The sequence below is a fragment of the Gossypium hirsutum genome, chromosome D09 (genome assembly GCF_007990345.1).
Source record: "Gossypium hirsutum isolate 1008001.06 chromosome D09, Gossypium_hirsutum_v2.1, whole genome shotgun sequence".
NCBI lineage: Eukaryota > Viridiplantae > Streptophyta > Magnoliopsida > Malvales > Malvaceae > Gossypium > Gossypium hirsutum.
This window is the reverse complement of record NC_053445.1, coordinates 41,319,493-41,441,986: the sequence shown is the minus strand read 5'-3', so window position 1 is coordinate 41,441,986 and position 122,494 is coordinate 41,319,493. Positions and strand designations below refer to the sequence as shown.

At 34.6% G+C, this 122,494-nt stretch overlaps 5 protein-coding genes and 1 long non-coding RNA gene across 8 annotated transcripts; 2 read left to right on the top strand and 4 right to left on the bottom strand.

Annotated features, from left to right (window-relative positions):
• Positions 1-20,636: 20,636 nt before the first annotated feature.
• Positions 20,637-22,837, bottom strand: LOC107891328 (alpha carbonic anhydrase 7). Its single transcript, XM_016816082.2, has 7 exons — positions 22,629-22,837; positions 22,306-22,511; positions 22,110-22,216; positions 21,926-22,028; positions 21,382-21,540; positions 21,182-21,235; positions 20,637-20,873 (listed from the first exon to the last, which is right to left on the bottom strand). The coding sequence occupies exons 1-7, from the start codon at positions 22,717-22,719 to the stop codon at positions 20,790-20,792; spliced, it is 804 nt and encodes a 267-aa protein (XP_016671571.1). The 5' UTR covers positions 22,720-22,837; the 3' UTR covers positions 20,637-20,789.
• A 19,835-nt stretch (positions 22,838-42,672) lies between these two features.
• On the bottom strand, positions 42,673-75,037 carry LOC107892537 (alpha carbonic anhydrase 4). The gene is made up of 8 exons (XM_041100224.1): positions 74,754-75,037; positions 46,130-46,230; positions 43,875-44,092; positions 43,673-43,779; positions 43,457-43,559; positions 43,179-43,340; positions 43,006-43,059; positions 42,673-42,943 (listed from the first exon to the last, which is right to left on the bottom strand). Exons 1-8 carry the CDS (start codon positions 75,035-75,037, stop codon positions 42,854-42,856), a joined length of 1,119 nt encoding a protein of 372 aa, XP_040956158.1. The 3' UTR covers positions 42,673-42,853.
• Positions 75,038-75,817: 780 nt separating this feature from the next.
• Positions 75,818-88,189, bottom strand: LOC107891329 (uncharacterized). Of its 3 annotated transcripts, XM_016816083.2 has the most exons (12): positions 85,427-88,172; positions 85,043-85,282; positions 84,210-84,339; positions 82,861-83,013; positions 82,464-82,702; positions 82,277-82,346; positions 81,362-81,568; positions 79,585-79,692; positions 78,192-78,427; positions 77,554-77,632; positions 77,325-77,465; positions 75,818-76,682 (listed from the first exon to the last, which is right to left on the bottom strand). In XM_016816083.2, the coding sequence occupies exons 1-12, from the start codon at positions 87,973-87,975 to the stop codon at positions 76,512-76,514; spliced, it is 4,323 nt and encodes a 1,440-aa protein (XP_016671572.2). In that variant the 5' UTR covers positions 87,976-88,172; the 3' UTR covers positions 75,818-76,511. The 3 variants fall into 3 exon arrangements, with proteins under 3 accessions (XP_016671572.2, XP_016671573.2, XP_040956623.1); XM_016816084.2 differs by lacking the exon at positions 79,585-79,692 and having other exon boundaries at positions 85,427-88,169; XM_041100689.1 differs by lacking the exons at positions 75,818-76,682; positions 77,325-77,465 and having other exon boundaries at positions 77,559-77,784; positions 85,427-88,189.
• Positions 88,190-94,949: 6,760 nt separating this feature from the next.
• LOC107891331 (uncharacterized) lies at positions 94,950-99,049 on the top strand. The gene is made up of 3 exons (XM_016816086.2): positions 94,950-95,113; positions 96,664-96,759; positions 98,344-99,049. The coding sequence occupies exons 2-3, from the start codon at positions 96,729-96,731 to the stop codon at positions 98,736-98,738; spliced, it is 426 nt and encodes a 141-aa protein (XP_016671575.1). The 5' UTR covers positions 94,950-95,113; positions 96,664-96,728; the 3' UTR covers positions 98,739-99,049.
• LOC107891330 (cytokinin dehydrogenase 1) lies at positions 98,950-101,482 on the bottom strand. The gene is made up of 5 exons (XM_016816085.2): positions 100,679-101,482; positions 100,286-100,413; positions 99,947-100,207; positions 99,592-99,854; positions 98,950-99,511 (listed from the first exon to the last, which is right to left on the bottom strand). Exons 1-5 carry the CDS (start codon positions 101,340-101,342, stop codon positions 99,199-99,201), a joined length of 1,629 nt encoding a protein of 542 aa, XP_016671574.2. The 5' UTR covers positions 101,343-101,482; the 3' UTR covers positions 98,950-99,198.
• On the top strand, positions 100,258-102,617 carry LOC121220894 (uncharacterized). The gene is made up of 2 exons (XR_005918136.1): positions 100,258-100,394; positions 102,213-102,617. It is a non-coding gene; the product is annotated as an uncharacterized lncRNA (long non-coding RNA).
• The last annotated feature ends 19,877 nt before the right edge of the window (positions 102,618-122,494 follow it).

Here is a 122,494-nt window from a genome sequence, read left to right as displayed (position 1 = left end):
GAAGACATTTGTGCAAAGTAACTTCGAAAGTTTTTGTAAGGTCAATCCCTTCTTTATCGTTGGGAAGATATTTATAGGAGAGGTCATCTTTTCCACTAGAGTGACATGTTAGGTTGTTATGAAATAGGCTGCTATCGTGCAATATGTAAAGAACGTGCACTATAGAGCCCATTCTATTATGCATTTGAACGGGAGGAGGCTATTATGCCTAAATGGGTCCCTATTGCTTTGAGGGTGTGTTTATACTTGAGGAGTGTTCACACTTAAAAGTCAAGTGTTTATCTCGTCTTAAAGGAATGGAAGGGCTCGTCAAGAATGCCTATTAAGCGGGTGGTCCCGAGCACGGAAAGCTGACACTTCTTTGGTCAAGACGAATAGTTAAATAGGGCATATTCTCATGTGAAGTTTGTCGAAACCATTTTTTTGAAAAACAAAAATTTTAGGTTGTCGGCTTTAAAAAATGAAAATTGAGAGTCGCCACCAATCTTTTATTAAGGTGTGATTGGATCACCTAAAAAACGGCTTTGGTCTACGAGTTTTAGAAAAACGGATCCGGGAGTCAGTTACGTACGAGGAAGGATTAGCACCCTCGTAACGCCAAAAATTGGTACCTAGTTAATTAATTAGTGTCTTAATGTCGAAAATTTGAAAAATATAATTCTTAGCAAAAACTTAAAAACGTTACTTATTAAGACCCTTATCATTTCGGAGAAAGAAAATGTCACACCCAATGCGTTAGGGCACAACATTCTAATTTCCTCAACAATGAATTAGCCTAAAACTCGTGTAATAAAAATTTTAAAAAATATTCATTTGTTTAAGATTTAAGAAATCGCGGCCCAATATGTTAGGGCACAATTCCTCAAAATCCCAAACTTGAAATATATCCTTTATTATTATTTTTTCAAAAAATATTTATCTCGAGAAATCAATACGTCACATCCAATACGTTAGGATACAACATATTTAACTCTCCAACAACAAGCTTTTTATTTTATATATTTTTTATTAATGAGCAACCCTCGATCGTTGAATTTAACGAAGAAAATCGGAACTCAATACGTTAGGGCTCAATTTCCTTGAAAATCCTAAATACGAGTGTTATCTCAATTTTGAAAATTTTAAAATCGGAAAAAAATGATGTGATGCTACATTAAATATAAAATGTAATAATAAATACAACAATGACATAGAAATAAACGAAATTAATATACATAAACAACGACATGTAAAATATCAAATAAATATAAATGAAAACATAAATCAATAAGCAAATGAAGGAAATAAACAAAAAAATATAAAGAGAAAAAGGTACAAAATATATATACATTTGAAATTATGAAGCATAAAAGATATAAAGATAATTTACTCATAAAATTTTGGGTTATAAAACTTATATATATATAAAATACATAATGCATTTATGAAAACTAGGAAAATATAAATATATACATATAAAATATATTCATGCATTTACAAAAAAATGAAATATATAAGTATAATATAAAAACGTAGAAAATACTTATAATAAGCTTTGAATGGAGTATAAATATATGTGCATATATCACAAAAATGTATAAACATATAAAAATCATAGAATATGGGCAAACGTATAAATATTATGAAATATAAATGTGTGTATATATATAAAAACTATGAAAATAAAATAATAATAAAATATGTATATAATATGTATATATATTAAAACGTTTAAAATATATATGTATATATATTAACATGCATATGCGCACATATATGTAGGTATAATAATATATAATATAATAATAACAAAATTAATAAAATAGACTAAAAACCTAAAATGAAAGATTAATGATTAAATAGAAAATCAACAGAATTTAAAAAAAAACGAAGGGCCCAATTAAAAGGCACGAATAACTCATAAGACTCGAATGGGAAAATATCTCCATCCTTTGAAACGCATCACTTTATTAGAGCTAAATAAAATAAATAAATAAAATTCATAGTGGTATCACATTCTCCCTTTTTTAAAATCGTAAATAAGTAAAAAATAATCGAAAAAGAAAAAAAAAAGAAAACAGTAAGCCACCTTTAAAAAACTGCCAATCGTTCTCCCTTTTTTATTCATTCTTTTTTTTCTTTTTACAATGAAGGGAGAGGCCTCTATTTATAGCTGAGCCTCCCCAAATCTAACGGTAAAAATCAATTATATCAACGGCGAAGATTAAAGGGTATCTACAAATTAAATCTCTAATATTACAAAATCATATCTAAGATTACATATATCATATCTAAGATTGCATATATCATATCTAATATTGCATATCATATCTAAGATTGCATATCCTCGAAGATTATGTTTCCATATGTGAGTCCGGACTAAAATTGGGTATTACAGCTGCCCCTCTTTGCTCGTTGTCGTGTAACAGGAACGGAGCAAAGACTTTAGAAATGACCAATTTTTGCCTGGTCACGCTGGATCTTGGTGCTCTTCTTCTTCAAGCAGCCACATCCATCCTACTGCATCTTCAGAGGTATAGGAATTAGTGTCTCGATCTACTCCACCACAACGTCGGAGAGATAAGATTGGTAGCTTCGGCTTGATCTACTGCAACTTAAAGATGAATTTGATGCGATCTGCTCTACTGTAATTTCAGAGAGATAAGATCCATCATTCTAATCCACTCTGCTATAACTTTAGGGAGATAGGATTTATTTATTTAGTCTGCTCCACTGCAACTTCAGGGAGATAAGACTAGATGCGTTTTGCTCTCTGCAACTTCAGAGAGATAAGATCTAAGGTTTTAATCCGCTTCACTGCAACTTCAGGGAGATAGAATTATCGACTTTAATCTGCTCCACTACAACTTCAGGGAGATAAAATTTACCATCTTCAATGTTAGGGAAACAAGATTTGTCATCGTAGTTTTAATATGTTCCATTACACCGCCAGGAAAGTAAGATTCGCCGTTGCGGCTTCAATCTGCTCCACTGTAATGCCAAATAGATAAGATTCGCTGCCCACAACTTCAATTCATTCCACTTCAGCTAATCCAAGCCTTAACGCCAGGGAGATAAGATTCGCCATCATGGCTTCAATACTTTCCATTGCAACATCCAGGCAATAGGATTGATGTCTTCGATCTGCTTCACTGTCGGTGCAGGAAGGCAAAATCTGCTATTTTCCACCTACTCCACTGCTGTTCAGGGAGATAGGGTTCACGATCTTCAACCTATTCCACTGCTGACCAGGGAGATAGGACTTACAATCTTCAATCTATTCCACTGCTGCCCAGAGAGATAGAATTCTCAATCTTCAACCTATTCCACTGCTGACCAGGGAGATAAGATTCACAATCTTTAACCTATTCCATACTTGTCTCGGGAGATAAGATTCTTTAATCTATTCCATTGTTGCCCAGGAAGATAAAATTCTCAATCTTCAACCTATTCCACTGTTGACCAAGGAGATAGGATTCACAATCTTTAACATATTCCACTGCTGTCTAGGGAGATAGGATTCACAGTCTTTAACCTATTCCACTACTGACCAGGGAGATAGGGCTGGGGTCATCAATCTGCTTCGTTGTTGGTGCAGGAAGGTAAGATCAGCTATTTTTAACCTGCTCCGCTGCAACCCAGGGAGTAAGGCTGGTGTCTTCAATCTGCTTTGCTGTCGGTGCAAGAAGGCAAGATCTGCTATTTTCAGTCTTCTCCGCTGCAACCCGGGAAGGCAAGACTGGTGTCTTCAATCTGCTTTGCTGTCGGTGCAAGAAGGCAAGATCTGCTATTTGCAGTCTTCTCCGCTGCAACCCGGGGAGGCAAGGCTGGTGTCTTCGATCTGCTTTACTGTCGGTGCAGGAAGGCAAGATCTGCTATTTTTAGCCAGCTCCACTGCAACCCAAGGAGGCAATGCTGGTGACTTTGACCTGCTTCGTTGTCGGTGCAGGAAGGCAAGATCTGTTATTTTTAGCCTGCTCCGCTGTAACCCAGGGAGGCAAGGCTAGTGACTTCGATCTGCTTCGCTGCCAGTACAGGAAGTCAATATCTGTTATTTTCACTGATCTGCTCTTTGGAGAACATGACCTGTATAATTAACCTAATTATGCCTAATGATTAGGGTGGCATGAATCAAATGCTCCTAACTAGACATGTGTGAATGATGTTTGCACGAATGCGTAATTTATTTATTTTTATTTTTTATTTTTTATTTTTTATTTTTTATTTTTTTAAGAATGATTCCACTTAGGTTGTCATTGTTCGAAGATTATTAAAGCTTCAACACTGATGTGCTACAATGCCTTCTTGCTTGGCAGGCTTTTCTGAAGAAATTTTTAGTCAGGTTGCTCCTCCACTGTAAACCTCGAAGTTCAATCCATTGGGGCGTAAAATTTATACCATCATTCTCCCACTGTAACCCAAAGGTAGAAATATATGGCTTTTTCTCGATCCTTTCCTATCACAATTCAAGGATATAGGATCTAAATCTCTCTGGGCCCTTACACCATTCCCAAGGTATCGTACCAAAGGCTCATGCATAGATGAATGCTTTTTTCTATGAGGAAAGCTCTTCCTATTGTTTGGTGATCATTGCTTGCTTGTTTATTTAAGCTTTGTCATCATCATGTCATTTGTTCAATCAATGTTTTTAACAACAAAATCCAAAGAGAATGTTCTAATTTAGCCTCTTCCTTTTCAGATTTCCAACCTTTAAACAAGGTGCGTTCTAAAAAATAGTCCTGTTTCAAGTTCCTGTATTATTTAGAAACTTCTAAAGTAATATGCCAAACTTCCCTTGTGAAAGTTTTATTAGTTCATTAATCATTATTCCAATACAACATGCTTGCAAAAAAAGGTATAACAATGGATGGGAATACAATTGGTTCTGAGCACAGCTTGAAAGGAATAGATCATAAAATATAGTAAATAAGGATAGCAAAGAAATTGATTGGGAATGTGTATCTTAGAAAAGAATGAAGTATTCTAAGAATAACAAATTTAATATAAAAATTGAATGCCCCAGATATCGCAGCTTGAGCTTCTTTATACAAACTTTCTGGCGACCATTCTGAGTTTGACATGTGTTTAGGAGATCCACAGTACTCTGCCAATGCCCCAAGATGTTGCATACCCTTTCCTGATAATTCAGGTATAACAAGATCACCACATGCCCCAATCTAGTTAGAATTCGAGTTGCTCTAATCACCTTGTGCCCCATTCTGATCAATATTTGAGCTGCCCTTTTCGGGTTTTCAACTCAAATCTCCTTTTGTCTCAAGGTGCCTTTTGCGGGTTTTCACTTTGGCCTCTCCATTTTCCTTTTCCTTTTTTCTTTTTATCACTTTCATTTTTTATTTGGATTTTGACCCTTTTTTTATTCTGAACTCATAGGATTAGGCATGTCATTGTTATCCATTCTGATCGACGCTTTTCCAGATAATGCCTTCAACATAAGATCCTTCCCAAATTGGGATAAAGTTCTTCTTGTATGGGAATGATCTTCTTCAATACCAGGTTCCTTTCAATGAGTTCTCTAGGGCGGATCTACCCATTTAGTAAAGTAATTGACGACCACAAAGATGAATCGATGATCATCAGACTCTTTTGGCGAGATTGACCAAATGACCTTCATGCCCCACATAAGGGGAAGTCATGTATCCCAATGATTCTTTGTAGGGTAAGATCTGTCTCTCAACTTGTTCTATCATCCTTAACAAGTCCAGAAATAGGCTACAATCTATGTCATATTCAAAGTCCTGAGATCCCTCTAAACACATATCTCGCTCAAAAGAAGGTTTGAAATCTATAGTAATGTCACTCATGTCATTTATCCGGGGACCTATAGTAAATACCAAAAACTTTACAAAGGAATATATGAATTTATGAATAATTATTTATACAATATGATCATTAATGAATGAAAGAATGATTGTGGAAGAAAATCTAAAAGAATGAAAGAATAATTATTCAAAAAAGAATGAAAAATATTGGCTCAAAAATAAATGCAAAGATATATTTTATTAGAATAATGACGTTCAGACAAAAGCCTTTTTCACAAAGGAATTTCTATCATTTTCATGCTAAAAATAACAAAAATGTTCTAAACATTACTCTAAATAAGCTCTAAAAACTATAGGAATTTCTTTCGCAGTCCAATTGCTTAGAACACTCCAAATTTATAAGGGCAGATATCTAACAAGGTCTCTTTTCATTTGTGTCCTCATATATGTCATTGATATGAACACTTCCCATTATTATGTGCATATTTTTCTCCTCTTTAATTTTCTCACAAAGCTTTATCTCATTGATGTGAACTCTCTTAGGTCTCGTGTCCCTTCTCGTGATGAAACTCACAATGGCTCCTTGTCTTTCCATGGTTTCCTCCTAAATCAGAAATAACTAATCTCATTCCTGCCCTTACGTATACCCCTTATCAATATGATTGGGTAGTGGATTTTCTGCGCTAGACGAGTCATCAAATCTGACAACACCCATGTTAATGAGTCTTTCAACCAGTTTCTTGAAGGCGGTGCAATTCTCTATTGAGTGCCCCGTAATTCTTACGTGGTATTCACATACGCATTAAATAGGCTTTTATATAGCTCACTATATGACATCGGTATAAGTGTGAACTGAGGCTTTTCTGTATTTGCCTTCGTGTAAGATTCTCGCTTTAAAGGATTCTGATGGCTGGTGGTTTCTGTCTTTAGCCGGTCCACAGCGATTGGTTTTGAGTGGCACTTGTTATATCGGCTTGCATTATCCCCCTTATTTCCCTTTCTCTTTGGGGCCATTATAGTATCTGAGTATTCTACTCTCGCCTGTTTTATTTCTGCTGAATTATCAAGAGCAATAGGATTGACTAAATTATTCCTCAGATTGGATCTTAAGCCTGTCGGGCGATTAATTGATGTTAAGGTATTGGTCTGATATTGCTGGGATTTGATAGTAATGGGTGCCCTTTGTGGGTGCATATCTGGCTGGACACTTATCGGGATAAAATTTGAGGGATAACTAGGGTCTTCATTATCCTCCCCAAAGTGGACCACTGGCTTTTCTCTCTTTCTAACCCTCTAGCCAATAACTGGGTTAACTGGTTTATCACATTACTTTGGAATTCTAGCATCTGATCCTTCATATTTTGTTAAAACTTGGTCAATTGCTCTAGCATCTGTACTTGCATCTGCTCTATTCTCTTCAATCTTTAATCCATGCCTCCTGACTTTACTTGGGTACTGTAACAGTGTTTCGTTGGTTAGTTAGTTTCCAGATTAACTTGAATGATTTTAATCGATTAGGCTCTTTTAGTGGACTTTAATGTTTATAATGTCATGCAATGCAAATGCATACAATGAATGCATAAAGAGATGTTGATTCTGATTCAATTTAATTTAAAAAACTTTACTACAAAACAAATCTCTTTACATAAAATAGATATTTATACGACCTTGCCCTCATAGGCGGAGATATTCGATCCTCTTCTTTATTCGAGCGTTAAGATAAATCTCACGAACTCTTTAAAAACCATCTCTTCTATCTCCTTTTTGCTCAATCCAGGCCGTAACTTGTTGCTCACTCATCATCGTAATGCTTGTTGGCTTCTCTTTAAGAAGGTTCAGTAGCTCTCGAATAATCTTTGCCATATTGAATCCTTGGGCAACGGAGCCATAGTCGTGTAGTCCTCCATTAAATTATCATCCTTCTCTTATCATGTGTTCTTGGACCATATTCGGACAACCATATTGTTATCCACTTTATTAAAAAACCCATTTTCTTATGACAAGCTCTCTATTTAGCAATTGAACGTTAATCAACACCTCTTTTTAAGATGCAAATGGAATGCAATCATAATAAAAACAACATAAAAAACAAGTTAGTACAAAGTAAAAAAAATGAATAAAGTACGTACTCGGGAAACCACTAAGGTTTAGTGTAATTAATCCTAATGTAGGCAACTAGGGTTCACTATATGTAGTTTGGCTCTAAGGTAAGGGTACCTCAACTAGCAAATTCCTCGATTCTTACCAATTATAAGCTCATACGGACCAAGTTCAGTTCAGGGGAATACATTTCCCTATGGCTGCACGGAGATGAAAATCCCACGAAGACATAGGTACGGATGTATCCCGAAAGTAATCCGCTATCCTGCACGGAGGTAAAGACCTCATAAAGGAAATAACTTCTCACTCCCACTTAAAAGGATATAATCGAGTGGTCATGTAATGTAATATGAAAAAACATCAAAATTCAAACCAATAAAGTAATTACAAACTGAAGTAATTATAATCGTAACAAAAATAGACAAAATACGACAAAATAATCGTAAATTTAAACTAAGTTTTCGGGTGACCTCTAGGCATTTGATGTGATTCTACCTAGGGTAGGCTTCTAAGGCTCATTATATGCGGTTCGATTCTAAAGTAAGGGTACCTGAAACAGCAGATTCCTCGATCTTCACCCATTATAGGCTCATATAGATCAAGTTCAGTTCAGGGGAACACATTTTCCCTATGACTGTACGGAGATGATAATCTCACGAAGACATAGGTACCGATGTATTCCGAAAGCGATCCACTATCCTGTACGGAGGTGAAAACCTCACGAAGCAATAGTTTCTCACTCCCACTTAGAAGGGTAAAATCATTCAACTTATGTAATGAATAATGCAAAGATCAATTAAGCAAGAAAATTAATAAATGCACAATGATCTCATGATTTTTTTAAAAAATTTATTTTCTCGACAATAAGATAGAAATTAATCAACTTTGTGGCTCGACTCTCGTATGTGTCCCCAGTGAAGTCGCCAAACTGTCGAAACCATTTTTTTGAAAAACAAAAACTTTAAGTTGTCGACTTTAAAAAATAAAGCCACTAATATTTTATTAAGGTGTGATTGAATCACCTAAAAAACGGCTTTGGTCTACGAGTTTTAGAAAAACGGATCAAGGAGTCAGTTACGTACGAGGAAGGATTAACACCCTCGTAACGCCTAAAATTGATACCTAGTTAATTAATTAGTGTCTTAATGTCGAAAATCTGAAAAATATAATCCTTAGCAAAAACTTAAAAATGTTACTTATTAATACCCTTATCATTTCGGAGAAAGAAAATGTCACACATAATGCGTTAGGGCACAACATTCTAATTTCCTCAAAAATGAATTAGTCTAAAACTCGTGTAATAAAAATTTTAAAAAATATTCATTTGTTTAAGATTTATGAAATCGCGGCCCAATACGTTAGGGCACAATTCCTCAAAATCCCAAACTTAGAAATATTTCCTTTATTATTATTTTTTCAAAAAATATTTATCTCGAGAAATCAATACGTCACATCCAATACGTTAGGATACAACATATTTAAGTCTCCAACAACAAGCTTTTTATTTTATATATTTTTTATTAATGAGCAACCCTCGATCGTTGGATTTAACGAAGAAAATCGGAACCCAATACGTTAGGGCTCAATTTTCTTGAAAATCTTAAATACGAGTGTTATCTCAATTTTGAAAAATTTAAAATCGAAAAAAAATGATGTGATCCTACATTAAATATAAAATGTAATAATAAATACAACAATGACATAAAAAGAAATGAAATTAATGTACATAAACGACATGTAAAATATCAAATGAATATAAATGAAAACATAAATCAATAAGCAAATGAAGGAAATAAACAAAAAAATATAAAGAGAAAAAGGTACAAAATATATATTTGAAATTATGAAGCATAAAATACATAAAGACATAAATTTTGGGTTATAAAACTTAAATATATATAAAATACATAATGCATTTATGAAAACTAGGAAAATATAAATATATACATATAAAATATATGTGCATATATTACAAAAATGTATAAACATATAAAAATCATAGAATATGGGCAAACGTATAAATATTATAAAATATAAATGTGTATATATATATGTATAAAAAACTATGAAAATAAAATAATAATAACGTACGTATATAATATGTATATATATTAAAACGTTTAAAATATATATGTATATATATTAACATGCATATGCGCACATATATGTAGGTATAATAATAATATATAATATAATAATAAAAATAAAAATAACAAAATTAATAAAATAGACTAAAAACCTAAAATGAAAGATTAAGAATTAAATTGAAAATCAACAGAATTTAAAAAAAAAGAAGGGCCCAATTAAAAGGCGCGAATAACTCATAGGGCTCGAATGGAAAAATATCTCAATCCTTTGAAACGCGTCACTTTATTAGGGCTAAATAAAATAAATAAATAAAATTCACCGTGGTATCACCTTCTTCCTTTTTTAAAATCGTAAATAAGTAAAAAATAATTGAAAAAAAAACAGTAAGCCACCTTTAAAAAACTGCAAATCGTTCTCCCTTTTTTATTCCTTCTTTTTTTTTTCTTTTTACAATGAAGGGAGAGACTTCTATTTATAGCTGAGCCTCCCCAAATCCAACGGTAAAAATCAATTACATCAATGACGAAGATTAAAAGATATCTACAAATTAAATTTTTAAGATTACAAAATCATATCTTCTAAGATTATATATCATATCTAAGATTGCATATCATATCTAAGATTGCATATATCCTCGAAGATTATGTTTTCATATGTGAGGCCGAGCTAAAATTGAGTATTACAAAGTCAAAGAGGAGATCAACATCGGTTGTTTTGCTAATACATGTACAAGTTAGGAAGAGGAATTGTAACAACTCTTTTTCAGTGAAATCGGAACAGTGATTTCGTGACCACAAATCTAAGTTCAGAAGAAAAAATTATTTTTATTATTATTTTATGGTCTACAGTATGATAGAAATTTTGTATAAAAATTTCATTTTACCGTTTACATACCTAATTTAATGAGAAGGACTAAATTGCATAAAGTGGAAAAGTTTAGTTCAATAGCTATTAGTATTAAATAGCTATAGAATTTGAAATTAGAGGTCCTTATATGGTAATTAGACCATTAAAATTCTTAGTGGATAAGAATGATTATTCATCATTAAAAATTGAATAAATTATTAAGATTAATTTTGGAAATTAAAGATTTAAAGTAATATTAAATAAAAGAAAAAAAATCTATTTTCATCATCTTTCATAAAAAAGATATGAAAACCCTAGCCATGGAAGTTGAGTTCAAGCAAGCTTATTTTGCTTAATTAGGTAAGTACTTTTGTCCCGTTTTTAATGATTTTTATGTTTTCGATATTGTAATAACTTAATCTAACTATCTCGGGGATTAATTTGTAAAATTGTTAAAGTATTAGGATTTTTTCATGGATGAGTATAGTTGAAATTTAAAGTTTTTTTATATAAAATTAAAGGTTGTTGTTAGATAAACAACTGTTGTAAAGAGAATTTTGATGAAATTATCAATGAGGGACTAAACTAAAAAGATAAAAATTTTATTGAAAAATTTTGAATTTTGTGAAATACATGGGCTGCTATTGATATGTATGAATTTCATTTTTCGAGCCTAGGGACTAAATTATAATTAATTAAAAGTATAAGAGCAATATGAACTATTACGGTATATACATGAAATTCATCCATGTGTGTGGGTTTTATATGTGATTTACATGGCTAACAAGTTGAGGATATATGTTTAGGATTTTGGCCAAATTGGTTTGGATATGCTTGTATGCTTACCTTAAATGTGAATAAATGGTAAGTTAAATTCGAAATTATACGAACTTACTAAGTATTAAATGTTTATTCTGTGTTATTTTCCATGTTTTATAGTAATTCAGAAGCTCGTCTGGATTGGAAGCTGGTCGGAGTTGATTCACACTATCTATCGGCCTTTTCGGTATAATTAGTAAATTAATTTTGATTATAATGGTATGTATAGGTTAATTAGGCCATTGATGTTATAAAATTGTTTTGGTTGGAACTAGCCATTTGAATGACTTATGTTGGATATATATTTTGATATGTATATAAGTGGCGCCTAACCATGTTTGATGTGTGTTTGTAATGGTTGAATGATGGATAACTAATAGGTATATTGAAGGTTGGTTTGAATTAGTACATTCGATAAAGTATGCATATATGTGTATTTGGTTAATTTGGTAAGTTTGGATACTTGGATATATGTGGTAATATGTCATGTTTAATAAATTATTTTTGGCTTGTTTTGAATACCTTGTTGCGGCTTGTTGATAAGCAAAAATGTTGAGTTAAGTTGATGTCAAATTGGGTGACAAATGTGACTTGAAAAATGATCTATTTTTGTCCACACGGGTAGAGACACGGGCATGTGTTTCAATCGTGTGACACACGGCCGTGTGTCCCTTGTATCTTTAATTTGCACAAAACTGAATGCTTACACAGCCTAGCACATGGGTATGTGGCTTGGCCGTGTGACCCAAGTCAGAAAGCTCACAAGTTTAGACACGGGCTGGGACACAATCGTGTGTCCCAATTTCGAATGTCTACACAGCCTGAAACACAAGCATGTATTTTGACCATGTGAGACTCACGGCCTCAGTCTGGCCACACGGGCATGTGTCCCCTGCACCTTTGAAATTGTTGATGTTTTTTGAAAAATTCTGTAAGTAACCAATTTAATTCTAACTTATTTCCAATATGTATTTTGAGCCTCGAAGGCTTGTGTAAGGGACAATATAATTGATTTTGATTGGTTTCTGATATAAATGCTAGATGATATAAAATGTCTATTAATTAATTTGTAAAATTTTAGTAACACTTCGTAACCTTGTTCCGGTGATGAATATGGGTTAGGGGTGTTACAGGTATAACAAGAATAAAAAATTAAAATATAAAATAAACTTGAATTATTTACTATTTGTGACAATGTTAGTCTAAAAGGTATAATGATTTTTTTAGCCCTTCAACTTTACATAAAATGTTATTTTAGCACTTCATTTAATTTTTTGCCTATTTTAGCCATTAAACTTGTGTTGTTTGTTAAATAATCTTAAAATTAATGAAAAAATTAACGTTTGTTAACTTTGTTGATGTAGCATACCCGTAGATGTCATGTCAACAATTAATTAATTTTTAAAATTTAAAAATTTTAAAAAATACATAAAAATTATTAAAAGTATAAAAATTATAAAAGTACTTTTTTTAAATTAAAAAATTAATTGCTGAAGTCATACACGTCAACATATATTTTTTAATTCATTAAACAATATATTTTTATAAATATATATTTGTGCTAATTAAATAAGGGTTAGTTTAATGTATATTAAATATCAAATAGTTTTGAAAAAATAATTGACAGAATAAAATAACATTTTAGAACTAATAAAAAAATGAATTAGTACATAAAATTATTCAAATAATATACAAATTTGGAACTATACAAGAAAGTGAATACAAAAGATGTTTACATTAAATAAATTATTACATTTAATAATAATTAAAAATAATTGTTGAAATTTGACTTTCTTTCCAAAACAAATTAACAAATAAAAAAGATTTAAGATTACTTACTTCATGTTTACTCTCCTTATACGTCTCTATCTACTATGCATAGCAGTTTCTTGTTTCTTTTAAGGTTTTAATGTGTTTTTTGGTAGTTCTCTAATGTTTTTGGGTGGCACCGTCAAGATTAATTGCTTGATTTCTTTAAATTTGAGGACGTTTTGTGTGGGCGAAATAAAGGAATAGAAAGAGGTTTTGCTGTGTTATCATTGAAGGACGAGAAAGAGGAAGCTGTTCAAGTGCAAAGATGGTCGGATCCAGTTTTTGAGAAAGAGGAATTATGTTTGGTAGGGTTTTTTTAATAGTAAGTGTTATACACTTCCCAGTGATGAGAAGTACAATGACAAATCTCTAGCATCCAGTTAAAGGGGATCAAATTTCATATTTGGGTGAGAAAAGATTTCTGTTTAGATTTTTTCATAGGATGGATCTAGAAAGGGTGTTAAAAGGATCTCCATAGACTTTTAACAATCATTTAATGTTGGTTCATTATTTGGGGGAGGGAAAGGATCTGCTAAAGGTGACTTTAATCTTTGCAAATTTCTGGGTTCAAATTTATAATGTGCCTTCGGGGTATTTCTCTGAAGTGCTGGTGAGGCAAATGGGGGACTTCATTGGGAAGTTCTTAGAATATGATGGTGCAAATCTAGGTAGAGGGGTGTGAAATCATCTTCGTATGAGGATACAGATGGATGGACATGAGGCATCCTTTGAGAAGGAAGAAAGATGTTTTAGTTTCATCCAGGGTTTGCTCGTATGTCATTTTTAAATATGAATGATTAACTTTATTTTGTTTCTTTTATAGCCGACTAGGTCATGACAATTCTTTCTATCAAGCAAAAATGGATCTAAAGTTTGAAATAGTTGAGATGGGGTGGGTCCTACAACTAGAGCTCAATCTAGAAGAGCATTTGCGATGAACAATATATGGTTAAGGGGAGAGGAGGGAGAGATAATATGAGGGAATGATTATGAAAGGTCTAATGTGGGTAGAAACAAAAGGGAGGAAAAGAATGGAGGAGGGTTGGGAGGTTGTATTGACCCCATATTGGGGGAAATTTAGAAGGTGGCTTAAATCGAGCTCTGCATGTGGAAAGGATTCAATCGAATTTACAAGGTCGGGTAGACATAAACCAAGATTCGACGATGTGTGTGATAGAAGATGGTGATAGAAAGAAGAGGCCTAGAAAAGAGAGTGATAAATTTATGGAAGGGGAAGAGGTAGGGTCCTTCGCCGTGAGGAATAGGAAGGTGTTAGAAAAAAAGTCACTTATCATCGGCAGCTGCCAAGGGGCAAGCCGACCGGCCGCGATGAAAATCTTCTATTAGAATGTCTGTGGATTAGGGAGTTCACAAGTTACTAAAAGGTTTCGATATGTACTAAAATTGTACAATCCCCAGGTGGTTTTCATCATAGAGACTAAACTGAGCAATGTGTGAATGGAAAATGTTAGAAGGAAGTGCGATTTTCTAAATAGGGTTGACATTACAGCGAAAGGATCGAGAAGGGGTTTATGTTTGGCAGGGAAAGATAATATCAATATTTGTTTAAAAAGTTTTTTGGTCTATCACATTAATGTCGCATTGAAGGAAAGTGACAATGGAAAGGAATTGAGGTTTACTAGGTTTTATGGCTCCCTTATGCGCATAATAGAGGGGATACTTGGAATGTTGAGAAACTTGAGTCAATTGTAGGGCTTACTTTGGATAATTTGTGGAGATTTTAATGAGCTATTTTATACCTTTAAGAAGGTGGTGTACCAAGGGAAGAAAGGAGGATGACTGCTTTTAGAGGTGTTTTGGATGAGTAAAACTAATGGATGTTGGCTTCTTGGGTACTTGGTTTACATAAGAAAGAGAGAATTTGCCGAAGACTAATATTCGTGAAAGGCTTGATAGGGGAGTGACAAATTTGAAATTGAGGAATATGTTTCCATCAGCAGTAATCTATCATTTACCGCATTCTTTTTCTGACCATTGCCCCATTCTGCTTAATACAAATATATGATTGAATCTCATGTTCAAAAGGGTATTTAGATTTGAGGCATAGTGGGTTAATGAGGAGAATTGTGCGGATGAGGTTAGACGATTGTAGTAGGTAGGTAGAGGCAATATCTTAGAGAAGTTAAAGGGTTTACAATATGGGCTTGGGAGATGGGCAGTCAGGCTTAGACATAAAAGGGAAGGGCGTAAGAAAGAACTGACAAAAAAAAAATAGAATTTCTCTTAGATCAAGATAGAACTGATGAAAGTATGGCTGAATTGATTGATACTAGAGTTCACCTTAATTTGGAGACCGATAAAGACGAGATGTACTGGGAGCAAAGGGCCAGGGTAAACTAGTTGAAATTAAGGGACAAATAAATGAATTTCTTTTCATAATTATGCCTCGTAAAGAAGGAGAAGGAACATTATTCGTAGTTTAAGACACGGTGATGGAAAAGAGACTTGTGATGCTGGGGAGATGGAGGAAATTGCAAGAAGTTATTTTCAACTACTTTTCTCGTCTAATGGCTTTGGGGATTTTGAGCATATCCTTGCTGGGATTGAGAAGTGTTTCTGAGGAAAAGAATTCAAAGTTGATAGCGAATTATCTAAAAGGAGGAGGTTGTGATGACTCTTAAGGAGATGGATCCTACGAAGGTGTCGAGGAAGGATGGTTTTTCGGCTATATTCTTACAACAATTTTGGCATATTGTGGGCGATGAGGTAACAGAATATTGCTTGGGTATTTCAAACAGAGGTATGCCTGTGGACCTTTGTAATTTTACTAATATAGTGCTTATACCTAAAGTCTCTAATCCAGTGAATTTAGGAAATTTTGGACCTATTAGTTTATGCAATGTTCTTTATAAAATAATAGCCAAAATGGTTGCGAATCGATTCAAAAGTATAATAGACAATTGCATTGATGGTGCCCAAAGTACATTTGAGATAGATAGATTAATTTCAGATAATGTGCTCCTTGCCTATGATATTCTTCATACCTTTGGACAAAAAAGAGTTGGGAAGAAAGGGTTTATGGCACTTAAGTTAGACATGAGCAAAGTGTATGATAGGGTGGAATGGCATTTTCTAAAAGTAATGATGTTACAGATGGGATTTCATACTTTGTGGGTGGAAAATATTATGAAATGTGTCACATCGATTTCATATTTAATAATTATTAATGGGAGAAGTGGCTAGACATTTAAACCGGTAAGAAGGATTAGACAAGGGGTCCATCTTAGTCCCTTCTTATTTTTAATTTGTAGTGACGACCTTTCGGCTCTTATAAGGATAACTTTGAGGGAGGAGTCGATTAAGGGAGCAAAGGCAAATAGAGGGGGTTCATTGGTTTCTCATTTATTGTTTATTGATGATAGTATATTGTTTGGAGAAGCTAGTGAGAAGGGTGCACAATGTTTGAAATCAATTTTAAGGAAATATGAAAGATGCTTGGGACAATGCGTCAATTACGACAAATCAACGATTTTTTATAGTAGCAACACTTCGAAAGAGTTTAGGCGAATCGTTTCTAATATTCTTGGGGTGAGGAATTCAAATAATATGGGAAGATATCTTGGCTTACCGAATGTGGTAAGGAAAAATAAAAAAGCTTCTTTTCAGCTCTTAAAGGATCGCATGAGGTAACGGATTGAGAATTAGAGTATGAGATTCTGTTCTCAATGAGGTAAAGAGGTGTTTATTTAAGTTTTTTACAGGCTATACCTACTTACACCATGGCCTATTTTTTGCTTCTAAAGTCAATGTGTAGAATTGGATAGCATTATGGCTCGATTCTAGTGGCAAAAAGGACTTGAGCAAAAAGGGATTTATTGAGGCAATTAAAAACGACTTTGCGATATTAAGGATAATGGGAGCATAAGATTCCGTAGTTTATCCAAATTTAATGTTGCATTATTAGTTAAACAAGGTTTGGCGTATTTTTAATTATCCAGATTTAATATTACTAAAAGTTCTAAAGGCTAAGTACTTTCCAAATACGAATTTTCTTAATTTTGATTTAGGACGACTACTTTCGTGTATCTGGAAGAGTGTATGGGCAACTAAAGGATTACTGAAGGATGAGATTTGTTGAAGGTGGGAATGGGTTAGAATATTTCAATTGTTGCTGATGTGTGGCTCCCTGGATCTGTTAGTTATAAGGTAGAATCAGTCAGAAATTACAATGAACTCAGTAAAGTGACGGATCTAATTGATGAACAAAAGAGAGAATAAAAGGTTGACTTAATTTATTCTGCCTTCTCTAGAGAAAAGGCAGACAGAATTGTGCGAAGTCCCTTAACAATGAACCTATGCGGACTTATGGTAAGAAAAGAGGAGGCCTCTGGAGAATTTTCTGTGCGAAGTGCTTATAAACTATTACATGACATTTTTCCTAATTATTTACAGACTGAGGCTAAAATATTTTACAAAAAACTGTGGAATATTCACATTCTAGGGAAAATCAAAATCCTAATCTGGAAATTTCTTGGAATTTTATTCCTTACTTTGTTAATCTTCGGTGTAAGAGATTGCTCTCAGTGGTAGTATGTTCCAGATGTGGAAATGCTGCTGAAAACATTGATCATATCTTCAGAGATTGCCCTATAAGGCTAGAAGTTTGGAATAGTTGGAATGGGTATTAATAGGAATGAATTTGTCAAACTGGAAGTGGCTTACCTGAGTGTTCAAGAATAGTTCCAGCATACAATGTCGAGTGTTTTGCTGCTCTTTGTGGACGGTTTGGACAGACAGAAACAAAGGATTACACGAGCGAAATAAAAGTATGTGCCCAAAAGTTGCTGCATGGATAAACAAAATATATTAAGGAATTGGAGGGGTGTGAGGTTTGGGATCTTACCACGAGGCACGAGTCCATGGGTTGGTGCCCACCAGCTGGTTCCGTTTTCAAACTTAATTTCGACGCCACTTTTGATGAATCTTGACCAAAATCAGTCTCAGGGGTGGTGGCTAGCAATGTTTCGGGACAGGTCATCTCATTCAAAACAGTAGTTCGCAGGGAGGTGACCTCTTTGTTTGCAGTAGAGGCCCTTACGTGCCTCCAAGCAATGTTCATGGGAAAACATATGAAGGAGACGCAATATCAGTAATACAAAAAGTAAATCAGATAAGATTGATAAATCAATGGTCGGGGGTATAATACGAAACATTTAGCAGCAAAAGTAATATTTTCACCAAATAGCCTTTCAACATACATATAGATTTGCAAATCTAGTGGCTCACAACTTAGCTAGAAAGGCGATGAGAGAAGAATCGCGAGCATACCTGATCGGAAGGGTCCTTGAGCAAAGAACATCGGATGTGGATCTGCGAAGGAGAGAACCTGGCTGAGTGTTGTTCGATAGGTGGTCTTTGAGTGAGAAGAGAAAAGGAAAGTGGGATAGTTGATGGGCTTTGGAAACCACATTTCTGGGGACTGGAATCGGTGCATTTATTGCAGATATGCTGATTGGATTCCAGCTGTGTTTTAATTTTTTGTTTAGTTTTTTAATTCGTTTTTATTTCTTAAGTGTACGTTTAAGTCCATTTTTGCCACTGTTGGGTTTTGTTTTTGTTTTTTTATGGGCTTGCTGATTTTGTTCGCCCATTTGTATTTGTTTTTCTTTATTTTAATATACCAGTTTGATTTATCAAAAAAGAAAAAGAAAAAGATTACTTACTTTGTAAAGTATAAACAACTTAAAAAATAAAAATAAATAGTAATATCATAATATTATATTACCTCATCATCAATTAAAATATTATTCTAAATTATTATTACTAATAATCTCCATTTTTTTACCGGTAATTTTTCTTAAATGCTACTTGAATGAATATAGCTAACTACCAAATGTGATCCATAAAGTTAAAGTTAATTTTTAATTAATATATAACTTTGATATTAACTAAGTAATAATTAATTTGCTTAGAGTTATATTCAATTAATAACTCTATTTTATATAAATAAAATTAACACTATTTTTTTACATCTTAATTAATTATTCTTAAATGTGTAATTATTAAATTATAATTATATTTTTAAATGCATAATTATCACAACTTCTATTTTAAGTCAAATTTTTTAACTAAAGATTTTAAATTAAATATTATAATTATTTTTGTTGAGAATCGATCCGTATAAACAACAAAATAGAAAAGGTAGAGAAAATCAAATACAAATTTTACATGGAAAACTAATCTGAAGAGGATATAAACCACAAGCAAAGGAAACTTCGACTTTTCACTAAATGAGTAAACAAATAAAAGTACAATATGGAGAAAATAAATCTAAATGTACTAAACGTACAAACCCAAACCCTAAAAATAAAACCCTAACTCTCATAAAGTTCTCTCAAAAGGGATAGAAAATTTTCTCCATAGTTACCATGAAAACTCTCACCAGAGCTCATCTACGATTACATCTTGTTGCACCCAAAAGAAAAGTCTTGTAGCACTACATTTTTAATTGCCTCTTAATTGGCCTCTCAAAATAAGGATACAAGATTACCTTTAAATAGGCTAAAATTAGAAGTCTAATTATACTAAGATATCCCTGAAGTAATCAAAGTTTAACTGGGAGAAAAAAAACCCGATTTATGTAAGGAACACATCACCACGTTGCAACGTCCTCATTCATATCGTCACGACGTCGTCCGTACTTGTAATATCGAGAAACTTCTCGTTGAGACGTTGCTATTTGTTCGGCCAAAAATACGAGTCCCACCCCTTATAAAAATGCATGGATAAGCTAGCCATTAAAGCCCAGGTTAATACAAGTTTTGAGTAATAGCATTCTAGCTTAAAGATTTCTTTTTTTAAAGGTTCGAAGAGATTACTTCCTTGTGTTGGAGATCTGTTTACGTATCAGCATCCATTGGAATTCTGCCATCCTCAATTCTTAAGCATTTGGAGGCATTAAATTATTATTATTTTATTTGGACGCACCATTTTTTTTAATTTGCACACTGTAGGTATTATAACTCATTTTTTAAACTTAAAAAAAAAAGAAAGATAAAATCTCCATTTTCCTGAAATAAACCACAATTGCTAAAATAAAACTCAGATATGTATTGTGAAAGTTTTGTTATATTATACAATGTATAATAATGCATAGATCCAAGCATATGTTATTGGGTTTAAGCAGAACTAAATCAAAAATCAAAACCTATATATGAGAATAAAAATATAAGTAAGCATGGAAAAACTCACTTATCACCCACATAGTGAGTGGGTAAAATTTAGGTAACAGCTTTATATTATATATAGAAGTGAGACATATGGTTCATTAATTTCTTTTATTAAGTATAAAAGGTACACCCTTACGTCGTACAGAGTTAAGGGTTAGACATGGTTCATATGTTTTCAAGTGAAAATACTCCTCCTTGGACGGAATAAGACAGTTCTGTTATTGAGTGGTTGAGTTGGCCTTGAATTGTTCCTGTTTTGCTGTAAAATAGTTGGGGGGGGGGAAGAAGAGAAGAAATCAATAAACCTCATTCAATTTTCAATTCAAGGAAAGCATTTCAATTTTCAGTAAAATTATATATTGGACTCCTTGATTATCAAAACTTGACCCACCCCTAATTAGATTAAAATGTTGGGGAGACCATCCTTCTTGCTATCTATATTAGCTTAATTCTTACTCAAACTCATGTTGATTTAATTATTGATCTTGTTCCTAAACACATAAAATTCATATATAAAATGAAAATTCTGAATTGAAGGTGAGTTGCATTGAGTTTGAAAACACTTACAGGAGGAAGTACAGCCTGTAACGCTTCAATTTGAAACGGAGCGACCGTCATGGGCTTTATAATTAAGAAGATTACAATGCAAACAAATTAGTAATAACACTAATCAGATATTGATCGTCATGCAAATTTTAAAATATACGTTTCAGCTACTCTTCATTTAAAGTTATATACATATCCGGCAAAAGTTTTAAGGAAAAGACCTGTTGGAAGACTGTCCAAATCACGTTCTCGGAGCAGGGAGGAGTTGTAAGTGAGCCATTGTATCGATAATAACTTGAGCCAGGAAATCCTATACTTTCTGGATTAATAGGCCCTAAATTCTGGTCTCCCATTCCAAGGCTTAATATGGGGAGGAAAATCTGTTACCCACACCAACAAAAGCAAATTAACTACTTTGGAAATAACAAAAATCATACACTAAAAACTTTATATATTCAATTATGAAGGCTCTCATTGGACAAATAAAGAAACTAGTAAAAATATCATTCACCATATTATGTAAAATTGAGAATGTCTTTTTCTTTCTTTTCATTTTCATAAAATCTCTATCCTGTTCGTCCCAATCCGAGATTGAGACTAAATAAGTTGTACTAAACCACAAATTGGTAAAAAAACATATAAGAAAATAATTATGTATCTATAAAGTTTTGACTTTTTAGAGTTGATCTTGTTTGAGATGAACAAACAATCGAAAACTCGATTCAAACTTTTTTTTCCAAAACACAATTTAAAATGTTGGCATACGCTACGAATGAAGCAATCGGGCATGCCATAACGGTAAAGAATCCCGACGACAGCAGTCTTATTTTGGGGACCAAGATGAACTACGTGAATCTCCAACGGAAACCTGTAAACAAATATATGTAAACATTGGTTTAGAATTTAGAGTAGAAAGTTTTAGAGCTTAGAACATAGTTAAATTTGATACCTAGTTCCATTGATAGTGTGCTCTGAAGGTGAATGCCAGTGACAGTTAACCACTCTATAAGTTGTTCCATTGATGGTGATGTTTCCAGCATCCCCTGACCATACCACCTGATGACGACGATACACCAAATATGTATTTTTATTTGAAATAAAATGAAAATAATAAGGAAAATGTGTGTGTATAGTCGATAATTTACCGCAACATCTTCAGTCCTATTCCTCAAAATAGCTTGAGCTGATGTATAGTTCCTTTGCAACTCTCCCAACTCAGAATTGACTTGGACTGTTCCAATATCAATAGGAGATTGCTTTCGTCCGTCGCTGCAGGTTCTCCATTCGGGTTTGAGTGTGCCCCAACGCGATGGACCCCTCCTTGTTTCTTCGTCATAGTTAAATTCATGATCTGTCACAAACAATCCAAATTTACTTCTCATTTTCATTTATTTTTGAAACTTGAACAATAACTTATTTAAAAGGTAAACATAAAGGAAAGGAAGCAAGAGAGAATATATATATATACCCTCAGACTCGGATTGAGAGCAAGCCGACAGAGAGTGAAAAGAGACGAGGAAAACAACAAAGGCAAAGTTTGTATAGCCTAAGAATTCCATGGTTTGGTAATTCCTTGGGATCTCCAAGTCTCAACCATCAAATTTCTTACTTATTTGGGCATGATTGTTAGCGGTATTTATAAACAAGCCGCTGGTGCAAGAGTACGTCATCCCTCTCATTGCATCATCAAGATAGAATAGCCTACTTTCAAAAAAAAAAAAAAAAAGCCTTAGGGTTTTTTTACCATAATACAAAAAAATTTTAATTATGAAAATGTAACTTATTATACATTATTTATGAGAAATATATGTTTACTACCGTAAAATTGGGTGTCTGCCAAGATGTGTGACACCAACTATAAAAAATAATATTTTAATAATAAATAAAATAATAAGTAAAATTTAAAAATAATATTTTAAATTTTTAAATTTATTATTATTTATTTATCTTTATTAAAATATTATTTTTTATAATTGGTGCCACTTATACAAGACACTCAAATTTATTGTAGAAAATATACTATTCTCATAAATAATTTATAATGTATCCCATTTTCGTAATTAATTTTTTTCTGTGTTATGTAAATAAAAAACCCTTAGCCTTACATTACACATTGAAATTGAAACAAAATTATATGTTATTAATTTTGAACAAATTGTGTCCCACAAGCAAAAAATAAAGTTCATTATCACCTTCTACCAAACTTATAAATGGTTTCAAGCTATCAACAACATACATGTTTGTTCATATCTAACCGACTTGAAATATGAATTTAAATTTTGTATATATCCATATTTGTAGAATGATAATTGAAAATATTATATTTTGTTTAATTTTTAATAATTTCTATATATTATTTTTATTTAAATTTTAAATATAAATTTTATATTTACATTTACATTTACATTTTTGGTACATATTTTTATGTTTATATCATAATAACAAAATAGAGGGAACAAAGCTCTTGCTTTTATCATCTTAAAACAAAAAAAATCATTTACCCTAAGCTATGGAATACTACCTAGCAATTTTGATAAATGATTTTTGTTTTCACGAATTAGTCTTATGGATGGAATAAAATAACAAACACCTCCCAGTATTGGTTTGGAAATTTCTTCTGTCTTTTATAACTACTATTGCCATCTATTTTGGACTTTTTCTTTCAACTCATTTTTAATCCATTTTCTATTAACTTATTAATGCTTCACTAACTACAATTTGGGTACAGCCATTATGCCCTATGCTTCGAATTAGGCGTAATTGACTTTTATTTTGTTATCTTAATGTATCTACATCTATATTAATTAAGATTAAAAATCATTAATTAAATTGGTTAACATATCTTCAACTCTAATAAAACTAACCATTTACTTTCAACTTGTTTGCAATGAATGAATTTGATTGTATAACCATGAGCAGCTATGATATTATAAGTTGATATTTGTTGTGCGGAAGCGTGTAAAAGAGTAAAATTATTGTACTAAAAAATTACACTAAGTTCAATTCCCAGGAAAGAGAGGTGGATCACAAGGATCGCTTAAGTACCAGGTCTTTCCTAGCCAGAATATCCCTCAATCGTAATTTAATAGCACAATAAATCACTACAATCACACACACAATTCATGCAGAATAATACAATAAAGAACACTAGAATTTAACGAGGTTCAGCAAATTTTGCCTACGTCCTCGGGCACTACCAAATATATTTCACTCCAAAATACAAGTGAGAATTTACAAAGAGAGAGAGAGAAAACAATGCCTTAAGTAGAGAATGGCAAGTTTGAAATACAGAATGAGAGATGGTTATGCCTATTTATAGTTGAGGTTCAGGGATCAACTTGCAAGTCACTTTACAATTTAGGGACCATATATTGCAAATATCTCAGATTTTATTATGCCAATATCTCGATACCCATATCTTTGACTTTCCAATATTTGATACCCATATCTTTGACTTTCCAATATTTGATACCCATATCTTTGACTTTCCATTATTTGATACCCATATCTTTGATTTTCCATAAATATGGATAATTCCCAATAATCTCCACCTTGAAGATTTGATTCGAGTAATCTTATCTTCACACAATTCTCTCTGCCTTTGTCAACAACACTTGATAGTGCCTTCTTCAACTGTTAAACATGCAGAATATTGATCAAGTTCAAACAATGTTCAAACTTGATTGTTGTTACCACCTTGGTCATCATATCTGCGGGATTATCTGCAGTCTTAATCTTCTGAAGGTGAATTTTCCCCTCATCAATAATTTCCTGCACAAAGTGGAAACGTACATCGATATGCTTTGTACGTGCATGATAGACTTGATTCTTTGCTAAATGAATAGCACTTTGACTATCACAATACACATTAATATGCTCCTGGACCAATCCCAAGGTTTTAACCATACCTTGTAACCAAATAGCTTCCTTTACAGCCTCTGTTACAGCCATGTATTCAGCTTTTGTGGTTGACAACGCAACTGTAGACTGCAGTGTAGACTTCCAACTTATTGGTCCTCCAGCAAGAGTAAACACATAACCAGTGGTTGATCTTCGTTTGTCCAAATCACCGGCATAATCAGAATCAACGTACCCAACAACACCTTTACCAAGTGTAGTATCCTGCTTGAACAGTAATCCAATATCCATGGTCTTATGAATATACCGTAGAATCCATTTCACAGCTTGCCAATGTCCTTTTCCAGGATTATGCATATACCTGCTCACTATACTAACTGCCTGTGAAATGTCGGGTCTTGTACACACCATTGCATACATCAAGCTACCTACTGCATTAGAATACGGAACTTGTAACATGTATTCTTGTTCCGTATTTGTCAAAGGAGATAGTTGTGCAGAAAGCTTGAAATGAGAAGCCAACGGGGTACTTACAGCTTTAGTCTGCTCGTTCATGCCAAACTTCTGTAGTATCTTCTTTAAATATTGCTTCTGAGATAAACTAACTCTGCCATGAGCTCTATCCCTACATATTTCCATGCCAAGGATCTTCTTAGCTTCACCTAGATCTTTCATCTCAAACTCAAGGTTGAGTTGAGTCTTCAATCTCTCAATTTCAACTTTACTCTTAGATGCTATCAACATATCATCAACATATAAGAGCAAGTATACGAAAAATCCTTCTTGTAGCTTCTGAAAATACACGCAATGATCAAATTTACTTCTTGTATACCTTTGCCCTTTCATGAACTGATCAAATCACTTGTACCACTGCCTTGGAGATTGTTTCAATCCATAAAGCGACTTTGTCAGTTTGCAAACCCAATTTTCTTTATCAGCAACCTTGAATCCATCTGGCTGAGTCATATAGATTTCCTCTTCCAAATCACCGTGTAAAAATGAGGTCTTCACATCGAGCTGAACTAGTTCAAGATCATATTGCGCAACCAAGGCTAGCAAAATCCGAATAGACGAATGCTTCACAACTGGAGAAAATACTTCATTGTAGTCTATTCCTTCTTTCTGAGCGTAACCCTTTGTTACCAATCTAGCCTTGTATCGAACTTTATTTTTATCAGGAAATCCTTCCTTCTTTGCATATACCCATTTGCATCCAATTGCCTTCTTTCCTTTAGGTAGTGTCACCAACTCCCAAGTCCTATTTTTATGAAGAGACTACATTTTTTCATTCATAGCTTGCTTCCACTTTACACTATCAGAGTTACTTCTTGCTTCTGTGTAAGTAGAAGGAACATCGTCATCTACAATTGGAAGTGCATAGGCCACCATATCATCAAAGCGAGCAGGCATACGAATCTCTCTTCTTGGCCTTCTATATGCAATTGAATCATGTTGTTGTAGAAGTTCTTGGGTCGAAACTTCTTCATCATTTGTTCCTTCAATATTAGCTGGATCATCATTAACCTTTTCAAGCTCCACCTGCTGCAAAGTGCCACTGGTTGTGTTATCCTTTTGTGAATCATTGTTCTTCATCATGGTTGATTCATCAAAAGTCACATCTCTACTGAAAATTATTTTCCTTGTATCAGGACACCAGAGACGGTATCCTTTTACTCCACCAGTTATACCCATGAATAATGCTTTCTTTGCTCTTGGGTCTAACTTAGATTCTTTTACATGATAATATGCAGTGGAACCAAAAATATGTAAAGAATCATAATCAATAGCAGGTTTACCAACCCACCTCTCCATAGGAGTTTTTCCATTTATTGCAGCTGATGGCAACCGATTAATTAGATGGCACGCATATGTAACTGCCTCAGCCCAAAATTCTTTGCCCAATCCAGCATTGGACAACATACATCGAACTTTCTCCAGTATAGTCCGATTCATACGTTCTGCCACCCCATTCTGTTGTGGTGTATCTCGAACAGTGAAGTGTCGTACAATACCTTCATCGTGACATACTTGTAGAAATGGATCATTCTTGTACTCAGTACCATTGTCTGATCGAAGTCGTTTGACTTTTCGACCAGCCTGGGTCTCCACCATCTTCTTCCATTTCAGAAATACATCCAAAACTTCATTTTTCCTTTTCATTAGATACACCCATACTTTTCTTGAATAATCATCAACAAAAGTAACAAAATAGTGCATACCTCCCAAAGAAGCCACTTTAGTAGGTCCCCACACATCACTGTGAACGTAGTCCAGAATTTCTTTTGTATTGTGAATTGCAGAACCAAATTTTATCCTCGTCTGCTTGCCCAGAACACAATGTTCACAGAATTCCAATTTGCAAGAATTTGCACCTTTCAACAAGCCTTGCTTCGCCAAACTCTGCAAAGCTTTTTCACCAGCATGTCCCAATCGTATATGCCATAACCTGGTAGCCTCTGAATCTGCATCTTTCGTAAAAGCTATTGATGTTGATCCAATAACTGTACTTCTATTTAAATAGTACAGATTATTCCTTCTTGTGCCTTTCATCACCGTCAATACCCCAGCTACTACCTTTAGTAATCCATCTCTCAAAGTGATTGTGAGCCCTTTAGATTCTAGGACCCCTAATGAGATAAGACTTTTCTTCAAGCTAGGTATGTAGCGAACATCTGTCAATACTTGAATTGAGCCGTCGTGATTCTTCAATTGGATTGTACCTACTCCCATTGTCTTACAAGCGCTATCATTGCCCATAAAAACAACTCCACCTTCTAGTTCTTTAAGACTAGAAAACCAGTCCTTATTAGGACACATATGGTAAGTACATCCCGAATCCAAAATCCACTCATCTGTATGACATGCCATTGCCATGCCATTGCCATGCCAACTAAGCTAAAGTCTGACTCCTCATCATGCTCCGCTACACATGCATCAGAAATAGCTTTACCCTTTTGTAACTTAGGACAATTCTTTTTCCAATGCCCTTTCTCACGACAAAAAACACATTCATCTTTGGCAGGTCTCCCTTTGGACTTACTCCTTCTACCAGATTTGTTGCTGCGCGAACAACTTCTTACTGTTAAGACTTTTGTAGTTGTATCTCTGTGATCTTTTTTATCTTTCTTTCGAGTCTCAGATCTATACAACGCACTACAGACTGCATCAAATGTGATTGTATCCTTCCCATGAAGCAATGTGGTGGTAAGATGATCATATTCATCAGGAAGAGAATTCAACAACAGTAATGCCTTGTCTTCATCTTCAAATTTCTCATCCAAATTTAGCAAGTCTGCTAAAATTTTATTGAATGAGTTCACATGGTCATTCATCGACATACCGGGTGCATACGTGAATCGATAAAGTTTCTTTTTCATATAAAGCCTATTTTCAAGACTTTTTGTTAGAAACTTTTCTTCCAGTGTATCCCACAACTTCTTCGCTGATGTCTCCCTCATGACAGAGTACTTCTGCTCTTTGGCCAAACATAGGCGAATTGTTCCACATGCCTGTCTATTGATCTTGGCCCACTCCTTGTCATCCATCTTGTCAGGTTTTTCTTCAAGGGCTATATCCAGCTCTTGCTGACATAAAACATCCAGGATCTCACATTGCCACATACCAAAATTATTGGTACCATCAAATTTCTCTACTTCAAATTTCGCATTGGTCACAGTAGTCTTTGACGATGACTTTTCCATTTTTTTCTCCTCAATCCCAACTACAGTACGTGAACAGTGCCGTGAACGATCGTATTCCCCAAGTACGAATCTAGCTCTGATACCAATTGTTGTGCGGAAGCGTGTAAAAGAGTAAAATTATTGTACTAAAAAATCACACTAAGTTCAATTCCAGGAAAGAGAGGTGGATCACAAGGATCGCTTAAGTACCAGGTCTTTCCTAACCAGAATATCCCTCAATCGTAATTTAATAGCACAATAAATCACTACAATCACACACACAATTCATGCAGAATAATACAATAAAGAACACTAGAATTTAACGAGGTTCAGCAAATTTTGCCTACGTCCTCGGGCACTACCAAATATATTTCACTCCAAAATACAAGTGAGAATTTACAAAGAGAGAGAGAGAAAACAATGCCTTAAGTAGAGAATGGCAAGTTTGAGATACAGAATGAGAGATGGTTATGCCTATTTATAGTTGAGGTTCAGGGATCAACTTGCAAAGTCACTTTACAATTTAGGGACCATATATTGCAAATATCTCAGATTTTATTATGCCAATATCTCGATACCCATATCTTTGACTTTCCAATATTTGATACCCATATCTTTGACTTTCCAATATTTGATACCCATATCTTTGACTTTCCATTATTTGATACCCATATCTTTGATTTTCCATAAATATGGATAATTCCCAATAATATTTTTCTCGACCGAATCTGTAACCTTCATTAGTAGATTCATTTTCTGTGGTTTCCCTGATCAAACTAGAGGTTACCAAGGAACCATGCATAGCATTGAATAGGGAGCCGCCGAATACACTACCTATGCTTAATATGTAAAACAGATGCATAAGAATGTTGTGCTCAGTCTGGAATATAATCATGAAGTTAAAAGTGCCAGAGATTCTTAGGGGCATACAATAAGAAAAACTTCCTTGACCAATTGGATAGATCAATAAAACAACGGTAGCAACTGCAACAGGAGTTGAATATGCAACAATGATCCAAGGGCGCATACCTAGAAGGAAACTAAGTTCCCACTCATGACCCATGTAACAAGCTATACCAAGTAAGAAGTGTAAAAGAATTAACTCATAAGGACCGCCATTGTACAACAATTCATCAATTAAAATATATTATATTTATTTTTTAAAAATATTTACAAAATTTGTAATAATTCAAAAATACTATGATTGTAAAATATAAATAAATAACATAAACGTTTAATTTTTAAAGTCTTTATAGTTTGTATTATTATCAATATAAATTATAAATAAAATTTTAATATTTAAAATAAACTTGAATCAATTACTCGTATAATATACTATTTTAAAATTTTAAATAGAAATAAAAAATTCATTTAAAAAAATCATATAAAAATACAATATTAATTTAAAATTAATGAATTTGATAGAAAAATTTAAAAAAAAAGCTCTAACATATACTAATGTTATTTATTTATCGATTATAAAACATTTTATAACAATACTTAATCTTTTTGTTTGATTATAAATGTATACTTTTGAATAAGATTATCTAAACATTAAAATAATATTAACATTTATTATTTATTCTAATTCGATTTAGAAAACAATTGAGTTAATTTATTTAAATTAGAAAATATAGTTTTAAACATGTATTTCTTAAATTTTAATTTAATTTACGTGTGATATCTAAAAATAGGTGTGGTTTTTTTTAATATTCATTAGATAAAATTTTAACGTTTAGTTAAAATTATAAAATATAAGTTTTTAATATTTATTAGTTAAAAATTAAATATAATAATAAAATTTTTCAATCAATTAATTAAAGTTATATTTTTTTTGGTGGAAAAAACAAGCTAAATTAAAAGAAAAATAAAGTCTAAATCTACATCTTTTACTCGACAGTTGTTCCTAAGTCCTGCTCGAATTCTTCGTTTAAATCTTGAGATGGGTCCTTCGCATGAGAGTTGGTATACTGTCTTGCCCAACAAACAAAGATCTTGATGGTCTCTGCTAAGCTCCATGTTATACCTTGAAAAACAAATAGGTTCCTATTCTTCCATATACGCCATGCAACTAGTCCAAAAAGGGTTGGCTAGGAAGCTTTAGCCTATGTCAGCCACTCGTTATGCCTTAAAATTTCCTCCACCCATTCAAAAATATTACTAGAAAAGAATTGGGTTTGCCAGTTTAGAGGGATAATGTTTAACCAAACTTCTTTAGTTGTTGGGCAATCTCTGAGAACGTGAAGAACATCTTCTGTGTTATGTTGACAGACTAGGTAGGAGGTGTTATAGCTGAGCCTTCTTCGTGCTCTTTCTAGATTGATGAGCAGCCGTTGTTTGTAGGCTAGCCAAAGGAAAAATCGGATACGTTGGGGGCCTAGATACTTCCAAATTTCCTTCCACTTGGTATCTCGAGTATTCCGTAAATTTTTCGTTATCATTTGGTAAGCATTTTTTATCGAGAATTTTGCAGTAGAGGCAGGCGTCTATCTAATTTTATCGGGCCCTACTAAATGATGCGGGGGTGGTATGTTTATAATTTTTTGTACTATTTCTTCTGTTAAGTTTTCTCTGAGTGCTTCTATGTTCCAGACCCTTTCCGCTGTTATCATGTCCTTGAGCATGCAACCATTTGTTGGTCTATTCAGATTTTGAGCATGTTTGATCAGTGGCCCAACTTTGTAGGAACCCATTTTTCTTTCCAACAGTATATTTTCGTTCCAATTTTAACCGACCAGCACAAGTTATCCTTCAACATAGGCCAAATCTTCTCAATTGCTTCCCATAGTACAAAACTATTTCCTTTTCCTATACTCTCTAGAATTACCTCTTTCATTCCATATTTTGAACGTAACACAAGCGTCCATAATGCATTTTGATTGGAGATGAAGTTAATTCCTCATTTTAACAAGAAGGATTTATTTTATTCTTGTAAACGTTTTAGGCCTAAACCACCGCATGTACAAGGTTGGCATATTGTTACCCAATCCACAAGTGCTAGCTTTCCTCCTCCCGTGTTAGATCCCTAAATGAATTGTCTTGCTATGCGTTCAATTTCGTCGCACACCCCTTTTGGAATTTTTATGGATTGCATGAAATAATTGGGGATAGTTAAGAGGATTGATTGAACAAGGGTAAAGCATCATGACATGGATAGTTGCTTTGCATCCCAATTGCATAATTTTGACTGGACCTTTTCAATAACAAATTGTATTGTGGATTTAGTGTTTCTTTTGTGGAATAAAGGGATACCTAAATATTTGCCCAATTCTTGTACTTTCTGGTACCCCAAGATCCTACTAGGCCTATCGCTTAAGTCTTTTACTACTCCTTTTGAGAAAAATATGTTGGTTTTCCTTGTGTTGACGCAAGGAATATTGAATATTGTTTTTGAGTACTGAATTGAATTGTGAAGTTACTGAAGTAATGAATTATTGCAATACTGTGAAACTGATTGAAATAAGGAATTATAATTGATACTGAATTAAGATGGAAATTGTACTGAAAAGTGAATTAAATACCCTATTAACTAGTCGGGCTAGTCGGATATAGTTGGCATGCCATAGGATATGGAAGAGTACAGGTTTTTGCCGGCTTACTGATCAGGCATTTCTATGCCAACTACTGTTACTGTTACCGATTTGACATTTTGTGTGTTGAATACTGTTACTATTACTGTTACTGCTACCGTTGCTGATTACTGTTTAGGTGCTGTGTACCGTTAAGGTACAATGTGTAGTACTGGTGTGTTGGTTGGAATCTGTGTATTCGCGAGTCTGAGTCAAGTTAATAGGGGCAAATGAAATAAATTTACTGATAAAACTAAATTTGAATGATATGACATATGTGAAAGATGAGAATTGAAATAAATAAATAAGAATAGTATATATATAATCAAATGATAATATAAAAGATTGAATTGTTCATTAAGTGATGAAAATTGTAATGTAAAAGTATGTGTGTGTGTGATTTAATGTATTTAAATACATGTTTTGGGCTTCGAGAGTCCATTATATAATTTAATTATTAAATTATACTATGAATGTTATTTTAATTATAAATTATTCTTAAGTTGTCTGATAGGTCCAGTAATGCCCCGTAACCCTATTCTGGCGACGATTTGGGGTTAGGGGGTGTTACAGCATACCCAGCCTCCTTTTGGGTCAGGTTGGTTTCTTTAGCGGGCCTACTCTCATACGAGCCCATTTCGTCATTTAAGGTTTCCAGGGGCTGAAACCGAATATTTTCTTGCTTTTTTTCTCTAGTTACGCCGTTGTTGATCTACCTCTCTTTTGACCATCGTCGGTTTTGTTTTCCAACGAGCATCCATGGACCATAGACGTCGAAATTATTTGTGAAATTGCTTTTCCCTAGTTCAGGTCTGGTTTCCTGAATTCTTTCTTTTTCAGCGATGCTTTCTTTCATCACTTGTTGTTCAGTCGTCGATTTTGGGCAGATGTCTTGTGTGTGTCCATAATGGCCACAAGAAAAACATACTGTGGGAAGGTATTCATATTCGATTCTCTACAGTACTCCGTTGATTAGAACTTGTGATATAAGTACCTTTCCAAGATTGATGTAAACCACCATTCTTGCAAATCTTCCCTGAACTCCATTATCGATATTAAAGTCCAATTCTGCAACCCTTCCTATCATTCTTCCTATTTCCCAGAGTATTTTTCCAGGCAGTCTTGGTAGCCGTATCTAAGCCATGACCATATTCGGGTATGGCTACGAAAGGCTAAATTCAATGCTCTAGGGTTGAACAGTTAGGTACTGTCCATAGACTATCCAAGGCCCCTGGCTTAATACTCTCTCAAAATCTTGAAGGTTTGAAACTTAGCCAGGTAGTAACCGTTTTCAATATCCATTAATTGAAACAGTTGATTCGGTTACCATAAAGAATGGATCTTGTTTTGTAGAGTTGCGTATCCAATGTTCCTTCCTAAGAGCTTAATTACCACCATATGTTCCATGTCTTCTACGAGTAATTGAGTAACCTGATTAGAGAATTCAATTGTCGGTATGTTGTTTACTGATGTTCTCACAATATCTTCATCAAGTAAATCTAAGTCATCGTCGTCTTTTTCTTTAGTTGACATTTTTGTTTTATCATCGATTCGCAGGCCTATACCCATGAGACGGTCTTTCCATGACCTGGGCCTATCTAAGACCAATACAGCTTCCATGACGACATCTGCACCTCCTTCTTGATTATTGGCCACTCCACCTTTTGGTTGTCGACTATTGCTCTGCCCGTCTTATGTTTTGTCTCGCTCTTCAGACTCCATCCTTATTAAAGTTATATGTTAAGTACTAAGATCATATAGTTTAAAATGTTTTAATTTCATAAAAGTAGGATTTTACTAGTGAAAAGGGAAAAATAAGATAAATTTCATAAGTAATTGAAAAATATTTATAACAACTAATATAGATAATATTATTAAATTATTTTTGAATTAAGAATAATTATAAAACTGTAAGGACTAAATTAGTCAATAGAAAAGGTATAAAGCTTTATAGAAAAAAATTTGGAGGAATTTATGTTGCAAATTAGACCTATTCATGGATCGAGCCACCTGGCTTGGCCCGAAGGCCCTCCTGAAATGTGTGAGGGTTTGAGCAAAAATATAGGCCCAAAAAATGGGCTTGGACAAAAAATAAGCCCCGTTTTCGGGCATCGGGTAAGGCATTTTTAGCCCTGGCCCGGCCCGAATTCACAAAAGGACAAAAAATCTTTTTTTTTAATATTATTTTCTCCCTATTTTGCTACCATTTTACTATTATGTTGCTACTATTTTGTTGTTATTGTTTGGATATTGTATAAAACTTATTTTATTGTTAATTTTGTTATTATTTTAAAGACATTTGTTAATTTTGTTATTATTTTAGAGGCATTTGCTTGTTAAGTTGCATCTATCTTAGTGTTATTTAAGTATACATATTTTTTAAAATTTATTTTCAATTTGTTGAGAAATATTTATTTTGATGTTTTTAGTATTTTTGATGTATTATATATATTTTAAAATTATATAAAAATAATATAAAAATTAATATGGGCGGGCCGGGTCGGACTCAGGTTTTAACATCTTTATCCGGGTCGGGCCCAGCCTAGCAAACGGGCCTAAATTTTTAGTTGAGCCCAGTCTGGCCCATGCACACCTCTATTGCAAATAACCAATCGACTTATTTTCTAGATATAAAATTGTGTCACTTGTTAATATTTTAACAAGATCTTATTTTTTTTAAAAAAAAGAAGACCTTACTATAATTTATATAATTTGAATTCTATACTAATTTCAATAAATTAAATTTAGGGATAAATCTTAAAATTATATATGAACTTCGGTCTACTGTGTCATGTCATACACAAATTTTGACTTTGTGCAATTTTATGAATGACATTTTAATTAGATTCAATTTTCACAAATCATTAATACCATTATCGATATATAATACCCTTTTAAGTTTATATATTACATGCACAAATGGTTATACTTAAGCATCATAAAAATGCATTGATGTATTACTTTAAATGTGCACAATTGAATCAAAATTAAAATTTTATTTATGCATTTGAACCGCATTCAAAGTTTTATCTTTATAATTACACGAATAAAATTTTATGTATTGATGATAAGTGCTAAAAGTAACATGTTTTAATCCCATATTCTTAATGCAATTTTGGGTGATTATTCGATGTTAATGGTGAATGTTATGCTCCTAATCCTTTAAATTCATGATTTTATTCTTAGGAGAGCATTTCGGAGCAAAAGGAGCGAAAAGCGAGCGAAAATCGAAAAATTGGCCACACAAGCTGACCCATTCCACACAACTGTGTGAGCCACATGAGATGCCACACGACCATGTGGCAGACTGTGTCGATTTTGCGAATTTGCTCCCTAAACTGCGGGAAAATGCTGTTTTTAGGTTTTTAGGCATTCTAAGACGTATAAATGACAAAAATAAGAAGATAAGAGTGAGCCGTCATAGAATATTCAAGAAAACAACTTGAAAAACATCATTGAAGCCGATTCTAAAGTAGATTTCAGTCAAGATTGAAGAGTTCCGGTTGATTTCTTAGGAGATTATCATGAGTTCCTTTATTTCTTTCGATTATACTATCTCTTGGTTGTTTTTATTTGCAAGCATGAACTAATTTTTTTAAATGCCTAAGGGAGATGAACCCTATGATTAATTTTGTCTTTTGATTTTTATTTTACGCAATAAATACTTATATCTTGTTCGTAATTATGTGTGCTTAATTCTTTGTTTGATATTTCTAAATTATTGATCCATGTGAGATGTGCTTAAATCAAATGAGTAATAGACCTTGTTTAAGAGTAGATCTAGCATAATTGAGTAGAGTTGCATGCAATCTTAGAAATAAGACAACATAAATCTACCGGATTAGAATCAAATCTAATAGGAGAATTCATAAATCGAGTTAATGCGATAATAGGTGTTTTAATTAGAAAGAAATTTCAATTAATCAACCTAGAGTCAGTTGCTCTTACTCTCGAAAGAGATATTAGCATAATTTAGGGATTTCTATGGATCGAGATATTAAGTGAAGAAATTGCGTAATTTAGATTGATAGTGACAGATGAAATCTAGGTGAATTCTTTCATGAGTATTGTTTTGCTTCTTGATTGTTAATCATTTATTTTCTGTGTTTGTTAGTTAATTAATTTAGTTAGTTTTAGTTTTTAATCAATCACTCGAATTTATCGGTTAAATAATAGAAAGATGGTAATTACTAGTACTTTTAGTTTTCATGGGAACGATATTTTTGCTCACCATAGCTATACTATTAATTGATAGGTGCACTTGCCTTAGTCAAATTTTTAGTTAGTTCACGACGCATCAAGTAAATTGCACATTAAATTAAAGTTCATATATACTTTTAATATTTATTTATAACAATATTTGAATAAGTTAAAGTTATAACCATAATTTATAGATATAGTTTTAGTTGATACATATTGTTTATATATCCAAAGAGTTTTGCCATGAAAAATTAATATATACTCAAACATCTATAACTAAAATGATATAAATTACAATTGGATTGAAATCCAAAATAATGAATTTAATTTAGAGTAAATATTTGATGGAGAATCCATAGATAATAAAAAAGTATAATGTTACTTAAAATGTAAGTGTGTGAACCTTATTAGCATCATTGCATCATAATGAAAAACAATATGAGCATTGGTAGATGGATGTATCATCATCAATAATGTATATCGGTTCTTGTACCATGTTTTAGATGAGATCAGGTATTAAATATTTTTCATTTCACCTAGACCAGAAAATCTTGTAAAGGTTCCTTGATTCACTCACCATTACAAATAATGAATTTAAAAACTAGTACCCGCATTCAACATGTTTCATGTTGGACCATATCACTTAGAAATTTAAAGTTGGCTCTTTTTTCAAATTAAATTGTTTTCCATTTGCGTCTATTTGTCATTTTTTCTCCCATCAAATTGATGAATTTGGTGTTGTTTAGGATACATAATCATAATTATTTGGTCATAACTATTACTTTAATTATCTTTTATATGAATTCAAACTCAGCTTAACCTCTCTTGCATGGTATTTATTTTTATTTACAGATGGTTTCATGGTTTTCATTTGTCAAGCTTTCTCCTTTATCAAAATTTTGATTTCAGTACAAGATAAATAGAATAATAATCTCTATTATATATTGTTGCGGCTATCGCCAAGAAAAGTTTGGAAACCATCCTACTTCGCCTAACCGATGCAGCCTACCGTACAAGGTCCGCCTAACTGACTTTAGACTCGCCCTACTTCTTTTAATACTCCTCTCACATTTATTTTTAACTTGTTCTTTCGTACAATTTCTACAACTCGGTATTGTATTTAGCTAATTTCTTGCATTTTTAGGAGTTACTCTTTAAATGCAATATCTTGTTTGTCCATACTCGTGTTTGAGGTGTAAGGTCCCAATGCAAAGATAATGATGAGTTCTATGACACAGTCGGATATGGGAGCTGTGACCTTACACCCGAAGTGTTCGAATGTCAGAGCACCATTAGCGCAGCGAAATAAATTAATTCTGGCCATCCCAATTCAATAATTGGATCCAGACGACAGGGTCTCGAAATATTATGAAATGCCATAGAATTTGAGTCTATTTGTGCAGGAACTGCATTCCAATTAAACACTACTTTTCGAACTTCCAACAACAGCTTCGAAAACTCCAACCTCCATCTAATTCATCCAGTGAAAAATTGGGTGCTAAAAATAATGATTCAAGTCTATTGTGAAAAGGGTATGATAGAGATTAGGATTAATTTTATTCAAACCGCATTTAAATAGAGATGTCTCCCACAATTTTAGAGGATAAGAGGATTTAAAAATGTGTGTTTTTTAAAAAAAAAATCATGTATATATTATTTAACCAAATTAATTAATGTATTTAAAAATTCGATAAATAACATTTTTACCCAATTAAAATCACTAAAATATATTTAATAAGATAGTTTTGAGAAGCGATCAGCTATGGGTCAGAGTCTTGAAAACCAAGTACAAATGGGATGGTATCCTACCAACCTCACTGCATAATAGGAATTGCTCTCGTCTATGGAAATGCTTAAGCAGAGAGTATGGAAGGAGATCATTTGGATATTGGCAATGAGTCAATGAGCAAAAGATTAACTTTTGTAGGAACCGTTGGCTAGGAGAGGACAACCTGTTGATCCGTGCTTGTAAGGAGTCCAATTTTTTACCACAACCTTCCTATATGATCTCAATGATTGTAAACTCACATCATTAAGAAATTTATTGTATAACAAATTCTTCATATAGCCAAAAGATGAACACTTGAGCACTGAAATAATTATAATATATATATTTTTATCAAAGGTTGCATTTGAATTAATATATTAAAATAACACAACTTTCTTAAAAGTTTCAAAATGAAAATTATAAATTTCTATAGAAAAGTGTTAGGCTATGGAAAACCTCAATTTGTACCATAAACTATATTCCAACGGACACATACTTTGATATACAACCATTCCATGTTTATATATATAAGACTTGATCTACGCCACTTTGTTTTATGACTTGTTGTATCTTAAAGGTAAAATTAAAGTGTTAAGGAAAGTGATTCACGCTTGAAGTCTTAACTTTTCTTATTCCACCACATATTTTCCGAGAATCTTAAGTCTTTAAATTTATACTATATTTATTATAACGGCTCAAAAATTTCAGTTTTGGGTTTCGCGCTGAGTTGAGATAAGTTTGGTAATTTTTTTATTTCGAAAATTTTGGACAAAAGGATAAAATTTAAATTTTTAGTATTTTGAACTAATTTGTATTTTTACTTTACTTTCCAGATCATAAATTGAATTTTGATTTTGTTTTAAGAATTAAATTGAAAATTTAACAATTAATGTGTGACCAATCTTATAATTAAATCTTTATTTTTCAAATTAGTATTTAATGTAAGGTGGCGCACGTTGTGTGGTTGTTGTTATTATTTAGTTTCATTAGATAGTATTTTTATTAAAGTTTTATTAGGATTTTTGTGATATGTTATAAGAATAATTACAATGTATTTTATTTAGGATTATTATTAAGATAATTTGATTTTAATTGATGATTAGAAGTCTTTTTAAATTAAAAGTCCCTAACCCTCAATTCTCTCCTTTAGTTGCCAGCCTCCAACTATTGCTACTTGTCGTCCACCACCAATTGTTGCCATCAATTCCAAAAATTTCAATTGTTTTGGTGCTACTTGCTATCAGTTTTTGTTGCCTTAAATTGCCATTGATGTAGCGTTGAGCGACAACACTGTTGAGTTATTGTTTTGCTGCCAATTACCGTCCAGATTCATCTCAAATTGTTGCTGCCAATTTGCTAGTTGTTCTTGATGCCTTTTGCTTCAACTTCAATTGGGCTGTAAGCTGCTTCATGTTTGCCTATTAGTTGCTGTATTTATCTTCAAACCAATTGCTTCAAATTTTGGCCCACCACTTGATTCCATTATTTGCTGCTGCTCATTGAAGGTTAGATTAATTAGTAATAAAACTTGTTCCATAAATCAGCAAGAGTTTTGGTAATTGGAAGATGCTAGCCTGTTGTGTATAGAATCTATTTCAATAATTGAGACATATTGTTAAGCTAATAAATGAAGTTAGTTATATTAGGGACCATGATAAAATTTCGATGCCATTTATTAGCTTCGCTTAATATTAAATTTAGGATTAAGTTAAAAATAATGTGATATTTATAGAAGATTAGAATAAGAATAGCTTGATTGATTTGGGTCTTAATAAATAAAATTAGGTAGATTAAATTATAAATATTGGACATAGACTAATTGCCATGAAGATGGTAGCTTAGATTTTTAATAAATTCGTGTATTTTTCTATATTAAGCAAAAGAGTTAGACGAATTGTTGATCACGAGGATTGTTAGGATTGGTCGCTTCTAAGCATCAAATGCTTAGAAATTCAACTTGTGATCTCTGAATTTTGATTACTTTGTATTATGGTTATTTTAAATGCATTACTTCTTAAAAATTATATTATGAAATTGATTTATGTTAGTTATGAATGTGCTTATAAGTTATTTTTATAATTATAAAACTATTTCGTATCATATGACGGAAACCTTTGGACATAATCGCCATGCCATAGAGTATAAAAGTCCCATATTGTTTATTGTATTATGCAGGCTGCTTAAGTGTTCGAAAATATCATTATTGTTGTGCATTGTACATTTGGTGCATTGGTTGGCTACGTTGCAAACATTCGCGCACCAAAGCATCGCTGTAGTTATAAGAAGTGCATTGCCTCTTCTTTATTGCTTGTACTCGTTTGTCCAAATGTACTTCTTACTAGGGCTAATTTGAAAATTGTGAATTTTTTTTATGAGTTATGAAATTTGACAAATTGCTACTTGCTATGAAAAAAGTGAATTATGTTGATGAATTATGAAAAGTCATTCATTTATTATTTTTATATTGTTATTGAAATTTATTAAAGATTTCACTTACAGTACTTAGAATAATTTTAATATTTGGTAAAGTTAGAATTTGGAGATCACCATTGAATTGTTGTGAAGAATCTTCGCACAAATCTTTTCATGATATTACATGCCAAATGTTTTAGTTCTGTTAAATGGTTTTATTGTTTTAATAATATTTTTTTTATATAAGCATGTTTATAAATATTAGATTTTATGTTTTAATGTGCTTGGTATTGGCTTCTAAAAATGGTTTGTTCTCTTTGTCCGATTCTTATTCTTATCTGGCCAAGGTTGAATGGGGGACAATAGGGATACTAAATGGGATTTAGTTTGGAAGGTACGAGTGCCACAGAGAGTTCAGAATTTTTTGTGGCTAGCTTTACGTAATAGCCTTCCGACTAATATGGAGAGGGCAAGGAGGGGTTGCCTCTTGCAGCCTTTGTGGTCTATTGGAAATGGAGCAATGTTGACTCATCTGCCAATATTTTTGGTGGTATGGAGAATGGAAGATCCCTATCTATGTGGCTAACGACAATATTCAACATCTTTGCCCATTCTCCAGTTTGTGCTGATGGGTCTCGATTTGAATGGGACGTTGATATGTGTTCTGTGCTCTACCCCGAATCGATCGAGTTGATAATCTAATCCATGACTTTGAGAAGGAGGTAAGGGCTTAATTTGCCTCTAGTTTCCAACAAGGCATTTGAGATGTAAAAGAAGTGTGAGGATGACGATTTGTCAACTTATGTCAATATTAATATTAAATCAAAGAAAGTAAAGTCTCCAAGCAACAAAAGAAAAATGAAAGAAAAAAGAAGTAGAATATGCAAGAATAAATTTCCAAAGTCTGATCGTTTGGGAAAAAATTGCAAATGAATCTTTATTCGACTCTAGTTTTCTCAATCAGAAGTAGGCCTTGTACAGAAAGGAAGCAAAGGCTGGAGATCTTATAATGTCACAAAATTTTCGGTATTAGAAATAATATTATTTCAAAGTTTAGATAGTAAACCTTTGGAGAAAAAAAATTATCGTGAGTGGGATCAACAAAGAGGAAACATGGAGGAAGAAGTGGTGGTGCCAATAGAGGTTGGTTCACCTTATTTGGGCGGAGAGTAGAGAGAATGAAAGTGGCGGAGGTGAAAGCTGGGAGTAAATTGGTAGAGTGCAAGTATGTTAAAGTGCCGATTCCTTCTTCATTGTCTCGAGGACTATTTATTGGCGAGGTCTCATATTGGGTGGTATTCATATGGCAGACCCACTATCAGGCCATCATTATGGGACGTGTGGGGCGGAGGTCTTTGATGAAATGAAGATGTCTATAATGGGATGTATTCTGTTATTCTTTCTGATTTGAGGCACAAAGTAATTGAACCTATATGAAGTTTGGTAACCAAAAGAATCACATTCTTAAAAAAAGATCCGGTGCCTAGAAGAACGAATGCTAGCTACATTTTGGAGAGCAGCTGATTGGCTTCCTCAAATAGCTGTCTCCCGTCTGGCTGGGTGGTTGAACCAGGAAGTAAGGCTTCCGGTGATCTTCCAATCTGTAGTGGGTGGAGAATGCTCCTCATGTAGCTTTCTATATTTCCACGTGTCCCCATTGGCGAGGTATAACAAGTGTGAATGTAACTTTTGAGTTAAGAATAAACTGAAATTGAGGATATATAGCTGAAGACGGGAACATCCAGGAATTAATTGGGTAAACATGGTAATTGGGGAATGACTGCTTTACAATGACATAAGCTAAGGAAGACTTAAAAAGAGAACATATGTACTGAACTTAGGGAATGACTTGTTTTTTGATTTCTTTTCTTATAATATTGAAACAAGTTTAAATTTACATTAATTAAATTTTATTTTGTATTTAACTATTATAACGCATACTGACAAAGTAATTTTTAATATATATATATATAGATCTAATAAATCTTTTAATTTAAGTACATTGGAATTTAGAGAACTGGCGTATATAAAATACACAGAAATTTTCAGGAAATAGAAATAAAGTAATAGAAGTAAATCAAACACAACTTACGACAAGAGCATTGAGAGAAAACGAAAATTGAAGTTTTATTCCGTCGTATTAATGCTTTATTATGATTTATGATATAGGAGGTGCAATTTTTCTTTTTAAATATAATCTCCAAGTCTAAAAGGAGCCGCTATTCATCCTGGGAGTATAGAACAATACTGGTCTTCCATCCAATGGTTGAGTTGGCCTTGCATTTGCCTCAAATCCCTGAAAAAGAAACTCAAAATTTGTACTTCGGTTCAACTAAACTTGATTTAATGAACACTTACATCGTGAACAGCATCCCTTAAAGCCTTTACTTGGTCCCTCGAAACAGTTCTCACCTAATATAAGAAACAGCAGTAAATTAACTAAAGAAAGAAAAAAAAGACCAATATAAAGTAAGATGATGTTTGTTGTTTAGTTGATAACTTGATATTATGAAATCTGCTACTGAAATTACCTTGTTGATGACAGTCCAAACAACACCCTCAGTGCATGGAGGAACTGTAAGTGAACCCATATATCTGAAATACTTTCTGCTACCAAATTTGATATCTCCTGGATTAACGATCCCCAAATGCTTCTCTTCTTTTCCATTAATGGTTTTTATGTGGTGGAAAAGCTGCACAAATTAGAAACCAAAACAACTTACAAAGTACCCTCAAATCATTTATTTTTTCAAATGTATATGAACTATTAAAAACAGTCAAGGGAAGGGAAGCTGTTGAGCAGGCATACCCTAGTGAGGAAGGGATCAGGTCGGCCGTATTTGTAAACAATTGCAATAACTGCAATCCCTCGATGAGCACTTATATGAACTAAATGAAGCTCCAGCTCATATCTGTTTTACAAAATAATAGAACCAAAATACATAAAGGACGGTTGTTACATGTATGATGGCCGATGAGCAAAATACAATACATCAAACTGAGAGCATATAGAGATGAGATATACCTGGTTCCATTAAATGTGTGCTCGGAGGGTGAATGCCAATGACACTGAAGCAGTTCATAATCAGTACCGTTTATATTAATTTTTCCTGCTTCTCCTTTCCACCTTACCTGATGGTGAATTCATCATCACTCAATACACATGAATCGATGTTCAACAACATATTACAAATTGAGAGTGCATATATAAAGTTGTAGAAATTTACCGTAATGTCATGTCCACGGTTCTTGACAAGAGCAGGAGCTGGTTTATAGTCCCTTTTCAATTTTCCCAGATTTGGCTGAACTTGCAGTTTTCCGGTGAGAAGATCTATTGGAGACTGCAATTTCCCAGTTTCACAAAGTTTCCAATCTGGATTTAAATGCCCCCATTCCTTTGGTCCCTTTCCACTTCCTTCACTGTAAGTAAATGGACTTTCGTTGCCTGTTCTCGGAAGAAAAAAAAAACCAAGATTTAATATTTAAATAAAACTGGAAATAAATGATAATAGGGTAAACTACATCCAAGATTACCCAACTGATGTAAGTTTTACACTTTGGTCGCTCAACTTCAAAAAATCACAAATTGATCATTGAATTATTCAAAATTTATAAATTTGTCACTGAACTGCTAACTTTCTAACCAACTTTAGATGTGAGGACCGATAAATTTATATTTTGTTCACTCAACTATTAGTAATGTAGAATTTGATCACCGTACTATTAATAAGTTTACACTTTAGTCATTCAGTCTTTGCACCATTGCTCCTTAACCCGATAATCCAAATAATATCAACAATAACTCAAGCCTCAAGTCCTAGTAAAGCTGCTGTCAACCCCATGCCTCACCTCTAATCCAGCCAACTTGGCTGGCTTTCATTCTTAACCCACTCACCATTTCCCCTTTGATCAAAACCATAACCTCAGAAAATTCACAATCAAACTATTCATTCACCCTTTCTTGAACCAACAACCAAATATTACCACAACCACAATCAAAGATCAAAGCCAGTAAAAATACCCCCCAAAGAAGCAAATAGGAAAGGATACTTTCTTCCTTCACAACTATGCGAAGAAGGTGGTCCCTAAAATATTCGAATAGTTTAATGACCAACTTATAAATTTTTTGAAATTGAGTGACAAATTATAAATTTACTAATAGTTGAGTGACCTAGGGTGTAGTTTACCCTATGATGAATAGTGAGTTAACTGCCATTAAACATCCATTAACAACTTAACAGCCCAATGACTTAAATTATAACTTTTAAATAATTGAATGACCAATTAGTAACTTTTTGAAGTTAAGTGACCGGTGTAAACTTACTACTAATTGAATGACCTTAGATGTAGTAGTTTATGAAAATTTAAATAAAACGTGGGTTTTCACTAATTTTTATGAAAATTTGTGGCACTAATTTTTTTATTTAAGAAACAAGAACAAAGTTTGCTTCCAAAGGATGTAAAAACTTCTAAAACATGAACTACATACTTTTCCATTATAATAAGCATCAAACTTTTGAAGCAATTAAGTAATCTTCCTTGTAAATAAAACCAGGTATAAGATGAATGAGACATGCAGGAGAATCCAATCTTTTCCTTTTATATCAAGCACAAAGAAAAGGTTAAAAAGTAGACAAAGATAAAATGTCGTACTGGCAGGAGAATCTCCAATCAACTTAGTTATTAGCAGTCAAAAGAGTAAATAAAAGTAAAAACCCAGACAGAAGGAAAACATTTTAGGCTTTTGTGAATAGAACCTCATTGCAACTTTCTAACTGTATAAAACTATGATTATATTTTGTTGAGGCAATCCTTTGAGGAATAATTACATAAGGTTTGGTTAAAAGCCCAGATTTATGATCATAGCGATCAAGTCTGAAGTCTTAAAGCAACTGAAAAATTGACTGCGAACCGAATATAACCAAAAAAAAAATTCAAACTCATTTTTATATATATAGGAAGATATGTTAATTTAAGTATATATATATATAATATAGTTGAGTGTACTGTGTACATGTCTAAGATCACCCTTCAATTTAGGTACCGAGTAGGAAAAAATATTTTTCCTTTAACCATTAAAGAATGTCACAGTTAGGTTGGAGTACTTGTTTGAATGGTAACAGGTGGAGACAAGAAGATGACCAAATTAAAGATATGGCCTAAGAAATTAATAGATGATTCATCAAATACAATGGCAACATTGAACATGGTTTATTTGGTTAACTATATATATAAATTCATACCTCTAATAAATTACAAAAAGGTTGTCCTTAAAAGGCATTAAAATTAAATAAAACAAAGGTTCCCAAGCTGACAATATTTATAAACATGCAAGGAAAAACAAAAGTGAACAGATGATATTGCGAGTAATACAAACAAGAACAAAAAAATGGGATTCAGATCCAATAAAAGCTAGAAAATATAGGTTTGATATGTCTTATTATAATTAAGAAAATAGGAAGAAAGAAGAGATCAACCATACCTACTTCAGCAAAAGATGCAATGGCTATTGGAAGAAGATAACAGAGAAAAGAAATGAAGAGAATGGAAAATGTTAAGAAATGGCTTAAAATTGGTAGTGGATTGTTGTTGTTGGTAGTGGGTTGTTGGTGGTAGTGGATTAGTGGATGGTTGTTGGTGTCCATTTTCAACCACAAATCTTTGCCAAAGTTTTGGACAATTATGTCCTTGAACTCTCTTATAAATAGAGAGGTTCATTAGCCATATTGATCATCCCAAACCAAGAGAGAGCAAAGCTTGTTCTTTGAAAGCTAGGATTTTAGCTTTCGGGTTTTCTATAGGGGTTGAGAGTTGTGAGGTTCTCGGGTTGTGTCTTGAGTGTAAAACACTTGTAATCTTCATCTTGTTATAGTGAAATTTCTTTTCGCCTCTGCCCGTGGACGTAGGCATTAAAGCCGAACCACGTAAATCCTTGTGTTCACTTTATTTTTCGTTCCGGTCAATTTACTTGTAGTCATATCGGAGTTCTCGAATCGATCCTTTCCGCAACAAATTGGTATCAGAGCATAGTTGAAGGAGTGATAATATTTTCTGAATTGCCCTGTGACTGCAGCTTTGTCTGATCTTTCACATCAGGAAGAAAATATTATCATTCATTCAAAGGTTCCAAATTATGGCTACAAGTGTTTCATCGACTAAGTATGATGTCGAGAAATTTACCGGGAAAAATAGTTTCAGTTTATGGCGCATCAAGATGCGGGCAGTGCTGGTTCAACAAGGATTGCTAAAAGCATTGTCTGGTAAAGATAAATTACCAAGCACGCTTTCGGAAGAGCAAAAGGATGACATGCTAGAAAGAGCACATAGTGCTATTCTGCTATGTCTAGGAGATGAAGTGCTACGAGAAGTAGCGGATGAGAAAACCGCGTCCGGTTTGTGGCTCCGGTTAGAGAGCAAGTACATGACGAAGTCATTGACGAACCGGCTCTACCTCAAGCAAAGACTCTATGCCCTGAAGATGGAGGAAGGTACACCTGTTTCCCAGCACCTGGATAAATTCAATTCCATTATCATGGATTTGAATAATATCGATAACAAAATCGATGATGAGGACCAAGCAATAATTGTTTTGTGTTCTTTGCCTCCCTCGTATGAGAATTTTGTTGATACAATGATGTACGGTCGTGATGACCTGACTCTAGAGGAGGTGAAAAATGCCTTAAGTTCCAGTGAGTTGAGGAAGAAAATCACTGGTAAGGTGGTCGAAAACAATGAAGGCGAAGGCTTGGTTGCTCGAGGAAGATCCAAGGCAAAGGGTGGAAGTTCAAGTAAAAGCCATCCTAGATCGCAGTCCAAGAAGAGAATACAGTGCTACTACTGTAAGAAGTACGGGCACATGAAGGTAGATTGTCCGAAGAGGAAGGAGAAATCAGAATCACAGGAGCAACAAAATGATCGTGCGAATGTAGCTGATGCAGATTCTTCAAGTGATGCCGAGATCGTTCTTGCAGTATCCGACTCTTACGCTGGTGGGAGATGGATTCTTGATACGGGAGCTACATTTCATATAAGTACTTCGAAAGATGCATTCTCAACATACGAGAAGCATTCTGGTTCAGTACTAATGGGAAATGACCACGCATGTCAAGTCATGGGGATTGGCACAGTTCGTATAAAGATGTTTGACGGTATTGTTAGAACTCTAACTGATGTTCGGCACATTCCAGAAATGAAGAAAAATTTGATCTCTTTGAGTACGTTGGACAAGAAAGGCTTTCGGTACTCTGCTGAAGGTGGAGTTCTCAAGGTATTCTCGGGTGCTTTGACTGTGATACGTGGTAATTTGGAGCGGGGCCTTTACTTCCTCGATGGTTCCTCGGTTACAGGTGTTGCGGGAGTGTCATCATCAGATGATCTAGATTCTGACACCACGAAGTTATGGCATATGCGGCTCGGGCATATGAGCGAGAGAGGCTTATCGGTGCTAAGCAAACGAGGATTATTGTCTGGGCAGTGTACAGGAAAGTTGAATTTCTGTGAGCACTGCGTCTTCGGTAAGCAGACTCGGGTAAAGTTCAGCACTGGGATTCACAAGACAAAAGGCACAGTGGATTACTTCCATTCTGACCTTTGGGGGCCTTCTCCGACAATTTCTAAAGGTGGTTACAGATATCTGCTTACCTTTATCGATGATTACTCGAGAAAGGTTTGGGTGTATTTTCTGAAGAGCAAGTATGAGGTTCTCATCAACTTCAAGCAATTTAAAGCTTTGATCGAAAATCAAACAGGAAAGAAGATCAAGCGATTCCGGACGGATAATGGCTTGGAGTTTTGCTCAGGTGAATTCAATGAGTTCTGCAAAAATGAAAGAATAGTGAGACACCGCACTGTTCGTCGAACACCACAACAAAATGGAGTTGCAGAACGCATGAATAGAACTCTCTTGGAGCGAGCTCGTTGCATGCGATCAAATGCTGGGCTCGGTGAAGAATTTTGGGCTGAAGCTGTTAATACTGCTTGTTATTTGGTTAACAGATCTCCATCAACAGCTATTGAGCTGAAGACTCCTGAGGAAGTATGGTCTGGTTCTCCTGCTGATTACTCTGGTTTAAGAGTGTTTGGCTGCCCTGCGTATGCTCATGTAAATGAGGGAAAACTCAAACCGAGGGCGAAGAAATGCATATTTCTTGGATACGGCCAAGGGGTGAAAGGATACAGGTTGTGGTGTCCTGATCCGGTTTCGTCCAAGTTCATCATCAGCAAAGATGTGACTTTTGATGAGTCATCCATGCTTCGATCCACCACAAATTCCCGGGAAAAGGAGGTGTCAGATAGAATGGGAGATCACGGTGTTGAGAAGCAGGTGGAGTGTCAGGTGGACGCTCCAATTCCTACGGAAGGTACTTCAGTCCAGGATGATCAAGTTGAGGTGCAAGATTCCGATGAAGATGAGTCACCTCAAGAAAAACCATATAGCATTGCCACTGGAAGAACGAAGAGACAAATCAAACCAAATCCGCGTTACGCTAATCTGGTGTCTTTCGCGCTCAGTGTGGCGGAGTCCATTGGTATAGAACCTTCCAGTTATAATGAGGCTGTCACGTGTGATGAGTCGGCACAGTGGGCAATTGCTATGAGTGAGGAGATAGAATCTCTTCACAAGAACCATACTTGGGAGTTGGTTAAGCCGCCAAGTAACCAGAAGATAGTTGGTTGCAAATGGGTCTTCAAGAAAAAGGAAGGCATCCTAGGGGTTGAAGCAACTAGATTCAAGGCACGATTGGTTGCTAAAGGCTTCACTCAGAAAGAGGGGATTGACTACAATGAAGTTTTCTCCCCAGTCGTAAAGCATTCTTCCATTCGTGTATTACTTGCCATGGTGGCCAAGTCTGATCTAGAACTTGAGCAGCTTGACGTAAAAACGGCGTTCTTGCATGGTGAGCTCGAGGAAACAATCTACATGCGTCAACCAGAGGGTTTTACAGTTCCTGGTAAAGAAGACCATGTCTGTCTATTAAAGAAGTCTTTATATGGATTGAAACAATCCCCAAGGCAGTGGTACAAGCGGTTTGATAGCTTCATGATTCAGCATGGTTACACAAGATGTGACTATGATGCTTGTGTCTATCATCGGAAGCTCTCAGATGGTTCGCACATTTATTTGTTGCTGTATGTTGATGACATGTTAATTGCTTCCAAAAACATGTCGGAAATCAACAAGTTAAAGTCGCAGTTGAGTGGTGAGTTCGAGATAAAGGATCTGGGTGCTGCCAAGAAAATTTTGGGCATGGATATTCACAGAGATCGCAAGGCGGGCAAGCTTCGTGTGTCGCAGAAGAACTACATTGAAAAGGTTCTTCAACGCTTCGGCATGGATAAAGCGAAAACTGTGAGTACTCCGTTGGCACCACATTTCAAACTCTCTGCAGAGTTGTCACCACAATCTGATGAAGAAAAGCAGCAAATGTCTCACATTCCATACTCGAGTGCAGTTGGAAGCGTGATGTATGCAATGGTTTGCACTCGTCCAGACATTTCACATGCAGTTAGTGTGGTCAGCAGATACATGAGTTGTCCTGGCAAGGAACACTGGCAGGCCGTGAAATGGATTCTCAGGTACTTGAGAGGTTCTGCAGATTTATGCTTGGTATATGATCAGAGTGACTGCACTAGCAGTGTCACGGGCTATGTGGACTCTGATTATGCTGGAGATCTGGACAAAAGAAGATCTCTGACGGGTTATGTTTTCACTTATTCTGGAGGAGCCATTAGTTGGAAAGCTGTGTTACAGTCTACCGTAGCCTTATCTACGACTGAGGCGGAATATATGGCGTTAGCAGAAGCAGTGAAAGAAGCATTGTGGATGAAAGGTCTAGTAAGCAGTTTGGGTTTACAACAGGATTTCACTGTTGTATTTTGCGATAGCCAGAGTGCCATACATCTGACTAAAAATCAGATGTTTCATGAACGGACCAAACACATTGATGTCAGATATCATTTTGTTCGGGAACATGTTACGCAAGGTGACATTGTTATCAGCAAGGTTGCTACCGAGAAGAATCCTGCAGATATGTTAACTAAGGTGATCCCTGCATATAAGTTCAAGCATTGCTTGGACTTGATAGGTATTCGGGATTGATTAGCGCCAGAGAGGCGTTTGGAAGAGGTGATCCAGTTCGAGGAATTCACTATGATGTTCAGCTTGGTAAATTTCAAGCCAAGGTGGAGATTTGTTAAGAAATGGCTTAAAATTGGTAGTGGATTGTTGTTGTTGGTAGTGGGTTGTTGGTGGTAGTGGATTAGTGGATGGTTGTTGGTGTCCATTTTCAACCACAAATCTTTGCCAAAGTTTTGGACAATTATGTCCTTGAACTCTCTTATAAATAGAGAGGTTCATTAGCCATATTGATCATCCCAAACCAAGAGAGAGCAAAGCTTGTTCTTTGAAAGCTAGGATTTTAGCTTTCGGGTTTTCTATAGGGGTTGAGAGTTGTGAGGTTCTCGGGTTGTGTCTTGAGTGTAAAACACTTGTAATCTTCATCTTGTTATAGTGAAATTTCTTTTCGCCTCTGCCCGTGGACGTAGGCATTAAAGCCGAACCACGTAAATCCTTGTGTTCACTTTATTTTTCGTTCCGGTCAATTTACTTGTAGTCATATCGGAGTTCTCGAATCGATCCTTTCCGCAACAGAAAATGTGATGGGTTCTTCATAACTATAAACGCACTTCATTTTCACTAAGTTTTATGTTATTGTTTCGGTTTGCTCACAAACATTCATTTTCCATTGAAGGCATATTTATACTGAGAGTGGGGCAAGCTGCTGCTTCTTCTTTTCTTTATTTTTTTCCTTTTTCTATTTTCACTATTCTTTTAACTATTTATGTGAAACTACATTATGTTGAAAAATATGAAAATCACATATATAATAAGGGTAATTACATGTTATTATTTACTATCATATAGGTTACCCCATTTAATTATTAATTAAAATATGAGTCAAATATGTGTAGATACTCTAGTAATTAAGTTCTAATCAAATTCTAATTAATGATGGACTAATTAGGAATTAGGACTAATATGCCAAAGTTATAAATATTAGGGTTATAGTCCCCAATATACATACAAGATATCTTTTCGAATATCTCATTTTAGTAAAGACAGAGCAAATATCCTCTGAATTTCTTGTGTGTTAATTTGGAAGATCAAATCTCCAGGATCCAGAAACACTTCAAGGAATTTATAGATTCAGGTATGCTTCCGCATCTAGTTTTGTTTTTGATTTATTCTTAATGATTTAACATAATAGATTTTGATTTATTAAGTTTTATTTTAGATTTATTTTACAATTCTAACAAGTGGCATCCGAACTTCGTCATTTGAATCATTGAGAACGAATAAGTTCTTTATTATTTTTGGATTGATTTATTTTTCAATTTTTTTTGGATTTGATATTTGGATTATATACTATCTTGAATCTTTTGGATTTACATTAAAATCGGGTTTATAGTTAATTAAAAGGTTTCAAAGAAATTGCTTGTAGCGTTGTGAAATTTGGAAGTCGTTTCTGGAAAAATATGACTTTTCTGTTTCGGTCTAAAGAATTTCATGTAGTCAAAGTTATTGTTAGTCTCCTATCGGTACTGTTTGGTTAAGCTTAACCAATCAAGAAAAAGCTGAGATTTATGTTAGAAATTAGATGAATAAACTCGTTAAAATTGGGTCCTATATCCTTTTCACAAGGACTCGGTGAAATTTGCAGGCCCATTCTTTTATGATTTCATGTTTTACTTATTTCCATATTTAATTCTTAAATTATCATTATCATTGTATTATTATTATTCTTAAATTATTCATGCTTCATAAAAGAATTCTTCGAGTTAGAGTTTTTTTTTTGTCATTAAACTGGATAAGGTAAAAACTTCAAACAATCATATAGTTTATACAGGTGGATTACTCATTTTTTTTATGATTGTGATATTATGTATATGAATGCGTGCCTATTGATTTTTTTTGGGGGGTTATTCTAGTTTATTTGATAAATATACTATTGTTGAGACTTTGGGTGGTGTACCTTATTTGGTCACTTATTTTCATATCCTTAGATTTTTGTCTATGATTTGCATATCGTAAGTGAGTAATTCATAACAAACACGCTGTTCGTATTTTGGGAATTTGAAGTTATTGCTGGAATTTTTCTTTAGTTTCTTTGTTCCGTTGACTTTTGATTACTAGTTCAGGATATGTTTTTTTCCCTCAAAGCATGTTCTATTGCTGGTTGTTTATTTGCATATACCATGTTTTTCTTTTTTGGGAATTTTGATGTTGGATGCTTCAGTGTCAATCTAAACAAATTATGATTTTGTCAATTTGGTTTAATGGATATTTGTTGACGTTATTAATTTTATGTTATGAATATTTATTCAGTTTTTGGATATTTTGAAGTAAATTCATGTTAATCATAATATATGTTTAAAGAATTTGGTTTTAAATTTGGTGCTATAATATAGGTTTTGACATATGGTTCCAAATATTTAGTTAAATTATGATGATATCATTTATTGTATAAATTGTGGGATATGCCAACTATTATGATTTTGTTTTTCAAGTATCATGTGAATCTCTGTATAATCATACAACTTTGGATGTACATGGTAAATTCAATGTAAGTTTTTCTATTTGATTATGAATACATGTATATGCGTGAATTGCTTTGGTGTTTTTGTCCATGTCAAAATTATGAATACATATGCTTGTTAATTATTTGGCTTTGAACCACTACATTATTTCTGTTTGGTTTTGATATATATGATTTTGGAGAAAAAAAAACCAATCAAAGATTAAGGGTTTCAGTTTTTTTTATCACATTATTAAGACCACTTAATTTTGGGTTATTTCAGAGTCTATAAAATAATAAAAAAATAGTTTTGACATTTGACTATTGGGTAAATTTCAAATTTGAATATTGGTATGTTTATATATATATTTTAAAATAACTTAATTGAAACAATAAGTCACCAAAGTGATTTTTTTTTGTATAAATTATTTTGTTTTAAAATATAAAAGGTTGTGTGCATGTAACTTAAGTTATGTTAATATTGATCGGCCCAAATGAAGGTTAATAATATTGCATGTGCAACTATGGTAATAAACATGTGACAATTATTTGGTTTTACATGTGAGCAATAAATTGACCCAAAGGAAGATTTATGGTTCGACATGTTCTTATTGTCAATGTTTGATTATTACACTAATATATCACTTACAAGTTAATATTTTGTCCAAACATAAAATATTAATGGAGTGTCCGATATCTTAAGATGAGGTTTACCTTTATTCTAATTATTTTGGTTTAAATTTGAAATCTTATGTGAGGTTCTTTATGGTTTATGACTTATTCAACTATTATTATATTTGATAACATCATTGTATGTTGTTTTGGGATAAATATATATACATATATATATACTATTATCTTTTAATCTGATTGAAAGACGAAATTAAGAGAAATATCTTGAACCAAATAAATTTAGATTTTGGCTTTAGGTTTTAATTAAGGATGTCTAATATTTTAAATAGATTAGTTGAAACAAAATACCGCCAAAGTGACCTCTTTTATGTAGATTAGTTTATTTAAAATATCAAGATGATTATATGTTTTTGTGATTCATACGTTTATTAATTGACCCAAAGGTAAGTTAATATTTGACAGAATTTCAACGACATTTGTGGTGATAAATGTGTGACAATTATAAGATACTTTATGTGAGCAATATGTTAGTCCAAAGATTAATTCATTGTTTGACATAATTTATTGTCAATGTTTGATTGCTACAACAATAGTACCGCTTATTGTTAATATTACTGTCCAAAGACTTAATATTAATGTTGTGTTTGGTATCTTGAGATGGGATTAGCCATTATCCTGAATTTATTGTTTACTTATGAATATTGATGTGAGCTTATTTTTATTTATTTTTTGTTCTATATTCAACTAATTCATCTTATACTGTCACAATATCTGCTAATGTAAATTCTATACCCATACTTAATGAGACTAATTTTAATAAATGGAAAAGGCATTTACTTATAGTGATTGGTTGTATGAATATAGACATTGCACTAAGGGAAGTGTAACACCCATAACCCTTATCCGTTGCCGAAACAAGGTTATGAAGCATTACCAAACTTTACAGAATAAATACGAATATTTTATAACATTTAATAAACATATCAGAAACCAATTATAAAATACTCATATTGTCCTTTGTATGAGCCCTCGTGGCCCAATATACACCTTAGAAGTGAATCGGGACTAAATTGGATACTCAGGAAATTTTTCCCAAAATCTCAAAAATTTTCTTAGGAGCAGGGGACACACACCCGTGTGGCCGGCTGTGTGGAGACATGCTCGTGTCTTAGGCCGTGTGGGCATTCAATGTGAGGCACACAGCCGTGTCCCAGCCCGTGTCCATACCCACGTAACTCTCTGACTTGGGTCACACAGCCAACCACACGTCCGTGTGCTATGTCGTGTGAAAAGTACAAGGGTCACACGGCCAAGCCGCACGCCCGTGTGCTAGGCCGTGTGCAAAAACCTGGGCATTCTATTTCAAAATTTTAATATGTAAGGGACACACGGCCAGACCACATACCCAAGTGATAGGTCGTGTGTCACACACGGTTGAGACAAACGCCCGTGTCTCTACTCGTGTGGACGAAAATAAGCCATTTTATAGCCTCTTTTCTCACCCATACTTGACTTCAACCTACGCACCTCAAAATTTCATACATATAGGCCATAACAAGATCTCTAAAACAACTAATTCCTAACTTTAATATGGTCATATTATCACATATATTTTAACATTCTAATTAGAACATAAAATAATTCACACATGCAACCACTTATATCAACATGTTTTACCAATTTATTCATCACTGAGCCTAGGAACTATCCATCCATTAACCACACTAATACTATACCAAACATGATAAAACCATTCATATATAAGTTAACTTGAAACATAAACAAAATGTAATTATTGACATTTATACAACCATTTCAATCCTTATACATGCCATATAAACCATAATATGTATTGCAAATTCTACCAGAACAAGTTGGATAGTATGGCTCGATGTGCTGATCCGACCTTCCGACTTCTTGAAACTCTACAAAAAACATTAAATAACACAAGTAAGCTTAATGAAGTTTAGTAAGTTCGTTGGCTTTTAAACGTAAATCTTACCGAACATACTATAACAATTCATTTAAATAAATCATTCAATATACTATTCCTGCCAAACACAATTTCAATCGATGAATTCACTTATTTCAAATCAATGTCAATGATAACTTTAAATCTTCAGATATTAATTCCATATGTCACTTACCAACCCTTATCAAATCGGAGAACATCTTACGGATATTAGTACATCGTAAACTGAAGCTAGAATGCTACACAAAAGTACATAAGTGCTAAACAGAAACTAGAGGTGATCATGGGTCGGGCCGGGAAAGGTTCGGGCTGGGCCCAACCAAACCGAAAAATGGGCTTAAAATTTTGTCCAAGCCCGGCCCATATTAAATATATATTTAATATATATAATATATATTTGATTAAAAATAAAAAATATATATTTAATATATAATTCGGGCCGGGCTAGGCCCAGGCCAAAAAAGTTTTACTCTAGGCTCGGCCCGTTTTCTAAAAGGGCCTCATTTTTTTGCCCAAACCCATATTTCGGGCCTATATTTTTACCCGAACCCTTCCATTTTTTGGATGGCTCGGCCCATGATCACCTCTAACAGAAACCCATAAGGGTTGAACGGAAGCTCATAAGAGCTGAACAGAAACCCATAAGGGTTAAGCTGAAGCTCAAAAGAGCTGAACGGAAACCTAATAGGGTTAAACTAAAACTCATATAAGTTAACTGAAGCTCATGAGAGCTAACAGAACGTAAATACGAAAGTTTGCAAAAAATGCTGAACCTCGGTTTCCTTGGGTAATTTGCTGTCAAGTCCTCCTTTGCACTGAACGACTATACTTAATCCCACGTTCTGTTTGTTTCGAACATTCACTTCAATTTCATAACTTTAACAATAATTTTATTTTCAACAAATAATATGAATAAATACATAATACCGTTTATGAAATTAACATATAATATTAATGTAACACCCCTTACCCGTATTCGACACCAGAATAGGATACGAGGCATTACCAAAACACATACACTTGTAAACGTATTTATCCGAGTTATAAAATTTCATCTAAATTAAAACTTTCAAATTATTAAAATGCTTTTATAATTCTTCACAATATATCTTCAAATTATTATATTCATAAATAATAGGACCTACAAGACCCAATACATACTCAAGCAATTCAATGATTCATTCCCATTTCATTCAATTCACAATTTATCATGCTTACAATTCAAATCATATCACTAACAATTTCCATTTAATTTATGTACAATTCAATATCATTAAATTTAATACTAATACGTATTTACCATTTAACTCAACGTTTATCGATTATACCATTCATTGACACATTTATAAAATTCTCAACTTTGCAATGAAAATATCACTTTAGCTTAAATAACAACATCAATTCAACTCATCATCCCCTTTTTCGTCATTTTACACTTTAAGTATGAACTTACTATTTCATTACCTTTCCACACTTGTTTAACCAAAGTCGCAAGCTAGTACATTTAAACATAATTCTTTTTGGAACTAACCACATGATAAACCATTTCAATGCATAACTTATAAGTTTAACGTGGCATAATCCAGCCATAACTTGGCCAAAGTGTAACACCCCTAACCTGTATCCATCACCGGAATAGGGTTTCGAGGTATTACCAAAGATTACAGAATATTTTCGGATAATTCGAGTCATTTACAATTCACTATTTCTTCCTGTCAATCACAATTTCAAATGACAGATTCATGTAAATGAGCTCAATATCATTAGCTGTTTAACTTCCATCACTTAAATTCACATACACATAATTTATTAACATAACCTGTCAAACACAATCTCTAAATGACGAGATCACATAATTGAGCTCAATTTCACTGTTCAATATGTTTTATCACATAAAATTTGCTTAACACTTACCACAATTTGTCAAATTAGAGAATGACTTACAGAATTGAGTACTTCATTTCCTCGATGCAATAGTCCAACTATGGTCTTACACATAATCACATAACACACTTCGATGCCATAGCCCAGCTATGGCCTTACACTGAATCACTTACCACTTCTCTCTTGTCACTGATCAGAAGTACTCAACATTGCGTTCTACTCAATTTGAACTTATAATTCAATTTTCATATATATATATATATATATATATATTCTTTTATTTTACAATTTTCACAATTCAATAGCAAACATATGAATTAACATATTATGTTATTCCTAAAATTATCAAATAATCATTAAAATTTAACCATATGAACTTACAATTCGATTTTATAACATAACAATAATCATAATTTCATAATCACTATTTAAAATGAAACATTATATCATTTCTAATTCAACGTTTATCAATTAAAATCGGGAAAATGACCAACTTATACACAAGTCATTCATATACTTTCCTCCTCCTCCTCCTCTCCATTCCACATCCTCATCCTTAATGTGTATAACACACTTAAACAACATTATCCATACTTTCACTATTTTCTTGTATATAAATTCAAGCTGTCTGTCTGAGTCTGAGTCACTAATTTATTTATATCTAGAGCTACAGAGCTCCAAATTAAGATCGGTTAATATTCCCTGAAACTAGACTCATATATCTTTTTACCATAAAATTTTCAGAATTTTTGCTTATCCAATAAGTACATTTTATTCTTTAAAGTTTCTCCTATTTCACTGTTCGACAGTTCTGACCCCTCTTCATTAAAAATTAATTATCTCATTGCACATAATTCAGATAATGTTCACGTTTGTTTCTTTTGAAAATAGACTCATTCAAGATTCTAAACATATTTTATCCCATAATTATTTTTTACAATTTTTAATGATTTTTCAAAGTCAGAACAGGGGAACTTGAAATCATTCTGACCTTGTCTTACAAAATTTATTATATCTCATGATTTTCAATTCCATTGCTTACATCATTTCTTCTATGAGAAACTAGGCTCAATAAGCTTTAATTTCATATTTTATTCATCTTCTAATTCGATTCCCACAATTTTTGGTGATATTTCAAAGTTAAACCGCTGCTGCTGCCCAAAACTGTTTTAGTGTAAAATGTTGATTACCAATTTGACCCTAAACTTTTAATATATGACAATTTCATCCCTAGGCTCGGAAAATGAAATTCTTGCAATTTAATTCTTGATACAAGCCTAATAATTCTCATACATATAAATAACAGCCCATGAATTCCATTAAATTTTAGAATTTTTCCACAATTTCAATACTTTTCAAATTAATCCCTAAAACATGTTTTTATCCAAAATTCTTTAATAAAACACCTTTAAACATCCATTAACATATCAATTTCATCATCAAATAACAAAAATAATATGAAATTCTCAATGGTATCTTCCTAAACTTTCAAAAAAATGAGAAACTAGTAGAATACTAAGTTGGACCTAATTGTAAAAGTCTAAAAATATAAAAATTTCAAGGAAAATGTAAGCATTACACTTACTTGAAGCTAAAATATGGAAGACCAGCTCTAAACCCTCTTCCATGGCTGTTTCCCACCGAAATTTGAAGAAGAAATGGTCTTGAAATCCTTAAAATAAATTTTGGCCACATAAATTTTATTATAATTCCAATTTTGTCCTTAAATACATAAAAATCTTTGATTTTTTTAACGGTATGCCGTCTCAGCCACTTAAGTTGGTCTATTTACTCTTTTAGTCCTTTATTATTTAATTGTTAAGCTAGTTAATCACTTTAGCAAGTTTTGCATCTTTTTAATTTAGTCCTTTTTAATTAATTAACTGCCGAAACGTTAAAATTTTTGACGAAACTTTAACACTACCACATTGACACTCTGTAAATATTTATAAAAATATTTACGGCTCAATTTATAACATCGAGGTCTCGATACCTCTTTTCTTCAATTTCTTGACTTAATAATTTTTTATAAAACACAAATTACTAATTCAAAAATCTCTTAAAAATCAGATTTGACTCGTAATTATTAAATAATAAAATTTACGAGCTTATTTTCCGAATTTGGTGGTCTTGTATGACTGATTTCAACTTTTCTAAAAATCGGGCTATTACAATTAAAGTTTAACCATAACTTACCTGGGTTAAATTGTGAAATTTGTAGTAGTTCAGGGACTATTCTGCTAATTTCTCTCTTTCAAGATTATCTACGGGCTCTTGATCTAAAATATAATATTATTCATTCATTAGAATATATTCTAATTCTAATTCACTTCACAATTAATACCCTTTAAATTTTAAAATTACATAATTACCTCAGCTTTTACAGTTTTTACAATTTAGTCCCTCACCAATTAGCCTATCAAATGAGCTAATTTTTCTCAATTTTCAATTTATCTAAATATTATAAACTATAATACAACCTTTGATCAACAGAATATTAGTATCAAACCCTAGTATTTAATCTTTTCACAATTTGGTCCTAAAATCAATTTCTATTCAAATCACTTGATAAAATCATCGTACAACAAAATTAAAGCTCTAAATCCATGTTAATTCATCACAAAAATCCAGCACTCATCAATGGTAACTTTCAAAATTACCCATAAAATCAAGAACTAATGACATAGATAGTTGGACCTAATTGTAGAAGTCTGAAAAACACAAAAGTTTCAATAAAAGAGCAAGAATTGAACTCACATGATGTAAAAATATGAAAAACCATCTTTTGAAGACTCTCCTATGGTGTTTTTGGCTGAGAATTATGAAGAGATTGCTAGAAACTCTTTTAATTGTTGTTTTATTTGTTTGATTTATAAAATTTACAATTTTACCCTTTGTTCACGTTGTTTCCTTATTTCTTTCATACTTACGCCGCCCCAGCCATATCATTAGGCAAATTTAGACTTTAAGCCCTCCTTTATTTACCACTTGGCTATTTAATCACTATTTCTTTAATTAGCAAGTTTTGCACCTTTTTCAATTTAGACCTTTTTATTTAATTAACTATCAAAACGTTAAAATTTTCTAACGAAACTTTAATACTAACTAAATGACACTCCGTAAATATTTGTAAAAATATTTATGGCTCAGTTTATGAAATTGAGGTCTCGATACCTTATATTTGAAACCACTTAACTTAATACTTTCTTCTAAAACACAAATCACTATTTCAAAAGTCTTTTTAAAATCATATTTAATTCATAAATACTAAATAATAAAATTTTTGAACTCACTCATTGGATTTAGTGGTCAAAAAACCACTGTTTCCGACACCACTGAAATTTAGGTTGTTACAACTCTCCCCCCTTTAGGAAATTTCATCCTCGGAATTTGATACCTGGAAATAGATTCGGATATTGTGATCTCATCGATTCCTCTATTCCCAAGTATCCTCCTTTGAACCAAGAAGATGCCACAATATTTTAACTAATGGTACTCGTTTATTCCACAATTCCTTAACCTCTCGAGCCAAAATCTTCACTGGTTCTTCCGAGTACGTCATATCCGGTTGTAACTCAATTTCACTCTGAGAAATTACATGCGAAGGATCAGATCTGTACTGTCTCAACATTAATACATGGAACACATTATGAATTTTCTCAAGTTCAGGAGGCAAAACTAATCTATAAGCTACCGGGCCGATTCTTTCGATAATTTCATACGGTCCGATAAATCTTGGGCTTAACTTTCCTTTCCTACCAAACCGTAACACCTTCTTCCATGGAGAGACTTTTAAGACCACTCGATCACCAATCACAAATTCTATATCTTTTTTTTTCAAATCTACATATGATTTCTGACGGTCAGAAGCGACTTTCAAACTGTCTCAACTGATTTGAACTTTATCTTCAATTTCTCAGATCAAATCAACCCTACTAGCTTGGATTCACTTAGTTCAGACCAACACAATAGAGTCTTACATTTTCTCCAGTAAAGAGCCTCAAATGGTGCCATTTTTATACTAGATTGATAACTGTTGTTATATGCAAATTCTGCCAAAGGTAAATACTTTTCCCAGTTGCCACCAAACTCGAGTATACAACATCTCAACATATCTTCCACAATTTGAATTACTCGTTCTGATTGCTCATCAGTCTGAGGATGAAACGTTGCACTGAAATTTGGCTTTGTACCCAAAGCCTCTTGCAATTTACTCTAAAATCTCAACGTGAATCTCGGATCTCGATCAGAAATAATGGATATTGGAACGCCATGTAACCTCACAATCTCTAATATATACAATTCCACTAATTTCTCAAGTGAAAATTCTGTTCTGACAGGAATAAAATGTGCCAACTTATTCAATCTATCAACAATCACCTAGATTAAATTTTTCTTGCTTGGAGTCACACGTAATCCGGATACAAAATATATCGTAACATGCTCCCATTTCCACTCAGGAATCATGACAGGTTGTAACAAACCCGTTGGTACCTGATGTTCTACTTCAACTTGTTGACAAATCAAACACTTAACTACGAACTCACAAATTTCCCTTTTCATACCCGACCACTAATACATCTGTTTCAAATCACAATACATCTTCATACTTCCCGGATGAATGGAATACATGTTATTGTAAGCTTTATAGAGAATATCATTTTTCAAATCTGAATTATTCGGAACACAAATTCAACTGCGATAACGCAACATACCATTATCATCAAGGCTATACCTTGAATTCAGATTATCTCGAACCATTTGGCCTTACGACACCAATTTTGGATCCTCATCTTGCAATTCTCGAATCCGCTGAAGAAACAAGGGTTTTGTTTTCAATTCTCTTAATATAGAACCATTTTCATTAAGAGATAAATGAGCGTTCATCACTAGAAGTGCAAACAAAGACGACTTTCGACTGAGTGCATCCTCAACCATATTAGCCTTTCTCGGGTGGTAATCAATAACCAAATCATAATCTTTCAGCAATTCAACCATCGTCTCTACCTCAAATTTAGCTTTTTCTGAGTCATCAAGTATTTCAAACTTTTATGATCTATGTACACGTAACATTTCTCATCGTATAAATAGTGTCTCCAAATTTTCAAAACAAATACAATTACAGCTAATTCAAGATCATGTGTAGAATAATTCTTCTCGTGCGGTTTTAACTGTCGAGAAGCATGGGCGACTACCTTTCCTGACTGCATCAGTACACAACCCAAACCATTCAAAGACGCATCATTATAAACAACATACGGTACACCCGATTCTGGCTGAGTCAAAATTGGAGCCTCTGTCAATATTTTCTTCAACTGGTCAAAGCTTTGCTGACAGTCATCAGACTAGACAAATTCAACATTTTTCTATAATAATCGAGTCAATGGCGAAACAATCATTGAAAATTTCTTGACAAAATGTCGGTAATAACCTGCTAAACCCAGAAAACTTCGTACTTCTGAAACATTTTTCAAAATGTTCCAATTCATCACTACAGAAACTTTACTCGAATCAACTCGAATCTCATCAGCTGACACAATGTGACCCAAAAATCCAACCTCACGAAGCCAGAATTCACATTTGCTAAACTTTACATACAACTATTTTTCTCTCAAAGTCTGTAGCACAATTCTCAAATGTTGTGCATGCTCAAATTTTGTCTTGGAATAAAACAGTATATCATCGATAAAAACAACACAAATCTATCCAAATAAGGTTGAAAAATCTAATTCATCAAATCCATGAAAGCAGCAGAAGCATTAGTCAAGCCAAATGGCATTACTAAAAACTCGTAATGGCCATACCAAGTTCTGAAGGCAGTCTTCGGCACATCACATTCTTTAACCTTCAACTAATAATACCTAGATCAAGGTCTATATTTGAAAGCATTGCGACACCTTTCAGTTGATCAAATAAATCATCAATGCGAGGTAAATGATATTTATTTTTAATTGTGACCTTATTCAGCTGTTTGTAGTCTATACACAGTCTCAAAGAATCGTCCATATTTTTCAAAAATAATACAGGTGCGCCCCAATGAGACATACTCGGCCTGATGAACCATTTATCTAATAACTCTTGCAACTGAGTCTTTAATTCTTTTAACTCAGCTGGTGCCATACGGTATGATGTTACTGATCTCAAAGCTTTTCTTGAAAGCACATCACTTACAAATTAAACTTCACGATCAGGTGGTAGGCCCGACGATTCCTAAGGAAACACATCAGCAAACTCATTAACAATTGGTAACTGTTCTAACTTCGATTCAGACTCCTGAGTTGTAACAGCCCGTTTTTTAGTGGTGTCAAAAATAGTGGTTTCGGGGCCACCAGATCCAACGAGTAAGTTTGTAAATATCATATTTAATATTTTAAAAAGGTTTTTGATATTGTGATTTTTGTTTTATAAGTCATTTATTAAGTTCAAGTGGTATAACTGTAAGGTCAAGTGGTTTTAGAAAATGAAGTATCAGGATCTCGTTTCTATAAACCGAGCTATAAATATTTTTATAAATATTTACGGAGTGTAATTAAGGTGGTATTAAAGTCTTGTTGGAAAATTTTATCGTTTCGATAGTTAATTAAGCAAAAAGGACTAAATCGCGTAAAGTGCAAAAGTTATGTTCTACAAGCTAAAGGTATTACATAGCTATGGAACTTTAAAGTGGAAGTCCTTATATGTTAAATAGACCATTGAAGGTGATAGTGGATGTGTATGGCTTGGCATTAGTGTAATTTTTAAAGTTAGATAAGGGTAATTTAGTAATTAGGTAATTAAAGATAAAATAAATAAAACAAAAGACAAAGCTTTCATCTTTATTATTTTCTCTTCACCAACAGATTATACAAGCAAGAAAGAGCCATTGAAGCTTGAAAATTTCAGCAAAATAAATCCCTTGCATGTAAGCCCCTAAACTATCAGTTTCTTGTAATTTTTATGCTTTTGAAATCATTGCAGCTATGTCTAGCTAGCCCGTAACTTCGATTTTGAAACTGTTAAAGATTTTGAATGTTGCCACTGATGAATCTTGTGATTTTTTATGTTAGATGATGAATTTGGAATGTTGATTTATATTCAAAAGTATTTTTGTTAAGTCATTTTAATGAAAATTTTCAATTAGGGACAAATTTGTTAAATTAATAAAAGTACAAGGATTTAATGTGAAATTTTTGCATAAATGGGCTGTTTTGGACACCATGAACATTCAGCTAAGCTCAATTCTGGGTAAAAATTGTTAATTTGCATGTTTTGGGCTTAGGGACTAAATTGAATAAAAGTAAAACTTTAGGGACAATTTTGTAAAATGTAAAAAATACCAAATATTGTGAAATGAATTTTTTTATTGTATAAATTAATATATTGAATGAAATTATTAATTTAGATCAAGATCGGGTGGAAAATCGAGGAAAATAGAAAATTACCAAAATTCCCCTAAACTTTGGTATTGCTGCAATTTAGCCAGATAAGTTCGTATGAACTATACTATGTATATTGTTGATTAAATTGAATGTTATTATATGAATTTTATTGAAAATTTATCGATATATATGTGTTAGTATACAATTTGGCTTATAATGAATCGAGGAAAGTTCAATGATGCACGACGACTATCGAGACCCGTTTGTACCTTAGGAATATTTAGGATACAAATGATATGTCATTAGGGGTTACCGTGTTTCGGGTGCTGGTCTCGTACGTCCTATCGGTGGTTGAGTTTCTGACATTTGTTGCAATTACTTGACAACTTGTGTGAACAACACCGTGTAGCTACGTTTTGATTGACAACTTGTAGCTCATAAGAGCTGAACGGAAGCTCATAAGAGCTAAATGGAAACCCATAAGGGTTAATCTGAAGCTCAAAAGAGCCAAACGGAAACCCAATAGGGTTAAACTGAAACTCATATGAGTTAACTGAAGCTCATGAAAGCTAAACAGAAAGGAAACATGAAAGTTCGCAACAAATACTAAACCTCGGTTTACTTGGGTAATTTGCCGTCAATTCCTCCTTTGCACTGAACGACTGTACTCAATCCCGCGTTCCGTTCGTTTCGAACATTCAATTCAATTTCATAACATTAACAATAATTTTATTTTCAAAAAATAATATGAATAAATACATAATACAGTTTATCAAATTAACATATAATATTAAAGTTTAACCATTCAAACTTGCCAGGGTTAAATTGTGAAATTTGTAGTAGTTCAAGGGTTATTCTGTTAATTTCCCCCTTTAACGATTATCTACAGGCTCTTGTTCTAAAATATAAGATTATTCATTCATTAGAATATATTTCAATTCTAATTCACTTCACAATTAATACCCTTCAAATTTTAAAATTACACAATTACCCCAGCTTTTACAGTTTTTACAATTTATTCCATCACCAATTAGCCTGTCAAATGAGCTAATTTTTCTCAATTGTCAATTTATCTAAATATTATAAACTATCTTACAACCTTTGATCAACAAAATTTTAGTATCAAACCCTAGTATTTCATCTTTTCACAATTTGGTCCTAAAATCAATTTTTATTCAAATCACTTGATAAAATCATCGTACAACAAAATTAAAGCTCTAAATCCATGTTAATTCATCACAAACATCCAGCACTTATCAATTGTAACTTTCAAAATTACCCATAAAATCAAAAACTACATAGATAGTTGGATCTAATTGCAAAAGTCTTAAAAACACAAAAATTTCAAGAAATGAGCAAGAATTGAACTCACATGATATAAAAATATGAAAAACCAGCTTTTGAAGACTCTCCTATGGTGTTTTTGGCTGAGAATTATGAAGAAATTGCTAGAAACTCTTTTAATTGTTGTTTTATTTGTTTAATTTACAAAATTTACAATTTTACCCTTACTTCACATTGTTTTCCCAGCCATATCATTAGGCCAATTTATACTTTAAGTCATCCTTTATTTTCCACTTGGCTATTTAATCACTATTTCTTTAATTAGCAAGTTTAGCACCTTTTTTAATTTAGTCCTTTTTATTTAATTAACTATCAAAACGTTAAAATTTTCTAACAAAACTTTAATAATAACTTAATGACACTTCGTAAATATTTATAAAAATATTTACAGCTCGATTTATGAAATTGAGGTCTCGATACCTCATTTTCAAAACCACTTAACTTAGTACTTTTTTCTAAAACACGAATCACTATTTCAAAAGTCTTTTTAAAATCACATTTAACTCATAAATACTAAATAATAAAATTTTCTAACTCACTCGTCGGATTTAGTGATCTCGAACCACTATTTCTGACACCACTGAAATTTGGGTTGTTACAAGAAGAACAACCCACACATCTCACTACGAAAAACACCCTTTATATTAAAAGGGGTTTGGAGAGGTGGAATCGTTTAAATTGCATGAGTCTATTGATCATGAAGCATATCATTTTAGAAGCCTTTAGGGGCACAAAATCTGAAAAGATTACTTAGGCTAAGGTTTCCTTGACGAAATTGAGAAACATTTTGCTAAAATCGATAAGGTTGAAATGACATCATTTCTCACTTCTTTGATGTATATAAAGTATAAGATTCGAGGAAATTCTGAGCCATCTAAGGGTTATGAGGTTTATGATCCCACAATTAGGAATATTTTTGAGACGAGAATTGCAACATTCTTTTAGGATGTTGAGTTTGGAGGGAGAAATAAGGTTAGAGACATTACTTTTAATGAGGAATTGAATTCTAACTCAGTTCCTATTATCATTTTTTATGATGTTTAGATTCTCATACCTATCATTGATTAAGAAGTGGATCTAGAACCTCAATAAGACAATGTTGAGCAACTCCCTATTCAAGATGAGGTAATTGTTCCAGAAGAACAAACTCAACAACCTCAAGAATGAACATCATTAAAAAGGTCCACTAGAGAAAAGGTTATATAGCTTTAGTAGAATATTTTGACCTTAAGTTGCATCAGATGAATATTAAGTTAATGGTTTCTCAATGGTAACATTGATCACACGTTTATATGGTGCAACTACAAAACTTTGTGTCTAATGATGCAAAGTTAATGATTTGCAAATTAAAGAACTTCATCTATGGGATTAAGCAGACTTCTTGTCAATAGTATTACAAATTTTATCAAATGATTATATTATTCAGTTTAGAGATGAATTTGGTCGATAATTGTATATACCATAAGTTCAGTGGGAGTAAGGTTCTATATTTGGTTTTATATGTTAATGACATACTACTTGTCAATAATAAGTTAAGTCTCAACCAATACTCCAAGAATGATTTTGAGATTAAGGAAATGTATAAGATTTCCTACGTCTCAAGAGTGGGAGTCTAATGTATGCTCAAGTATGTATGCGTCTGGATATTGCGTACATTGTTGGGATATTAGGCAGATATTTAAGCAACCCTGGTATGAACCATTGGTTAGCAAGCAAGAGGGTTATGAGGTATCTTCAAAGAACAAAAGATTACATGCTCACATATCGGAGGTTTGATAAGTTAGAGATTATCGAGTATACAGACTACAATTTTGATGGAATATTGATGCAAAATTTTGTCACTAGGGTGCAAATTGTGACAATAATTGGTAGGCATTTATTCCAATAACAACAAGAGCACATCAAAGTCAAAGCGCATAGACTTAAAGCTCTTGGTTGTTAAAGAAAAATTTCAGAGTGTTAGGTGTCTATAAAGCATATTGGGACAAACTCCATAATTGTGGATCCACTTACTAAGGGACTATACCTAAGGTTTTATAAGAGCACACTGCTCATATGGGTGTAATGTCATTTAAAGATATTTGGTTTTAGTGGGAGTTTGTACTTTTAAATTCATTTATGTTATAGACACATTTTTAGTTATTTCAGTTTATGGATATTAAGTTTATTTTATGCAGAATAAATTTTATTTGGTTTATTCACACTCTAATTTTGGTAAGGTTTGATCTCACTAAGGTTTGAGGAGGACCAGTTGGAAATAGATATGTTTAGATCATATTGCATGTAATTTCCATGCTACACATACATACTTGATCTATGTCATTTGTTTGTGTTAATATACGTGATCAGGGATGGATTTAGTTATGATATATGTAACGAAAGTCGTCTTGGTTCTATGTTAGCATAATTAATGGACGAGATTGTTTCGAATACCTTTTGAATATCATAGTAACATTTTTTAGCTCAGTTATATAATGACATGTAATTATAGAGTAATTAGTATATATATGTGGTCCAAATGTGAGATAGATAGAAAATATGGACATCACATATATAATAAGGGTAATTACATGTTATTATTTACTATCATGATAAGTGATCTAATTTGGTTAAAGTTTTATTGGGCTTTAATTATTAAATAAAGCATGCGTCAAATATGTATAGATACTCAAGTAATTAAGTTCTAATCAAATTCTAATTAATGATGGGCTAATTAGAAATTAGGGCTAATATGCCAAAGTTATAAATATTAGGGTTATGGTCTCGAAATTACATACAAGATATCTTTTCGAATATCCCATCTTTAGGAAAGAAAGAGAAAATATTATCTAAATTTCTTGTGTACTAATTTGGAAGATCAAATCCCCATGATCTAGAAAAACTTCAAGGAATTCATGGATTTAGGTACGCTTCCGCATCTAGTATTGTTCTTGATTTATTCTTAATGATTTGACATGATAGATCATGGTTTACAGTTCTAATTTTATATTAGATATTATTTACGGTTCTAACACATGATACGTTCACTGTAATTTGTGTATAATTTTTGGCAGGAACACTGTTAAGTTTGCCTGGTATTGATTGTCCAAGTAAACATGATTATATGGTTTACAGAAAGAAATATAATATGATCACTACATTTTTAATAAATGAAAAAGGGTGTATTAATGTAATTAATACAACATGTTTAATACATTTTATTTAAAAGCATGTGAGTTCTCTTAATCGAAGGATGTTCTATACTGCTGTATAGATATATGATCATTGTAAAACCTAATGTGATAAACACTTATTATAAAAAGTTGGTTAATACAAGTAATTAAAGATGCAAGGAAACAAAGTAAAACAATAATTTGTGTGTAATGAGATTTGGAAATAAGTTGGCACTTAGAAAACAAAGGTTATAGCTTTTGTAAGTGCTTAAGTGATAATATAAGTCGCTGCTAGAGGTGTTCATGGGACGGGCCGTGCCAGGTTTAGGCCGGCCCAGAAAAAATTTTGGCTCGCGTCCTAGGCCCGGGCCCGACCCTACCCGAAATATGGGCCTAAATTTTTGTCCAGGCCAGGCCCGAGAAAAAATTCCTAAGCCCGAACCTAGCCCGACCCATTTTTTTAATAAACACCAAAAATTTATTTTAAAAATAAAAAAATATATTTATTATATATTCGGGCCGGACTGGGCCGGGCCTGGGCCAAAAAAGTGGTGCTCGAGGCCCGGTCCATTTTCTAAACGGGCTTTTTTTTTGTCCAAACTCATATTTCGGGCCTATATTTTTACCCGAACCCTCCCATATTTCAGGCGGGCCGTCGGGCCAGACCGGGCCGTCCGGCCCATAAGCACCTCTAGTCGCTGCTGAAGGGGTAAACATAAGATTTGACATAAAATGGTTAATTAATATTGGAAATTTAGACATGGAAACATAGATAACGTGTTTGAAAGTCTAGCGTAAATTAGTATCATATGTCTAGGTAAATCAAATACTATTAATTGTGAATGAATATGAAACATATTGTAGTGTGTGTACCATATGAAATTATCTATAAAAGAATAAAAGTAAGTTGATACACTTAGAAAGGTGTTTTATTCTAAGAGTAACATTTTAAAAGCATATCTTATATAATTTTACTAAATTATATAGATAAATTTTTATATTTTTAAGTATGTGACTTGGAGGGAGAGTTTCTTAAAGGCAATTCTTATTAATGGTTTAATTTATCAAACGAGTGACTATAGAACATAAAGTTGACCCAGTAAATTATGATGATATTGTGCAAGAATGTTGATTCCAAGCTTTGGAAATAAGTTATGAATGTTGAAATGGATTCTATGAAATCTAATACGGTTTAGGAACTAGCAAATGTACTAAACGAGATTAAACCCATAAGGTGCAAGGGGATCTACAAGAGAAAAAGAAATGCAGAAGGAAATTTTGAAACCTATAAGGCTAGACCTATTGCAAAAGGATACACATAGAAACAAGGTCTTAATTATGAAGAAACCTTCTCTCCTGTAATAAAGCTTAAGTCCATCCATGTTTTCTTATCTATTGTTGCGACTCAACTACGGGGTTTGACAAATAAATGTCAATACAACATTCTTGAATTGTTATCTTGGTGAAAACATCAATATAGGGCAACCTAATGGATACATAGCTAAAGGACAATAGCATAAAGTTTGTGAAGTTGCTTAAATCCCTTTATGAAATTAAGCACACATCTTGCTCATAGAAGCAAAGGTTTGATCTGACAATCAAAACCTATGGATTTGATTAGAACATTAATGAACTTTGAGTTTATAAATGTATAAGATATAAATAAGTTATCTTATTAGTCTTGTATGTTAATAACATCCTACTCATTAGGATATTCAACTTTAGTGGTGCATTCTGATTATTAACTAATGGAGTGTATCAATAATATAGCTTAAAAACCTTGAAGAACTTGTATGTGTGCCACACCCCAAGTCTGGCGGATTCGACTTTAAGGCGTGAAGCTGTGAAGTTATCTATTTTGCATGGTGTAATCCGCCATATTACAGTTTTCTGGCGAATAGGAGTGTGGCGTATATTAACCGCCATAGAGGTGAATAAAAGTTTTAAGTTATTCTCATTCTAAGATAAGGGAATATCAAGTGAAGTATAAGTCAGTTGAGATACTGCCATATGCATAGTACGCCCAGTTTGTCTAAGTACTGTAGTAATTGGGTTTTGTAAAATGATCTAGTTAGGAGTTAACTAGATTGAATGGTAAAATATCAAATACACAATATTCTCATTTATGTTCCTCTCGAAATCTGTAGGTCATTGTAAAGGACAAACTCTGGATTCAATTGACACTTGTCGAGTTTCACTAAAGGGAAACTGGATATATTTATATTGTGAGAAGGATTAGTTTGGATGGTTTTTCTTTCTTTAAAATATACTCCCTAGTTCTTCCTCTTAGAAATGATATGTTTTCTTCTCTGGAAGCTAAGGATTTTGAATTTATAAGTGGATGTTCCACCTCCTGGTAAGTCTAAGAGCTCTGCATGATAAGTTTTTGAAAGAATAATACTGTTAAAAAGCTTATCAACAGTAGGTTATGAATATAAGGCATTGCATAGGGGTTGTTTATGATTGAGAAGTTAACAATTGGTATGAAAATGAGTTTTTAATGGTGAATCTATGTTTCTTTAAGCAGTTGTTGGTGCTGGTTCGAGAAGGGTGCTCGAGTTTAGAGTTCAAGCTACAATTCGAATGAGTGTCAGGTGAGTCTCTATCCTGACTCTTGCATGAAAACTGTTCAAGTAAAAGTGTATATATATAAATGATAATGACACCTCTAATAATTGATAAGTATATGAAGAATAGTAAAGATGATATATGTGCTATGATGATATGTATCAAATTTTGTTTGAAAAGAATGTTGATTGGAAAGTACGCATGTAAAGTCATATATAAGGAAAAATATGAATCGATCAGGTGTGTGAACAATTTGATAAATGAATTTTGAGTAATGTTCCTTTGTGAAGCCTCTAGTAGGGTAGTTATAATGCTAACCAGACTGACAGATCATGATATAAAAATAAGTGTAAGACCATATGATTTAGACTCATAACAATGTATGATATGAAAATACTCATGGTGTAGAATCTTGTAAGATGAAGATTAGACTGGTAAATCATGACATGAAAGTGTATAAGTCCATGTGGCTGAGACCCATGGCATAATATGATATGATGATATGAATGATCATGGTGAAGCCTTCGATAATATCTAATCGAATTGACAGATCACGACATGAATTTATGTATTGGTCCATGAGGGAGAAACTCATGGCACCTTCTGTGAAAGTTCGTCGGGACAGTAAACACATTATACTATATATTGACCTGTTTGGCGTGATTTATTAAACCTTTATGGATAAGTTTTGAGAATTCTTTGACAAATAAGTCTACGATAAGATTATGATACATTTGCAGTTAAGTTGGTTGAATTAGTTTTGTGGTGTAATTGAATAAGTCTTAAGGGAAGCCCTTGAAAGGAAATGTGTATCTGTATGTTCTAAGAGGGTATCCATCATGGTAATTTGTTAGCTTAGAATATGGGCATATTCGTAGTTATGAAAAATATAACTGTCAATCTGAGTTCGTTTGTGTTATATAGTGCTGAAACCTGAATATCTAGTATCCACCATATCTGGATGGCATCATAGCTCTTTCTGAAATCCTATGGAATCTAAGTTGTTTGACATCTTGGCTTATTCTGTTATTCTATAACAAGAATGTGTTGGAATTCTTCTAGATAATCTAGAATAATTCTCATCAGTATGAGTATGCATTGGCCTAAGATAGGATATTGTATGATTATCAGACTTAGTAAGGGTACCTGCCAAATGAAATATCTGTAAGTAGTATCCGTCAAGAGAATAGTATCAGTGATCAACTGTTCTGGAATAAACATTGAAGGTTGTTTGATGATAATAGAAGAGATTGTATCGTCTGGTAAGATCTGGAGATAGCCAAAGAGTTAAGTGAAAGATAATAAGTAAAGAACGGTAAGTGGCGTGTAAGTATGTATAAAGTATATATATATGAAGCTGTGAAGGTATCCGCCAAAGAAAAAAATGGTAATCCAAATAGTCAGAATGTAAAATTCAGCAAGAAAAGTTTAAAGGTATTTTGTAATTAAACTCGTTAAGTTTTTATAACTTACAAATGTTATGTTTATATTTCATGTATTGTTGTGAATGATTACAACAAGAGGGATGACGTCAGGAATGCACCAAGGAAGAGGCGAATTAAGTTATTATGCATACAATGGTCAATTTAGAAAAGTAACGTATAGTAGGATTACTCCATTTAAAGTCTTTCTTTAGTAAACTTTTGTATTGTAATTAAATTATGATAAGTCTGATGTATTATATTTTATTTAAACATTTTTCTTTGTTTCAATAATAATGAGATTTTAGATAAAATAATAAGAAAAATATTTTAAGTCAAGAGTTCGAAAAGTCTGTTTGTAAATTTTGTTAAGTATTATGTGTAGTAATACCCAAGACCCGAACCCAGTGATTCAGGTTAGGTTAAGGGTGTTACAAGTTGGTATCAAAACACGATTTAGTCGGTCCTCTAGCAGTCAATGTAGGAGATAGCCCTGTATGCATAATGCACTGAATTTAGCTTAGTCACTCAGGTATGTGAACACTTTTGTTTATGTGAAGGATGTTTTGTTATATTAATAAGGAAGACGGTGAAGGAACAAATGATAGCTTCATTAATAAAATCCAGAAAATATTACATTAATAATCGAAAGAAAAGTACAAGATAGAACAAACAAAAAATTTTAGTTTCCTCCTTTAGTAAGCTAGTTTGTGGGCTCAGTAAGGACTTCTTCTGTTTGAGGATGATCTTCGAGGTTTTGCTCCATATCTGTTGAGTCATTTTCATTGTCTTCAGCTTTGGGCATAGTGGGAATTAAAAAGTCAATTGATTGTTTCCATTCTCTTTGAAAAGATTCTCAATCATCACCCACAGGGTGGTAAACATTGAAGTTTAACGACTCAGTAGAGATATCCTTAAGTAGAGATATCCTTAAGGCAATTAAAGACTAATCTATTAAGATTAAGAGGACCTGCAGCCACTTGGGCGTGTAGAACTAAGTTGGATCCCAATTTTGGCATAGCTTCATTAAGGTTCTTTTTGGTGTCCTCCTAGAATCTTCTGAAAGCTTCTTCATTAGATTAGCGAAAACTTTCCAACTCTGCTTTGTGGCATTCTTCTTGAGCTTTGAGCTTCTCCTCCCAGGTGGATTCTTTATCAGCTAATTGATCTCCTCCTTTAACTAATCACGTTCAGTCTACGTCTCTTTATATTTGCCTTTCAAAGCCATGACATGGGCATCAAGTCTTGCAATCAGGCTGACAGATTCTTCATGATCTCGGCGTAATTCAATCATAGAGTTTTCACCAGTTTTCATAGCCTTCTCCAAATCTACAATTTTAGTATTATATCGATCACTAGCTTCTTCTAGAGCCCAACTCCAAAGTCCATATTCTACAAATAAAGCTTGTGATGATTTTGCCAAAAGTGATAGTGGAGATAATTCAGAGTTTGAGAAGAGATAGGAGAAGAGAGCCTCCTTCATATGCTGAGGCACAAATATGAACAAAGCTAAAATAAGACCTCTAATTATTGTCTCAAAGTCAAAAGAGAATTGATGCAAACAAATATAAACAAAACCTATTCTAGTTTTCACTATGGAACAAAATCGAATAATCAGTAGATTTTCCCAAAGAAAAGACTTTTGATGACAACATGCCATTGCTAAATGTAAGATGTATTAAAAAGTTTTGGGCAAGACAAGTGACTTTAAAGCGTTTTGAAGTGTACAGAAATGGTCCTTAACATAGTTTATTGAATATATATGTGTATGTATATATATGTATATGTGTGTGTCTGTGTGTGTAGGTATTTGGGTAGATAGTAAATAGAGATTACTTCTTTAGATCGCCCTCATCTTTTCTTAGCCATCATTGGCTTGTTCTTTAGATTTGTCAGTCTTCGAACCTTTCCAATTCTTTGCACGCACCGTGTTCTTTAAATGCATATTTGATGTAAAATAAATTACAAAAAATACATTTAGCTTACTGTTAATATTTATATATATACGTACCATGTTAATATATTTTTATATAGAAAAAGTACAGATACCATTAACTAAGATAAAATTTTAAGAATATGTTTACCGGTCCAATTCAGTTTTATCGGTTCTTTAGTGATTGATACCCACTAAACTGGAGTGCCCAGTTCTTTCCAGTTCAACTAGTTTACCTTGGATGTCAAACTGGGGAAATATGGAGGTCAGACATGTTGCTTGATATATTAAAAGAAGTTAGAATTAAAACTAAACCTGTAGTGCAAAAAGTGAACAAGAAACTATACTATAAGCTTGTATGAAAAAATCATCCATTTGAAATTTCCCAAAAACATAATTACATCAGTGATGACACTGCTGGGGTAAAACAAAGCAGTACCAAACATAAAAGCAACAGTGGGTCCACTGAAGACCTAAAACATCCAATTTGCGAGACTAAATCATCAACTCTGTTTCATACCCCAGCATTCCTGTCACAAAAATCCTTGTTCTATTATTGCCTTTTGTGGAAAAGAGACTGACCCAGAGCCATCATAAAACACCAATCCACAATATCTTCTATTTTTCTTAATTACTAAATCCAATCATCGTCACACTTTTTACACTCACTTTTGTGTTTCAAAATTCCAAACCACCCAACCCAACCCAATTATTTGTTTGCTAGAGCAGAGCTGCACTTGCCGTTCAGCAGAGTATTGTGACAGTTGCAACATATCACGATTCAAAAATCTAGTTCTCCTTGCTAGTCTTGGCTTACGATTGTTGCAGCATATGCATACAATGGATAAATCTTGGAGACCAACAACTGTTGCAACACTTTTGCAACGTATCCATTCTAAAACTGTGTTTATTTACCTCTGATCATACCAATGGAACTCACTTCTCACTGTTCCATTCAGAACTTGTGTTATTAATTAGAAACTACAGCAATCTGTTAAATGAGCATAATCCTTCTCTGACTCTCCTACCATCGAGAATGTGAATTCCTATAATCATTCCAATTCCCCCGCCAGTATCGTCTGCTTGAACTCCTCTCATAATGATAGCCATAGTCATCTCTTGCTCTTTCATAAGCATTGCTTTTGCTTTTGTTTGGAGCTTTTCTGATCTCCTCTTCAAGATCATACTCCGACCGCTGGTAAAAGGAAAATGGTAAAATGAAAACAAGGCAGAAAAAAAAAATTAAAAGGTAGTCTGTAGAAGAAACTATCAAAAAAAAAAACTGCAGGGGAAGAAAATATTACAGCCCTTTATCAATGTAAAGGAGTTCAGTTGAACTTGGAAGAAATGTCACAGCACCCAGATCTTTAACATTCGGATACAAGCCAACTCAAATCTGGACATCTAACTAGATCCTTTTGACTTACAAATGTGTTTAATACATATTAGTGCAAGTTGGCTCCAATGTAGACAATATTCAAATCAAAATGACAGACCATCAACCATCATTTCCTCTGATTTAGAGAATCTCCCAGTACAATTCAACAAATTTTCCGGCACCTATATGATGAAATCATCCTACCCGTAACTTCTTTATGGTCATCTAATTAAGGAATGAAACAGTTACTGAAAATTTTCCTATCATGAGTCTTAACTGTAGATTCTATGGGTGATTTCCAGACAGAAATAAGGGGAAAAGGATTGGTAGCACAGACAATCAGCAAATAATGAAGCAGAAAAACTAAGTTGTAAGTTGACGACAACTATGATGGAATGACAAACTAGAAAGCAATTACACACAGAAACATCTCAAATTTCAATCAGATGGATAGCACACCTTCTCAGTATCTGATAGTACTGCATATGCCTCTCCAATCATTTTAAACAGCCTGTCAGCGCCCTTGTGAATTTCCTCAGCAATTTCCTTCCAGAGTTGCCCCTCATCTCCAGTTTCACTCCTTGCCAAGAATTGACCAGCCTAATTCGACACAAGAAAAGCAAATAGACTGCCATGACAAACTAGTCATATGAAAGAATTCAATTCACTAAGTATAGCAATGTCAAACCTTGTCTGGGTGATGCCTAAGAGCTGCTTTGCGGTATGCCTTCTTAACATCAGATGTGGAGTCCGATGGTTTAACTCCCCTGTCATTGCAATTAAGAACTCTTTTAGAAGACTAAAATAAAATTGTCACTGCTACAAGCTGAGTATCTGAACAGGGATTATCAAAAGAATTTCTTCTGGGTCCCCCATCTCTGCACTAAAGTAGGCTAGAGAACATGCTTTTCCAGTTTTACTGCTTCCAAACAAAAAAAACCAAGTATTATCAAAACAATGGTTACAGAGAAGTAGACCAGAGAAAATGCTTGTTCCAGTTTTAGTACTGATAGAAGTTCCGCAAAGATTCCCACTAGATGATCATGGCTATGACTTGGAATCAAAACTATCACTTGAGGATAAGAATTTCAATACAGAATCATTGAACAAAATTGAAACATGTGCTTTAAGTGATAGAGCCTAGAAAGACACTAATTATGCTGCAAACTGTATTCTCCAAAGACATGCAAATTTAATCAAATTTTATACAAGATGCAATGCTGTATTAAATGAAGACCACAAGCAGTTCATCCTCTTTGACTCTAAGTTGAAAGCATAATACATTATAGAGAAAAACTCTGTTCCTAGGCTTCGCAAAGAACTTACAAAATGAGGTATAAATTTAAAGGGATTTCTCTTTTAGCTTCTTCTTGCATGGATGATAACCGCCGCTGAGCTTGCCTTAACTCTTTTAAGTTTCCAGTAGATTTATCCTTAGTGCCAGACTGGTGAGATGTTTTATCACATTGCTTTTCAAGAATTGAGATAAGTCTTTGAAGATCGCTAGATGCTTGTCCATAGTCTCTGATCATCTCATGTAATGTTGCTCTCCTGGAAACTGCCTGCTTAGCAAGCAGGAGCAGTCAATGAGTACACAGTTATGCAGCAATGGTAGTTATAATAATTTTAACATGAAAATCAAAATGGTAGTTATAATAATTTTGACATGAAAATCAAACACACAAATGTAAAGACAAATGAGGAAATGAATAAACTGCTTTTATATCTATGACATGCCTTCCCTCACCATTCAAGCTTTTGATAGAGATAAATTTAAACTTGTAATGTCCATAAGAAACCTAGAATAGTTATGGTACACTGGTTAATGAGCTCAATAACACTCAAGCTTTTTCATATATTCAGTTAGTTTTTTGCTCACACTTTCATAACGTATCTCAAAGAAGCATTCAAGAAGCTGTTAAGCTAAAAAATGCAAGGCACACAAGTGGTAGTAGATTTGGTTTAAGAAATGTATATTTCAAGAGCCAGAATTGGATCTATCGATGCAGAAGAAAGGGAGGTTTTTTTGGGAAAAGGTAAAGATTTATTGAGGATCATAGATCAATACATCCCAAGAAATATAAACCAGAAAAACTCCAACAAAACACAAGCAACACAGGAAAGGCATACAAACACGAACCAGAGACCAAAATCATAAACACAATAACGGAGTCAGCGTGACCAATAGATTTGGAGAAATTCAGAAAAAGAATGTTATTTTTTCATCACGAAGACAGCCACCAATACCAGCCAGACCAAACGCTCCAATGACAGATCCATCGACATTAAATTTAAGATACCCTAATGGAGGCTTCCATGGGGCAGGCAATTTGTGCTTTGAAGAATTTCTAGGGAGCAGAAATTGCAGGAGGCTGCAGTAAAATCAACTGTCAAAGAAAAGCTCTTAGGCCATTTTGCATGGTACCACCATGCCATTCTAAGTTTAATAATGTCAATAAGCTGATCAAAGACCGATGATTTGCCATTAAAAATAGTTTCATTCAAAAACCACTGCAACCACACAATGGCGAAAAAAGCCATAAACCAAATTTTGCTACATTTATCGGCAGGTAAATATATTGCCAAGCAATGAAGAAAGATAGTGGATCCTTCAGTAAGAATGATGCCAAATTTTTAACACAGGTGAAGAATAGGTGGTGAATTGGTTCCAACTCCAAACCACACAAACATCAAGTGGCAAAATCAGAGGGAACAATACCTCATTTGGCCAACTCAGTCTTCGTAGGGAACCTGCACCTAATGAGTTGCCAGAAATACTTCGACCTTCAGGGGAGCAATGAGACAAACATGCTTCCAACCAGTTTCCCTAACCTCGACATGGGTGAAAAAAAGCACAAAAAAGATATCCAGTATACTATCCGCTAGTAGAAGCACTCAAATAACATAATCAGCAATAGGAGGGCTAGGAGGTAGATTGTTGAGAGTTTATTGGAAAGCATTCAGTTTGCTCAAGTTCCTAATCAAAATGATTTCTTCTCAAAATTACATTCCAACTCCACTTACTATTGATGACAGTTCCAAAATCAGACAACTTACCCTCCTTTTAACAACAAAAGCATAAACCCGGGGAAAACACTCATTGAGAGGACAGGTACCAAGCCAGCAGTCAGACCAAAAGTTTATATCTCTCCCATCCCCTATGAGAACTTCAAATTGTTGTTAGAGGAGACATCCATTGGATCAGAAGAAAATAATGGGAGAACAATGTTTATCTAGACCTACTGTTAACTCTAGTGGGCAGGGGCGAGGGAAATGGCAATTTGTGGGTTGGTCTGTTAACTCTACTATCACCTTGAGGGGCCACACCATCAATTGACTTGAACGGATATCTGCCTAGAAGAACCTCCTTGTTCTGTTGTCCCTGATAGTTCTCACGTGCTTGATTATTCATATTTGTCCTTTGGAGCATCAGAAACTTTGGGGGAAGTTGACAAGCCTCTAGGGGAGTATAGACCCTTGACACTTGGATGATTTTATCATCAATCTTCTCATTGTTAGCCCTTGCAGTCGGTCTCTGCATCTCATGCTCACATTTGTATCTAACAAAAGAAAAGGTAGTGGACCAATACTTTCTCTTGTTCCAGTCCACGATATAAACGTAAACAGCCCTACCATACATGCAGAAAACTAGCCAAAGGGCAGATTTAAAGGTTCCCCCTAATTGCTTCAGTGGATATTTAACATATACCAGAGCCTAAGATGCTTCTAGTTTATAGACTTAATTTTTTTTTCAGTCATTAATATTGGATGCAGAGGTCACTTGTTAAATGGTGCTACCCATATGTCATAAGTTTAGAGAATGTTGTACTTGTTACTTTATATTTAGGTCGTAGTTCCCCACGTATTACCAGGTGGATTTAGGTTTGATGCTTAACAGGTTTTATTACATTTGGATATATACTTCACCTCCCAATGTAGCAATCTAAAAGGTTTAAAGGTTTTATCACTGATATGTTAGAACGATCTTGTTCACCTTGCTTTCCATATGTAATTTCTATCTATCTTCAAATGGTAATTATCATGGATCACATATTACCTACCAATCGCATCTTTGCAATTAAAATCAGTAAAAGCTCAAACTTAACATTGGATAATCCGAGTGAGCAAGGAATTTTTTGAATCATGATGAATTAAGGGTAATCAACTATACTAATTCCATAAGTACCTATAAAGTAAGCATAGTTGGAAACATTAAAATCCAAGTCCAACAAGTTTATTTATGTCAATATTTTGATTGCATATACTAGATCAAAGAAATAAGCCTGACTAAGTAATGGGAAAGGAACCCATCAGGCACATACTCAAGATTTAAATATCAACAGTATAAAGAAAGTCTTGACAAGAAGATTCATTAGTATTTATACCATCGCCCCCAATGAACCAATCTTTGGTTATTAATAGAAAGAAGAGCCAAATCTCATAAGCCTAATAAAATCATCTTTGTAATAAAATCCATATAGCTTCGAAACACATACCTTGGTATAATTTTCATTAAGGGCCATTGCTAGACTGCAATCTGCAATTGCATCAGCAATTTGACCCAAAGCTTGGTGTGCAGCAGCACGATTACAAAAGCATATTGCTGCAAAAGGCCGTGATTCAACATTGCTCGACAAAGCAAGTGAGTAGTGTTCTACAGCTTCTGTATACCTACCAGAACAAACTGCTTCATTCCCTGCAGTCTGAAATAACAAAAACGGCAAATGGGATAAAATTTAAAAGAAAAATGAAGGATATGAGAACCTCAGGAGGCAAAATTCGAAACACACAAAGGGATCAACAGAAAAAGGGGGGAAAGGTCAAAGTAAAACGAGGGTGGATTAAAGAAAGGATAAGAGCACTAGATTTGTTCCATGAATAAAAAGGTAAATGTTTTTTTACGACATATGCTTTCCCCCAACATCGAATTCTCCTAAAACTTCTTCGGAACACAATTGATACTGTACTGGTATCAGTATCAATAACATTTAACATTCAGATGCCACTATTGAAATGACCACAATAATTTTGATAGATGATATGGCCCCATAATCTTTTGTTTCATCATCCACAAGCATAATAGTTCTCCCACCCTATTTCCTTTAGTCATATCAATCATCAAAAACTTATGCACAAAAATGAAATCAATAGAGAAAATATGTTATGTTTTTTCCTGTTCCTTCCAGGCAACTGTTTCAAGGGACTTACCCCTGGCAAGGAGGACATGGAATTCTTCCCTGCATGCTAAAAAATATGAGTACCATGGCATTAAGGTCAAGCACTAGGGTGAGAAATTTCCATGGATTATTATCATCTTCGTGTCAAAAACTACCTAAGAACTTGAACCATCCCAGTATTCAAGAGAATGAAAACACAATGGATAACAACCATCGAAGGGCTATAGCACATACCTTAAGGCGCAAAAGTTCTCGAATGGTAACAGCCAATGAAACTGACATTTCTAAAATTTTGCTCCCATGCCTACAAAATCACAATCAGAATCAGGACCCTTTTAGCATCGTAGAAAATGGATGGACAACACGGGATAAAGCTACAGAAAATTGGAATTAGTCATGCATCAAAAAGATAATGTATTACTTGTCCTTCCAAGATCCCACATGCTCAAGCTTCTGAAGTAATTCTAGTGCCTTTTCAAGCTTGCCCATATAGAAGTATGACTTGGACATCAAGTTCCACCTCCAAAGCATTGCAATAGAATAACACCCACAACCATCTGTGCTTGTTATTTGTTTGTCTATCTCTGCTTCAGAAGAACTATTTTCTGCAACATAAAGAGGTTGCTCGCACAACTGAATTGCTTCTTCATATCTCTTAAGCTGCAACAGACCCAAAAATGTGCAATCCAAACTTACATTGTTTCTTATGGCATATAAATGAAATGCTCAAATGAAAAAAATAATTATACGAAAAGTGAAAACCTAGGGGAAAAAGAACAGAGAAACCAAGTGGAATCGTAAGTCAAAAGAGCACAGACCATATAAAGGGCCTCTGCCTTCATTTCAAGCAATTTTTCAGAACGTGAACTAATAGACAAGGCCTCAGAAATTGCATCTAATGCACTAGATGCTGCATTGGATGACTTTTCTTCCAAAAGCATTGCAGAATGTTTTGTAAGTTCATCCACTCTCTGCATATCAAAAAAGCACAGAATCAGTCATCACCCCACCTTCCCAACCCACATATGCATAGACAAAGATGTCTTCCAGTAATCTAAGCCTTGTAAAGCTTAAGTGCTCAACTCTAAGCTTGCGCCACCTAAATTCTATTACTCAAACTGTACAATCAGTTTATATTTTATTGCCAAGTCTAAAATATATTTTCTGACCAGCGAGTGTGAAAATAGCCACTGGATTCCAGATAATTCGTACATATAGTATATCAAAAATCAAGTCAATGTTAGTAATCTATTACTTAAACGTTATGTTTTAACCACTATTTTATTTGCATCCATATCAAATGAAGACAAGAAATTTTTTGTTTACTTTATCTTTGTAACTTATTTTGCTCAGAATTAAGTGTGAAATTTAGATATATGTACGTGTCCAATAGGAATATTTTCTATCTTTTCTAAAGCTTTTATTCAGATTGGGTTGGGGGCAGTAACATCCATTATGAGCATTAAATGAGTCCAACTTAGGTGCTTTTGGAAAAGGCAAGGTCCATGGTCATGCATATAACATTAAGCACTACAAAGTGGTTCACTTTATCCAACAAAACATACAAATTTTCCTCTTTTTTATTGGGAGAAGGAGGGGTTGTCAAAATACACCATTTTCTTATGGTCCTAAGTTTGGCGTTCAATACTCAGAAATTGAGATGTAGAGAGTTTGAGATTATCTCTCTTCCTATTATTAACAATAAAGGCAGAAAAGAAAACACTAAATTATGTTATCTGGACTCAAGAAATGGAAGAGAACTTTGATTGGGGCAAGCTATTTTTAGTGCAAACAGCCTTACACAAAAGGGCACCTAGGTAGACCAAGCATGATTCTGATCAACTTGAAAGGGTCTAAGGTGCCTTTTTTTTCTAGCACTAAGGCAGAGCACCTTAAGATCACTGTTTGCTTCACTAATCCGATTGGGGTCTGTTGGACTTTGATTCCATCAGCGACTTTGAAACCAATGGAATATGGATGGAGGGGCCTCTCTTTATGCAGTCAGAGTATGCAACTTAATAAAATATATTTATTAAATAAGAAATAAAATAACTCATGAGCTCCATGACTTGTGTCATGGGATCTCAAAGACTTGATATTTTTGCCAACCTCTACAAAGCCACTGCTTACATATGATGAGGACATATCAATCCAAAATGTTGCTTACCTGAGCTTTTTGGAGGCCATCTGCAGCATCTACCCTAATTCGGCGATCCAAGCACACATCAGCTCCTGAACTGAAGCACTTATTGAAATATCGAATGGCATTGTCAGTTTCCCCCAGCAGAAGGTAACAACTGCAAATTGCACACAATGAATTTTAAAATATCAATATTCCTTAAGGAAATTTTGGTTATAATTTAACATCAAATGTAACAGTTCTATGCATAGACAAGAACTTCTTAGCTGAAAAGGGCAGTCAACCCCTCTCCTTCAAATCACATTCTTGAGATTGCAATAGCTTTAGTGACAACAACCGTGAAAACCCCTCATAAAAATAGTTTCTTTTTCCTTAGCACTCCATATAAAGACTTAAGCATAGAGAACAATAAAAATTGTCAATTTCACTGTATGTTGGACCAGCATGACTTAAGTTTTAAAAGGAACTAATCTTGTTGTTATTAAAAGGATGAGCTTAGAGCATGATATAACCCAAAATCTTAATCATAAGCTCCAATCAAGATTTCCCTAATTAACACATCTTGGCTAACATACCAAGTTCATAAATAATTAATACAACTATTTTACCAGAATAAAATTTTCCTAAACTCATTTCAATCTTACCGCTGCAGCTAGACATATATGATTTCCAAGTCCAACTCAATGCTTTCAAACTTCAAAACAGTAATTGGACATATAAGGAACCATACAAACCCACTAAGGTACCAAATGCATCCTAAACAGATAGCTACTTAGTAAGGCAATCCAGTTCCAGGAATATAAAAATTGCTGAACAAAACTCAATAAATCACAAAGCAAACATATATTTTAGGGCCTTACTTGCCAGCTCTAACATTAACTTTCAGAAAATTTGGATCAAAAGCAGCAGCCATCAGACAGTCTGCCAAAGCTTCCCTTATCCTTCCAAGAGATATACGAGTGGCTGCACGGTTGCTATAGCAAAGAACAAGAGGCTTGACAGAGCACCCTGAAGTCTCATTTGTGGCGACAGAGTTGATTCCCTGAGTGTAAAATTCCTCTGCTTTAGACAAATTCTCATTTCTATAAGCTTGATTTCCCCTGATACAATTTCAAATTTTCCCCACATAAATATCAATACCAAATTCTCAAAGTAATACTAATTAACGTGAAACCACATCAGCAACAAATAATCCAATGAACCTTTCTCAGACATTATCAAACACTAATCAGTCATCAAGATACCTGAGTCGCCACATCTCACAGGCTTCATGGACTGCGGCAGTAAAGGAGTTAGACCTTTGTTTGAACTGATCATTCTCCTCTTTGCTATGATGTGTAAATTTATCTTTTTGTTCACATTCTACAGGATCACAAGGTGAAAATTGGACAGAGGAAGACCCTCCTTGAACATCCAGGACTGGAGTTATGATAAATGAAGCATTACCAATTTTGACCTTACTTTGATTTCGAAGCTGGCGCTTTCTTAATGACAAACTACCTTGCCCAGAAGTTGAGGTTGCAGAAAAAGTAAATTTTCTCTCATCTTGCATGCCTGAACTAAAACAAGACTCTGTTCTCTGTTTGTTTTCTTGGGTCCCGTTTAGGCCTTCTGCTCCAGCAATTCCAGCAGCACTGCTACTAGAGAAACAGTCAGATCTGAAAGCAGTGGGAGCAGTTTCAGATTCACAAACTGGTTCTCTTGAAGGACCATCACCAAAAAAAGTTCTCTGATGATCATACCCAAAATTCTCTTCGTTTGGCTTACTGCATTTCTGATCACCTTCATCTTGAGCACTTTCCTTTGGTAATTGATCAACTTCTGCAATTTCCCGATAAGGAGAAAAATCCATGGGTGAATAACATTGAGAGGAGTCTTGATTTTCTTGAGGACTGCTTTCCTGTGGCACATTATATTGCTCGGACCAATGCTTATGCAGGGAAGATTTCCTTGACTTTCCTCTCATTTTCTTTGATCTTTTCTCCTTGGTTAAGCTGATTTTTTCACCAAATTCCAATTTCCTATCCACCTCAGGGAATAAATTCTCTTTAAAGGAAGAAGGGTTCCATTTGGGTGTTCTAAAATCACTGGATGAAATTTCTGATTGATCTAGAGTGCCAATTGAGCAATTTTCATCATTCCTTTCAGTACCGACCGATGCTGCATTAATTACACCAGTATTTACTTGTGAGTTTAGATTGAGCGATGACCATGCATCAGTCCCGTTCAGCTCTAAATCATCTTTAACATGACCTTGAAAAGAATTTCCAATGTCAGAAGTCTTATCAATACCAGCCTGAAATGTAAATGGCTCGGAATCAGAGATTCCAACATTATTTTTATTACAAGAAGCAGCACCATTCACATTACCAAAGAGAAATGTTGCCTCAGGATTCGCTTCTGTATCTGAATCCTTAGTTGAATTAGTACCACCAATATTTTTAGAAGAACTGATATTTAGTTTCTCTAGATCAAGTTCCAGTATAAATACTGAGTTTGCCCAAGAAGAACTACCAAAACAATTGCCACTTTCAAAAGCATCCTTATACTGAACATTTCTAGCAGAAACTCCAAATTTTTCACTGCTTGAATTGATTCCATCTTTGCATTCATTAGAGGAGCTTTTATAGCTTGTAGCACCGAACACAAAGAAACTATTAGCACCATTCCCAGTCCAGGTTTCACTTCCATTAGCATTGAAATTAACTGCAGAGGGTTCCATTTTTTGTGACCTTGTTTCACCCTCCATATTCATCTTCCCAAAATCACTACAAATTGGTTGTCCTAAGTTTTCACCAGATCTCCTTTCCAAAATAAATGAGGATGAATTGAGGTTACTAGCACCAAAAGTAGAACTCGGTTCCCCCACAACATTAGTAGGTTCAATCTTATGAGAACTGAAAGTTGGCTTCAAATCACTCTGACTAGAACCAAACACAAAACCAGCAGCACAGAAATCGGGAACTTTGAGAGTCCCACCAAAGTCTGGCTTCTCCAAATCCAAATTGGAAGCTAAATTACTCTTGCTCGAACCAAAAGTGAAATCTAAATTACTATTGTTACTGCCCTGCAAACCAGTCTCTAATTTTATCTTCCCCTCGCAGCCATCCAAACTCAGGGAAGAATCACTGGATTCTCCCTTTTCTGGATTCAACTTCACCCGTCCATCACTCCCATTAGCACCAAAAACAAAACCAAACTGCTCACACTTTTCAGAGCCCAGTTTCTCCATGCCACCGCGCAAATCTGCTCCAAATACAAAACCTACATTCTCAAACTTGCCCAAAGGCTCCTCATTTCTATTCTTAACCTCAGCATGTCCACTAGATTCTCTATCACTTCCACTATTAGCACCAAATACAAAACTTGAATTATTATTATCGCCAATATTATTATTGCTATTATCATCGTTCACTCTATTCATACTCTCAGACGATGATGGATTACCAATAGTGCCTACCGGACGCGATCCTTGACCAGACTGCTTAAATGGGTTGAAACCGGACTCGACCTCGCACTCCCCAGTTTTCACCTTCCCATTGAACTGCTTCCTCACCTTGAGCAACCTCGGCCTTAGCCGAGCGGCGGACTTGGAATGAAAGCCGCTACTGGAATCAAAACCGAAGCCGCAATCGAACTCCCCCGCATTTCCGAGATTCTTTTGGGAATGGTTGGAGTGAGGAAATGCAGTGAAATTGTGGGGTGTGGGCTCAGGGTTTTGTGGAGTGGAAGAGGGTTTAGCATTGGTAGAGAAGGCATCCTGTGATCGAAATTCGACGGCGGCCGGTGACATTTAAAAGCGAGATTGGAATTGTAAATTTGAGAGATACTTAGGGTTTTGGTTTAAAATTTTTGGGGAAGGGTTTTACTTCGTTTTGAAGTAAAAAGGAAGGAAAAATAAATAAAAAGGAAGGGGAGGGGAGGCCAAGGAGAGTGTGAAAGTGAAATGAGTGATGAAACTGCTGGTGAGTGGTGACTTTAAATGTACTGGAAGTCGCTGTCATTTTTTCGTATTTGGAAGTCTGCAATCCACGACCAACGCAAATAAAACAATAAAATAATATTACATTTCCTTACTAGTTTAACACATATGTTTTATAATAAAAAATAATTAGCATAAATTTAAACATAATAAAAAGTTTGGAAATGATGAAACAATATTGAAGGCTGTTTAGAGATGATGGAACAATGCACCCTGTATCAATAACGGGTAAGTAAAATTAGGGTTAGTGTTGGATTGGGTGGAAAATTTTTTAGATAATCGAATCTTATTTTATTATTTGTATTTAATTTGAAATTTTTTAGAATTGAGTTGAGTGAAATAAGATTTGAATCAATTTAAATCAACTAATTAAATTAAAAAAATTAAACATGTCAAATTAAAATCTTGTTACAGTACAACTAATTTCATGTTAGAGTACATAAATTTGAAACATATATATTTAAAAATCTTTTCAGACAAAAAAATTAATATTTTAATATGATAAACTTGAATCATTAATTAACTTATTTAACTCTCCAAATTTATTATTCTAATTTTTTTTACTTTTTATATATTTTTTAGATTTTTTTTGAATTTTTATAATTTTTTAAAAATATAAATTTTAGATTTTTTATAAATATTTTCAATTTTAAAAATTATTTTGAATTTTTAAAAACTATTTTTTAATTTTTTTTGTAATTTTTGTTGAGAAAAAAATCAATTTGCTCCATTTCAAACTTGATAATGACTAAAAAAGTTATTTACACCAATCTATTATTCAAGTTATTTGAATTGTAAAATTTAACTCAATTCGAACACAAAACTCAAATTTTTTATTTGAGTTTATTTGAATAATTCGAATAACTCGATTCGATTAACTTAAATTTTAATTTTTTTCGATTTTTTAAATTAAATCGAATTTTGCTCACTCTTAAACAAAATAGTAACGATAAAGGTGAAAAGGCTAAAAGTTGTATATAAAATCCTTGACACCAAGGCAAGTAGAGTAATTTTTTTAGGTTTTTTTTTTTTTAGTATTGTTATCTTCTTCTACCTATTATCATTTAAATATTCTGTAATATTCATTTATCTTATTCAATCTTTGCAAGTAATTTTTTATAATATTATAATTCATGTAATGATATATTAACATATACTAAGTATTAGTGTTAAATATGTAATAGAAAGTTAGAATTGTTGTTGAATATATGTTTTTTTATGACATTTTTAATATATATTAGTATTGAATATAAATTAAAAGTTGATATTTGTTAATGTTGAATATCTATTTGTGTAATAGTTATTTTTTATTCATTATTTGGATGAGAAAAAAAGTGATGATGACATTGTATGTTTGTCTTTTTTTCTTCAAAATTTGACACTGTTGTGTTATTGTTTATTTACAACGAAGGAAAATATTATTAAGGAAAATCTTCAATGTTGGTAAGTATAGTGGTATCTCAAATATACAATAGTGGATAAAAGTACTATGGAGGCCCTTATACTAGAATCAAATTGCATTTTGTCCACTCACTCAGAAAATAGGTTAATTAGTCCATTATATTAAATCAAAGAGTAAATCGGTCATTCTATTGAAAATTTCATACATTTATACCATTAAAAACTGGTCATTGTACGTAGAATTATGTGCACATTGCACGCCACGTGTAACTATTTGGTTATTTTGTCAATCATGCCAAATTTTAACAGTAGAAATAGATGGATTTCTTTACTGGAAGGAGCAGTTTGCTCTTTAATTTAACGTACAGGGACTAATTTGCCTATTTTTGAGTAAAATGGGCAAAAAGCAATCTAGCTCCTAGTAAAAAGCCTTAATGGTACTTTTTACCTACAACAGTATTGTTGCGTTGTTAGAATTATAAAATCCATTAAGCATAGTTTTTATTTTGATATGAAAATGTTAATGTTCTTGTTAAAGATATTACATTAACGAGGATAATATTACTGCTTTATTGGTTATATATTGATTTTTTTTATTTTGCATTGATATTATACATAGGGATTCTATACAAAATAAGCAATATGTTTTATGTTGCGATGAACTGTAATGACTAGATTCATAGTATAGATAACGGTGTAATTTCGAGTCCGAAAGTTCGATTAACATGACGTTCAGAAATGACATCACGTTAGTGTAGATGAAGTGCAAATTTGGTAAAAAAAATTAGAGCTCTAATTGGGTTGTTGAGGCATATTTATTACATGTGACAATCCAATGAGATATCTGCAATCCATGTCGTGGATGATGATGATTTACAGAAAGTGGTTGCACTTCATGAGTCAAATGGTAGGGGAAAAGTTAAGTTGTATGTTGAGCTCAACAGCATTGAAGGACATAAGGGGTAAATATTCCAAGCTTGTCTAGGACCCTTGTATCGATGTCACAAATGACTCATGTAGTGATTTGCAAATTGGGACACTAGACCCGACATACAAGTTGATTAATAGTTTTGTACCGCTATTGGAAACTCTTTTTATCTCTAATGAATGCACTCAAATGGGAATGCAATCAGGATATTTTGCATTACAGTTTTCAAAATCCAGATTTGGTGGTGCTTCAAATCCATATGAGGTGTCCTCAACTTCTACTATAATACCCTATTCCCAACTGGAACCAACCGTATATAAGAATATCAACAGCTTGTTGTTTATAGAATTCACTGATAACTTTAGAAATGTCGATTCTGAGACCAGGGAACCTGTACATGTCAATGATGTTGTATGAGATATTTTGGAATATCAACCTCTAACTCCTATGCTCTGAGTTAACTTTGACAGGATGAAAAGACTTAAGTTTCCCAAGTATCCTCCAGGTTATACCACTCCAACGCTACATATCTAGGGAAATTGGTTGTTGGTACCTAGTTTCCAACGAAAAAGGTTGTTGTATTTAGCCATTCAAAAAGTACAATGTTAAAGTATTCATAGATTACAAAATTGATGTATCTACAAGCGTAAACTTTGTTCCATCATGTGTAAAATTCAACAAATGATGCATGTGGAGGGTACGAGCCTCATTTCTAAAAAGGAAACAACTATGGGAGATAATCAAATACTATGGTCCTCACACTTGCATGGTTCCAATGATATCCCAAGATTATCATAAATTAAGCTCCGACATGATAGCCAAAGCAATATTACCACTAGTGGAGGCAAATCCAAGGGCTCCAATTCCGTTGTTAATCGCAAATACTTGTAGCCAGTATGGATACCAAGTATCATATGCTAAGGCATGAAAAGCAAAGCAAAAGGCACTATGAAGATGCTTGAAGATTGGGATGACACATATAAGAAATTGTTGAGTTTGTCGATGACATTGCAGCAATGAGTATTTGGCACCATAATTGAGATAGAGACACTGTTTGCATATGAAGGCAATTGACTAGCCTAGGGTAAGAGAATTTTCAATCGCGTATTTTGGATATTTGAGTCAAAGGGTTTCTATATTTTAAACACATTGTCCAAATTGATGATACATGGCTTTACAAGAAACACAAACACATATTTCTCCTAGCAATACTAGAAGATGAAGATCAAAAAGTTGTTTCACTTGCCTTTGCCATTGTCGAGGAAGAACCCACTGAGGCATGGAGATTTTATTAAGGAATTTATGGCAGTACTGATAGGGGCAGCGAACCAATATTGTGTTCAAGTTATTTGACACGAAGGGATTCAGATTTGACTTGAAAAGAAAAAGCCAAACAAATTTAGAAAAATAAAGAAAACAAAAACAACTAAAAAAAGAAATCTAAGTACAAGAAATAAATATTTAAAATAATAAATAAATAAATGAAAAATTAAAAGTGGAAGATGGATCGAATAAACCGATGAATATGAATAGAAGATAGTTTTCCAACTGAAACCTTAACAAATTCAATTAATGGTTCTAATCAACCCTCCAATAAATAATCCTTGGAAATTTGAAGGACTACGAATGAATTCTCACAACTCCTTAAAAAAATTCGAGAAGAAAAAATGCTTCTAAAAATCACAAGAAAACAATCTTGCACGAAAGAAATTAACTCCTACAATTGAAAATTTTATTAATGAATGAATCAAATTTACCAATTAAGCCTATAAATTAAAACCAATATGATTTAAACTTGAATTAAAGCTTGAAACTCGTAATTCCCATAATAATCCCGTCCAAAGATTCTACTTACACAGTATTCAATAAAACAGTCATAACTTAAGCTTTTGAACTCGAATTTAAGTGATTAAAAATGTGTTTCAAAGCTAAGGTGGTAGCTCTTCAAACGCTATGCAAACATCTCAGCCTAGAAATGCTTGGATCCCATCAAAAAATTAGTCGCCAGTCAACTGATCTTCCAAACTTGAAAATTGGCAGCTTAGTTGAATTGACTTTAATAAATTTCACTCCATATGTGCATGTATCAAGTACATCGTGAAAAAGGACAACATATGCCTCATTTCTAATGGAGCATCCATCATACTTGCTGACATAGAATGTGAAGAGAATGGATGGACTCCTCCGTATGCTTACCGTGTTTTTTGTATTCAACATATCAAAGTGAACTTTATGAAGGAGTTTAAGAACAAGATTTGGCATAAGTCGTTAATGCAGGTATGATTTATTTCTTATGTTTGGGGTATAAATGTATTCTTGTGGTATAGCTTTCTTCCAATAACATATTACTTTTAGTTGTGTAATAGGTAACGAACTTGTAAAACCTCACTTTTAAGAGAGGTTAGTGACTTTATGTTCATATCACAAGGGAACCAGACTATGGCTGGCTCAAATGGAGCTTGACTAGTGGGCTCAATGTTTCGATTGAGGACGACGCTATGGCCACATGACAATAAACCTTGTCGAGGCTATTAACTCTGTTTTGAAAGAAACACGTCTTCTTCTTATAAATGGTTTGGTGAATGAGACTTACGACAAGACAGATACTCTTTTTGCCACAACAGGGAAGAAGGTCGAGACAATGTTGAACGATAGTCACACGTGGTGTGAAATGTTAACAGAAGTATGAAGGGAAATCATGTAAAGTCAAACTAGATGTTGGTTCATGAATTCATTAAGATGGATCAGGCCTTCATAGTTTTTGAATTGGTAAAGTCGCACGAGGGAGTCCCAATGGCATCACACCTCGTACATCTGGACTAGAGATGGTGTGACTATGGAAGGTTTCAATTTCTTGGATTCCGATGTGCATGTGCAGTTCTAGCAGCTTCTTTCTATCACGTTAATCCAATGGACTATGTTGTCAAAGTTTACGAGTTAAAGAGAAAAGAAGTTAGAAGGGCAATAAAACATTGCATATTGGTCAAATATTCCAAATAATGAAAGAGTTATTACCGAATCCATTGCTACGCAAAATCCAAAGAGGCATCTTAAATAATCTCGTATCCATTAGAGAGGAAGGTCAATGTAAGTGCTGCAAATTCTGTAAAAACGAATGCCATAACCGCAATAAATGTCCTAATATTCCAAAAATCACTAGCGAGGGAACTTAGTTTATTTGTAATACAGATTACAAATATATTGTTACAACTTAGTTCATTAAATAGATGATTAATCAACCCAATAATGATAATTCCACTTGTTACAAATATCTTGTTGCAACTTATATCTAATAACAATTAACAATAATATATAACAATATACTAAATTAGTTACTAACAATAATCTTTACTTAAAAAAACTTACAGAATATTAATCAAACCCATAACAACAAGAACTAATATATAAATATATTAGCAAATTATAGTTGAGATTGGAATACTAGAATTAGAATTAAATTGATTTTTTTTATAAATATTGAGGACTAAATTTGTTATCAGCCTAATAAAAAAGTCCACGTCACGTTTTAATCACTTATCTAACCTCAACAAATGGGGCATGACTAAAATATTTAATTTCAAAAAAATTAAATAGTTAAATAAAAAATTTAATAATTAACTAATAGTTTACTTTCTAAAAACATATAATTTGGAGTATATTTCGGGCGAGTTTGCACCGTGCTTAAAACCAAATTAAGAAAAGAAAAAATGGGGAAGGATAAGATAATGATTCCATTGCATTTTTTTTCGGGGCTTTCAAAGATTTTGAGTTTAGAACCATTAATTTCTTTAGATTTTTTTATTATTTACTCACATATGATGAAATTTTTAGAATTAAAAAAAATATTTTAATTTTTTACATAACAGTTTATTTCACCCTCAAATTTTATAAAAGAAAATTATTTTAATTTTTTATTTAGTTTTTTGTTTTTTTAATTATTGATCTTGTATTACTTGTTAAATTATCTTAAAATAGATGTAAAAATTAATGTCTGCTGACATGATATCTATGTGGTAGTCTACATGTATGCTACGTTAGCAATTAATTGTTTTTAAAAAAATTAATTTTTATTTTTTAAAAGTAATTTTATAATTTTTCTAAATTTTTAAATTTTAAAAAATTAGTTAATTATTGACATGACAATTCCGTGTATGCCACTTCAAGAAAGTTAATATATGTTAATTTTTTTCATTTATTTTAGAATAATTTGATCAGCAGTATAAGTTTTAAAGGTTAAAAGAAACTAAAATAATTTTTTTTTAAAATTAGAGAGACAAAAAAGCAAATAAATCGTAGTTATTTTTATACAAAATATTTTAATTATCAAATGATGATATCATAGTTACATCATTATAGCCACATGTTACAATCTCAAGTAAATATTATAAAAAAGTACTAAATTAGTGGATGGGAGTCATACGAGTATTTAACCCAATTGAAAATGAAAATTATAATCAGAAAGAAAAATAAAGAAAGAAAGAAAGAAATAAATGGGCTTGAAATTTTGTTAAAGGACAGAAAATGTAAAAAAAGAAAAAAGAAAAAACCAAGCTAACCCAAAACTAAAGGCGGCAAAGTAAACGCAACTTCCTTCTCAAAGTTCTCTTCTCTCAGAGTCAGGTTGCCACTTTCCACCTTTTCTGTTTATCATTTTATGTTTCTGGACTTAAACTTTTTTTTTCTTTTATGTTTTGCTTTGACATTCAAGACTTTTTTTTTGGACTGTGAATCGGGAATTTTACAGGGATTGAAGGGTTGAATAACAATGGGATTTTGCTCTTTTTGTTGTTTAGCATCTTAGGCATTCAGGACACTGAGGCCAGGTTTAGAAGTTAGAAATTCAATAACACTCGCCAATAAGATTGTTATAGACATTGAATACTACTGGAAATGAGCAAGGAAAGTATTTTCTTATTAAGATAATTTCTGTTAAAACTGAAAGTTTATTAATTTCATTTCAGAAAAGGGTGATAGTAGTCTCTGTTATAGGAAGTCAGTAAATTAGTATTTACGAGTAACTGATAGAGGGATAACAATAAGGTGAAAGAAAAGGGGAAAATAAAAAAGAATCTATATTGGAATGAAGATAGCAGGGCAAGAGTTGAATATGTTCAAGTGGAACGAATGGCTACACTTTTGTAAATTGTATTACTGAATACCATTTGTTCTCTAACTGGTTTTTATACCTGGACCTAGTTGGGTTCTATGGATATTCTTGGATTAGTGAAACAATGTAGCATTTAATGAACGATTCTAAGTGTTGCTTATTGCAAAATTAGTCCAAGATCTGCTATATTTTAATAAGATCCCTTTTCCTATATTCGTTCCACTCTTTTGCGCAAATATTTATCTTAATATATCGAGGTTGTGTGCTATATGAATATAAGTGCACCTATAGATTCGTAGGCAAAATATCAGCATATTCATGAGTTGTCCTTTTCAAAATTTCAATTGTTGCATTTTGTAACTTTTTCCCTTCTTTTAGTCAGAGGCTCATCTCTTATCTGCCAATGACATGCATCCTTTTCCCTTCTATAGTTGTTCCTGAGAACGTTTAATGAATTCTTTAAGTCTCAGTTTTATAATCTGGTACACTTGCCTTTTATTTTCAGCAAAAGTACTCATTCGCCCTTCGCTGTTGACCATTTTGTTATTTTTTACAAATTTGATTCATGGTATAATTCTTTTCGTTAACTACATGATAATTGGTTCAGTTTTTAATTTTTATCAGCTTAGTTGCCAAATGATCATTTATTTACTGAAATAGTATAGTCTCTTTATGTGCACTATCATTGACATGCTCCATATGCACTTAGATTTTATATATATCCTACTGTTCTTGAAGCAGTTATTTTTATTAATGAGCCTTCAAAACAATCTTTAGACTTACTTTGCCAGATCCAGACAGTCAAACCTTGTCATTAAGCCTTATGTAGCAGAAGGTTTAGTTATGCCACCAGAGAGAGCAAGAGAGAGAGAGAGATACAGTGGGTCAAGGGATAAGTTTTACCTGATTCTGAGCTTTTACTTCCTCTGCTTGTGAAATTTTAATGTCAATTGTCTAAAGATTCTTTTCGATGCCATGCAATTACATTACATTCATGCCATGTAAGCTATATATTCTACATCTTACATCATTGTTGTTCAATTCCATTTGCTCTGTTTTGCAGAAAAGAAACACTATACTGTACTGTCAAATTTGCACAGTCAAATTTGCACAAAATTGCATACCAGGATGGAGCATGAATCAATTAAAGTCGCACATGGTACTTTCACATGTTTTACCTGGAATTCAGTATTTCCCTTGGCTAACATGTTTTGCAATGCTCCACAACCCTGGAAAATTTCTACTCTATGAAGCAAGTCTTCACAGTGTTTTGTCAAGTTCTTAGTAAAGTTTCCTATAGTTGAAGTAAAAGCCTCAAGGAGGAATTAGATCCACGACCATAGGAGGTTAAACCTATAAAACATTTACTAAGAACTATAGGGAACTTTACTGAGAACTATAGGAAAATATAGTTTTCCTCTCCTAGTGCTGCCATATTAAATTATTGGATGTAAATGAAAAGCACTTATATAGAAGCAAATCTTTAGATTATAACATGTACAGAGAGCTTCCACAACCCACCTTGTGTTCTCCCATGATGGTGTTTTCTCAATAAATTAATACAACACAAACCACAGAAAATAAAAGTGGGATCATGAAAATATGGACTGAGTCATTACTAATATATTATTGATATATCACTACCTTACCTACAATTGTAGTGAAAGCATTTTACCTCCCAATGATGGCAGTCACCTTTAGTGAGAGTAATGCCATTATGGGTTTATAGCATCTGTGTTTCCCTAATGCGACAGTTGCTAAGGGACATTATTATTAAGGGAAGGCTGGCTTGCTAAATGAGCTACGACTTGAACTTTCATTCAGAGGTAACTCAAAGTAGAGAAAACAGCTCAACTTCAAAACTTATTAGTGATGGTTTTGGGAGTTATGGGGTTGAGTATTTACATATACATGTTGGAGCACTACTATTTTCAATTTCCACCATCATTTCCTAATACAAATCAGGTTTTAAAGCATTTTTGACATTATTGGTATAGAAACAGTATGCTATCTATGGATGTACATTGCAATTGAGTTCAGAAAGGCATGACTAGATTGTTTCGAACTACATTTATAGTTAGTCACAAGAGAGTTTGAGCCTAAATCTAGAAGCCTTCTTATTTATCAAGTGTCACCACCATTACTTGCATAGATCAGCTTGAGGAATAATTTTTGCAGTTATAGTTAGATGGCATAACATGCTGGGTTGATGTGTACTGCAATTTAGTTGAAAGGGGTGTGACTTGATTGTTTTTTACTGGGTTTTGCTTGTTGTCTGAGAAAATATATTGTTGGTAATGCAATGGAAGAATGCCTTTGAGAGAGGCTGTGTTTGGTTGGCTGCATAAGAGTTCGAAATTAGCTTACTACAATTTGCTAAGAAATTTGAAGCAATCTACACTATGCTACTACAAGGGCAAAATTTTTCCACGAAGGTGTAATTGATACTGTTATTCATAAAATATTATTGCTATTTGTCTTGATTTTTACATGCTATTTTAATTCATGAGCAGCTATGATTATTCCAGTTCATCTAGTGCAGAGGTTTTAGTTGGGTCATTGAAAGAACTTGATGACATTGTCTTTTTACTTTCACGGGTGAAGTTCTTAACAAGGTTTTTTGAAATATTAACCGGATCAATGAAGTCAGACTTTTCTTACTCCATTTCCAATTTGAATGCATTTCGTGATGATGCTTGCATCTTTTATTAAGTTATTGTTTCTTGATGCTTGTATTTTACAGAAAAAGATGAAGACAGAACAAGGGATGAACCAATTGAATCCTCTAATTCTAAGGTTTCTGGGGAAGATGCTTCTAAAGTGGTGCCAAAGTCTCCAACAAATGATGTGCATGATAATGTGATTGCATGGAAAGGTGAGGGAAGAGATGGTGAAACTTCGGAATATATGGAAACCTCTGGAGAAGCAAACATGGAGGTTTCTCTAACAACTGACGATGTTATTCGAGCTGGGGGCTTTGGAGCTAGGGATGATATTGGTAGTTTTCTTCCTGTTGCAAGTGATTCAACCGACTTTGAAGCTTCAATTCGTGATGCTAGAGACTATGAAGAACCTCAGGGAGACATTCACAGACCAGGTCTTGGCTGGAGAGAAGCATCAGAAAGGGAGAAGCTCTAGTTTCTTTACTACATAAGTGGGTTGTTGGTTCAAAATTCTGGTATTTTCTTTCTTGCGTCATCTTTTCATTTTCACGCAATAGACTCAGATGTTTGGATTTGCCTTTTAGGGAGTTGTTTATGATAGCATTATCCCATATCTTGAAGGAAGGGAAGATGCCACTCCTTATGCATGAATTATATCAGGACAATATGTATGACTCTTTATAACATGCTTAAAATGCCCTTTGTGAGGCTACGTTATAAGTTCTTTGTACAAGGCAATTTTGTGATTGCTGAACATTTCTATTTATAAACAAAATTGTCTAATAATCTACTGCTTTCCTATCGTTCTTAGGAGTGTTGTTGGTGCTGAATAACAAGGGGAAATTTTCATTGGCCATAACTTACAGGTCTAGGCAGACCACTCTGTATGACATTAGTGCTCTCTGTTTAATATATGGCATCAGCAAAAGGCCCTGTTATGTGATTGATATTGCCTTTTGGAAGATTCTTTGTCCAGGAGCAAGGATCGCCAAAGGGTCATATGCAGATTTTCTCTGTACAAAAGTTTCCCACTGAGTACCAAAATGAGCTTGCCACTCATCTTGGGTGTGGTAATGGGGCAAATATTGCTTTGCCCCAAGCTGCGCCTTGGCGCAGAAATCAAGAATATGTTGGTTTTGGGTCATAATGTGTTCTAGGCCATCAGTTCCGGGGAGTGCGGATGATAGGAATGCCACCAGGTAAATTATATCTTCCTCTGGGGTAACCATGGATGTTCTGTTGTTCCATCTGCGATATAGATGATATGCCAGATTGAGAATTTGGCATCTAGGAATTGTAAATAACAATTATATATATTGAAAATGTACTTGGCCTTGTTGACTGGGTAAATGAGGATAGGACCATTATTGTTGTCTTTCACAATATTACCAAAGACCCCTTCAGCAAAGTCTAAAATTCTGCTTTTGGGTATAAGAAGATTCAGCCATGGATGAGGAACTTCCCATAATCCTTTTGATCTGAGTTTTATCTCAGACAAGTGCACTCTATCGAGGAATTCCACATAAGAAACTTCAGATAGGAAGAGTGTGGATGGGATATAGTTTAATTCGGACAACAACTTCTCAATATCCTACAATATGTACTGTACTAGTTAGTTCCATTCTATCAATTAAATGTGTTTGGGGGGGGGGTGATGCTTGAATATGCTTATTAGAGTTTTACCTGGTTCAAAACATCTATCTTCTCTGGGTTGAAGTATTTGACCATTTCTAGACAGTAAAGTATTTTCCCATCTGAACTGAATTGACTAGCTTGAATTGGGTCTTTGGGATTGAAGGAAGATCTCCAGTTGTTGAGGAGACCAGTTCTGTTTATCATAACGAACCCTTCGATGTAGTCGAATGAATTATTGGATGATATTAAATGCTCTTGGTCATTGGAAAATGTAGAGAATTCAGAGTAAAGAACCCTGATCCATTTCACCTGTCAACAATGATAAATCATGTTGGAGGTTCAGTGCCTTTGAGAACTGCAGTCAAGAAAAAAGTTTTATTTCCTTACCATCTTTTCTGCTGGTCCAAGAGATATTCGAGCCCGGGTGATGATGCCAAATTGCCCTAGTCCCCCAAGAACACCATAAAAAAGATCAGCATTCTCCTTATCTGAACAGGTAACTACTTCTCCTCTTCCTGCATTAAAATCCCCAAGTTAGATTCCATTGTTTCCATATTACTTGAGTTCATTATTTTATTGAAAACTGCATGTTCCTTCTACTGTTTGATTTAAATTTTGCTGGAACCTGCTCTGAAAAGTAGCATATGTCATTTCGCCTAAAATAAAATGAACTAACTACCTTACCATGCCTTTTCCACAAAATGACTAAGCTGTTACTTCAGCCAACCCTGTAAAAAATTGTCTGTAGGAGTTCAAAAAAAGTTATTTCCTTAAACGTACCTGTCACAACCTCTAGTTGGTAAACGTTATCAATCTGGGGTCCATGCCGAAATGCTTGACCACTTATTCCGGCATTTGATAAAGTACCTCCTACAGTTAGGTGAAGGTAGTCTGTCCAAGACTTTGGTGAAAGTCCATATTTAAGAGTCTCATGCAGGATGTTTATCCATAACTCACTGCCCGAAACATCCACATAAGGCACCTCACCATTTTCAATATACATGCTTGGTCGATCAAGTGATTCCATATTGATAACCACACCTTGATAGGCTTGTGCCTGACCTTGTAGGGAGTGACCACGGCCCCTAGCTGCTACTGTTAACTTTGTTACTGAACTCATATACAGGATGTGTTTAATTGTGGAAGAAATATCAGAAACTGATTTTGGGTGTAGAACTGCTATGGGGAGGTAGTGGCATATGTTACCGAAGTCTTTTGCAGCATGTTTGAGGTTCTCAAAACTGAAGTAGCCATCCAGAGTAAGTGTTTTGAAAGAGGAGGGAATGCTGGAGGAGCTTGAATGAGGTGGAATGGTTAGGGTGTCAAAAGAGGGGTTAGAACAGAGGTTGGTTCCATCAGGGATACAGCTCAACACCAGAATAGCAAAAAATCGAAGGAATATAATGTTGTTTTGTTTGAGAAAGCCACAAACTGGTGACCCCATCTCTTGAGAATATGTTGTGTATCTGTTTTCCTTCTTTTTTTTTTTGGTATTTGTGTGAGATAGAGAGAGAGAGAGAGAGAGAGAGAGAGAGAGAGAGAGAGAGCTTGTGGGTGTAAAGGAGAGGTGTAGAAGAGCCCAAGGAAACGAAAGGCAGACGAGAATTTAAAGGGGAAGGTTTGGGCGGGATAGTCAAAACAGAGTCACATAGTCTGTGGTGCCACTCCAACAGTCTGTGTGCTTTGTATTTTTGGTTTTAACTTCTGCCTTTCTATTCTGGTTTCTAAAAAAAAAAAGTTTGAGTTAAAAATAGTTAGAAAAGGAAGTGTAGATTTGCGCACATATCTGGTAATAATCTCCCCAGTCTACACACTCCAACCGCATATACTCCACCTTTTTCTTTCGCAACCCCCCTTTACAAGATCCAATGATAACAGTCTTCACAAAGACAGTTCACGGTCTCTACTTTCTGCTCCATGGTTTGAAATTATAACCCTGTCTTGTTTCTATTGACTACGCCATACTTGGGTATTTCTTTGTATGCATGCACTCTGCTTGTCTGCCCTATTCTACAAATAAGATTTCCGGTATTGACGGGCCGGCCCCTACTAGGTTTTCATGCTGTCAGAATGGTTGGGGGAAGGTGGCCGTTGCGGGTCCCTAAGCACATGAAATTCACGAGGGTATATTCTTGTGGCGGGGGGGGGGGGGGACTTGGTATATCATGGCTCCTTCACTCACACTTTGCTACAACAGAGGCTGCCTAAGGCTACATGAAAATTTTCAAAGTTTAATATGTTGTCAGTCTGATGGAAGCATATGCAGCATATCATTTCATGCCAATTTGCTCTTAATGGAAAATTCACTCTGTAGTATGTAGGGGCCGGGAAGGGGGTGCCATTGCCAGACTCTTGAGGAAGAGTGGAAAGTTGACCAGTTCAGAATGAATGGCCCTAGGAGACACTACAGATGGTCTACAACTCTCAACCTATCAAAAGTATATTTGGGGGGGGGCGGGGGGTCTTAAATCCCTGCAGAGAGACATCCCTAAAATCATTTCCCCGTTTAATAATATAATTGATATGATATAATGCTATGTTGCCTTTTTGTGCCCAAACATACTACTATTTTGGAAATTATTACTCTATTTACTCCTTTTCCATTGAATTGCCCACTATACTTCAATGCCAGCAGCTTTTTGGAAAACCATTCGGATGTCACAATTTTCTCTTTTCATTCTAATAATAATGATAACATTAAATATTATTTAGTTACTCATTCCAATTGTTGTCTGTCTTTTGACTTTCAAATGTATGTTGGATGTGAATTTGATAATTGCCTTGTCCCAATTGAGGTCAGTGATGAATAATTTACTCGCAAATCTCACACCAACCTGTGGGAATAGGAAAGAAAGGATTCCTATTCATATGTTCTCTATACTTTCTGAAACATGAAATTTTCTTAAACAAATGTTTTTTTTTAAAAATTCAAAATATTTTAAATTGTTAATGACTCGTGCCTTTTAAATTGTATGCTATTTTATTCCAGGATTTCAATCAACTGAAATGCAGTCAAGTAACTTGTTCCTTTAGGATAGATATGGAAGTGGACAATACAAAGATAATGAATGAATAAGCAGATTTTATATAATGTTGATTGAATAAATTATATCCAATCACTTGTAAAAATCCTTTCCAAAAGATAACCACTATTCACAAATGGTATATGAACATAAATAATAAAATTCGAATTTATCTCTTAAAAGAATTATTGTATAAATTTGGGTTAGGTAATAAACCATTGCATTGTTTAATGTGCTTTACAAGACTGTTGTCAAGGTTCTAAGATGATTTTGCCTAGTATCTTTTCTTTTATGTATTAATAATATCTTGTAGCACTCGAGATTATCGATCACACGAAGAGTAAAAGTCGTAGATAGGCAAGTGAGGTGACACTGAAGATAAACATTAGTAAAGCATATGATCGGGTTGACCGAAGTTTTCTTTGGTTTATTATGTTGAAGTTGGACTTTTCACGTTAGTGGATTGACTGGATTATGTTATCCATCACTTCTATTAATTATTTTGTTTTGTTAAATGGGTTGAAGATGGGGCGAATTGTGCCTAAGTGAGGTATTTGTCAAGGTGAACCGCTTTCTCTTTACATGTTTATCTTGTTCACTGAAGGGCCGAGCTATTTGCTTTGCAAAATTGAAGTGACAAGGGACATGCATGGCGCTTCTGTTTGTCGTGGGTGTCCTTCGGTCTCACATCTATTTTTTGTTGATGACAACTTTTTGTTCTTCCGACCCTTCACTTTTGGGTGTTTGATAGTTTTGCATATTTTTGAGGAGTATCAAGAAGCTTCGAGTCAAGTTATAAATTTTTAGAAATTGGGATTCATGTTTAGTTCTATTACAAAGCTTTTAAAAAAAATTGGGTCAACCTAAAAGGGGTTTTTTTCATTTTAGTCCAGGTTGATTTAGCCCAAAATATACAAAAATCGGTTTAACTGTTTTTTTTTTTTTGACTAATCCATCTAGTAGACAGTTCGCGGTCCAACCATGACTTCTAACGATTCACGGTCCATCTAGCTTTTTGCCATACGTTAGACCGGTGCACAAACGGATTCTTAGTCTGATTGGCTGGTTCAATTCCAAAATTATAATAAACTGAGGCCTTAGGTTGCAAATTTACCCTTAGCAACATGGATTAGTGGATGAGAATAATCATCACACCCGTTGTTTTCTTTCAGCGATACCAATAAATGATTCAAAAACTTTGAAAATTTCAAAATCTAACATTTTTTTCTTTTCTTTCACACTTCCTTCAAAATTTAAATAATAAATAAATAATTTTAGTTATAATATATTATTAAGAAAGATAAAAAGTTTTAGAATTGTACCGGTAAACAAATCGGTTAGACCATTAGTTTTCAGTTCAATCGAATAAATTATTAACAATAAAAAATATTTCAAAATATATAAAATTGACCAGACCAACCGAATCGATTCACGAGTCAACCAATCTAACCCCCAAGAGTGAAGCTAGAAGAAAATTTTAAGGGGCTAAATGAAATTTTAATTTTTTATAGTCTATATATTTATCATTTTTAAAGGATTAAATTGAATTTTTATAATTTTAGGGGGGCCAAAGTATAATTTTACCTTTACTAATTTAAAATTTTTAAAAAAATTCAAAGGCCTAAATAGAAATTTTCCATTTTAGGGGGCCACGGCCCCTGCCAGCCCCCCTATATCTGCCTCTGCTGACCCTTTATTTTGGATTGGTAATTTAATCGATTCTCGATTTAATCATTCTGATTGATCGGTCCGACTTGGTTTTGAAAAAGTGATGAAGCTCATTGTATTTAATTTAATATAATATAAATATTAAAAAAATTATTTATATCATAATTTTCATATTTTTAATTTATGAATCTCTGATTTTTAATTCATAATTTCCATAATTAAGTCATTAGTTTGCTGGTCCAATCAGTTTGATAAGTTTGACTAGTGCTATAGGTTTGTCTGATTTTATTAAATAAATCATTAAAAAAATCATAAATCCTTATAAAATCCTTCTAAATAATTAAATTAAAAAATATTTTTAAGACTTAGAATTAGCTGACATTCAAATCTAAATATGAACTATCCGAACATTAAATTTGAATTAATTCAAAATCTTAAATTTCAAATATTTTAATCCCAAAATTCATAAATCATAAATTTGGTCTAAACACATTTCCAATTTTTTATATTGATTGATATTTAGTGTTTTTTGTTTCTATTTTTTACTTTTTAATGATATTTACGTTGGAAAACAAGCTAAATGCAAGTTATTAGAAGGTTAAAATCTGATATGAATTCTCATCAGCTATGGCCGACGAAGACGATTCCAAGTCCAAGATTTGCCTAGCTTACACTGCAAGTAATGCTTGCTTCATGTGTCCCACTGCTCAAATTTGGCAGACAAGATTATTCAGACTTCTAACTAGTTTTAATTTATCAAATTAAAATTAATTATTTAATTAAATAGTTTACATAAATCTATTAAAGTTGTAACAATTTTTTCATATTAAAATGTATGTATAACTTTATTTAATTTCCATTCCATTCCAAATTATTAAACTACATCACCTCTAATTTTAATTCCCTCAAAACTTATCATTTAATCTAACATAAACATTTACCTAATTAAATAATTATTTGAAATGAGGGCAACTCAACTTTTTTTTTTTGAAAGTTAGATTAATTCAACCTTTGTGGTTATTGATGTTGGGGATCGTCCTGTATAAGCAACGGACAAGTAAAGTAGAGAAGATCAAACACACAAATATTTACATAGAAAACTCATCTGAAGAGGATAAAAATCATGGGCAAAAGAGACTTCAGCTTTTCACTGAATGAGTAAACAAACGAGGGTACAATATGAAAAAAGTAAACTTAAGTGTACTAAACGTACAAACCCAAACCCCAAAAACAAAGCCCTAACTCAAGAACAAAATTCTCTCCATAGTTACCACAAAAACTCTCTCAAACTCATATGCGATTACATCTTATTGCCCTAAAAGAAAAACCCTTGTTGATTGACATGTCTAAATCAAAGATACTAAATAGGCTAATATTAGAATTCTAATCATACTAAAATAACCTGAAGTAATCAAAGTCCAATTGAGAGAAGAAGTCCTATTGAGCTGTACAAAATGTGATCGCATAACATCAAGAATCGTCGTGACATCGCGACATGTTGGCTTTCCTTGTCACAAAATCATCGCCACATTCATTGCCAAAAAGCTGTCGCGTCGTCCCAACATTGGGGACCTTCTCATCCTGATGTCAAGCTTGTTTTAGCCCTTCTTTGGTTGCTCGTTGATTCTCGTCTAAGGTGCTTGCAACATGTCGAGTAAGTGTGAGGCACACCCACAAATCTCCACATTGACTCGTATTTATTACGACTCCTTTTCCATGCCCTGACACAAGCCTAACTCAAATTTTGCAGAATGTTAACCAAGTCTAAACCGTGCTCGAACTTGGAAACTAAAAGACTCCTAATCTTCAAATCAAAGTTGTATAATGCAACAAGGGCCAATTATACTTGAACAAGAGAGAAAACATCAACTCTCTCCACCTAAATGTAACCATCTGTGACCAACCTTGCTTCAAACATTCTACGAACCATTTGAGTCCTAAAGACCAAAAGGGATTGAGATTCTTCTCTAAATTAGGCACATGCCTGACATCTGACACGACTCCACCTTCAATTGGATTATATGTGGAGAACAACGAATCATCATCCTTGTGCTTGACCATACCAGCTACCTCCGTAATTATCCAAAACTGTTAGAAATTGAAATTTGTGATCTCGTTGAACTTCTTGATATCCAAATTCATTGTTGTGTCACTGATCGAGTTGATCTGCGAAAGCTGAACCAGACTCTAACACCAATTTATTAGGGATCGTCTCTGTAGCGACGTAAAAATTGGTTTCGGGGTTGCTAATTGTGGCACTCTAGTGAAAAAGTTTGGAAACTGAAGTTCGATTTTAAAATAAAGAGGAAGTCGCCACCGATCCTTTTTCCTAGGTGTGATCGGACACCTATTAGATTCATTTTTTAAATAAAAGGAAGGCTGAATTTAGGTCTACGTTAAAAGCCAGAGAAAAATTAGGGTTCGGGAGTCGGTTACGCGTGAGGAAGGTATTAGCACCCTCGCGACGCCCAAAAATTGGTATCTCATAAACACAGGTTGTCTTGATTTTCAAAAATACGGTTCAATGTAAAATTTAGTCGTGATCCGATTAAAAGAACGAGAAATTTTGGTTTATTTCGTTTTTTTTAAGGGTATATCGCTTTAACATGAGTCAATTGACGTTCACCCAACATAGCGATGAACTCGATGACTTAATGTTAAATCGGTATATTACCTTGATTATTGATTTAAATCATGAATAAGAATATTTTCGACATAATGCAAAGTAAAATAATATGAAATAAAAATCAATAAATGAAAGAGCTAGGAATATATTGAAACAGATAATCGAGGTGACAATAATATTGGAAAAGATGAAGGTATAATGGAATTGAACATGAAATGAAAATAATGAATGTATACACGTAATAATAATATTAAGAATGCGTGCGTAAGATGATATATGTATAAAAACGTTTACATAAAATAGTATCTAAAAATATAAAAATACAATTACCTAAATTAAAATAAACGAGTAAGCAAATGATACAAATAATTACTACAAGCATTACAAAAGACATCAATGATATGATAAAAATAAAAAAAATTAAAAAATAATTACTAAACTCAAAATATGCAAGTAAATAAGCCCGAATAAAAAAAACTATAAAATGAATCTAAATAAATTACCTAATTAAAATCAAAGTAAAATAAAAAAAGGATAATTTACAAATAAAATAAATTACTAATAATAAAATAAGGACCCACGTATAACACGCGTGAATTTATAGGGACCAAGACTGAAATTATCCCTGATCTCGAAACACTGCGTTGAGACATGGGCTAAAGTGTAAGAACTTACAAATATTAGGGAACATTTAAAAAATAAACAAAGTACAAATAGAAGTCAATTGAAAATTGACGCGAAAGAGAAGGACCAAATGCGCCATTAGCCCATTTGAAACAAAAGAATGCGGATCCAATCTTTTGGATTGGGTCAACACGCGTGGGTCCCCTCTTTTAAACTCCATCATTTCCAAATCTGTTGCTAAGCTTTAATTCCCATTTATTTCCTTTTCAAAACCCAGCAACCTTTCATTCTCTTTTTTTTTTTAAATAGAAGCTTTAACCCCTTCCCCTAGGGTTTGATTCAACATGCAGCCGCCTAAACCATCATTTATTTGATGGCTGACTGTGCGTCAATGGCGACCGGACCTTGTCAACGGAGGACACGCCCACGGAGATCGGGTAAACACACTCCTTCTCCCTTTTTTCTCTTTTTTTTAAAAGAAAAAATCTTAAAATGTTGTGCTATTCTACCAAAAAACAAAGCAAAATCTGATGAAAATAATAATAAAAACAACCCTAGCCTGAATCTCCATATTTTCGAGACATGTGGGCTTTCATCGGTGTTGTTTCAAACACGCCTTTCGTTTTCCATGCTAAAAAAAATCACAAGTAGATCGAAAATAAAGAAAAAATGTGAAATCACCTTTGAATGACTTTTTTGATTTCTTTTTGCTATTCAGTATGCAGGTATTGTGTCTGTTTTCTCTTATTGCCCGCAAAAAACTTACAACGGCTATTACATGGCTTTATAGCCGAATGTTCCAAAGAAAAGTACAAAAATTTTGTTTCTTCTATTGGCTACTCCTCTGTTGCTGCCGTTGTTTTGTTTCCTTCTTGTAGGTACAGAGTCTGTTGGCATGCGTACGGGGTGTGGGCGTGGCGTACGAGGGCTTGGAGGTATGGGACTGCTGTAGTGGGGGTATGGGGCCGCTGTAGTGGAGGTATGGGGCTGCTTCATGGTTGCGGTGCAAAACAAACAGAAGGGGGACCTAGGGTTGCTGAAATGTTTTGTGTGTTGGGCTAGGTGGGCTTTAGGGTTTTTGTATTATTTGGGTTATTTAGTTTTGGGTTTGGGCCTTTCAATGTGGAAATTGGACCTGTTTTGATTTTTGGGCTGTTTAACATTGTAAATGGACTTGAATTTTGGTTATGTGGATTTTATTTTTGCTTGGGCCAAAAAATTGGCCATTACAGCTGCCCCTCTTTGCTCATTGTCGTGTAACGAGAATGGAGCAAAGACTCCAAAATGGCCAATTTTGCTTAGTCTTACTGAATCTTAACTTCTTGGTACTTCTTTTCTTCTAATAGCCTCGTTTCATCCCATTGCATCTTCAGGGGCATAGGAATTGTTGCTTTGATTCACTCCACTGCAACTTCGGAGATTTAAGGAGAAGAGATTTGTAGCCTCGATCTTCTCTACTAAAACTTCGAGGAAATAAGAATTCAGGTAGAAGGGATTTGTAGCCTCGACCTACTCTATTAAACTTCAATTAGCTTCACTATAATTTCAGGGATATAAAATTTGTATATTCGATTAACTCCAATCTTTATTCTTTACTCGGCATGTGATCCTGAGCTCAACTTATATCTCGCAATATGAATTGACCCTTTTTAAAAACAGACATTAAAACAGAAATAGCTCAGCACGTGAGCTAAGGCTCAACTCACCTCTTGCAATATGAGTTGGTTTTTTTGAAACTTAATTTGAAAAACAGACTTTGAAAATACCTCGACATGTGACCCGAGGCTCAACTCACCTCTCGCAATATGAGTTGATTTTTTGGAAAGTAGAATTTGAAAAGCATAAATTGAAAAAACGAAAAATTGAAAATACCTCAGCGTGCGAGCCGAGGCTCAACTCACCTCTCGCAATATGAGTTGATTTTTTTTTTAAAAGCAGAACTTGAAAATACCTCAACGTGTATTGAGGCTCAACTCATTTCTCGCAATATGAGTTAATTTTTTTTGAGAAGCAGAAATTGGAAAAACATCTATTGAAAATACCTCGGCGTATGACCTGAGGCTCCATTCACCTCTAGCAATATGAATTGATTTTTGAAAACATAAATTGAAAAACAGAAATGGAAAATACCTCAGCATGTCTTGAGGCTCAACTCACCTCTCGCAGTATGAGTTGGTTTTTGCCAAACAGTAATTGAAAATACCTTAGCGTGCCCCGAGGCTCAACTCACCTCTTGCAATATGAGTTGATTTAGAAAACAGACATAAAAACAGAAATTGAAAGTGACTCAACACGTGAGCCAAGGCTCAACTCACCTTTCGCAATATGAGTTGATTTTTTGAAAGTAGAATTTGAAAATACCTCGGCGTGCCCCGAGGCTCAACTCACCTCTCGCAATATGAGTTGATTTTTGAAAAACAGAAATTGAAATTACCTCAGCGTGTCCTGAGGCTCAACTCACCTCTCGCAATATGAGTTGATTTTTGAAAAACATAAATTGAACAGGAATTGAAAATACCTCAACGTGTCTTGAGGCTCAACTCACCTCTCGCAATATGAGTTGATTTTCTTGAAAAGCAGAAATTGAAAATACCTCAATGTGTCTTGAGGCTCAACTCACCTCTCGCAATATGAGTTGATTTTTTGACAACAGAAATTGAAATTACCTCAGCGTGTCCTGAGGCTCAACTCATTTCTCGCAATATGAGTTGAATTTTGAAAAGCAGAAATTGAAAATACCTCAACGTGTCTTGAGGCTCAACTCATTTCTCGCAATATGAGTTGAAATTTGAAAACAGAAATTGAAATTACCTCAATGTGTCTTGAGGCTCAACTCATTTCTCGCAATATGAGTTGATTCTTTCAAAAACATAATAATGAAAACAGAAATGGAAAATACCTCGGTGTGACCTGAGGCTCAACTCACCTCTCGCAATATGAGTTGAAATTAAAATACCACAGTGTGTAATCTGAAGCTCAACTCACCTCTCGCAATATGAGTTGATTTTTTTTAAAACAGAAATTGAAAATACCTCAGCATGTGAACCGAGGCTCAACTCACCTCTCGCAATATAAGTTGATTTTTTTTTTGAAAACAGAAATTGAAAATACCTCAACGTGTCTTGAGGCTCAACTCATTTCTCGCAATATAAGTTGAATTTTGAAAACAGAAATTGAAATACCTCAGCGTGTCCTGAGGCTCAACTCATTCTCGCAATATAAGTTGAATTTTGAAAACAGAAATTGAAATTACCTCAGCGTGTCCTGAGGCTCAACTCATTTCTCGCAATATAAGTTGAATTTTGAAAACAGAAATTGAAATTACCTCAGCGTGTCCTAAGGCTCAACTCATTTCTCGCGATATGAGTTGATTTTTTTTAACAACAGAAATTGAAATTACCTCAGCGTGTCCTGAGGCTCAACTCACCTCTAGCAATATGAGTTGATTTTGAAAAACAAAAATTAAAAGGCTTAACTCACCTCTCGCAATATGAGTCAATTTAAAACATAAACTAAAAATACCTCGGCGTGCCTCGAGGCACAACTCACTTCTCGCAATATGAGTTGATTTTTTAAAAAAAATTAAAAATACCTCAACGTGTCTTGAGGCTCAACTCATCTCTCGCAATATGAGTTGATTTTCCTTGGAAAGCATGAATATTAAACATCAAAATACCAAAACCAGTCCTTTGGTAGAACTCGGGTATCTTTTCCTTTGATTCAGTGCGACTCTCATTCAAGATTTCTTGCTCTGTTGGATTACCTGTATATGCCATGCATGATGTCATCATGATATGCACATGTTTGTCTTAAATGCCTTTATGCCTACATGATTATGCAGTGCTCCTTAAGCATATTGGTCGTATGTCATTTTCACCATGATTGTTGAGGATCTGCATTCATCGCTTTGATTCTCGACCTTCTCTTCAGGCCTCATGCATGTCTTCAAGCTTCACGAGTAATCGACGTTTCTCAGATATCACTCTTCTGCCCCCGATTGAACTTTGTTCTTACTTTGAGACTCTTGTGCTTATCAAATTTTCATCCAGGTAATGGTTAACATTTCTTTTGTTTAGAGCATGTCATTTCACTATTTATCATTAAATAAACACATAATGAGATGCATGAAAATGGTCAGGTAGGGACAAAAAGGATATCTCATATTCTTTTATTTCAAATGCAGCAAACAAAGAAAGTTAACCAATGAGAGTAAAAATGTCAAAAAGAAAGAAAAGGTCATATTCAACGGATACAAATGCTCTAGATATTCAACACATGAACTCTTCCACGTTCCTCAATCAATAATCTTTTCGAGCATGGCTTCTTGCGTAGAAAATTTCTAGCTTTCAGAAATGCTTCAAATACTGTAGTCTCACTACTTGACCTATCGTTCGACCGCCAGGTTTGTTTCATTAGGACGCCCTCTCGGGTTTTCATCCTAATCTTTTTGTACTAATCAAGACGCCCTTTTCAGGTTTTCGCCCTGATCCCTTTCTTTTTTTTTTAAGATGCCCTTTTCGGGTTTTCATCTTAAGCATAATATTTCTTCACCGCATCTGAATTCACCAGATTCGGTGACTTCTTCCCATCCATCTCGGTAAGGATTAAAGCTCCTCCTGAGAATGCCTTTTTTACAACGTATGGTCCTTCCCAATTTGGTGCCCATTTTCCTCGCAGGTCTTTTTGTATTGGGAGAATCTTTCTCAGAACGAGTTCTCCTTCATGGAACTCTCTTGGTCGTACCTTCTTGTCATGGGCTGCGATCATTCTCTTTTGGTACATTTGCCCATGACAAATTGCCCTTAGACGTTTTTCTTCAATGAGGTTCAATTGATCATATCGAGCTCGAACCCATTCTGCTTCTTCTAACTTTGATTCCATCAATACTCGCAGAGAGGGGATCTCAACCTCGATAGGTAGCACAGCTTCCATTCCATAGACTAGAGAGAAAGGAGTTGCTCCCGTAGATGTTGCACAGATGTGCGATATGCAAACAAAGCAAATGGAAGTTTCTCGTGCCAATCTTTATATGTCTCAGTCATTTTCCCAATGATCCTCTTAATGTTCTTGTTAGCTGCTTCAACAGCCCCGTTCATCTTTGGGCGATAGGGCGAGGAATTATGATGCTTTATTTGGAACTGCTCGCACACTTCTTTCATCATCTTATTGTTCAGATTCGTGGCATTATCTGAGATGATTCTTTCAGGCAAACCATATCGGCAAATGATTTCTTTTTCAAAAACTTGCACACTGCAGTCTTCGTCACATTGGCAAACGAAGCGGCTTCAATCCATTTTGTGAAGTAATCGATAACCACAAAAATGAATTGATGTCCATTTGAAGCTTTTGGAGAAATTGGCCCTATGACATCCATGCCCCACATAGAAAAAGGCCACGGAGAAGTCATGACATGAAGGGGTGAAGGGGCTACATGAATTTTATCACCGTAGATTTGACATTTGTGGCATTTTCTGGCAAAATTGATGCAGTCACTTTCCATTGTCAACCAATAATAACCGAGTCTCATGATCTTTCTGGCCATATTGAAACCATTGGCATGCGTTCCGCAAACTCCCTCATGGACCTCTTCAAGTATTTTTCTAGCTTCAACATCATCCACACATCTCAAAAGCATCTGATCCTTTCCTCTTTTATACAGGATATCCCCATCAAGAACAAATCCCGCTGCCATTCTTCTAATTGTTCTTTTATCGTTCTCATTCACTTGTTCGGGATACCTTTGATTCTTGATATATTCTAAGATATCATGGAACCAAGGCCGTCCGTCTACTTCTTTCTCAATGCTACAACAGTGTGCAGGGACCTCGTATATGCTCATTTTGAGGGGCATTATTTCTGCTTCTCTACTTGCTTTGAACATTGAAGCCAAAGTGGCTAGGGCATCAGCCAGTTGGTTCTCTTCTCGTGGGAAGTAATGAAAAGTTATTTATTTGAATTCCTTGATCAATCCAGCTACTAAATCGCTGTACTTAATCAATTTTGAGTCCCTCACTTCCCATTCTCCACGGATTTGGTAAATCACTAGGGCTGAGTCTCCGTACACCTCCAAGATCTCGATGTTTCATTCGATAGCTGCACGAAGCCCCATGATACAGGCCTCATATTCTGCGATATTATTGGTACAGAAGAAGTTCAGTCTTGCAGTGAACGGATAATGATTCCCGTCTGGTGATACCAGGATTGCTCCAATTCTATGCCCTAAAGCATTTGACGTACCATCAAAGCACATCTTCCATGACTTCTCTTTTGATGACTCGGATTCTATTTTTGTGATGCACATTAAGTCTTCGTCTGGGAAATCGAATCTTAAAGGCTCATATTCCTCTGTCGTTCGAGTTGCTAAGAAGTCAGCTATTGCGCTCCCTTTTATTGACTTCTGACTTACATAGGCAATGTCATATTCCGAAAGGAGGAGCTGCCATCGTGTCATTCTTCCTGATAGTGCCGGCGATTCCATCATGTATTTTATTGGGTCCAGCTTTGAAATTAGCCATGTCGTGTGATACAACATATATTGTCTGAGTCTCCGAGCTACCCAAACCAGAGCGCAACAATATTTCTCAATGGACGAATATTTTGCCTCATATTCAGTGAACTTTTTGCTGAGGTAGTAGATCGCCTTTTCTTTTCTCCCTGACTCATCATGTTGCCCCAGTACGCAACCCATTGAGTTTTCAAACACGGTCAGGTACAAAATTAAGGGTTTTCCAGGGGTCGGTGGTACTAGCACAGGAGGATTAGACAGATACTGTTTTATCTTATCGAAGGCCACTTGGCACTCATCGTTCCATTCTCCCGGGTTATGTTTTCGAAGGAGTCGAAAAATTGGGTCGCACTGATTGGTAAGTTGAGTAATGAATCGAGCAATGTAATTCAACCTCCCTAAAAATCCCCTGACTTCCTTTTGTGTGCGCGGGGGAGGTAATTCTTGGATGGCTTTTATTTTATCTAGATCAACTTCGATACCTCTTTCACTGACAATGAAGCCTAGCAATTTTCCCGAGGTAGCCCCGAATGTACATTTGGCTGGATTAAGCTTTAGCTGAAACTTTCTCAGCCTTTCGAACAACTTCTTGAGGTTCATTACATGTTCTTCTTCTCCTCGAGATTTAGCAATCATATCATCGACGTAGACCTCTATTTCCTTATGCATCATGTCATGAATAATGTCACCATAGCCCTCTGATATGTTGCCCCAGCATTCTTTAACCCAATGGCATCACCTTGTAGCAGAACGTTCCCCACATTGTTATGAAGGTAGTTTTCTCCATATCCTCAGGGGCCATCTTGATCTGATTGTACCCCGAAATCCATCAATGAAAGAAAACAATGAATGTTTTGCTGTGTTGTCCACCAACGTGTCAATATGTGGCAAGGGAAAATTATCTTTTGGGCTTGCTCGATTCAGGTCACGGTAATCCACGCACATTCGTACTTTTCCATCTTTCTTTGGTACCGGGACTATGTTAGCCACCCATTCTGGATATTTGGAGGCTTGTAGGAAGCCAGCGTCAAATTGCTTCTTGACTTCCTCTTTTATTTTCAACAGCATTTCGGGCCTCATCCGTCTTAATTTTTGCTGGATGGGCTTGATTCTGGCTTTAATGGGAGCTTATGGACCACTAAATCTTCATCTAGCCCTGGCATGTCCTGGTATGACCACGCGAAAACATCTTTGTATTCGCGGAGTAAAGTGATCAAACTATGCCTGGTACTTTCTGAAATAGAAGTCCCAATCTTCACTTCTTGTTTCCTCTCTTCAGTGCCCAAATTTATTGTTTCCACAGATTCTTCATGAGGCAGAACCTGTTTATCCTCTTGTTCCACCATTCTTAACAATTCAGGAGACGAGACATAATCTTCAGCATTTTCTTCGGCTTCAAATTCTCCTAAGCAAACAGCCTTCTCAAAATCAATTTCAAGATTCGTAACGGGCTTATTCATGTCGTCAATATCTGAGCACCTGAAAGTTGAATGGAAAAGGAAGCTATCGGGGGACATCCAAGTATTGGAAACAACAAACAAAATGTTATGTCATGGCAATGAGGCAAATGTAAGGATAGGCTATGAAATGAGAAAATGATTATGAAATTAGTGATAATGCGAAAAATCGTGACAAAATGCATCTTCATTGATATTCACTTAAATGATAAAGAGCGAATGCAAGCTCCTACAAAAGAATTCCATTATATCTAAGGACACAATAGAAGGTTGATGTTTAGCATTACTCTGAAGGCTTATAAACTACAAGAAGCTCCTCAGCAATCAATTGTTCAACATGAAACCAGGAGGGCAAGGGCGTATCCTCGAGACATCTTTACTTGCACCAGCTTCTTTGTCAATGACATTTATACTGACATTCTGAAAATCCTTTCAATTAATCCCAGCATGTTTCGTGGATCATCTTGTCCAGGGTACATCATTCCCGCAGATGTAAATGTTTTTGACAAAGGAGGGTACTCTATTGGTTCCCATTCTGGTTCTCGGCCCAAAGTTCTTGCAATTCTTCTCTCTTGATCCTTCTTCCACTGTCTTCTTCTTTGGCGCATGTCAGGCTGGAACCCCAAACCGTATCGGGCCTTGTGGTGCACTGGCTTTAAACCCTCACTATTCCTTGCAGATGTCTCCCTAACCTCTTCTCGCACGAGCTCCCCTTCCTACGGTCAACTTGACACCCATTCTGGTATTTCTCGACAGTTTTGGCATCGGAATTCTATTTCCCTCAGCGACGAAAGTGGCATTGATGAATTCAAGGGATCGAAAGGAACATTCCACTGCGTCCTTGCTTACTTCCAGGTATGGCGCATCAGCAGAGATAGATGCGACGATGTCTTCTTCGCCCTCGACTGTGACCAAACAGCCATCCATGATGAATTTCACCTTTTGATGGAGGGATGATGGGACTGCTCCAGCAGAATGAATCAAGGTCTTCCCAAAAGGCAGTTATAAGAGGGTGTAATGTCCATGACTTGGAATTCGACCTCATAGATGTAGGGGCCCACTTCCAAAGGGATTTCGATCTTTCCCATGACTTCGCGCTTCGTCCCGTCGAATGCCCTTACCATGGAATGACAGGGCTTTAAGTAGGACAAATCCATCGGTATTCTGGAAAGCGTAGCCAATGGCATAACATTTAACGCTGACCCATTATCGATGAGTACGTTCGGTATTATGTAGCCCTTGCAGCGGGTCGTGATATGCAGCGCTTTCACCGAACCTCTACCATTTAGCGGTATCTCATCATCACTAAAAGAGATGAAGTTGTCCGCATTCAGATTGTTTACCCACCTATCAAGCTTTTCGACAGATATGTTGTTGGCCACGTAAGCTTGATTTAACACCTTCAATAAAGCGTTCCGGTGTGGCTCTGATTTAACAGTAGAGATAGAACGAGATTCGTGCTGGCTGCTTGCTCAATTGTTCCACCACACTATATTCGCTGTGCTTAATAAATTTCAAGAATTCTTGAGCTTCTTCCTCATTCACAGGCTTTTTAGTTTCTTGCACGGGTGGAATTTCTTGCTCGACTTCGACCTCGTGCATCACTGCTTTCCCTTTTTGCTTCGAGTCGCTACTTTTCTTTACCGGTTCAACTTCTTTAGAATAGCATCGTCCACTTCGAGTAAAATGACCTACCTCCCCAACATCTTCAATTATGGCTTTGGACTTTTCAACTTCCGGTGTAACGATATTAACATCATATCTCCACGGTACTGTTTTGTTGTCCTTATACGGGAAAGGAGATGGTACTTCAATTACCATCTGTGGTTTCAATGGCTCTCTCATCGCGTCGTAATAAATTACCAACGGTCGATCAGCACTATAAGGGGGCCCTGATGATTGGCTATCAGAGACGCATACTTCTCTTTCGTTGGCATCTTCACTCTTGTTAAGGACCTTGATCTCCTTATTATCCATCCGGTCTTGAAGTAACCTTTTAAAGTCCTCACATGACTGAATGTCATGTCCAACAATCCCATGAAAATTGCAAAAACTTTGACCTTCTTCTCCAAAAATTCTATCAGAGTGACAGAGCAATCCTTTCTTAACCAATACCTCCAGATTTTCTGCAGAGGCTCCTTATTTCTGATACACATCTTCTGACCTTCCATTCATCCTCTTTCCCCACTGTGCTCACATTCCCTTCGGTATGGTTAGGGAACGGGTTCCCCGTGGCGTTACTAGCACTATCGAATCGTAGGATACCCGCGTCAATGAGTCCTTGAACTCTCCTTTTGAAAGCGAGACAGTTCTCAGTAGAGTGCCCTTGGTTCCCTGCGTGGTATGCACAACTAGCGTTTGGATCGTACCACTTTGGGTATGGAGGTTTAAGGGGTGCCATGTAATGGGGAGAAATTAGCTGTTTTTCTAAAGTTTTGGGTACAATTCCCCATACGACACAGGGATGGGGTAAATTGCGGTCTCTCGGGATTATGCCTTGAGTCTTGGTCGTTCTGGGTTGGGCGGGTACCGTGTTTTGTGGGAAAGTGGTGACGGGTCTTTGGTTGTTCGTGGCGTATACGGGCAGGACGGATGTGGTGCTTGGTAGTAAGGGGTTTGAGGGGGATAATAGAAATTCGAGGGTGGATAATTTCGAGGTCGGGGTTGGTTAGGATACGAATTGGAATGTAACGACTCCCAGTTCCCACCATGTGGGCTTCTGGCTCTTTCTTCCTTAAGGTGCTGCTTTTCTTGAGCCTTCTGATCCTTCCATTCTACCGCTCTTGACGGCATTCTCTATGAGTTCACCAGATATTACAATATCCGCAAACTCTTTCGTGGCACTTCCCACTAATTTGTCATAAAACGGTGCCTTTAAAGTATTGATAAAGAGAACGGTTATCTCCGTTTTTGTTAATGGGGGTTCCACTTGAGCTGAGACGTCTCTCCATCTCTGCGCATACTGTCTAAAGTCTCTGATGGCTTTTTCTCCATCATTTGCAAGGTCATACGGTCTGGCACCATATCCGATACATGCTTGTACTGCTCGCAAAATGCTGACGCCAAGTCCTTCCAGATCGAATCTTTTCTCTACTAAGTTGATTGTACCACCGAAGAGCTGACCCTGTTAGACTATCTTGAAAGCAATGTATGAGTAGTTTATCCTCGTTCACATAACCGGTCATTTTTCGACAGAACATAATGAGATGTGCTTTTGGGCACCTTGTCCCATCATACTTCTCAAAATCAGGCACTTTGAACTTCGGAGGCAAAATTAGATCAGGTACCAAACTGAGTTCCTTGGCACCTAGTGCGGAGAAGACTTCAGTGCCTTCTATTGCTTTGAGTCTTTCCTCTAGACTCCTATATTTTGCGTCATGGTTATCCAATTTCAACTTGGCTACCTCTGCTGGGTCATCCAGATCTGGAACTAGTGGATTAGCAGGACTAGCCCCTGGGTTCGACGCTAACATTCCTTGCCCCAAATTAGTGGGTGGAGCAGGTGGCATAGGTCGATGTTCCAAGCCAGTGGGTTCCTCTTGAGTATACCCTCTTTGTATTGTATATGCGGGCGGTGGAGTGAATCCCGGGGATAGAGTGGATCCTGATCATGGTGAATTCTTGACGAGGTTCCATAACATCGGGGTTCTGCATTTTTCCTTTGACCAAAGTTGTCATCATCTCCATCATTTTAGCCATCTGATCTCTTTGCTCGAGAGATTCCTCTCGAGATCTCACCATTAGGTCTCTCGTCTCTTGTTGCGATTTGGCCAGTTGCTCTTGTAATTCCTTTTGAGCCCTTTCCATCCTTTCAATTCTCTCATTGAATTCATTCTCCATTACTCTAGCTTGTCGGCGCGTTTTATACGGATGACGTGGTTCCAGTCTTGAAGTCTTGCAACTGCGAATTGTACGTTTTAACCTCAGCGAACGAGTATGGGATATGCAATGAATGAATTGATGCATGAATGAATGCATGAATGTCAAATGAATGTCAGTTATGAATGAAATGCAAGAAATTGGTGTTGATTTCAAGATAGCCCCATATTTAGGCATTTCATTTATCAACATAGTCTATTACACAAAGTTCTCATTTTTCCAACAGTTACACAAATTTCCTAGCCACATTGCCTTGTTTCTTCACTTGCTCTAAAAACTCTGATATGCTCGATCTTTGGCTCGGAGGGAATTGGCAACTGAGAACTTCGGCTTCATCTGATAATTGAACAACTTGCATAGCCGCTTTACGAATTTCATTGATCAAGAAGTCAAGTTGCATTTCTTTTTCTTTGAGAGTTCCTTCATACGCGTGAATGTCCCTATCGTACTGCTCACTCTTTTCTTCTAGAGCCTTCAAGAGGTTATCTAATTGTTGTTGACGAGATTGCAGCATATTTTCTAGATCTCGTGTTTTCCTTTTTAATTCTTGATGTTCAGACTGACTATTCGCCAATTTTGCAGTCACTATTTCATACTCGGCGTTCTTCCTTCTTAACTCTATCACAGCGCGCGCAGCCTTTTCCTCCTCTTTCTTTGCTTTTCCCTTCCAAAACTCCATTCCTCCCTTGATATTGCTAATTTCTTCCTTCCATTCTGCTGTCGACTTGCCCAACCCGCTATTCTTTATAGTGTTTCTTAATTTCTTGTTTTCCAAATGAAGGTCCCTTAAGTCGTTTCTCACAATCTCGGCTTCTCTTTGTACTTTTTCAGTCTGGACCTTTCAACCTGAACTTCAATCTTCAGTTGATAGTTTTCTTCTTGAAGGGCACTAAGGTCCCGAGACATCTTGGCCTTTTCTCGTTCGAATTCTTGTCTTGCCATTTCTAGCTCAGACGGCGTTTCCTCCGAGAAAGGATTCTGGATGGTGTAGTTTGTTGATGAGATTTGCTGACTATTTACCCGTTGCTTCCTCCATATGTCGTAATCTTGGGTAAGGGTATCACATACAAAGCTAATTCCATGAAATGAATTTCTTCCAATACTTTGCAGTGTCTCGGACTCTCTTCATATATCCTTCACCCGCGAAAGGAACTCGAACTGTGCTAATCCTCCAGTTGCGGGGAGGAATTGTCGCGAAGAAAATTGCCTTTGGACTAATAGCGGAGCATATCCAACTCCTCCCCATAACCCGAGTAAAGGTACCCAATCTTGGCTTCCACATTTGTATAGCAGAACTGAAGGACGGATCCAGGGTGCTCTCCATGTTATATTCTCGGCGCGAAGATTCTGAAAAACTGATACCCAATGTTGCTCGGTGACTTCCTTCGGCCATTCTTTTTGAGGTAAGCTTCTAGCGGGGAGAATGTTTTAGAAAACATATGGAACGGAGTGCGCTCTACCTTCCAGAAGTGACTCAAAATCCAAACATTGAGCAACTGCGCGCATCCGATAAATCGTCCCTCCCCTTTTCTTCGACAACTACTCAGGGACCTGAAGGTCTCGGCTAGGATGGTCGGGACAGGGTTGATTCCTTGTTTTAACCTTTCGAAGAAATCAACTACTGCAACTTCGAGATGTCCGAGAACTTTTGGGAAAATGACCAAACCATAAATGGCCAAAGCGAATAGATTTACCCTTTTCAGCATGTTGGGATGGTTCAGAGCCAAATCTCGTAGGGAGGACCATGGAATGCAATGGTTTCATTCTTCTTCTTTATCTGTTTTCGCCATGCATCAGTCATGTCTGTCAGTCTCACTAACTTTTTCTTGAAGGTCATCGGCTTAGGCTCCTTCACATATATTTTCCGAATTGTACATTGTCGATGCGGAGTAAAGCAGCATACTCTTCTATGGTTGGAGTCATGTCTTCTTGATTGAAGGTGAAACACTGATAAGCTGGGTCCCAGAACCGAACCATGGCTTGAATCAACTGTTCGTCTACACGGATGGTGATCAGGTGAGCTATATCTCCATACCTCTCAGTGAAATGTCTCTAGTGTCTGAATCCCACTGATTCCAAATTCGAACCAAATCCTCAAAGTTATTTTGGCGAACATTTACAGTTATATGTCGGGCAAATTGGCGACACACCTTCCACTAGACTATCCCCTTTTCTCTCTGAATTTTTAGAGACCATCCGAACACGCATTCTTCTCGGTTATTTGTGTAATTGACTCCTCCATCAGAACCCGTTTTTTGGCAACCAACTTTTAATCAACACCTTCCTAATATGATGCCTATGATGCATGATGAAATAAAGTAAAAACAAACTTGGTTAGTAACACAACAAATATAATTTGAAAAACAAATTAAACTACCCAATCCAATTATTTTGCATAAACAGTGTAAATGAAAGGCAAAAGGCATTTTCCCGTGTACTTATTTTGGTGACTATAAGCGGACAGAGGTTCGGCATGGCTCTAGTTAGGTGCTCGTATGGTTCATTATATGCGGTTTTGGTTCTAGATAGGTACTCGAATTGCCCGTACTATCATTGCTAAGATTAACCGGAGCCTCGTCATGCCTATCACAGGCTTACGAGATCAATTCGAGGGATACATTTATTATGCCTATGCGGAGGGACAAGTTACTCACGAGATAAGTCATATGTACCGAAGTATTCATAGCCTGTCGGAGGAACGAGTTAACTCCGAAGGCGTAGCGTTTACTTTCTTAACAGGACGAGCCGGTATAGAGCTCATGTTATGCAACAAAATGACGTGCACGGTGTGTGGGAGAATTGTAACTTTACGTT

What these genes read in the sequence shown, in the direction of transcription:
- LOC107891328 (XM_016816082.2), bottom strand. Translation starts at nt 22,719, where the DNA reads ATGGAATTCTTAGGCTATACAAACTTTGCCTTTGTTGTTTTCCTCGTC. An exon ending in CTCTCAATCCGAGTCTGAGG is followed by an intron (nt 22,512 to 22,628) that starts GTATATATATAT and finishes TGTTTGTGACAG; the next exon opens with ATCATGAATTTAACTATGAC. An exon ending in ATAGGACTGAAGATGTTGCG is followed by an intron (nt 22,217 to 22,305) that starts GTAAATTATCGA and finishes CGTCGTCATCAG; the next exon opens with GTGGTATGGTCAGGGGATGC.
- LOC107892537 (XM_041100224.1), bottom strand. Translation starts at nt 75,037, where the DNA reads ATGAAGGAGGCTCTCTTCTCCTATCTCTTCTCAAACTCTGAATTATCT. An exon ending in TGCATCTTTTGCTGAAGTAG is followed by an intron (nt 44,093 to 46,129) that starts GTATGGTTGATC and finishes TTCCGAGAACAG; the next exon opens with GCAACGAAAGTCCATTTACT. An exon ending in CACACATTTAATGGAACCAG is followed by an intron (nt 43,560 to 43,672) that starts GTATATCTCATC and finishes TTTGTAAAACAG; the next exon opens with ATATGAGCTGGAGCTTCATT.
- LOC107891329 (XM_016816083.2), bottom strand. Translation starts at nt 87,975, where the DNA reads ATGTCACCGGCCGCCGTCGAATTTCGATCACAGGATGCCTTCTCTACC. An exon ending in AGGCAGAGGCCCTTTATATG is followed by an intron (nt 82,703 to 82,860) that starts GTCTGTGCTCTT and finishes GGTCTGTTGCAG; the next exon opens with CTTAAGAGATATGAAGAAGC. An exon ending in GAGAACTTTTGCGCCTTAAG is followed by an intron (nt 81,569 to 82,276) that starts GTATGTGCTATA and finishes TTGTTATTTCAG; the next exon opens with ACTGCAGGGAATGAAGCAGT.
- LOC107891331 (XM_016816086.2), top strand. Translation starts at nt 96,729, where the DNA reads ATGGAGCATGAATCAATTAAAGTCGCACATG. An exon ending in ATCAATTAAAGTCGCACATG is followed by an intron (nt 96,760 to 98,343) that starts GTACTTTCACAT and finishes TGTATTTTACAG; the next exon opens with AAAAAGATGAAGACAGAACA.
- LOC107891330 (XM_016816085.2), bottom strand. Translation starts at nt 101,342, where the DNA reads ATGGGGTCACCAGTTTGTGGCTTTCTCAAACAAAACAACATTATATTC. An exon ending in CCAACTAGAGGTTGTGACAG is followed by an intron (nt 100,414 to 100,678) that starts GTACGTTTAAGG and finishes ATTTTAATGCAG; the next exon opens with GAAGAGGAGAAGTAGTTACC. An exon ending in TACCCAGTCAACAAGGCCAA is followed by an intron (nt 99,512 to 99,591) that starts GTACATTTTCAA and finishes TCTATATCGCAG; the next exon opens with ATGGAACAACAGAACATCCA.